Here is a 113740-nt window from a genome sequence, read left to right as displayed (position 1 = left end):
TTATGTTGGTATATCTTCGGTATAATAAAATTGAATACACATTATTGAATATCAACTAAATATTTGATAGATCAACCTGGCCCACACTTTAACAGAATCAAGAAGTTAACTAAAAGTCACGGTTTAATCACGTACATTAATGGAGAAAAGCCCTACTAGTTAAGCTCGAGCAGGTTGCGCGACGTCGCCGCGACAGCACACGCTGCTCATGATGAACAGTCTCTCTGTGACACGAAACTGGTAGACTCCATTAATGTACGTGAGTAAACCGTGATTTTTAGTTAAATTAGTATGTCTCACGATAGGTATCACAAAAATAGAATCAAGAAGCGTGATCATTGAAAACGCAAACGTGGCCGGCTACGTTTGCGTTACGTTACGTACGTGAAGCCAGCGGTGGACATCTGTATGAAGCTGACTTGGGGCCAGGTGAAACGTGAAGCTTATGGCGGTCGCAATGGACAACTCTGTGGACGCTCTCTGGCCTGACACAGAATCTTAAGGCAATGTGCGTGATGTTTTACATTGTTTCGTACTTGTTTTTCTTCTGTTATGTTTAACAAGAGTAATTTAAATTGATGATGGAAGAATTCTCTTCCTGATAAATAAGACATTTAAAATAATTAATTATGCATGTATCTCCCTGACAAGGAAGACAAAAGTGATTTGTTAATATACAGAGTAGGTAGTACATTATGTTCAGCTAAATTATTTATTACAATTTATTATTCAATGGTTAATAAAATTAATTTAGTCGTGTTAGATGATATGGCTGCTCGTCTAAAAATATGATTCAGTACCAAGAGGGTAAGTAGCAGTAGTTTTTTTTACATTATCCCGCACTAGAATTTTTTCTTGTGTCATGGGTGCGTTTACAAACATGTTCACATGCACATAACACCCAGACTCGAAAGAACAGTTTGTGGATCACGCAAAGAGTTGATCCGTGCGATAATCGAACCCGCTACACGATGCACGACAGCTAGCTACAGCCCAGCCACCGCGCCAACCGTGCAGTGCTGTTGTACGAAATTTTTAACGAAACTGAGTCTTTTGTAAGCGATTTGCTCAGCAGCCGATCGGCGAGGATATGGTACGGTACTGATTTTTTTTTCCTTTTAACTAAATATCTTGGCTGACTGTAGTCAACCTACATAATAAATTCATTATTATTTTAACGAGATAATCAAACAAAAACAATAACACATTAAACATGCAAATTATCATTAAGGACGATTATCCCTAACTGATTACCAAGAAATCAGAAATTACAAGATCATATTTTGGTAGAAATTGATACGAGACACGTGTAAGTGGGTAACAAAGCGCCGTCTGGCGGGAAAATGTCAAAGTGCTTGTCACTGATATCTGAGGGTACTTCATAATTGAGGGGTCTCTTGTTACTTTTCGTCCCTTATGTTAGTAAGATATGTGTGTCACTTAAAGTACCTTGACTTAGGTAAGTGCTTGAGGTATATTACCACGATTTGTGATGAATTATGTCTAATAGGTTTTTAAGACCAGACTGCCTCGTTGGTCGAGGGGTCGTGAATGCGACTACCGGGCAAGAGGTACCTGGTTCGATTCCTGGGTCGGGCAAAGTATTGCTGTTTTTTTTTGTTTTATCGAAATATTCTCAGTAGTAGCACAGAGTCTGGAATTGTGCCCAGTATAATACAATAGGCTCACCCCCTATTACATGGCGCCTATAACACAAGTGGTGAAAAGTGGGTGTACATTCTAAAGCGGCATTACGTGCCGTAATGTGCATGTTTGCCCACCCCTTCGAGGATAAAAGGCGTGACGTTGAGGTTTTTACGTACATAAACGTCTACCTATTATTTCTTAGTTACAAAAGAAATATACACCATATTAAAAGTAAATATTTAAAATGTCCTAAAGTACCTTTTTCAAAGATAATCAATTTCCACAATTAGAAATTTAGAATTTAACATTACACTTCAATCACCTACATACTAATCCTCCACCATTTCATGTACCAGGACTACAGATTCTGCAGGAGGTACAATCAACACCTGTTACCTGACAGGACATAAGCTTGTTTAGCTCCGAACTTGGTTATTTCCGGTCGCATTCATCATCTGAGCTGTTATGGCGCGGACGTGTGATCGATACTCTACGGTACACGGCTGATTAATGTTTTTCAAACTGGAATATAACATTGCGTCTGTTATTTCCCTGTGAGGCCGTAAGTATCAGGTACGCGTCGAGCCGGCCCATTCGTGCCGAAGCATGGCTCTCCCACACTTTATATGTAAATAGTCTGTAACTCATTGTCAGATCAGTTTTTTTGTCAGTTCAAACTGCTAAGCAGAAAGTCTAGCGTTCGATTCCCGGTCTGGGAAATTATTACTGAAAAGCCATATCTGTGAAAAAAGTAAAGTTATGGTGATTCTATTGTAATTATCTTCAACGGATTGTCTCCAACAGCCCGCCATATGAGCTCGATCTTCAGCCCTTCGCACCCAGCCACTATAAACATGAATAAGTATTTATACTAGGTACCTATATACGCTAACAAATCCTTGTTTGTATAATTTACCTTTTAATTTGCTCCACAATTTTTGTATTTTAATTTTACTAAAACGAAACGAAAACAATCAAATTGTAGGTAAATGTAGAGAAATAATTATTTACACAAACATTCCCTTTGAAACATCAACATGACTAGAACATGTTACTTAGAAATACTAAAAATATATTTCAGTTAAATGTTGATCCAGTTAAATTAATCCTGTAAAAACTGCGAATTACAAAAATAAAAAGGTATCTTACATAAAGTGTTCAATGTAAGTGCAAAACAAAAAATAAAAGTTATGTCTGCCATATTTTTTATTAAAGTTATTTAGAGCACCTGCCGCCATGCTGCTATAGTTGCTGGTGCCAAGAAATGTGAGGCGATTATACGAGATTGTGTACAGAGCCTTAGGAAGCGAGCCCCCGTAGCCGTGCGCTACGGCGCTACAGGTCTCCAGTCCGCCGCGAGCTACGGCGTAGACCGCTCGTCAATCTCGTAGACCCATAACCTAAATATTCCACCAAACTTCGTTCCTCGTTCGCTCCATTAAAATGATATTAAAGTTTTTTCCCCATAAACATTGAAAGTGTGATTTACTTTCCAAGTTAAAAGTGACTTGATATAAGTTCAATTTATTTTATTTTTGTTCCAAATCAAACTTGGAGGTAAGTAATAAAAGTTTGTTGTTGCTTTTCGATATACGTGCTGAGACGTGATAAAAATTTCTTAAGTATTAATTAGTTAGTGTGAAACTTCTTACAGCTTCTATTATTCGCGAAGACATTTAAAATAGAATAGACCAAGTTAGAAATTGTATATGTGTGTGTATAAGAATCTGTACACGTGCGGAGAGGCTTTGATGTCCATTGAAACATCTTTAGGCAGTTCCCCGTCCACGTTTGAAGACGTCCTATTTGAAGGAGCAATAATACCCCGCGTCATCTTTTGTGTACCCTGGACCATAGAAACAGGGGCGAAATGGGGTCGAATCATTTTTAGTCCCTTTTCACACACCCCAAATAAACGTTCCGGTACCGTACTGAACCTTTCTGACCTACCGCTACGGTTTATTCATACATGTTACCGGATACTCGGTAACCGGACAGCCGGAATAAATGAACAGGCCGTGTGGACGTTACCAATCGTTTGTGTACGGCACACGGTCCGGTTTTGACGTATAATATTTCCGGTCCGTCGGTGACATTGTTGTTTTTATTGCGGTTACCACAATGTATGCTTTTATGCGAGTTTTTGAACCTTTTAGGAAGTGGATACTTTTAATCTAAACTTCTAAAGCTTTGTGTTTCAACAATTTCCGATAAAGCGTACGGGGTTACTTGTGTCTTGTTATTGTTTGTATCTTACATTTTTTGAAATTGGGCCGGCAAACGAACAGTCGGTTCACCTGATGGTAAACAATCTACTCCGCCCATGGACATACGCAACACCATACGCCTTTTGCGGGTTAAGAATTTCAGGATTTTTGGTGATTGAGGAAATTGGGGAAGCGGATAATTGGTAACCTCACTCACACGACGAAACAAAACGCAAGCCGATAGTAGCCTATATTTACCAAATTTTATACCTATGCTGAAAAGTACTATTCAGTTGGTCTGAGAATCTGCTACTATCTATTTTCTAGAATTAATTTTTAAGGCAAAACAACGTTTGCCGCGTGAGCTAGTAATTTATATAATGAAATCTTACATTTTCAATTTCATCTTCAAGTATCCTGATCAAATCGAGCTCATCAATGGGGATTAACATCAAAGCTTAGAATTTGGCATGGGCCGCGGCCGCACTGTCGATATCTGTGATTGACTGACGGGCAGATTAATTATAAATCTCGATGAAGATTCCAAATCGATGCAGTTGATGAGGTCTGAGACGAAATGTAATAATCTAATGTTTTTTTTTAATGCAGAAAATATTTTAGACATACAGACGAAACACACTGAACACTCAACTGAACAACAGCCACTTTATATTTCTTGATGTTGCCGGCCTTTAGCCACTTCACATTTAAACAGTGTCTTTCATTAACATATCGACTGTTGAAAGGTTAATTGATATAAGCGACATGTTTCGGTCGAGAAAAATTCACTGATTCTGAAAATTCCCGATATCAAAAAAATATCGGTTAGATCAATCAGCCTTACAACCTTCGATATATTTCTCTACTGATTGAAATCTACGTAGTATTTACAATTTTCAATCCTATTAACCTGGCTTGGCTAAACAATATGTAGATGAAACAAAAAAAAGATAATTATTAATTTAAATAATTCAGTACATATCAATGACTGAGCTCAAACTACAAATATAAGAAACAACATCTTCAAAACGTTTCATCAACACACATTTTCTTCTCGAACTAAAATATGAATAACAATAGCCTCAGAATAATTAGTGGTCTGAATTTTAAAGTGAGACAAGTAAATGTAACTAGGATAGCATAGCTAGTTAGAGTTCATTAATATTACATCTATCCGAGATAAGGCCTTGTGACAGGAGGACAGATAACGCTCGCTCTGTAATAGGATCGACTCCCGTGGGTTTACCCTTTAAATATTAAATTCTACAGCGAAATTGTTTTCAGAACTGAAAAGTACTATAGGTATGATATACCTTTGTCTTTCGTTGAATTACAATTGGATATTTTCTTCAAATTGCAATACAATATTTTTTATAGTTAACAACTGAACCTCTCGAACTTGGTTCGCCTTGAAAACTTTTCTGCGCATATATGTTATTTTTTTCTAATATAAAAACCTTTTCCTAATAAACCCTTCAAAAAGAAGCTAAATCGGTTCAGCTGTTCTCGAGGTTTGCACTTAGCAACTTTAGCGATTAATTTTTATATTATATATAGATTTCTAAGAAATAATTATGGTATTTGACAGAAAAACTAAAACCATTTCCTTAATTTTCTTTTTCATACGCATCTTTGTAAATTATTGAAAAAGTATTTCGATATTATTTTCTTCACCAGATCGAATCCACAAACATTTTCTATACTTCCCATTTTAAAATTTACTTTAAAATACTTTCATAACTGTATCTATCGAATAACAATCTCCAGAGCACCGTTTCCTGTTTCCGGTACAATAAATGGCTATGCTTAGGGCACGTGCCTCCTGAAGGACGCTTCTGAAGGATATTCAATTGTATTCTGTTGTAAATAAAGTTGAAAGTCTATTAAATTTGTTTACCATGTTGTTAATATACGTACAATACTGAAAACTTATTTTGTATTCACAAAAGAAATATAAAATCACCTGTATAGGAATTTATCAATTTCACATTTTTCTACGCCTTAAAGAACCACCACAGAGCCAGGGCCAGTAGGGCTGATACTTGATTCGGAGCTGCGGACTACCTAGCGGGTTTATCGGGGCTCCTTCTCATAAAGCACGAACGGGGTAGTTTTTAGTCAGCAAGAGTCTGACACTTCCCTTTCGCCTCTCCAAAGGCGGGAGAAGTCATTGGATGAATTACCCCATTAAAAAAACATACATAATATGTAATGATCTGTAAGAACTGACAACCTACATTATATGGGACTATTATTAATAACGGAATATAAAAACAATGATGTATCTATTATACAATAACGTAGCATGTTATTACAAAAGGGAGGAATATAAGGAATGAGGATATTGAAGAAACTTCGTTAAAGCAAACATGTCATATTACTGCGAGACTATGTAGATAGTACCTTCTGTTACATATTGCTTTCTGACGTCATAACACATAATATAATGTATAAAAGATATATGATTTGGTACACGTGACAATATTCTTTTGAAATAAACTCTTTTATAGTTGTGTAATCTCATGTTTTAAATAAATGTTCATTAAATAAGAACTTAAATAGCAGGCAAATCCACCTTTTTTATAAACAATCGCCATAAATACGGGTCAATTACACCAGAAACAATAAAACTGGCAAATATCCCGTTGAGTGTTCTAATTATTATAAAAGTGTATTTTACCTTTTTTGCATGAAAAGACTGATGACTGTTGATGAAGCGAAAGAGGTACGTAAGAGTCGTAGCAATTGGCAGTCTATTATCTCTGCCTACCCCCTTGGCGTGAAGTTATGTATGTATATAATTATTTTACCTGACTAAGGAATCGAAGATCAAAGCTACCGCTGAAAACTAAAAGCAACATAAATCCTTACATGTTCACATTTTCCAAGAATGTTAATGAAAGGACTGAAAAGTATCGCTGAAAGCTAGAGACCGCAAAAAATGTAATGAAAAAACGGAAAAAAACTTAATAAAAACATGGCCAGGGTTTGACACGACAATGCCTAAAATTCTTGATAATTCTTAAGTACCTACACGACTACTGTAATGAATAAAATAATATGTATTTCACATTTTTTTTCTTGTTGATCTTTGAAGGTCAGACTTACTAAATAATTATAATTTAGTTATTTAATTTCAAAAGTTTTCTTCATTTATTCGATTCGGAATAATGTTAATTTTAACATAGAATCTTTTCCTAAATACCGTGACCGACCTGGCGAATGGGACTGAAAATATTCCTATAGCAAACACGTCATTTGCTTTTGGAGTTTTTTAAATGCACCTCTATTTACAATATAAGCAAACAAACAAAGTGTAACCACTAATTATGGTGGATAGGTTCGAATTTTGGGTACAAAGACCTGCCATCTTCCATATATTATTACATACAACCTGGATTAGCAGGTAAATAATAATAAATTAATCACTCTTAATTGATACACAATCTTGTTTTGACCTGTCGTTGCCCAAGATCTCAAGCTCAAAGTCAAAATGAATTAATTCATTTGAGTCATACCAAAGTGGCACTTTTAAAAGTCAAACAAGTCTGTCTGCCTGTCTAACTATTAGTAAAGCCATTTGCTCACTATTTTAGGGTAGTAACAGTAGAGTATCTTTCCGTCAGGTACAAACCTGTTACAATATTAATGTAACCAGCTATCTGTGTTGGCAGGAAATTAAATTAATCATGCACAATGTGTTCGCCGTCGCGTAACTAAATATGTAGGACACATACAATGTATTGTCAGCCATGTATCTCTTGTTTATGTACTAATTTATGACTAAATATTAGCAAATGGTGTGTTAGTTAGTTTCTGAGTAATAAAAATCGATGAAATCACGCGACAACGTCACGCCTTTAGCCCCAAAGGGGTAGGCGGAGGCACATTATGGCACGTAATGCCGCTGTACAATATACACCCACTTTTCACCATTTGTGTAATAAGTCCCGTGTATTAAGGGGTGAGTCTACTGCCATATACTGGGCACAATTCCAGACTCCGTGCTACTACTGAGAAATTTTCGAAAAAGTGTAAATAGCTCAGTAATACTTTCCCGACCCGGGAATCGAACCCGAGACCCCTTGTTCGGCAGTCGCACTTGCGACTATTCGATTAACGAGGCAGTCATCTCGGTCAAATAAAACAATGAATTACTATTTTCCTATAAAAGGTAAATTTTCCTGAACAAAATTTCTTCTGGCAACCCTGTGTTTTATTTATCGCCACATTATTATTACAGTATTGCCAAATGGTCTCATAATTGTAATATAGTGGCTCCCGGTCGTTATTGTTAAGATCTTCCCAAATGTGTTTATTGGTACTAGGCGCTCATAATACTAAGGAGGTAATAACTGCTCCTTGGTAAATATTTATACCCTGGCACCGCTACAAGCTTTGAGCTGATAGAGATATATGAAATCGTATTGTTTGAAGACTTAGTAATATACTCTTAACCAAAGTAATTAGTTTTATTCTTTTCTTTGAGAAAATATCTCATTTGAGGTTAGATCTGATATCGAGTTGAACCAACAGTATCTGTCAGAGAGCTGTGTTCAACTTTGTCTCAAAAGACCAGTAACAGATTTCCTCTCAATATTTAAAGAATCGAAAACCAAAATACAAGTTCAAAACATTCTAACAGAAATATTGTTTAGCATAAAAATTTCTATTCATAAACGTTATAAGCCTTTACGGAGAATAAACACATTCTTCCATAACATGATAAACAAGTACTTAGCAGTAAGCTCCTTACGGCTATAGGTACCTAGTACGCAGATGTCTCTCTCGTGATGCGGGCGTCTCATCTTTTCCAGTTTAATTTTTGAGTCTGAATATATCAAAGGTTTTTGTGACTTCTGTGATTACTAAGCGCGAAACTTTTGTAGTAGGGGCATGTAGAGATTTTTGAGATATCTTTAACTAACTTCAACTCGCGGATTTGTCCATATAAAAGAAAAATGTCCAAATTACAAAGTAAGGAAAATATCAAGAAAATTGTTTATGTAGATAATTTAGTTGCTGGTTCAAGCAAAATAATATACATGAACAAAGTAAAAACGCCTGGTATAGGGTTACCTTCTAAAAGGTGATAAAATTGGTGAAAACTAAAACGCAGAAGCGCAGATCATTATTTTTCATAACGCAAGTATCAGAAAATCGCGAATTTGTATTGATATTTCTCTAAGGAATACTTATATATGAGAAATGCGGTCAAATCTGGACCAGTGGACGACCTCGACTCTGTATGAAACATAAAATGGAAGTAATTTATCATAGCTGATGTTTTTATTAAAACGTTTTCAACGAGAGTGTTATGTTGTCTTTTCACTAAACGTACGATGATTCATTATTTCGTTTATGAAATCTTTACTAATAGCAGTGAGTGCCCGTCTGTTTATTCTACTAAAGTGCCAAAACTACTGACCTATTTTTGATACAATTTATAGTAAATAAAATAGATAAGATGTTTTTTATGGAATAAGCCGGTAAGCGAGCGGACGGATCACCTGAAGGTAAGCAATCGCTGCCGCCCATGGAGAGAAACGCCAGAGGCGTTACAAGTGCATTGACGGCCATTTAGGGGTTAGGAATTTAGGGGTTGTTAGGGAATCGGGGATTGGGAAGATTGGGAAGCGGGGTAATTGGGCCTCCGATAATCTCACTCACACAACGAAACAACGCAAGTTATTTCACGTCGGTTTTCTGTGAGGCCGTTGTATCACTCCGGTCAAGCATGGCTCTCCCACACATAATAATATAAGATATAGTATCGACACTTTTTAAGAAAAATGAGACTTAAAAACAAACAGGTGTAAGAAAGTTCTAAAAAAATATACGAACAACAATAATGATATCTCAACTAAATGTACAACGCTGGTTCAATGTCAAAAATCAAGAGCATCTTTAGTTTGACAAGATACGAACAAACAAGAAATAATGAGAGTCCAAAAGTTGTTTACAAGATTCTGTTAAGACATCGGGGTACATTCATGAATTTTATGATGAATCCAGCTGAACAAAAAGTGTTTTGTTTCATTTGAACAAACTTAACTATGGTGTTCTATTCAATTCAAATTAAACCGTATCATGCTTTTAGTTCGAATAAACTCAAAGAGTATACCTACTTTAAAACTCCCTCAAATGACTGATTATTATCCATTTGTGTTTATGTTTTCATAATTATGTATTTCAACATGTATTTTACAAGGATAAAACTTCCACACATAATTTTAGCAACAAAACACGGTCCATCTAATTAGTAATTAACCCATTTCCAACGGTATCCTCAAGGGTGAGTAATAATTACAATACATCGTTATTTAGATATGTAATTACACTCTGCCCAAGAGCCTATTGTATCAGGGTAACAGCATCGAAAGGTTTCATTGCCAGACAGAGATGCTGCTATATAGAATGTATATCACTATCTCTTTTCCCATTTAGAACAATTATTTTGGTATATCAGAGGTCTGGAAGTGGCGCTAATGACCCGAGAGTTTGTTTTGGAAATCAATTGATATGTTCCGTCGAGGGACTAGGGCATCAGCCTCTTGAGGAAGTATTTGTTTAGGATTTCCTAGGAAATCAAAATGAGGTGAATATTTTGATTAAGGGTGTGTGAAGAGCACCCCTAATAAATTGGGAACAAATGATGAATCGGGATATTTAACTATGCAATAAATTAAAAATATTAAAATAGGTCATAGGATTCATAAGTTAAACGTTGGTCACCTAAATACGTTTTAATTTACATTTAGATGCTTATATGCATAATCCTCTTCAGTGCTGGAGATTTTTAACCTGCATGAAAAGCCGCGGATAACGACTAGTATTATACCTAGTTTCACAAACAACACATAACAACGGGATTAAACGCTGCAGTTAAACTATGATATATGTATGGTATACCAGATTATCCTATGTTGTTTCCTGAACCGCTATGTTTTTCAAAACACACATCATTTTATTTGTGAATAACAAGCTGGATTTATAATGGCATACGTTCGTAGTTAGATTTTAAATTCGTAAATTTACTTTGCAACGCTGAATATTTTAAGAAAGAGGTACGTGAGAGTCGTAGCAATTGGCGTTGCATACCGATCTCATCTAGATATTTTTATAATAGTTTTGACGTGTAAAAGTGCTCATTTGTAACCTATTTACAAAAATATATTTATTGTTTTTATTGTTTCATAGTCTCTGCTTACCCTCATGGGAAACAGGGGAAAGGCTATGTATGTATGTAATATATGATTATTTTAAGTACCCTTTTTGTTGTCCTATTTTGTCGTTTTGTTTTTCTTTTAATCAATGGCAGCTACTTGCGTACATCCAGGCTCAGTGCGGGGACGCAGAAATACTGGACTTGTACATTTCAATTAACGAGAAAGTTGAAAATTATCAGAAAAATTTGACTTATTTCAATTACCTATAAAGTTTAATGTATTTTACTAGGTATCTTAACGTCACTTCGTCTCTGAAGACAGACAACGCGTGGGCACACACACCTCCAATTTGACCTTTAATATTTGTAATAACATGCCTTTTATTACCCGAAGGAGTAGACAGAGGTGTACAATGTACCTACTAAATGTAACACCCACTATTGTCACGCATTACGTTCTCAAGTGTCATATAATCTGCGGACATCGTAACAGGTTACCATATACCAGGTATACTTGAAGGTACCGTCCACTGAACGTTTCGAACCTTAAATACCAAAATATTACTTTGCCTGAATTTTTTTGACTGCTTCTTTCGTTGAGTGGTCGCACGTGCGACAGTTGGCAATAGGCTCGCCACTTTTAAATGGGACTTATAACACAAATGAAAAGTGGTTGTTTATTGTAAAGTGGCTTTACGCGCCGTAATGTGCACCTCTGCCTACCCCTTCGGGGATAAAAGATGTGATGATAAGATACGATACTTTTCCTGATTTCGAGAACACACAGTAACGCAAAACACTCACAGTTAGGCTACTCGACCAAACAGAGAATCATGACCTTTTATTATATAGAAATTATTAATTAGTTCCAACAATACAGGAACAGGCAAAACATTTGTTTAGCAAATATAGTCTAAAATGGCCTAACAATTTCAGTACGTAAACGTAAATTAATTAGGGCTTGTTCCCCTAAGTGTAATTTGGGTAGGCACGAGTAATTTATAATGAGTACTAACATTGAACTAATGAATTTGTTCTATTGTATTCATATTACTAATGATGGGCGTTGTGGTGGTGGAGAATAGACAAGACCTACATTTTCTGCTAACTATTTTTCTGCGAATGTTATTGAAACCGACTAAATAACTAGAATAATGTAGGTTAAAGTCTAACGGTTAAGGTTTAATCTTCCAGTTGAACAAAACGTAATAAATTATAGATAAAAGTACGATGGTACGGAGTCTGATGACTTACTTGACTTACGCCCGAATACTCATACACTACTAAATTTTAAGTTGTACTTAAATATTGTGCTATCTCTGTTATTTTATAAAGAATTGATAGTGACAGAAATACATTTGAGAGTGTCTTAAAATTGAGTAGCGTTTGAGTATTCGGGCATTAGAGTCCTATGTCCCCTAGTTGAGGCAGAGGGCGTCCACAGAAGTCCTCCATCGCTTTACAGAGTCTGCTATTAAAAGTTCAAAACCAACCCATAAAATATGGTTAAATTCATTAAAACGTAATTCATCATGTCATGGTATTTAATATCAGTTCACAAAAACCCAATGTGCGCGGTAATGTATGGATGGAGATTTGACGGGATTTTGTGGGACCTTTCGACCCTAATGACCGCATTCATAATACCTTTGATACGGAAACTGTGACTTTTGGTGACAAATCACCCGTCTGGGGTTTTTATGGCTTCGGTTTTAAAAATCAAATCATGGGGTTTAATTCATCCGTTGAATAGCTATAATGCCCTTTAGATAGTATAGTTTAGATTTCAGCCATGATCGTCCCACTGCAGGGCAAAGGCCTCCCTACTTTCCATTCCTCTCTGTTTTAAGTTTTTTTTTTAGTATAAATACCTAATTATTATAATCATAATAATTGGTGAATGTATTGTTAAATGTCACCACTTTGAAGTTCCATAGTCGAATATTTCAATATCTAAGGGCAAGGTGTAAACCCCAGATCTTCCCGATTACAGCAAGATTTCCTAAAACCAATAACTCAACAGAATATTTACAGCAAATGGAAAACTAGAAATAAAACATACTTTCAGAGATAGAAATATAAATAACCTTTGACGGACATCCACCATTTGGCAAATGAATGCGAGTGTGGGAGGACAGCAGTACGTGTGCCTACCTACCTACCTACCTACTAGTATTAAGGTACTATGATATCTATAAAGCTGTTTGATGTACCATTGTGGTCCAGTTTTTGCATACCTTCTCACTAAATTGCAAAGTGGGTGTATTGTAAGATATATCTTGTATTGTTAGATGTATCTTAATATATCTTTAGGTACTCCTTTGTTGTAGTTATCTGAACGTTTTATATTTCTTAGGTAAGGAATAACACGTGTAGCGTAGGTAAACATCCTGAGAAACCCTGGACTATACTAGCTATACTATCTACTACCTGAGAAATACAAGCTTTTGCCCAGTAAAAAAAATATTATTATTAATGGAATTTATCAAAATCCTTTCTTAGGGGATGCCTTCGTCATAGTAGCTTTACGCATGCAAAGTGTCAGCCCGATCGGTTTAAAATTGACAAAGTTTCATACAAACTTTCATCCCCTACTTTATCCCCTTGGGTATAGAATTGATCAAAATCCGTTTTTAGCGGCTGCAAAAATTCAACCCGATCCCTCCAGTGGGCTGAGCTGTGCGGTAATAGATCACTATGTCAGTCAGTCAGTCGGCTTTGAGTTATACATATACATTTAGATCATAAGTTTGAAATCACCAATCCGCTTTGAGTATGCATGATAAATCTCTTTCCATTTCTATATGAGAAGAGGCCTTTTCTCAAAAGTGGGACATTTAAATTTACAGGATTATAATGTAATATATTCATGATGACGGAATATATGAATGTTCTCATAATGCCTACTTGACATAATTATGTATTTTGTATTAGTCATATAATGTGCTACTTTTACAGTAATTAAACTAACTGAGTACTGATGGGCTGTCGCATTAGTGGCCATTAGTCCGATGAAAATATTAAATACAGTGCGAACCAAATGTATGGAGTCTGGGCCCACCCCGTAATAGCAACATGCTATATGTCGTTGGATAGGGATTTTCAAATGGAACAATAGTTACTTATTTATGGTATCAGCCGGTAAACAAGTAGATGGATCACCTGATGTTAAGCAATCGCCGCCGCCCATGGACACTTGAAACATCAGAGACGTGCGTTACAAGTGCGTTACCGGTCTTTTGGTTAGGTATTGAAATGTTATTGGGGAATCGGAGATTGGGAAGGGGTAATTGGACCTCCAGTAACCAACCTCATACCACGAAACACAACGCAAGTGTTGTTTCATGTTGATTTTCTGTGAGGCCGTGGTATCACTCCAGTCGAACCGGCGGATTCGTGCCGAAGCATGGCTCTCTCACAATTAAGTTTTATTCTTCATAAGAATACCTATCCTTAGAGGGGTATCTTATTCCCATTACGAGGTGGGCTCAACATTACCCATGGACCTTTGTACAAATATATTTTAAATAAATCCGCGGACATAGCAACGTTTGCTCTGTGCCCGAAGTACAAACACAGCTGTATGATTGATATTCCCGCGGGCTAACGTACGGGTCGGAATTACTGACCTGTGCCAAGCTGCGATATAGATAGTTCCGACGAATATCTGCACAATTATTATTAGTTTAGGATTTATGAATAAAAGGTAAGTACGTTAGAAACACATCTATTTGGTATGAGACTAATTTTACACTCACGTGCTTACAAATTGAAGGATTTTATAATATTTTTACCCTTTTTTTTTCTATTTATTCACATTTGTGAAATAGTTTTTCAAAGCATTTTGTTTTTTTTTTAAATATAAATATACTAACTTTTGATCAAACTTTCCCTATACAAAACGGTGTAAACAGAACACTCCCGAAAAAACGCTAAATTTAATTGTTTTTATAATCAGTTTTACTTTCATGCAACATGGGTTTTTTTTGGAGCAGTTAATTAGATCTATTATAATAAAGGCAATTGAATTCCATATTTTTTTGAAAATAAGACTCGTTAATTACCATCACTTGTTTGCCGCGTTTGGGAGCGGTCCGTTTATACCCTGTATAATTTTTAAAGCATTTTTTTGTCCATTCCTTTGTTTAGGTCTATGAATCAAAACTTAAACCAAATGATATTAATAACATTTTTAACCAAAATTAAACAATTTCCTATCGCCAATAATTTACAGAACGTTAAAAGATTTCCAGCTAGTAACTATTTTCATTGTCGCCTACTTTACCATGTAGCACATTGAAATAAATAGTGCAATAGCAATATAATTATGCTAGATACAGATCTAGCATACACAAGCTCTAGCAGGCCTAATACATAATGTTTACAAACTATACTAAGCAGCGGTTAACCGCAGTAAACCCAGATTTGTCACAACAAGGTCTCAAGCAGCGTAACCTCGGTTACCTCGTTACCGTCGAGTTCAGTTTCAAAACTAACCGTGGTTTATAACTTCCATAACTTGAGACTGAAGTTAAATCCGAAGAGATTTGTATGTTACAGTTGATCTGGTGGTATGCTTGACTTTTGACTTATTGTAAAGGTATTAGGTAGCAGTTAAGTGGTATGTATTTGTCATACAACACATTTACTTATTCGATAAACTTCAATGACTTTCCCAGATTGGTATTTTTTTGCATCATTATCATTATCTGTACGGTTCGCGCAGTGGTTGAGTGACTGACTCCTGTGCAACGGGTCGCAGGATCGAGTCCAAAAAGTGAAAATGACATTTTCTGAGTATAATGACCATTATTAGTCCGAAGTCAGGAAGTTTGGTAGTGTTTTACTCCTGTGTCTCTCCACGGTGTCGGTCTGCCGTCCTATTGGGTTCAAAAGTGTCCCTGTGTTTGCGCACACACTTGTGCATAATAATGTCTCCTGTGTAGTGGGCAATTTTTTTGACTGGCCACCATGATTGAAGTCTGTCAGGATCTTTATTATTATCTATATTGCATCACTATCTACTTTTCGACGTTCAGCATAAACAGGATTCACATTCTCTATCTTTAGGTTCTTCTTATGGAAATAACAAACATATTCGCCAAAAAAATATGTTAATGCGTCACTCTGACTGTCTTAGAAGTGTTTGTAAATATTAAATGACGGCTGCTCCATGCCACTGTTATTCTTCAAGAGAAAAACTAAAGAGCTTGTAAACAGTTAGGTGCAAACAATTTCACAGCACTTCTTTTGTCGTGCGATCAAATATTTACCTTATTATCATTGTAGTAAGAATTAATATTAGTTTTTTTAATTGTGAGTGTAACGTTTTAATTAGCTAGATTTATTTAGGAAATTCAAGGTTTCATTAAATTACAGGATTGCTATGATAATATAAAATTACTATGGAATACAAAGTTTTAGGTTTTTGTCCGATTTACTCAATGCAAATTTTCTATTTTCAATACACACATTAAAATTAACCCAAACCTTAACACAATACTAAGGACCTCTTAAAAATATAAATAAAAGTAACTCTAATGTATAAGTATGTATGTACGTATTAACAAAGCGATCGTAGCACTGTAAGCTACGCCGTAGCACGATCCGTAGCACTAAGCTACGTTGATCTTTTGTAATCCATAACCAGTCCAATACAGACAGACCTTTGTATCGTGTTCACATTGATTGTACCTCACATTCCCGTACACAAAGCCTGTACACAATCGTCTATAGGTTTGTGGTTTACAAAATAAATTGTTTACAAAGCGTTGTATGGCTATTGTACCTTTGAATTACTCTTAACTGGAATTTATGTTTGTAATTCTTACATAATATCTGACAATTGAATATGTGTTCTTTAGCCATTCTCCTCTGTTTATGGTATAACCTGGTAAACGAGTACATGAATTACCTGATGGTAAGCAATCACCGCCGCCCATGGACTTACGCAACACCAGGGGCGTTCGTTACAAGTGTGTTGCTGGCCAATGAGGGTTACATATTGAAGAGCTGTTAGGGAATCGGGAATTAAGAAGATGAAGAAAGGGGGTAATTGGGCCTCTGGTACCTTCACTCACACAACACAACGCAAGCGTTTTTTGTCGTCGGTTTTCTGTGAGGTCATGGTATCATTTCGGTCGAGAAAAAAATCTGTGTAATTTTTACGTAATATCTAACATCAAACCTATTACAATAAGATATGTCATCTTTAGCCATTTTCCTCTGTTATAGGCACTTTGATTCATACAGTAAAACTTTTATTCTGCGGAACTATTAACAAACTTCCAATACAATTCTAGACGTCGTGTTATTACTGAAAGTTTTGTATAAGTAGAACCACCCAATAATACTTGGCTCGTACCTATTTTCTATTAAGTAAAACGGCATCCAACTTTATAAGTTTTAGCCAACTTTTGGCAGGAGGATCTAAATGGCTTACTCATATAAGTCTTCAAGAGGATTGGTCGACTAATTTCAAGACATAACCAAGAGGGGTTTTTTTAAGGGAGGAAAATCATCCAATGAATCCTTCTCTCGCCTTGGGTGAGGCGAGAGGAGGTAGTCTAGCTAGGTAGCCTGCAGCCCCGGATCAGGCATCAGCGCTACTGATCCCCATTATGAGCCCTTATCATAGTTTGAAATAAGTCGAGCAACGTACTCAAAAAATTTATAAGAGCATCATTACTAAATTAACTTAGTACTTCTCACTGGCGACATCCATTGAACAAAAAAATAAATTTAGTACGGCTAACCCCCGACAAAAATATTGGTTCGAAAATAAAGATATAGATTTTATTGGCGCACCGTCTACCTGTCGTAAAGTAACCTCCTACAGGTTTATGTTACCTTTATACGCCTGCTCTTAGTTATTCATGGCGGAAGGAATATGAACCGACCTGTGATATATTATGTCAGTAAAATGAAGGAATCATTACTTTTATTGTCAGTTGGATTTATGAAAGTATTTTATGATTTTAATTTTGACTGTCTCGTTGGCCGAGTGATGGTCTCGGACTCGTCTCTCGAACAAGGTATTACTGGGCTTTTTTTTCGAAAATCTCACAGTAATAGCATGGAGTCTGGAATAATGCCCTGTGTATGGCAATAGACTCGCTCATGGGACTTATAATATAAATGGTAAAAAGTGAATGTACATTGATCAGTGGCAGTTCGTGCCATAAGGTATATATACATCTGCCTACCCCTTCGGGGATAAAAAAGCATGACGACACATAATAATATGATTTTCACTAATACCTAAAGTAATGTAGTTTGATGTTCCTCTGCGACAATGACCTTGGCAAGTACACGCGCTACTCGTATTAGTAAAAAAACTCATTAACAAATCTCTCCATGAACGTTTAACTCAAAGTTTCGTAACACTGCCAATTAAGGAGTTATTTTTGGAAGTCAACCCTTTACCTGCACACGTTGCGTCACACAGTCCCTTCATATTGTACGTACGTCATATCGATTTAATTATGCGAAAAAAACAAAAGATGGTCATGTAACCGTGGCATATGTCAGAGAGAGAGCTTGACTTAGCTAATGGTATCGTTCTATTGTAGGTTCACATACATCCACAGCCTATTACTGGCCACCGCTGACCAAAGCCTTTTTTCGCATGGAAAAGGTTTGAGCATTAATCACCTCGCTTGCTTAATGCGGGTTGTTGTTGTAGGTTGATAAACTGGTATTATACTTTTGCTTTCCGTTTAATAGACTAAAATATTTTTGGACGTCCTCAACTTGCTCACTTTTTTATGATATAAGCCGGTAAACGTGCAGACGGGTCGCTTCCGCCAATGGACACCTGAAACACCAGAAGCGTTACGAGTGCGTTACATAACATAACGCAAGCGTTGTTTCACGCCGGTTTTCTGTGAGGCCGAGGTATCACTCCGGTTGAGCCGGCCCATTCGTGCATGCAAGCATGGCTCTTCCATACTTAGAAGATTTCAAGCACTTTAAAGACCTTCTAAAGTGCTTATAGAATGAACCAGCATTATGTTGTTTTGTTTAACGCATATAAAACTACAATTCTATTTTGGACATATGTTGGCCTAAGACTTCTGAAGTGTGTTCATGAGATACACCCAATTTTGTATTCGTGATCATTCATGTTCAAAGAACACATTTGAGCTGACCGTCAAACCTTCACTCCAAGCTCATTCAGCGTCGGTCGGCTGGTCACTGACGTATGACTAAACCCGGTCAATGCCAACCGTTTGTTTGTAAATACGACTGGGAAATATAGATACATAGTGATTCTGCAGCCTTGGTACTTCTCTTCAGAGGTCAATAGTAAAGCTTATTTTTTTGTTACATACATACGGTACATGTTCTAATGAAAAATGTAACCAAGAATTGTATTGTGAATCTGATTGAAAATGAGTATCGTATGGAATTTCTTGCTCGTTCTTCGCCATAGGAATCTACACTTTGGAATGAGCAAATAGCTTCAGCAAAAGTCTGACAAACATTCATTTTTAATATTGTAATATTTTGTTCTATCTATTTGGGTTGGTTTCTTAAGAATACAGTAATTTCATTATCATTAGTAAGTATCTGGCATGCATCTGTGACTAAACAAAGACCTACCATTAGTTAACTGTGTCGAAGGATAACGAATTGATTCGACAAGTGAAGGCCTGACTAAACTATTATGTGTCCAGCAGCAATTTGATTAATAACATCACACTTTGTTTATAGAAATACATAATCACAACAACCATTAAATGTAAAAATAAAAATAAAAAACTTTGCCTAACACAAAAATCCAACCCTTCACTCAAAATACGCACTTGTGTCTCAACCAATAAAACAGTAATTCCATTAATAATTATTTGTTTACTCCCAGTATTCCGAATCGTCTCGTTTTCCGCCATATTTCACTCGTAACCACGCAGTCAAGTAAAAAAACGGCTTCAGTAAGCTGCACTGGCTTGGAAATAAACACTGAATTGGATGTCCGAACTAATGTGACAAACGCGATTGTAAGTTTGTTTGTTACCTCTTTACATTTATCTACTAGCAACTAGCTAATTTTCTAGAAATAAGTTTGCTATTTGACGTAAAAATCTGATGACGTCATAACGCTCTATTGCATACAAAACTCATACAAATTATCGTTTTTGCCTGTTTGAAAATGTATTAAAGAATAGAAAGAAAAAAATTTTTTCGCGCATTCATTTTCACGCGCTAAATATACAAGTAACATGTATAGTTCACACAGCTATTTGTAAATACATGAGATTTTTATGTAGGATCTATAGCTTATTCCATAGTTGTTAAAATTAAATTTGCCAACATTCAACACTAAAGAAAAGTTCTAGAAGTTGCAATATCGACGCGGGGCGGTTTGCAACATGCCGTATTGATTATTCTAATTTTAAATACTTGTCACTTTTCCATTCTTCACTTACATCAAGGAATTCTTTTTTTTAGAAAGTAGAGCAGAAGTGCTTTTTTGTACTCTTTTATTGAAAGTTACGTTATTTGATGATTTTACATTCTTATTTTTAAATTAATTATTCTAATGAATATGAGCTTCTAGCATGACCAGTTCCGGAGATTAGTGCTTTCCAACAAACAAACTCTTCAGCCACGGCCATAACCACTGCTTCGTTCGCATGGATTACGGTTTTTGTGACTTCATTTTCTAATATAAAAGTTACTCTTTTAGTACATCAGCTACCTGCCTATAAAATTCCAGTTAAAATCGTTCGACCCATTTAAGAGATTAACCGGAAACATACAGACAGACAGACAAAAATTAAAAACCAATATTTTGGTGGATGTATATTCAAAAGCGGTTATTTCAAACCGAATATTACAAACGGACACTCCAATTTTATTTATGAGTAAACATACCCACTCAAGTCCGTACTTCCGCCTACTCCCTCGGGACTCTTACGAATTAATACAGAAAAAAAAACATACTAAATGCCTACCATTAGTCACCCACTCAACGTTTTATTTGTAAACAAACATCGGCAGCTCTCCCACTATCGCAGCGTATACGTCACGGTAACGTTACGCCTACGCCACGTCACACTTTAAGCAACACCCACGCTCCAAGAATTACTGCTGCCCTAGTACTTACTTACAGGACTGTGTAAATGGGATACTTCTTTAGAAGATGTCTTTATTTTAATTACAGTACCTATTAGGTAATATTTCAACTAGGAATTTTAAAAGCCTGGGAATGCACTAGTAACTTAATGTTGCTTACAAGAGATCCCTTTAAAAACCGGCATTTTTGAAAAGGCCGTCAACGCACCTGTGACTCCTCTGGTGTTGCGGGTGTCCATGGGCGGCGCTGATCGCTTACCATCAGGTGACTCGTCTGCTCGTTTACCACCTATTCAATAAAAAAAACTGGTTAAAATTGACCACTTTCATCGTATATTAAACGGACGTAGCAAAGTATCTTTACTGCTACTTTGATGTCAGCTAAACGCCATTTGAAAGAAAAACATAGGGAAAGGTACATCTTACCTTATTTTCGTTGTAGTATTTTTAAAGGACGGCCAACATGTTCCTTTCCCCGTAAATCATCACAAGGGATAAATTACAGGTAAAGGTAACTCCGCCTGTCCATCACTTGGTCCTTATACGATACCCGTGAGAATTGGCCAGTGACCTACTAATGGTATTCCTAGAGGCTTTAATTTTATCAGGGGTTTTCTTAGCCACCAACAATGCGTTAATTGTTCTTTCTCATTTACCTTATAAATTTATAAAGAGTTCATTGATACAAATGTTTAATTAAGAATCTCATGTTTATATTTTAGGAGGAAATATCACCTCTTGTAATAGAAAGAATAAAGTATTAAGGAGATACAAAATAATATAAAACATAACAAAACAACAACAAAATTATGCGTTTTATTTTTTGGTGTCAGCAGAATTGTCTCTATTTGATATTTAGAGGCAATATAAATGTAAGAACAATTTCAATATTTTCAGATACGTACAATATCACAAAACGGGCATTTCTAAGAACGTTTGCAAAAATTTACTATTAAATATTCACACCCGATAAAATTTTGTTGTTGTATGTATTCTAGTTTTGTTGCAAACTTTAAGCTTAATACACACTTGTATAACAAATATTAAAATTACTTGAACGATTATTATAACATTCCTTCTGTACGAATAACCATGAATGTTAGTAGCGTCCCCTGGCATTAGAGAGAACACTTACGAAGCCTGAAGTCGACGTCCAAATGGCACAAGGTGATCGGCAATCAGCGATCTCTGTGCAATGTGTAGTCCCTTATTCGGCTCTTACGGCGGATAAAGAAAGAAAGAAAAAAACAGTTTCCTTGCACTATCAGGTTAATTAAAAATAAATAAAAAAAAAGTCGTCATCAAGCAAAATCATTACAGCACGATGACTCGAGCCGACAGCGCTGACGCTGTTTTTCAACACTACCATTTCCATAGAATGTGTGTCTTCCCTGCCATGCCACCACAGATAACACCACACATAACATTTTCTACTAATGTATACTGGGTTTTATAAACGTACCCATACATTTGTCGCGTTGGTAAAAGATTGATGGAGCTACAAAGAGTAAAAAATATATCGCGATAGGTACAAATGTATCTCCCGTATCACGTGGAAAGCTATCTAAACAGAATTTTTCATCGGAAAAATGTTTGTTGTGTTACTTTAGTATTTATGAGGGTTTTCTAAAAATCTGTCCGATGTATGTTAACTAGTTACCTATTGGGTTAAATAAATACGATTTTGATTATCGTATGAGTGTCTATTTGTAATACTGAAGTAAGCGCTTTTTACTACATGTATATGAATATACATATTTTATATACACCCAAAATAATCGTTACAATGTATCAGGTACCAGAGCAACACGTTATTAAAGAGGTTTCTTAATTTAAATTATAATATCAACGAATTTTCTTCAATTAACTTTGTCGCATGCCGCACATGCAATTTCCTGTTAGCACGCGTTGTACAAATAAAAGTGAATCTTATGTTCAAGAACATAAAGTTACATTTTATAAAGCAATTTTGCTGGAAGTACGTACAATAAAAATTTATTACACCTGGTAGAGTTTTAATCAAGGGAAGATCGGTGCTCTGTACCAGGGAGGGAGAAACTCAAACAATATTAACGTAGAAGTAATCACTTTGATAAGTTAAATTTTGTTGAACTAGCTTTTTTTTGTTAAAATAGAAAGAAAATTAATTATAACGAAGTTGATTTTTATAGAGCTGATTTTTCTGGAGTTGAATAAATTCTATTATTGTTACCGCAGTTTTATAAAATTGCACTGTTAGCCGAGTGGTTGCAAATACTTTTTATAAGGTAGCTAACTACGAGTAGCTTCTGCCCGCGACTTCATCCGCGTAAAATAGTGACTTTAAGCAGAAATGTTTTTTTTTTCAACGGTTTTCATTTACCATAGGTATGTACTATGTATATTACTAGCTAGTAGTGTGTCTCTGCCAAACGACCTTTGGCTAAAAGAACGTGATGTTATATCTGAAAGTATGAGCACGTAACATAATATTGCATTCCAGTACGACAACAGAACACAATGCTGAAGCTGTGACATTATATATTTTAGCTTTGAGAAGAAAACATAATATGTATGCAATTACTTACACATTTGTATGCAAAAACGGGGTAAACAGGCAGGTCTAGATGGTACTAATTTACTAGCAAAAGTAAGTAAGTAAGTATCTATTCGTAAAAGTACATACTATTGGTTTTTTGAAGAATTTTCACCTAGCTTTTTTTTTTATAACGCGATGGAAATCCTCATGAACTTTCCACGTCGTGAGGATGATAGGGAGCGTGCCGGACTCTTACACTCTGCCTGTGGCCGTAACCCGGATTGCCCTTGCGGATTTACCGTATAATTTTTACCTAACCTACATCAAGTTGACTTAATTATAATACGAGAATATATTCCCCGTTTAAAAGAACTACCTAAAACTTGAACAACTAGAACAGACAAACAAGAACAAAACTTAAATATATAACCAGAAATACATTAGACTCGATCCTTCCATTCATTCCATGCCATTGCCCCCAAGTGTGGCATTCGTGTGAATTTTTTCAATAAAACTTGGTGGTTCACGAAATGAAACCATTCTGCCTGTTAAAATAATTCATGCAGGCAGGTTCCATCGTACCTATAAAAAGGTAAAAAACCTTCGCCCTTTAACATTTCACGTTTTATCTCCACGTTTGGAGATCGAGTGGCTGTTTTATCCTTTTTTCCGTTTCTGGTGTTATACGTGTATTTAGTCGAAAATGTTCGGTGTTAAGGAAAACTTAATGGACTAGTATTATTTCTAGTTGCTACGTATCTACTCAAAGTATAATAAGTATTTTTGTTTTGTTTGTGATAAAAAAGGCCTTAAGGCCCTTATGACCATTTCCACCAAGACTAGGGGTCTAACCATTTAACTAAAAGTTACTCAGTGTGACGTAACACCTGAACTAACCCCTTTCTTATACTTTAAGTTGTGACTCTAGTACAGGTTGGTATTAAAAACCAAATTGTAGCTTACCGGTTAAGTGTGGGAGAGCCATGCTTCGGCACGAATGGGCCGATTCGACCAGATTGATACTACGGCTTCACAGCAAACCGACGTGAAACAATGCGTTGTATTTCGTTTATTACTATTTATATTACAGGTTAAATGTTATATTTTTTTATGAAAAGCTGCTGAATTTGCAATCAAATTCTCTGTGACGAATTTAGAGATATGTATGTATGTAGATTAATAGTTGTGTTTCTTAAGAAAAGGAAGATTATGTGTTTCACATAAAGCACCCACGTGGTATTAGTACCTTTTCAAGTAGGTAACAACCCACAAACGCCCACATTACACAGATTAGTGTAAGAATCAAGATATTACAGTATTAAATTGTCAGTACATACTTAATAGAGTACTCAAAATGTTTTTTTTTTTGTGTAAAAGAAACCAGGCCAGCTCGACCGGCTTCACAGAAACCCGATATGAAGCAACGGTTTAAATTTTTCCCTTTCCCAATCTTTCTAATTCCCGATTCCCCAACAACCCTTAAATTCCTAACTCCTAAAAGGCCGGCAACGTACTTGTAACGACTCCGGAGTTTCGGGTATCCATGGGCGTCGGCAATTACTGGTCCGGTCTCCCAGCAACTGCACCCATCGTGCAACCAGCCATTGGTTGACGTTGAGGACTTCAATTTTCTTTTTTTTTATATATATTGATTTTCTTGAGTCTGGAATTGTGTCCAGTATATGGCAATAGTCTCATTCTCTATTACATAGAACTTATAACACAAATGGTAAAAACTGGAAGTACATTGTAAAGTGGCGTTACGTGCCGTAATGTGCACCTCTGCCTACCGTTTCGAGGAATAGAGGAATAAAAAGGCGTGAGGAGTATTGATTTTCTCCAGCATTTTCCTTTACCTATTGAAATCTGCGCAATATTTCCACCTGAAACAAATATTGGACACGTGTCAGTGCTTCGGACCGGCACGTGCAGTTACCCAGTTAAGCGAGAATAACGATGGCGAACGCCAGCGGTTTAAACCGATTATAACCAAAACAAACTGGTTTATGCCGAAACTGACGGTATTCTGTGATATTCATTATAACAGGGAAGAGATTTTTGACGTACATAATGTGAATGAATATGAAAAATGTTTGGGGAAAATAGCGATAAAAATAAGAAGGAAAATAACGCTGTGTCATGTTGTTATTTAAATGCCCGAATATATAGAGGTATATATTATATATTAAACTTGCTGCACTGGCAGATCTCGTACCGCCTTAAAAAAATCCCACCTTTTAAACCTTCCGTGGACTTCCACAAATAAAGACCAAAGTAGCCAAATCGGTCACACCGTTTTCGAGCTTTAGCAGTACCAGTGAGAGGCAGCGTATTTAAAAGAAATTCGATAAGGCCTAAAAGCAGAAGGTAACCAATAAAAACAAAATAATTAATAAATAAAATAATATAAATGACATTTACCTCTCTAAAATAAAATTTATTTGAAAATTGGCTGATACCCGCGGCAGACGGGCAATAATAGTAAAAAAAACAACGTATGTATATTCATATGCATGTTCACTACATATACAAATCGGTTATTTCAATGTTACAAACAGACACTCCAACTTTATTTATATGTATAGATTCACGTAACTTGACCAAGCGCTCCGATAAATTAATAGTGTCAGGTAAAATGTTCCGGTTGAAACAACAAACAAAAAACAATTTTTTTACAAATTAAAAAGCTAACGTTTGGGTCAATTTTTGAGCACTGGAACAGGTGTTGGAGCCAACGGACTGGATTAAAATGGTTGCCTGCAAAATAAAAATAATTAAAAAAGTAACCCATGCTATCTGGCATATAAAGCAATGAATTAGGTGCTTTTCCACCAGAGATGTGCTATGTAGTTATGCTACGAAGATGTAATAGCTAAGCTGTGAAACTATGTGAGTGTCGTCACTGATACTAAGCTATATAGCTGTGCGAGGAAGATGTGTAGCTCGAGTGTGCGATGTATCGATAGTAGCGAAGCAATCGATAACACGTTTCTTTTAATATAAAAACATAGCTTAGCTGAGTCCGTTTCCACCAGTTCTAAGCTATGTGTACCAATGAATATGATTGGTGGAAGCCAAACGCATACAGAGCAACGAAGCATAACACATATTTGGTTTAAAAACATTGTTATAGGTAACATAACATAAATATACATCATCTTTGTCACATAGCGGTTAGCAGAAACATGTCTCAGAATAGGCTAACAGAAGTGGCAGCGGTAAAACATTCTTACCTCATAATAAATATTGTAATCCCTAAAAATCTATTGTTTATAAAAACAACCTCTAAAATAGTTGAAAAGCACATCATTAATATTAAACATTTGTTTAGTTGAGACTTCACGAGAGGCCGACTCTCAGAGCCGTGTTCAAAGGCAGGAGCTATGTAAATACAGCCACGGGGTTACAACTCCACGGCTGTCTCGTCGCTCGCCCGTCTGAAATTCATTCTTCTTCCAACTAAGAAACATCTTCTTCAAGTCTTGAAGTCCTGGTACTTTGAATTTTTAGACAACCGTATTCTTTGATATTATTTATATAAATCATTATTTTCAAGCTTTCACAAACTATAGATCAGTATTATTTACCAAATAGGTAAAAGAGCGACTTGTTGAATTTATATTTTTTTCTTTTAAAAAACGTTGCCCCATACTAGGATTTTCTCCTGTGTCGTGGGTGCGTTTACAAACATACACGTTCACATGCACATGACACCCAGACCCGAAACAACAATTTGTGGATCACACAAAGAGTTGCTCCGTGCGGGAATCGAACCCGCTACCCGTTGCGCGGCAGCCAGTTGCCCAGCTACCGCACCAACCGTGCAGTCATATTGTGTTGATAACTATTTACAAATCTATTTGAAAAATAAACACAGAAATTTGTAGGTACTTATACACTCACAACGATTTGAAGCTCAGTAATTGCATGAAAATTGAGCCTAAATGTATGCGCTGTTCAACGCGGTACATAGGTACACAGCCGCCGTTTAATTTGCATTTTAGTATTTCAATTAGGTTTAGTTGAGCACTCAAATTCAAATGAAACTACGGTGTGTAAGTCGAACGGTTTATTAAGATCCATTTAATCTGGTACCCACTCAGATTTAGCTGCGTAGTAAATATTTAATTTAATTTATAAGCCCGACTTGAGTTTCGCACTGCGAATACGGTTCGCTGATTTGCTAAATTGACAGTAATTGACACTTACAACAGTTTTCAATTCATTCGAAAATCCCGGCAGTCCCGGAAAATGCTTTTCTTCAAACTACCAGTGACCAGCGCCATTATGGTAATTTTTGTTGGATCGTTTTATTTTCATGAAGTTTTAAGCATGATGCTGCCTTACTTTCTGCTCGCCTAGTATCTCGTTAAGGAAATATTGTGCTTGGTGCTCGGTATAACAACAAACTATTTTGCATAAATGCATTAAAAAGTCATAATTTATTAGCGTAAATCCCAGATACGTAGAGTACCTATACAGCAGAATATAAGTGCTCAAAAATGGAAACGAGTGGTTTTTTTTTTTATCTAAGTTCCTAAATATGCAAGTGAATCTGAATATGAAGTACAATACAAAAGTTCGATAAAATTAAACAAATGTTTACGTGCCCCTATTATAAGTTAGAAGAGTAATACAAGAGTTTTCCTAACTAAGCTCTGCCGACCTACTTCACAGAACAAAATTAATAAGCTGCATGTAACTTCGACCTAACCACTAATGAATCAGCGAAATGAAGAATGCCTCTCCACAAAGTAAAGGGAACGGCGTCTATTCGAGACGTTTTAATTCCCCAGCTATGAATGGAAAACACTGCTACCCAGAAAACATGAGCCCAAAAGAGCTCACAGTATTTTGAGGAACAATGAACAATTATTTTTCGAGGAACACCATTGTTTTGAGAGCGTCTAAAATTACAGTGTAATATTGTATCGTCTGGTAGAATAAATATTGGAGCCTACCTATATTGATTTATTTTTGTATAAAAGGTAGAAATTGCTTACATAGTGTTAAAGGCATTTTGCCCTTCATTAAGTACATAAGTTAAATGTCAGCGGGTTAATAGGTGTCTCGATATCTGGTTACGAGGCTTCTAAGTGCCATTAGACGGTTGAGTGCAGCGCACAATGTAATATTGAGTGAACCAATAATAATATCATATTCTAAATCCAATTGCGTCGCTACTAACCGTGCCTCGCAAGGTAGTGAGAGTGACGCACTTTAGTTAGAACCTATACAATAGTTGGTATATTCAAGCTCCTAGAATCAAAGAGGAAAATTAGTTAGGAATTTTAACACGGTATATTCATAGTTTAAGTTTATTAATGATACTACGACCTCACAGAAAACCGACGTGAAACAATGCTTGCGTTGTGTGAGTGAGGTTACAGGAGGGCCAATTACCCCCTTCCCAATCTCCGATTCCCCAACAACCCTTAAATTCCTAACCCCCGACAGACCCGCAACGCACTTGTAACTCCTTTGAGTTATATGAGTGGCGGCGATTGCTTACCATCAGGTGATCCGTTTGCTTGTTTACCGGCTTATACCATAAAAAATAGATGTTTTCTGTTCTTGAGATTATATCAAAGAATTCTAACGAACGTTTTTTCTTTATAGGTTAAGTTTTATGTTTTCTTTGCAAAATGAGCTCTCATTTTGCTGTTATCGAAGATTTCTTTCATGAATTCATTTGCTCGCAACGTCTAATCAATATCCGATATGAGAAGTTTCAAGGAGTTTAAGGTGAGCTAATGATGAGACGCGCGAAATAACTTTGTAACTTTTAATGAAATATTGATCTAAATCTTTCGGTATGGGGATAAGAGGACAAATTAAATGCTTATAACAATAGTTTTATACATGATAAACTTTTGACATGTTTAATAAACAACGTCAAGAAGGGGTATCTAGGTAGAGGTGCACATTAGGACGTTATGCCGCTATATTATATACACCCACTTTTCACCAATCGTGTTATAAGTCCCATGTAATAGTGGGTGAGCCTATTGCCATATACTGGGCATAATCACAGACTCCTTGCTACTAAATAGAAATTTTGAAAAGCCCGGTAATACTTTGCCCAACCTGGGAATCGAACCCGAGACCCCTTGTCCGGCAGTCGCATTTGCAACTACTATGCCAACGAGGCAGTGATGTTTAATAATGACCCTAAATAATGGGATATCTAGTAGATTTTTAGTTTCTAATATAGCAAGCCACAAGCTATCTTTCGTGACGTGAGTAACGCACTCTCCACTACACGCTCTCTCTATAATAAACCCGCTGGCATTTTTCCGATACGATGGTACTATGAACTAACCAAAATAAAAAAACAAAGTGAACGGCACGAAAAAAAGAGTAATTAAAACACAGTAAACAACGGTTCGACTGGACGCTAGCTACCACTGGAGGCTAAAAACGTTTTAATTGTTTTATCTGAAGGTAAAAACAAACAAAACCGGGTCGCATATCAAGTAAATTGAACCCGGTTTGGGTATCAAACAACAGCCTCCAGCTAGATGATATCAACTGGCTCATTCTCTTTGTCCAGCAAATAAATGGAGTAATTTAAGACCTTCCCTACCTATGTGATAACAGTTTATACGCATTTTATTTTCAGAAGTACCTGCAAGCCATTCTTCTTTTTCCATGTAAAGATAAGCGTCCACGTCCCTCATCGCACGTATCGTACGTATTCCGTATGACGTTATCAGCACGCATCGCATTTAGGCATTGCTCTGATGACGCGGTCGGTACGGTGCGGATCAGTGGACGCAGTTGTTGAAACATGAGCTCTCTATTTAATTTGATAATTGGCATTTACTTTACTACATAATATTTACAACGAAATTAAAAACCTTTAAAAAATAAAAGGTAATTAAAAATTATTTAGGTACTATTTACAAAGCATCAAAAAATTCGTCCGCATCGACGTCAATGGGAAAAGTGCCCAGAAGGCTGGCAGCATTGCCACGTTATATGGCAATGCTTATCCTCTGACTGAGGAACAGACCAGCCCTCTGGTCATGAGATACATCGACCAGGCGTTTGCAGATATTTTTAAATAAACTACGTAGGCTCGGACCGCTCGGACCTAAAGTCTCAACCCCAAAACGGCTCAAAAATATAATAACCAACAAGGTTATTATATTTGCTTTCTACAAACAAGAATCACGAACCCTATGCTCATTCATTCACACTCCAACTTATTTTTAGAAAGAAGCTTTCGTTTTTATTAGATAAACAGACCCTCTGTTTATCTAATAAAAACGAAAGCATTCCTAAACAGTGGTTACGGAACAGTTATGAATAAAACACGTCTCGGAATTGGAGCAAGGTTTAACGTACGGCCCGACAGAGGAACCTCAAGGGTGCTGGGAGACCATTGTCAAGGCTGGATCATGTGTGGATGTCAGTATATCTCGCGAACAATCATAAAAGTTGGTACAACAACGTTTTTTTAGCCCACACTTCGTTTTTTATTCAAGCAGTGAAATGTAGCGGGGTGGAAACTGGTGTTTATTTAATCAGCTACCTACTCAAATTGGTTACAGTGGGAAGAATAACTTAGCAACGGAAACCTGGGATGAGGCTTGAGACACTGTAATATTGGGAGCTTTTAGATTTTGGAATACTTGGTGTCTATTTTTTATCCTGTAATATGCTCACTTCAGTGTGTTAAACTCCGGAGCTGCAGACTACCTGGTGGGTAATTACTGGGGCTCCAATTCGAAAAGTAGGAGTAGGAACGGGGTGGTTTTAGTCAGTAAGAATCTGCCATTCCCTCTCGCCTAGCCCAAAGCGGGAGAAGGCATTGGGTTATCTACACCAACAAAAAAAGAAGTTATTGAGCTAATTAACACATTGAACGCCGTGGTGATCACCGGGGACTGACGTTAGTGGAGGATTTGTCTTCAACAGTTTTCTATCGGCAGTCCAAGGCTTAATAAACAAAGTAATAAATATAAAAATAATACTATATTTGCAATTATTAATTTATTAATATACATTTGAGGAACTGTTAGACACATATCACAGTTTAAAATTCCCTCTCAATCAAGTCAAAAAAAAATCTTACAACACATTAACGTTCAACTTTATTTGCCAACCCTTTAACATCAATATCAGCTGCGGTGTAATTTGAGCTCCCAGCGGTTTGAACTAAAAATCCATTATTGGTAAGAGAAGCTTCATTTTATTATTCAGCTCACGTCGCGAGGATCAATTGATGGAAACTTATAGCACTCATAATGGTTACACTCAGTTCAAATATGGCTGCCATTGGACAGCCGTTTGTATGCTGCGAAGTTAACGGTATTTGATCCTAATATCAATACGTTTTGGTCTTGTTGTAAAGTTAGGATCTAAAATAAATAAAAAGAAATGAAATAATAAAAATGTTTATTTCATGTACTAATATCTGCATAAAAAAAAAATTAACAACCTTTTAGGCAAGGTATACTTGTGCTAGGCAATCCTTATTTACTAATAAAGACTACTGAACTAAAGTTTACAAACAAAGAAAGATTTTTTCAATAGTAAACATAGGATAAATACCAGACTTTCAGAATCGCAAAACGTTCAATGTATGTTAGTTCATTTTGCATGTAAGTTTCTCATACATTCATATTCACTCATAATAATGTAAGTTTAAAACACATCAAGAAAACTATTTTGAAACCTTTATCTAATTTCTTGACTCCTGGTACAGTCTTAAGCAAAGTGTTCGTAACTCATAAAATATTTGCTACCCAATTAACCTGCTGAACTCGCAAGTCTACTCATTAAACTTTCTGGAACATTAAACCTAAATGATCATTATTCTTTTTTACACTTTTCTTCTATTTTAGTTGTAAGTCTTATTTTTTTACTAATTTGTCTGCATTGGTTGGCGCAGCCGCTATGTCGTTTCTGCATAGAAATTACAATAACATTCTCTGTGTGATCCATCAATTGTTCGATTCTGTCTAGGTGTGACGTGTGTATGAAGTTAGAAGAGAGTGAAATTATATTTGTAACTGCACTCACGATAGCTCAGAAAAGCCTACTCAAATATTTTATTTACCTTTAAGACATCTTCAGGCATACAGACTGATAATAATCACTGCATAGTATAAAACAAAGTCGCTTTATCTGTCCCTATGTCTCTTTGTATGCTTAAATCTTTAAAACTACGCAACGGATTTTGATGCGGTTTTTTTTTAAATAGATCACTAGATATGATTCAAGAGGAAGGTACCCATGCGAAGCTGGGGCAGGTCGCTAGTATATTATTAAAATTTAACTTATTGTTGCAGATGGCTTCAGAGAACCGCACTCGTATTCAGCAAAATGACTTGCTACTCCATGAAGCGGTGATCAAAAACGAGCCAGATGCTGTACGCGAAGCACTGCAGCGACCAACCGATGTCAACTGTAGAAATAATGTGAGTTTACCTATATCTGTTGTTGCACATGCTGCTCATTATTAAGGACCCAAGCATAGCCTGAAACTAGTCGAGTAACCTCATCGAACAGTTACATGAATAACTTCTAATTAAATCAAGATTTCAAAACAAATGCACCAAAAACGATCACCTTCGTCATTTTTGGTTAATTTTCGGAATGAAAGAAGTAATTTTATTCAGCTTTTTGGTTATGAAAATTTACAGTGCCTATTGAGTGTCCATTTACCTCAGACAATACAATACTTGGAATTCAACATTACGCAACTTAGTGGCGAAAAGTGAGGCATTTACTTTATTTGATCTTTCCAGAAATAATCAGTCTGATATTATCATTGTTAAATTAGTGTGATGATTCTACTACTTCAAATTGATACGACAGAAATGAGAACTATACAATAATATATCACACGACAGGATTCTATGAATACACTTGATATAGCTCAACTTAAATAGTCCCTAAAGATCTATATTTTACTAAATTAAAGCTTTAAGCTGCTTTCTCATTAACTCCAGAGCTTTCCAACCTTAAACCAGAACCTCGGAAGTTGAAACCGAGAGGGCATTAAATTTCCATTCGCAAGATGGCACAAGTAAATCTTGTAAATTACTTCTTGTGTATGCATACTTAATATTGTCTCTCTTAATGCTTTTACGAACAATTAAATTGAAGCGCTTTGTTTGTCTGTACGCTGTGTGGCTGTAACAAATAATCCCGTGCTTTCGACAACATCCCGCGTTGACGTTGAGTTAATGAGATCGGGAAACGATTTTCTCTCATTTGATTCCCGAATTTCATCTTATTCGATCGAGAATACAAGTTAACCGGTTTCTCGGTTCATTGGAGCTAGTAATTGTATGTTTGTGTATCTAGCAATATCGAAAGTTCGACACAAACTTCGAATCAACCCCTAGAGGAGTGTAGTTAATGCTACCAGCTAATAGCTACTCCGACGTTCGAAGACGAAGTTGCATAATTTGTAGAGAGCATATTCGAAATGCGGTGTTTAAGAGATTTCGGTTCTAAAGAGATATCAATACGATAGGATTTAATGGCAATACTTATTAATTTTTCTCCATTTTAATATTATCTACCGACTAAAATACTTTTGTTGTGCAATTTTCTTTCAAAAGTGTGTAGTGTCTTACTGAGTTTTGCTTTACTAATTTTTTAAATAGAAAAATTGAAACGTGGTTTCAAAACGTATGAGAGTATATTTTATTTCACAGTATGGAAGAGCTCCAATACACTGGGCAGCCAGCAGAGGTAATGTGGAGATAATAAATCTACTCATCGAATCCAAATGTGACATCGAGGCCGCTGATAAGGTCTGATAACAATTTAATTGCTTTGTAATCAACTAAAGTGCATTTGTAAGCCTGTACAAGCGATTAGGTCATTTGGACAATCCATACAATACTGTAAAGCCATCATTCTGTTTATCTGTTTATTTGTTAGATCTCTCTAAAACTATTTAACAAAAAGGAATCTTAAATTAATAAATTGTAAAAAACATCAACAAAAATATTTGCATGTTTCAAAGAAGTATTCTTTTTGCACACGACTTATTCTGCGAATACTTTTGAGTACTAGGCTTTCATAGCAAGAAGAAAGTATCCCATGATTGTTACAGTTCGGAATGCGACCGCTGTTGATGGCGGCATGGCATGGCCATCTAGAGGCGGTGAAAACTCTTGTTGGTGCGGGAGCCTGTCTTGCTGCTACTAACAAAGTATGTTGTCCTAGTAGTTTTCATTATCAGATAACATATATACACGACACATACATATATGACACGTATATAAAATTTCCACAAGCAATTTGATTAACACAATTACCCTAATTATGATAATACTGTTCTTCATTTTATTTTAACAATATTATATTTAACAGTAATATAAACGTGTATTTAATAAACGGTATTGTTTTCGCAGAACCAAGCTTATTAGAATACTTAATTACAATATAATATTACTTTAAACCTGATAGCGTAGTTCTAATAACGTATTAAAATATAATTTACAAACTTGTAACAGAGGAGTGCTTGTGTTTATTATAATAATTAATAAATAATTATTGTATCAGCCACCCTGTATCGTATAACGTTGTTAATTAGTTTCAATTATAAAGGAAGCCTTGTTACGGAACCATTTTATGGCGTGGCGTCAAAGGCGACGATACCCGTAATTATTAAATATACGGTACATATTTCTATTATGTCACACATATAACACAAAAGACAACGAGTAGATATGTAATTGGTAGTACAAAGGTACTATATATACTTAGAACACAGTTCACACAGTGTGTAATTAAATACAGAAAAACAACATAAAAATACACTTCATTTAAGAAAATATTTAAACTTAAATATTTTAAATTAAACTAGAAATAAGTCGTCGTCGTGAAAATGAACCTATCGATCCGTTCGGATATTACACAAAGTAATTCAGAAATAGAATTCGTTTTCTTCAAATAACTTTTTAAAATTCTCCCGTGCAGAAACAAAACGATCTCCTGCAATGCGCGTGCTCCCGCGGTTCATTGGACGTAGCAGAGTATGCCATATCTCTAGGAGCCAAGGTCCAAACTTCGGATGCGGCTGGTGATGCGCCCCTCGCCTTGGCCTCCAGAGCTGGGCATACCTCATTGGTGGAACTTCTCCTACAGAGAGGTTCTTATATCGATGCTGTTAACAAGGTAAGGTACTAGGCTCCTATAAATTTTAAGAGGTATGCTTAATCTATCGCAGTATAAAAAAAAATCTTCCTTCATTTATTTTAATTCGTGGTAATTCCTTTTAACAGTAAATAAGGAAAAGTACCATTAAAATGGGAAACATATAAAGTAAAACGTATTCTAGGAAAAGTATTTATTTCGATTTCCACTGAAAATTAATTTAACATTTTTTTGTATGTAAAGCTATTAATAAAATAAATGTTGGCACATGAATAATTTTGTGAAATCAACTTTAGCTAACGGCTATGAAAATAATTTAGAGAAGGATTTTCAGCATATTTCGTTTATTAAAAATAAAAAAATCATTTGTTATTTAAATTGAATTGATGTTTGATAACATCAATCTTCAGAAAACGATTTATTTGAAAGCAATATTATTATCCAAACTACTTTATCTCGATATTTTTCGGTACAGTCGGCCCAGCGAACTAAACAAACTATGTATTTTACTCACACATTTATAATATTTTGGCATGAAAATATGCTCTGAAAAAACGTAATTTATTACTTTGAAGACATTTCAATATTTCACTATCATCATATCTTAACAGATATAATCATAGATGTAGGTAGATATGTACATATCTAGCTGAGCTTCAAAAGTACTTTACAATTATTATTTCCCACTAGTTTCTGGCAGCGGCTTTGCCTGCGTTTCTGTGGGTAAAAACTACATCTAAATCAGCTGTTTACCAAATTTCATCAAAATCGATTTAGTAGTTTCAGCGTAATTGAGAGGAAAATATTCAAGCAAACAAACTTTCACAATTATAACATTATCAATAAATGATTAAAAACTTTATCTTCAAACGGATTTGGATCTTACGTCAACTCTGTGAGTATTTAAGATCCCTTGTGGTGTTCTCCTAAATACATAGATTAGTACTTCAGATTGTTTCTTAATAAAATAAAACTCCAATTTAATAAGAAAGTAACGATTCTGAATCAAATAAAGTAAATCTCACGGCTCCATGCTCCTTCGAAGTTTTTTTCACCTGAGTTTTCAAGTTTTATTTAAAAACTTCATTGTTTTTCTTATCAAAGAACTTTATTTAATTGGTTTTTAAAAAAGATTGGACTTTTATGTGCTGATCAAGTGTAATTACTGTTTTATTCGATAGGCACCGAATATAATTTGTGTCTAGGTACGTTAAAATTATTTATTACTCAAAAGGAAAAAGGCTTAAGTTTTCTGCTAGTAACCATAGGCCAAACATAAATAGCTAAAAAGAAGTCAACTTAGGAGGCATAATAACAAGCCTGAGTAAATGCGTTTTACTGTACTGAAAAAATCTTTCTCTTGCGAAGCGTATAAAAAATAAATGTCATGGCCGCCAACGAACATGTTTTAAAGTGCCTATGCCTAAAGTTATTATGCCCAAAACAAATAAAACAAAGTTTGGCAGTAAACCACTATTCTAGTTAAAGTGGTTTGTCTAGTGAGCACATACAAAATGTCAACGCTAGCAGAGCAGGTAAGTACGGTAATGTTATTTCGCTCCAAGAGTTAGTACCTACTCAGATTTTAGTTAGTTAGTTTATTTAACCGTAACTTTTATTCAAACTGAACACTACATTAAGTGTGGGAGAGCCATGCTTCGGCACGAATGAGCCGGCTCGACCGGAGTGATACCACGGCCTCACAGAAAACCGACGTGAAACAACGCTTGCGTTGTGTTTCGTTGTGTAAGTGAGGTTACCGGAGCACTAATTACCCCCCTTCCCAATCCCCGATTCCCTAAAAATTCTTAAATTCCTAACCCCCAAAAGGCTGGCAACGCACTTGTAACTTCTCTGGTGTTTCAAGTGTCCATGGGCGGCGGCGGTTGCTTACCATCAGGTGATCCGACTGCTCGTTTTACTGAACAAAATCTTCATAAAATTCCACTATAAAAAATAGAAATTGAACATGGCCGCCAACGAACATGTTTTAAAGTGCCTATGCCTAAAGTTATTATGCCCAAAACAAATAAAACAAAGTTTGGCAGTAAACCACTATTCTAGTTAAAGTGGTTTGTCTAGTGAGCACATACAAAATGTCAACGCTAGCAGAGCAGGTAAGTACGGTAATGTTATTTCGCTCCAAGAGTTAGTACCTACTCAGATTTTAGTTAGTTAGTTTATTTAACCGTAACTTTTATTCAAACTGAAATACTACACTATAAATAAGTGTGGGAGAGCCATGCTTCAGCACGAATGAGCCAGCTCGACTAGTCATACCACGACTTTACAGAAAACCGACGTGGAACAACTTGCGTTGTGTTTCGTTTTATGTATCAGTGAGGTTACCGGAGCTTCTAATCACCCCTTCTACAGAGTCTTAGTCCAATACCCCGATTCCTATAAAATTCCTTAAATTTAACACCCAAAAGGCTGGCAACGCACTTGTAACTTCTCTGGTGTTTCAAGTGTCCATGGGCGGCGGCGGTTGCTTACCATCAGGTGATCCGACTGCTCGTTTACCAAAATGCACATCAAAAGATTTGTGAAATTCCACTGATTACAAAATTAGAAATTGAACTCATTCCACTGTGACAACGAGGGATTAAAAACCAATCCAATCGACAAAAGTGGATAGATAGTACCAGGTTAGCATAAAGCTTAACAATGCATCAGTCTGATTAATTCCAGTTTTCTGACGGCGAGAAAAGATTACCAGGAGTCCGGGATTAACATTCTTCGGCCGAGCATAAGGTTTGCGGAATTAAATTATAAGGCCATTACTGATTCTCATTTAGAACATAAATTCACATAATTGGAGGGCCTTAATTTAGGTCGGGGAGACTTGAGAAATATATAGAAAAGATAATAAAACTGTGCGTCTGTAAAAAGGTTGATGACATAGTAATATTAGTTAGCTGTACATTGAAGCGTCCTACCCTATACATAAGTACGTATTTATTTCAAAGGTCCCAATAACCTATTTCAGTAAGAAAGGTATCTTAATAATAAGAACACCCAACTCCACGAACCTCCGTCGTATTTTTACCTCAGTAAAACTTTATTCTGCTATCAGAAAATGTAGCAAATTATGCAAATACGAGCTTCTATACCACACTACAGAGTTTAGTGCTGAATAAAGTGGTCTTATAATTTGATTAAAATGACAAAAGATTACACTTATGGCTACATACCTGATAGCCTGATTCTGATGGCTTATATTAATACAGTAGAACCTCGATAATCCGTACTCAAGCTAATCCGAACGCCGCTGTAATCCGAACTGCCGCTGTCTTTAACTATAACTGAAAAGTGTGCCATACTGGATAGTTTGAAAGATGGAGTGTCTGGAACTTCTCATTCCCTTAAGTATGGTGTTGGAAAATCGACAATTACTGATTTAAAGAAAAAAGAACAGAAGATACGGTCGTTTGTAGCTCAAACCGAGAAAGGCCCAGGTTTGAGAAAAACGCTTAAATTGCCAAAAAATCCCGATCTCGAAGAAGCACTTTTCACTTATTAATAAGTAACTTGTGTAAAATGTGGTTTAAATGTGTATTTTACTAAACCTCAATAAATATATTTATATCAAAATATAACTAAATTTTTTTCTATACTGTATTATTTATTTCTATAGTACATATTATAATCCGAACGCTCCGTGAGTCCGAACAGGGGTAATTTTTTGGTAGTTCGGATTATCGAGGCTCTACTGTATTGATTTGTTAATTAAACCAATGGTCATCATCGGCAGATGTCAAAAATGCTTTTAACTAAATGACACTTTAATAATACAATCACGTGGAAATGAATTTGAAAATTGTTTTTTGATTTCATATTAATTGAAATATCTATATTTTTGTTTTGGTGTCGTACAGATTTTTAGTTTTTATTCTACACTTAGTATGGCATAACGTATGTTAGTAACATACATTACGCCTTATGCATTCCTAGTAGGAGTAGTCCACCCTAATTTTCGCTAATTTCGTTATGCTTCCCATATAGGTAAATGGGGAGCAAAACAAAAGCACCTAACAAATAAAATACACTTGAGAGCAAAGAAACGAAACCACTAGCGTTTTCTTTTTTAAATTTAAAGAACCCTCTATAACTTTAAAAAATAAATTCGTTTTACAACAAAATATCTACTCTCATTTTAAAGGTAATTAAATTACCTACCTTTGATACGTTACCAGCTAAGACAGTATTTGTAACAGAAAATATTAATCAAGAAATGAAAAACGCTAGTGGGCCCGTTTCTTTGCTCCCAAGTGTAGAACCATATTTATTTATTCGAAACAACTGTTTATGGCTCTTCATGTCGTAAGCTGACGTCGATAGCTCGGCTGGTACTCAATATTTTCTTGTTACATAATATTATGTTGTCTGTTCAATCTGTCACCAAATTAGTGTATCTACGCTTGAGTAATCAATCAAATAGAACCTTCTGATTGCGTTCATCCAGATAACTAGGTCCAGTTTCATCGTTGATCTAGTTAACTAAGCTTATACCAATGTTGATGAAAACGTTATCCCAATTTGTACCACAATGTAGGTTCTAATTATACCGCCTGATGACACATGAAAGCCTGGTATATGAGTAACAAACGCACTATGTTTTGCGACTCAAATATTCTGTTTTGAAAAAACCTTTGCTTTATCTATGAGAGTGCAGATTCTGTATGAGTTATGTACATTTTCTTTTCGTTGCTGTGTAGTCAAAAAACATTAAATAATTTTATTAATGGTTAATTGAAGATGAGTTCACAAAAAATCGCTATGGAGAAACTGATAAAATATATTTTTTTTATTGAATAATACATACTAGTTACTATGTATTATAAGTATAGTCAGTATAGTATGTCAGTTATAAAGTGTTCCCTGAGCATACACTAATGAGATTTTCAGCTCTAAAATAAGACTACAGAAACCTATTCGCAATTTCACATGCAATGATATTTCCTCATAATTCTCGGAAACGGACTGCTATATTCGACGACAAATGAGAGCCACGACTTTATTAGAAATGATTGCTGTTTTAATTATGAATGCCTAGTAACTATCCGGGACGAATAAATAATTCTCCGAATCGTATATGTATATTTCGATAATACATTTACATACCTACCTAGCTCCGTTTTCTTTTGAATTTTTACGCTTATAGTTTAGTTTTTATGTCCATATATTTTTGTATTCTCACTTAATTACATTTTCTTTATTATTTCTTTATCATTATCCCATCAGTTTTAATAGATAAATAACATGACGTTACAAAGTATCGAATTTGAGAGCTCGTAGTTGTGTAACAATAAATAAAAATCTTTAGATACTTTTACCCGTAGAAAGAAAGGTAGGCTCAGCAATCAAAATAATTAAAAATATCCATCCCACGATCGCTTAATCATCGGAATGAGCGGAGTTTCGGAAAAGAAAAATACTAAACGTGTACATTAAACTACAATCCTCCCTCAATGGACGTTTTGTTACAATCGAGTCGATTGCCGACCCGAGATGTTTATTAATACAAGATGGAATCGATATTTACTCGGTAGAACCGAAAATGTAGGAAAATGTTGCCTGTCTACTTTGTTTTTTGTTTACCGAACCGATCTCTGTTTAGTAACATCCATAATAGGCATTGTTCCATTCAAGGTAAGTATTTATGTTTTTAGTGGTGTGCTTATGTTTCTAGTGTTTATTGTATTCAGATCATACTATAAGTTATATGCGGTAATCTCAGATTGCCTGATTTTCTTCTGTTTGGCTACTTGCACTTTCTTTGTCCCAAAGTAACCTTTCCGAAAAAGGATTGATAAAATAAAATCGTTTTATTATATTTGCTTTGGCAACTGAGTATTAAATCTTTAAGGCTATGGTCATAAACAGCAGGTTTCAGAACATAATGTGCAAAACACCTTATGACATAACAATATCTAATCTATAAAAGCGAGTTTTGTCAAATAAATAATCCTAAATCTAACCTTGATTAGAACTAAGTAGAATCCAATGAACCAGGCAAACATGACGATGTAGTATTAGCCTGTTAGACGAAATCAAAGCGCGAAACCAAACAACGTAGGATAAAATCAACATTGAAATTGGCGCCGAAACAGACAGAACACTTCAATAAGCTATGTCACCCTAGTACCCACAATTACGGTCGGCTGTCCCCACTCGACGTTTGAAGCCCGAGACAGGCACTTAGCGAGCAAAATCGACGAACAAACAAACATTGTTGTTGGTCCTACAAATTCCACATATCAACTCTGAAGCTTTGATATTTGATACAGAGCACCAATGTGACATTTTATCAGATTTCACATGAGTGGTACAAAGTAATGATTATCAACTTGATAAAATAATGTTAGAGATTAACATAAAAAGGCAATTATGTAACGTTTATTACAAGATAATGATAACATCATGACACAATCTGTTTGTAATGTCCTTTAAAATATAAATGTTACCTACTTATTTCACACCAAAAAGCACTTTAAAATGTTTGATGCGTGTTGAGTGAACCAGTATTTTATTTTGCACATTTTACAGGCATAAAAATAAGGACTTTAAACTTATCATAAATAGAGTAAACAATCCACTTAACCATCTATTCTTTACAGGTCTCTCGGCTATAATTCTATCACAATACCTTTAGCTATCTGTGCTTCATCAAGGACTTGTATCGAGTGTCTATTATGAACATAGTACACAGTTAGCACTGTGCAGTGGTATTACTGGCAGGCGCTTAATTAGATACATTCCGTTGTCTTCCTCAAGATAATCCTAATACAAAGGATGAATTGTTCCTGATTTGGAATTTAATGGTATTGTCTCTTACTCTTACTCAAAGATTTTATAATAAAATCAAAATGCTGATTAAATAAATTAATTCATCATGATATTTCAAGATAGGTAATGTGTTATTTATTATTTATTTATTTATTCCTTTTCCATATAAATTACATTATAATATACTAAGCCCCACAAAACCGTTGTAATGGTTTATATTTTATGTTTTTGTTTATTTTTTTGGTTTTTTTTTTTGTAATGGTTAGTACGGTCTATTGTTCAATTTGTAACTGTAACCTCATCCACAGGTAGGCCGCACAGCACTGCATGTGGCTTGCGAAGGTGGACACTCCTCGACTGCTGCGTTCCTAATATCCAAAGGTGCCTCCAAAGAGGCGCGAGACAACTCAGGTCGAACACCTCTGCACCTGGCGGCCGTACATCGACATACTGAACTCGTGAGAGTGCTACTTGAGGCCGAATGTCATGTGGATGCTGTAGACAACGTGAGTTTATGATACCCTAGTACTCCGATCGTATGTTTTTGCGTATGTGTGTGGACAAAACGAATAAAATGTTAACCATGTTGTTTATTAATTGTGGGAAAAGTTCTTGTTGTGAGTTAAATAATAAACAGACAGGTTGGCTCTTAATTAATATCTAAATCAGTTTTTTTTTTCAGTAAGTAGTATATGCGTCCTCAATTTTTTGTTATGCCTTGATTACCTTGTATGTCAAGTTGTAAGATTGTTTTCTAACCAAGCAAATAAACTTGAAACTAAACAAAATATTCGCGAAATCATTGGAATTTATTTATCTTTCACGCCATCACAGGACCTTGCAATTACCGAAAGAGAAATATAAAAGTGTATGAATAAAACATTGCGAGCTCATTACCTGTTGGGAGGCACAAAACTGGAATAATGTTGTTTTGTGGTTTCGTGGGGCGAATGGTGCTTAACATTGGTTCGTATTGCTTGTTATTAAAGCATATTTTTATTTACTAATTTATTTTCAGAATGGAGTAACTGCGTTGCAAATGGCTTGTGCACAAGGCTGTCGAGGTATTGCTGAACACTTGTTGGCATTTGGTGCAAACGTTCATATGCAAAACAATGTGAGTAAACGCTGCTCAAAAACTAAGAAACTACCAGGATAGCATAAAGCAGAAGCACTCAAATGGTGTTTAAAAATCTCAATTTTCTTTTTCTCAACTAGGTTGGGTCGTCAGCACTGCACGCAGCTTGCGCAGCCGATGCTACGGATATCGTGGAATTACTCCTTGCACATGGAGCAGATCCTGCACTAACAGACCAGGTAAACCAATAGCAAAATACCTTGACTTAAACATAAAAAATACGTAAAATTTGTAGCAAAAAATTATAAAAATTGTATTTCGTAAGGGGACACCCGGGTTTGAACCGGGGACCTCTCGATCTGCAGTCGAATGCTCTACCACTGAGCTATATCCCCACGTGACAACATATGCTAAATAGAAGATTCCATTATGTTATCTTCGTTAAGCTCGTGACGTCATACATTAATATTTATAGAAAGCAAGTTGATAAAGCCATTTTGTACGCCCACTGATAACAGTAATTTTATCGCTGTTCTAACAATGATGACTCAATCACTACACAATGCTGCCTACATATTGCCTTTGTGATTTACAATGCTTCGGACATATTATGTGCCAATTATTCTCTGTATAGGTCGCCCCGCGGTCGACATTTACTGTACACTGTACCGACCATAATTTATTGTAGCCGAGACAACTGGTTTTGAATTAAATGTAATTAATTAATTTAATACTTTTTGGTAGGTAACCTTTAAATTTAATTTCGTAGCTGTATTTTTATTGTCGCCCTTACATATCAGATCTCAAGTTAAGTATCTTCAACTGTAGATGTCATTGCCCTCATAATTGAATCAAACCACAACAGTAATAACCTGAATGCGTAATTATGCATAACTATATTATTGTTTTAAGGATTTAGGTACCCTATTTGGCAATAATATATTCAACTAAAACAATGAAATCATCGTCACAGATAATATAATTGCTGATATATTCATATCTGCCTGCTTTATGTACCAGGCAAACATAAATCGTAACGAGTTACATATCATTCGATCATGCGGTGATGGAATTTGCATGGTCGCGTAATATGTATTTCATTGGAAGGATTTCATACATTATTGATGACACTCGTTCAGAACAACGAAGTTTAATGTTTTGTTGGGTCTTGTTTTGACTTACAGGCAGATTTTGAACAAGGTAGGGGCCTGATTCTATTTAAATTAGAGGCTAGAAATCAATTATAATTTGACACTTAAATAAATCTGAAAAATCACTATAAAATAGGTCACTGAAGATCCTAACCTTTAAATCTTTCTTTTAAACATTGCCCCACACTAGGATTTTCTCCTGTGTCGTGGGTGGGTTTACAAACATACTATTTTACATACACATGACACCTAGACCACAGAAACAACAATCTTTCGATCAGACAAAGAGTTGCTCCGTGCGGGAATCAGACCCGTTACACGTTGCACGCATTCGTCTGCTCAGGTAACCAAGTCAAAGGTTTAATTTATTTGTTTGTTAACAATGTGATGCTCTTTTAATGTTTCTATTTAAGGACTTTAGTATTAAGGCAAATTCACACATTTCTAAATTGTGTGTAATACATAGAAACCATTTTTGATGTTAAGTAACATATAATATGTAGGCATTTACTTTGCAAACGTTCGAGTTTACTATTCAGAATTTCTACCTAAAGTAAGTAAAGTAAATGTTCGGACCGGGACTCGTGTACAGAATCAGGCTGCAGGCTCAACTCCACTGAATTATTGAAGCGTCTCGACCTTCGTACCGTTTCTGTGCTCCTGGTACATTCACGTCTATTGCATAATACAAATTGCGAATTTTATGTACGCCGAGTAATAACAACACAATATTTTATTTACTCGACTGGTCTGAATGTAGTCAAAAGTTCCTACTTATTTGATGGTGTTTTTGGGAAACAAAAGTTTGTTCACTATCTCTTATTATTTAATTTGAAGACGTCCTACTGTTGAGTGGACTTCGCCCATAATAAACTTTATTTTGTTCCTCCATCCGTCTGTCCATCCATTCTGTTACTTTGGGTCCATACATCATTGATTAGTAATAGGTCCTATTTACTTGATATGTAATTGAAATTGGTATTGTAAGAGAGGGAATGATAAAGCATTAGTTAATTAATTTTATGAAGTTTATTATTTGTCAACTAGCTCTCATGGGGATATAGCTCAGTGGTAGAGCATTCGACTGCAGATCGAGAGGTCCCCGGTTCAAACCCGGGTGTCCCCTGATATCATACTTTTTTTTCACAACTTTAATATAAGTTTTTATTAGGAGTTCACTAAATTTTTTGACGAATTATACCCTTAATTCGTTGTAGACTTTTTTCATATTAATATTCAGTATTGAATTCAATTACGAGTACTACTTACAAAAGTAATTTGCAAAGTTACGATTTCATTGTGTAAATAATTTCATGAGTACCCACCAATTTGTGTATAAATAAACGAGTATTATGTTGAATTTGGAATCACCATTTGTTGAACAAACTCCTTGTGTTTCTTGGTACCCTAGGACAACAAGGAATGTTATATTGAAACGTGTTATTGTTAACTTTAACAATTTGTTATTGTAAACAGAACTTGGGCTTGTTATTTCCATTGTTTAATTTACATAATAGATCGGCTACTTCATCATTCGAAGTTATTATGTTCAGCCCTAGGGAAATTATCAGAGTTTTTAGTCATAGAACAAATATCATAGGTTTCTTGGTAGGTACAGACAGAATTATGAACAATGAGTGAATTAATTAGTCTACCACTAACATTTAGTAATTAGCTTCTATATCTTGTTTGAATTACGTCAACTGTGAATTGTTAACTGAGTAATTGGGATTACATTAATTAATTATTTCAGCTTACAATTTATTCAGTGGTATATCAGAGGGTGTTTAGTACTAAATTGGGTCGGCTACAGGTCTAGATACATGGTCTAGATGAATGATGGTAACTCACATAAAAGGAAATACTGAGTTATTTGTAGAGAATTGAGCAGTCAGTTAGTAGTTAGATAAGACTTAAGTAGTTAACAATAATAAACATTATTGAAAAATTATTATTTTCGTAATCTTAATCAACCATTCCGTCAGTCAACCAATGAACCAGATCGATCAATCATGTTAGATGGACCAGATCATATGAGCCTTTATAAAAAGGGCCATAGGATGGTAATTTTATTTATTTGGACGCACTTAATTAAATTCCACTTATTTGGTCAGTGGTCTCAATCCCCGGTGAGCGTGGCCGGTGGAGCAGCAGAGTCTCCTCCTGAGGGGTTCCGAAGAGCGGCGAGAGGATCCTTCTCAGCTATCCTGGATCTACTGACAGCTACCGCGAACTTGGAGATACCACACCAGGCAAGTTTCAATACCTACTTCATCAAAAATATTATCTGTACCCTTAGTACAAGTTTACTTTACGTTTAAAGTAATCGAAACGAGAGTGCGTTCGGCGCTCTGATTGGTTGGTTCATTCGCTCCGGCCAATCAGAACGCCGAACGCGTTCTCGTTTCGTTTTCGTTCAACATAAAGCAAACTCGTTCTATGGGTAATGTACTGTCTACTGCAACCTTTTAAATATAAAAAGTAGTCCATGTGATTTTCATACAGTTACCTAAGTTTCATCTAAACCCATTCAGAAGTTTTTGCGTGAAAGAGTAACAAACATACAACAACACTACAACAACCACTAGACCTTATCAAGAATCAGAAACAGATCTGCCTTAGCTTTATCATCAATTTCTCAGGACTTTCTTGCTGACCCAGCTGCCAATACAATAACCAACGCGCATTCAAATAGATACTATAATCTTCCCTTGTTAAGGAATCCATTCATCTTTCCTGACAAATTGATGGGACTGAATAATAATTATAATTATTAATTACATTTGTTGGTGTAAGTGACATATTTGATTTCGTTTCAGAGTTTTGTATTTGCATATGAAATATATTTAAGTGTGGGATTGCCATGCTTCGGCACGAATGGAGTGATACCACGGCCTCACAGAATACTGAAGCGAAACAATACCTCCTTACGTTGTGGTTTTTGTGTGAGTGGGATTACCGGAGGCCCAGTTACCAATCCCCGATTCCCCAACAACCCTTTAATTCCTAACCCCCAAAATGCCTCTAATATTTTGGATGTCCATGGGCGGCGGCAATTGCTTACTATCAGGTGATACATCTGCTCATTTACCGGCTTTTAGGTAACAATAGGTGAATATACATACTTTATTATACTTACCTAATAAACTTTACGAACTACTAAGGAAACAGAAACATTAAATTGCATAATATAAAAATCCATACTGACTTCGTTGTTTTCGAACAAAAAGTTAGTCTATAGAACAAATTCTGTTTATATAACATAGAGTGGTTTATACGAACAAACTCTTCCATAACTCATAAAAGTTTTTACTGAACCAATGTTATTCCTTCATACTCTTTTCCTGAAGCTTTTCGGGATTTTTCGATAGAAATAAAAGGAAACTTTTTACTTTTCGCAAAGATTCAAACCAATTTATTGAATGTGAGAAAGGAATTTGGAATTTGGACGTATTAATTGCGACATGGGAGTATATAAAATATTTGTACCTAATAATTATACACCTAAATTCAAATATTTTACCCAATTTATAGGTGCTCCCATCTGAGTTTGCCAAAATTCTAATGCTTTTTAACCGACTTCCCAAAAAGGATGTTTTTTCTCAATTCGGCCGGTATGTTCTTTTTTGTAGGTATTACTATCCAAAGTAATATTTAAACAGGTTTCTATTGTGCTGAACTTTGATCAACTAGTTAGTGTTGATCCAAGATGCTAAATAATTTATTAGATCTTAATATTCTCATTGTTACCTTTGTAGTGAATTATTTTTAGGCTAGAAAATCGTTAAAGTTGATTTCGTAGTGGAAATTCCCCAAAGTTTGTAACAACTAGGTAACATTTCAGATTATCGCGTTCAAACAGAGCAGCACGGGGCCTTTGTTTTGTAAATACGAACTCACTAGCTTCTGTCCGCGGCTTCAACCGTGTTAGTTAAATTAAATAAAGATAGAATATAAAGATCATTATCACTCAAGTCAGCTCATACCCTGTCTGTATAGATAGGTACCTAATTTTAGCGTAATTGACGGACCAGCATCCAAATAAACAAACTGTAACATTTATAATATTAGTGTGATTAGGTATAGGGCGTTTCTTATACATATAATAAGTAAATAGGTACAAGCCTGTAATAGGTACATAAATAATTTAATGCATAACTCATAAGTACCATATGCGGCCCGATTTTATACGATTTTCCACTGATTTCAGTAAGCTATAAATTTCATCAGATGCGCAAAAATCTGTAACCCAATTTTGTACATTCGGATACAAATTGTTTTAAAATGCAAAATGTCGTTACGCTCCCCACGATAGGCGCAGCACTACAATTTGATAACAGAAACGGACGCACGATAACTGCCGGGAGGGTTAAACAGAGATTTTATTACCTTTTCGCTTATATCTGCCTAGAAGAATCATGGTAGCATTTGGTTATTCTGTTCTATGATAACGCTAGTCAGTCATACTAGGTAGATAGGTAAGTAGGTTAGGGACTACTTTAGTTCTATAAACGACAATATAAAAACAATCCTACGAAAATCTCATGTTAATGGGAGATTAGATATCTTGGAATAAGAATACTAAGCACATTGTCATTTCCAAGATACCCGGTGCCCCCTTTAGGTGTTCTAGTGGGGTAAAAATCCCCACACTTCCTAGTTTTTTCCCCAAAAAGATAGACGCCTTTTGAAAATTTCCCTCCATCAACAAAAAAAGGTAATTTCCAAGATAGACGTTTCTAGTTACCCTTACTTAGACGCTATTTAGGTAGGTTTTCATAACACTAATACATTACATCGGCCAAATGTGAAAGTGTACTAAGAAATAATGCAGGAAAACGAGGACAAAAGGGGCCGAAAGAGGTCACACGTATCTCTTAAAAACAGGATCATGCCGGAATGTCTTCGGGGTCCAATCCAGTAAATAAACTATTTTATTTTATTGGCAACACACGTGCCTGAATGTTAATAGCCAATGTGTCATGGCACTGATGGCGGCAATATCGCAAATTACAACATGATATAAAAAATATAGACTAAATAGACGCCTCTTATAAACAAATTCTGAACTTTTCGTAATTTTTGTCCTGTCCATTAAGGCATTTAATAATATAAGGGACGTTAATAAAGATCGGAAAATTTAATACCTTATTACAGTAAATATGTGAGCTATATAATCATCATACATAGCCCGTAAAACATATAGAACAATATATAATCATAAGATCTTCAAGAAACATATCCCCCAGCCATCAGGACGCCCCCAGCATATTACAACAAAGATCTCTTGTTTTCTTATCAAACTAGCGACAGGTGGATCTTTCCAAGGAATATCTCGACGTAGGTAATAAAAATATTTAGTTTGCTATTGGAATATATTTCTGAGACTTTCAGATATTTTGTTAGTGGTTGTATACATATATTTCATTGTCATTGAAATATTTTCTGATTTCATTCTGCGTTGGGAGAAAATTCGTGGTACTTGGAAACTTTGGGTCAAAGCGTAGGTACCTTAATATAAAACTTATTCATTCATAGCAGCTATACTGTTTATACAGGAAGCCTAAGTACCTAGATAAAAATGCCGTTTACTTAGAACTAGTTAGAACTTCAGCCCTAACTAGTTTCCTAGTACTCTGCACGTCAAACAAGCTTGAAGCCCAATTCCCATTAGCCGTGGTCTACCTCCACGTTCGTGTTCCCACAAATTATCGTGAATTTAAATTTGTAAACTTTGCTTTCCATCCGTGCGACACGTGAGCGTGCCAATTTCCTGGCATGATATCAATTTCCTGCTCTCCTAGTCGATTCAATTTCTCCATGCGTTGTTGTTACGATATGTCGGGAATATACCTAGCTATGGATCCTGGACACGGTTTTTCAATTTATTTTCTTGAAAGCTTACGTGACTAGCTTGATTGGAAAACCTTGTCTGCACCTCATGTATGTCTAAAACCATTTTATTCTGTAAAAGGTACAGTGAAGCCTACATGTGCGCTTATCTCTTTTTAATTCTGAACATAGAGAAATGAGATAGATAGACTTACCTAATGCAAATTAGTACAATACGTACCTAGAGAGGTATTAATCAATACCCACTATCGTAGAATGTAGGACTTACCTAGCAACCAAACTGCTCGAAACTTCAATTGTCTTCCATTCATGCAAGCGCCTTTATTATACCTGGCCGTGGAATATCTAGACAGGGCAAACTGTTTTTAATTGAACGCTAGCTCGCGTGGCTTCCCTCTTCAAAAGTGCTTGCTTTCCCCTCCACTCCCCCTTTTCATAACATTATGAGGTTTAAGTGTATCTCCACAGGTTTGAAGGATGTTCAAGTGGGGTCGCCTGTAAAATTATTCAATTTGCGCTTGAGCGAGGGTTGTTACCAGTTTCTAACTGAAGTTGACGCGCATAGTGACATATTGCAAAGTTCTCGACGGACAAATGGCCCAAAGCTCGAACTATGTGTAACTTTGGTTTCATCCTCGTCCTCATAATGTATTAGTTTCAGTCGTGTCATTTAAATAGGTATAATTATTTACCTACTACAGGTATTTATTACCCGTAACTATATGAAAACTCGTAGTCTGCACCTAAACAGTATGACATTTTGAAGAAACTGCATTAAATGATACTTATACTAAATACAAGTACCGGCAGAAGGATTTTAGGCAGTTGTTTAACTTCCACCGGTAACTGACTGATAGTAGTAGTTAAGTTGGATTAAAAAAACAATATTTACGATAGGTAGCCTAAATAAATGCCTAGGTATTTGGAATAAACACATAACCGTTACTCATACACCCGCACCTCTGATCCCGAAAAATCGTGAATCCCCAGAAACTTTGTGTTTGGGTAACCTGTCACCAAATATTTATGTAACATATAACCTATGTATTTGTCAACCCTAATCATGCCCTCCGGTCACCGACAACATTTGCGTTCGTACTCGTGCTAACATCATCAATGTGGTGTCGGAGATAATTTCATTTCCCTTCGAGTTTATCGATCTCTGTTACGCCTTAGTGACCGAATTTAGCGTACGGCACTAAAGCTTTGTAGGTATTAATTAAAATTATTGTAGTTTTATTTCTAGGGTTTATTTATAATCATCTATGTCAATTTATCACCGAAATTACCAGAACTAGGGCAAGTCCCAATGAAGCTGGCATAAAATATAGGACCTACCTACATTCTAATGTAGACTGGGGTTTACCCGTCACAAGCTTATTACTTTTTTAAGTAATAAGCTACACAACACAACACATTATCTACGTTGACTTTACAGCTAATTTGTCAATTTCAGGAGCAGTCTGATGGCTCTCTGTCCCCGCGGGCCGATGACAAATCCAGAGGCCATTCACCCGCACCGAGTGAAGGTACGTATGTAATGTGTGTAATTAGGTACATGACATAACATTACGCTTTTCGATCCTTGAAGGATTAGACAAGTGCATCATCAATGTAACAGCCATTTAATGTACCTAATAATAGGAAGTATTACCATAGTAAGTAGTATTACTTAAGTGCCATTATTATCCAGGTATTACCTTACCTGGATCAATATCTTTACCTACATTAACATTCTATGACAGTCCACTGTTGACTATTTTCCATACACAGCTGACAGCACGAAGTTTACGAAAATTCATTATGGGCATAGTAAATTGTAAACTCCATGACCGGGTAACAAAAACAGAACTCCTTGCTCGACTGTCGCACTTGTTATGTTCGCTAATAAGACTTGAACAAAATTACAGGGGTGGAGCACGACAGTGAGAGGTGATGGTCGGCTAGCACTCTGCTCGACCGGCTGGCGCAACGGGGCTTCGCAGCAGACACGAGGCTTGCACTACCACCTACAGGTATACTTCCTTTTCTATATTCGTACGCTAGGCTTGTACTGGTACAAGAATCTTGTAATTACATACTTACATTGTGATTTCTATGTGAACTTAGGTGCTTCAACTTACACACCTCATCGTTGATAAAGGTAACTTTTTGCAAGCAGAACTCCCTAACATTTCTCAAAAAAGCCACGGCAATCTAATGATATATAATAAATTGTTAATTCCAGGTTGTGCCCGTTACCGCGAGCTATGCTACCGCGCTGCGCACGCGCATCTACCAGAGGATGTAGCCCCACGTCCTTGCGACTGCGTCAACTGCACTTCCAGACGTCATTCAGCCAACGCCCCATGAGATACGGCTCTCGTGGCCACCACTGCCGCCCTCACACGACCCATACCCGCGCTACCAAATGAACTTACTATACGTAGACAATGAATTACTTGCTGTAAGGTCCACATATTTTGTCCATCAAATCTATGCTAAGGCACTCTGGTGTTGCGCTTACTGGAGACAAAATCTCCAATTCTCATATCCTTATCCCCAAAAGACCAGCAACTCACTTTGCAGGAGTCCATAGGCGGCGCTGATCTCTTTACCATCAGGTGATCCATATATTGGTTGGCCCGTGGGCCCTCTATTTCATATTGTACCTAGTTCTAAAATCCCAAAAATATGTGTGCTCATGTTAAACCACAATATTATATGAGCGTAGTAACTTTATAGTAAGTAATAAGTCAAACTCCTCGACCTATTTTATGTGGATCCTTATTGCAGCAGTTGGTTGCGGTGCTCGTGGCCACTTCTCACTTGTAATATGTCATTTAAATAATTTTGTGTCCGATAAAATTGTCAATTTATTCGATAAGTAAACGATTCATTCTTGTAATTTTAGATCGTTCGTAAATAAATTCGTAATACTTATTTGGTGTTAAAACTTCAAATAGCTAATTCTGCGTGATAATCCAAATCACAAAAATTATAAAAAATAATTTGGCCTATATGTGTACAATGATTTTGAAATATTTCTAAGCTACTAATAAGTACCTAAAATAATTATCTCCATTTCAGGAATGTTTAGTCAATTCCAATTAGCATTCGTTGTAAATATTCGCTTGTTTCCTAGTGCCTTACCCGGTCCGCTTGTGAATTTTAATCCAGCCACTAAGTCTCCATATGGCACTTATAAAAAATCATGCATCTGTAGGATTATATTCCAAACATTTGAATATAATGTGCACATCCAAAATCGCTTTTGTAATTAAGGAAATGAACGCTTCGAGAGCGTTAATGTAAAATTCAATAGTAAATTATAATTAAATTATTGATTATTATGTAAAATTTGTCTGTCCATTGGTGATAGGATTAAAGTACCCTAAGTATAAGCTTTAATAAAATAATGTGGAAATTAAATTTACACAATTTATTTAGACGATTCTCTACATAAGAATTTCCGTAATACTAATTTATTATAAAGAACACGTTTAATATAAAAATCTAAGCCAAAATATTAACTTAGGTGTAATGTGTAGGTGGCTATCATTATATCTATGGTCCAGAGTATTGAACTGCTAATCTATAATTATGTATAATTCATCTGTGCTAAAAGTATCATGACCTCTTAATTTTAGAGCCTAATATTAATATTAGATATATTATCTAGATGTAATTTCTATATTAAATCACCTGACCTAATGTAATACCTGTCCATCGGTGTAACTTCAAACGATTTATAATAATTATAATAATGTACATTAACTTCTATTTTATATTACATTGTTAATAATTATAAACATTAATTTTAATTACATACATTTTTAACTTCTGATCTATTTTCCATTGTACTTACCCAATGTCATTAAATTTTAATCGTACATTATTTAAATATTAACAAGGCCTACCTACGTGAGTTATAAAATGTAATTTAAAAAATTTGATTCAAAAATAAAAAAATAAGATTATTATAAAAAACGTACCGTCTATTAATTTATACCTGTATCGAGTTATCAAGATTTATAGCTAAACTGTTACAGAAGGAGGAAACAGACAGTCTTGTCAGAGAATTTAAATAAAACTTAAATTATATAGTAATTTTATTTAAGTTTAAGAACATACACGTTTTAAGAGAGAAAAGTACCGACAATTGGAAGTATTTCAGAGGCCAAACGGCGCGGGTATTTCAAATTCCATCACAGCATCAGAAATTAAGTTTCTCAAACATCCAAGACAATTACATTGCGATACATACATACTCGAGTGATTTTTGCAAAATTTTGTCATAAATGCCTCTTAAACAATAATACCTATTAAGGTAGCAACATGATTTCTTTGAAGTCACTGATAATTTTATAACCATTTCATATGGTTGACTACCCTAACTAACATCTAAAGTAAATATTACGAAAATATGTCAATTTTATATTGCAACAACGAGGAAATGATAGCTCATTCGAACAATAACCGCGGTGGTATATGTATTCATACAAAAGTGGTCCTCCTTAGGATTAATTTAATAACTAGAGTGAAAAGGTACTTTTTGTTGATATTCTTTAAATAGTCACTATTTTTACAATGGTGGTATATCTATTTAGTTCCTTAAAATTATAGCTGAATGCCTAAATACGTCGAGTAAAATGTTAGAAGATACATGTAATGTATAGAAGTCGGGACAGATACAATACTCTTAAAATTTATTTACCTTTTATCCGAGACTAAGGCCAATGGATACGTTACACGTTACATACTATAAAACATTAAAGAATCACAATTTGGAATCTATTGCTTTGTAAAAATGTTCTAAACTCTTCGTATGATATTACAACTGGAATTTCTAGTTAAAAAAGGTCGCTGGTTCGACACACGCGTCCAATCAGTCCCACACTACACAAATATATCCAAAAGAAAAAACTAATCTACTAACTTAATAATTCGGAAAATGTTCTAAAAGGGACGTCTCTTATCATTCATATCATCTAGTTATCGTCAAGTCCATGACGTTAGACATGACGATACTTCACGCTAATACCGTGATATGCATGTCCATTAATACAAGTCAAAGAAATGCTTATAGTCAAAAGTAAATTCCTCAAAAACTAAATCGATCTAGTAACAGGCGTCCCTAATAGACCGCTTCCAATAAAAACAATTTACAAACTCAATGATTGCGTTCGTAGAAAAAGAGATATAATAATATTTTACAAGTAAAATGTACGACAATGTTTGTTAATAAACGGAGTCTCGCACGAGGTGGTTTGTTAGCCTAATTTGTATATTACATAAACTTATTAACTTTATATCATTTATACAGCTGCGTGTCACTTAGTTATTATTTATGTCCAAAGTGTGAGTTAAAATTAAATCAGTCTGCACTATCTTATGACATCTAGTGACAGTGCGCTTACATACAATTGTATTATCTATGCAAGAAAAATAACTTTATAAACCTATCAATAATAAGATATACTATCGTACCGGAATGCAATATAAGGCCGCGTAGACTAACAAACATTGACAGTTGTAACCGAGTTACCAGGCACTCAGAGCTGTAAAGAGGCCGCGCAGCTCATTCGTTAACGTCGATAGGGATGGTAGGAAGAAGCCGATGCAGTTCCGCCTGACGACGATCCATGGTAGCTGCGTTTCGATGACCGTTGATAGCCATCTCCCGAGCCCCCCGTGTATTCATAGTCATCACCTAATGTTATAAAGTAGCGGTTAGTGTTGTAGTCAACCGGGTCAGTAATGTATCACAGCAACATTCTCAAGCTTAATAAAATAAAATTGAACTTACCGCACCACGCACCATATTCCACACACCAGAGTTGAGTATGATTTATCATTCAACATAGGGTTTAGGACAGAGAGGCTTTATTGTGATCTTTTAGCATTTTGAGACATCTCGTGCAACTGATAACTTAATAAAAGTACTAAAACGACCACATAACGACCTTTGTATCCCAACACCTATTTATTAATATTACCTACGTTGTACCAGATTCAGATGCCTCCAAATATCAATTCTAATTATAGTAATAAATAATTTCTACACATTAATGGGTTCAACTGTGTCTGCAATATTTAAATAATGATCACCTTAATAATGTCTATACTTGTACCTACATGCCTGAGTACTAGGACTACATAGTTAGTTAGTGGAAGATAGACACGGGAAAGGGTAAAAACCTGAGACAGACGCAGATATGTCGGACACATTGCAAAATGACGGCTGTGGCGACACCATGCCTCCGCAATACATCATGGGGACCTGTAGGATACTCTGTTAATGTTGCTTGCATACATATACTCAATGGTTACGTAGAAATAAATTAGGATAATAAGATGATCAACAAGTACTGGCTTTTAGTTTATGACATTCCTTTGAGACAATCAAGCTTACGTCACACGGCACATTTGGCTGATATACTTTCATACAGCGACGACATAGCCCAATTAAATTAAATATCTTATTACAACAATTATTAACAATATTTGCTATTAAAAATTGTAACAAAGGATATCCTAGTAATGAATAAAAAAATACTTTCAACTTTGTTTGTTTCTGTACAATATGCGCCATCTAGCGGAGCTTGGTAGAACTTCTTAGCAATCAACAACAGTAAAAAAAGCAACTCTCACTTAGGCGAGTTCTTATTTCTTACGTCTCGATATAGGTAATATATCTGCAAAGTGCCGTATGATACCTAGCCTAGTAACGTTTTAAGAGATTTTGGACCCTATTGAAAATAGTAATAAGACTGCTTGTAGCAGCAGATTGATAGTAATAATTTTAGTAAATAGGGAGGTTGTGGACCTGGGGTGGAGTTCCTATGGCGTCGGACATCTGCGGTACGTTCACATACTTGGGACTGCCCGCGCTACTGCACACACCGTCGCCCTCTGCCGTACACAACTAGTCAGTTCATTTGAAAATGATGGGAAATAATCCTACGAACATTCTCAATACAATGACTAAAGCCAGATTTATTTGTGTATTAAAAATAAAATAATTTCATTTGAGTGTTTTCAAGACTTGTAGGAAATTTGGAAAAAATACCAAGCCATTGTATTTCAAATATTAAATGATTAACGACGCTACATGATAGACAGTATAGTATAGAAGGATAGGATAGATACATAGGTGCAATATATTACTGTATGTAGCTGTGTTATAGTGCATAGAGTGCATACATACATACAATATAACAGCAATATAACTAATGGAAACGGCAACGTGTTTTGTTCGTGTCTATCTATACTGCCGTTAGTGTAAGACTATTATGAATATACTATTCATTAATGGGGTTCTCAACTAATAATAATTAATAATAATAAAAAATAAAAACAAACAAAAATTATGATAACCATGTGTGAAAAGTGTACTTCACGGGGAGTAAAGGGTTGTGTTTCACCATTAAAAATGCCATTTTATTTTGAAATTTTTGATTTCTTTTAATTATCTACGTTTTATAATGTCCTTAAAGTAGATATATATTTCATCATAAGATATCTCAAATATTTGCAGTGGTAATATTAATATTTTATTAATCAACCAGTAGTTACTTAATCCATTAAGATAGAAGAAGCTTAATAATAGGAAACTACGACAAAAGTGTTTATTTCTTTCCATTACATTATAAACTACATACTTATGTTACCAGTTAAATCTAACACTAAATATATATACCCAAAATACCTAATATGAATAATGCATAATTTCTACTCCGAAAGACCTCAGTGTTATGTATGTGATAGCACTTATTACATCAATAAATCATCGCGTACAAGCTTCTCGTCTTACTTTAGTGTTTCGGTTAAAATTAATAATTAAAACCGTAATTAACTAATTATCATTAGGTAATCTTCGTAAAAAAGAAACAATAAGGACGCACGTGTAAAATCTATCATAATTTTCTTTTTTATACGAACATAAAGTAACTTATGTGGGACGCGCGACACGACCAGCCGCCCGCGCGCCCCGCTAGGCTTCACCAAGATAGGGCTAAGTATATAGTAGATTACACATTACAAGATTACAACAAATCTAGATAATAGTCTTACAATTGTAACATGCTTAGTTTGTGGCTACTTCGCGTTCGCCGCTTCCGATTAATTACATTTTAGGAAATTAATACAAGTGTGTATAAATACAGCGCCGGCCCGTACTGGGCCGGGGTAAATTAAACTTATATAGGTACTGCTGTCAGTAAACATTACTTTAAATATTGTACATCAGTCGATAGTTCACCTAACAATTTTGTTTCTAATCGATCAAGGATTATGTACTTTTATTTACTATAAAGAAAATAATAGTTTAAAAAATAATCAACATCAATTTTTTTTTAATTAAAACAGAAATAAATAACAACTTGCCCTAGGTTTTATAATAATTAATGTTATAATTAACTGTAAAGCCCACAGAACAGAGAAAAAGAAGTAGAAGTAGTATGTAGGCGGGGCACGCGTAGCCCCTGATAAGTACAGATATGCTTATATTTGTTATTTAGACGTTTGTACGCATATCAGTCTTCGTTGGACTGTAATAACGTCAACTAGACTTGGAAAATAGCGTCAAAAATCGTAAAAAATATAAAAATGACGAAATGTGCTATTTTATAGTGAAAAGATGAAAGCCATGACAAAAATGTGCCTAGTAGTGGTATATCGTATCATCGGTAAGTGCTATTTTATTTTATTTTAATTTATATTTGGCTTGAAACTAGTGACATATATTTTTTTAAATCTACAAACTAAATATAAGTTTATGTCTAAGATGATAGGGTTTAGTTTCTTTTAAACGTTAACCTGCTGTTCTAGAAGATTTCATTCGTGACATCTAAAATTTTGCTACCCGTTTAGGGATTGACATTATCGATAACAAGCTGTCGATATAATTAAAACTTTTTATTACGAATATAGATAAATACAAAAAAAATGGATAATAAGTAAATATAAACATTAATTATGTTGTTTTAGATTTCCGAAGTATCCAGAAATAAAAGGAAATGGATCGAGATGACTGGAAGACAAAATTGGTTTACTGCCACTAACTAGTACAATTTGTTTAGACCATGTTGTACAACAAGATATTATACTATGAGTATAACCGAAAAAAATGCGCAATTTTTGAATATAAATAATCAGTTAAATTTCCAGATTGTGCAGGCAGAAATACCTAATCACGTTATGTAATATTGGCCACCAACTGAAGGGAAGTAACTTTGTTTAATGTTCAGTTTTATTTTCTATTTTTTGTAACATACGACCATAATAAAAAATACTTTATATATAAATTGTGATTTTTTATTTTTGAAATACAAATTTTGTTAGAATACTATGAACAGCATGTGACTTTTTCCGAGTTATATGTACTTAACTATGATCATTAAGACACCACTGACAAATGGTGAAGGAAAACATCGTGAGGAAACTTGGGCTCATTATTTTCTAATTACCTATTATAAGTTTGAAATCGACAACCCGCATTTGACAAGCGTGGTGATCAATACTCAAACTTTCTCCATGCGTGAAGAGGCCTTTGGTCAGCAGTGGCCACTTATAGGCTATTGATGATGATGATAGATAGATAGATACTACTTCTTTTTCAGTCCAGTTTCAGTTTGCTGCGCCCGATGTGACTTGAAACTACATAAAGACCGAAGAAAGTACACCTTTTCTACATTAGTTCATCAGAGGACGCTGCTTACTTCAAATACATGTATAATTACTTTATTATTCTGTGTACTGACAAATCTAAATCCTTCAATTATTATCTCTTTAATATTATAGTTTAGAAAAGAAAAAAATATATATTTACAGTTTTACAAGGAAAGATGTTTATTCCTATAGAAATTTGATAAAATATTATAATGTATTAAAATGTGTTGAACATTTTAATTATATCGATAAGTTAGCTTTCGATATCGGAACATCACTAGAGAAAAAACAAGCGATAAAGTAGCTCGTTAAACAAATGTCAACCTTAACATGATAGCAATACAGCGTAATTGAATGCATTTATGATAGTGACATCTAGCGTCGAGTAGCAGAACTTGTTAGTGAAATTATGTTGCATTGAAAAAGAAGATTCTTTATTTTAAAATTAGTAGACAAGAGTCAACTCTATTTATATGCAATTAATGTGTTTTTTTCAAAGTGGTGACGGCTGATTTAAAGGCCATTTAACACGGACCAGTCACAGAAAGATTTTGATAGTGTGACATATTATGATTATCCTGGAGATGTGTTAATTTGGGCGTGGCTTCAGAAAAATTGCCACGCTGGTTCTGATACTAAGACAAGCGGTATACTATTTCTATCTCTTCTTCTCTATTCTGTGGTAAAGCCCGTGAATTTTATCTGACTCGGGATCAATAATTACATTATATTTAACTTCTAGTATAAATATGAGGTTTTATATTTAATAATACCTGCATTGTTTTTAAAATAAGTTTCGAAAAGACTACAGTTAAGATGGACGATTTGGTCGTCCTCTGATATACATGTAAATGCAAATGAATTAATTTTAAAAAGACGAGTAAACAGTGAACCTAAAATGAGTCGACTGCTAATCTAACGTTTAACACTAGGGGTCTTGTATAATTAGTCAATTACGATCATAAATATATTAATGTAGACGAGCACGGCGCCGCCACGCGCCCGCCCGCGCGACGTCGCCCTGCTCGCACCAACAGGGCTAACGTTACTTTTATCATTATACCAAAATACACTTTTACACAAAACATTGTTTCCTTTATATACTACTGAATAAACATACACATATAAAAACCGCGTACACTATAATATAAAGTAATACAAACAAGAGTCGAAAGGTTATCTACGCAACAGTACTACAGTTAAGCCATGATTAAAATATTAATTATTCCATAAACATTACTTTAAGATACAGCTGCATATCTTATACCGATATTACAGAGTGTAATATTAAAATGCAAGGGATGCACGTGTCGTCGCTCAGGGTGTGTATGCAATGTATGTACCTAGTACTACGCGGTACAGTCGTACGTTGGTACACCGGTGGTACAGGCCGCGGGGAGTCGGGCGCGGAGCGGCGCGCCCGCATGAACACCACATTTGACAGACGAGCCTCTAACGAGTCTTATCGTATTTGTATTTTGCTAACTATTTTAATTAATAAATTCATCCAATATTTTAATGCTCTTCTCCTATATAATAATAATTAAAACCCATATAAATAGTCTCAATTGATTTTTCACAATAATTTGCACTAAGTTTAATGTTGAGTAAATCTAAAATTTCTAATACATATTATACTTTATTTTAAATAAATTATTTCTTTATGTTAATAGAAGATTGCCACGTTGGTTCATTACAAACTAAGTTCTTAAATTGTTCCAAAGGTTTGTGAGTGCGGGGCCGAGCCCGTGTCTAAACACCTTAGTGCTAATTAATCGTTATTATCGAAAATAACATAATTATAAATCATCTCTATATTCACTTAACTTTTTGTAAGGCATCGTTTCCTAATATTAAACAGATGTGAACAATTTCGTTCGTATCATCGGTGGATGTACATTAAACCTACAGTAAGTATTAAAACGTAATCGAAACAATGGAACATAATGGTATTATGCGAACTGAACATGTGCGGACCTGCGCGGCCGGGTTAGTGCCAACAAATGCAACTAGTACAAAGCGAGACGAGAGACAGTGACACCGAAACGAACGAACCACTACCTATGCCGAGAACGATAAAAATAACCAGGAATGAATCGAGACAAATTAACCTAACTAACATAGGAACGAAGAGTAAACGAAGCGGTACAAAGCGGCACATCTACACGTAACCTAATGGGCAGTCGTCAGGCACCGACCTCGATTAGTTTATCTTATTATTTCATTATATTGTTATAAGGTACGAGTTTCACTTTCCTACATACTGATTGAGTCTCAGTCGAGTCTGTTATGTCATTATATGTATATTTTAAGAGCTATAAGAAATGTATGCGCGTTAACTATGAACATCACAATGTAAAAGGCTTCTTCACTATGTTTTACCGTTAAATTTGGGACATCGCACCCCTCGCCCCAGACCGCTAGTCACTTATAAAATTTGCTTACACCTCACAATATTCCTCAATAGATAAATTATACTTTACTTATGGAGCGATCTTAAATAACCCTATATTCTAAACGATCAAATTATGCATTCAATGTAATCATCAACAATTCGTCTATTTAAAACATTTATTAACAAATCTTATCGAGCGCGGCGCGGCGCGGTTCTATTATTTAAAATTAAAGGAACAACTCCCGTGTCCGGGCGTCGGGCAGTCTATCAGTGACCGTAAACTCTAAGATAATTACAACAAATAATGGTCGGACGCGGCGCCACTGCGCTGGGCCGACGGCCGCGCGGCCACTGCCGTCCCCGCGATTAATTACTTAGCTTATCACTAAAATTTTAATCAGTCGATCGGTCAAACGATTGAGCGATATAGTACAGTAAAGGACTAACATTAAATTTAATCTAACAATGTTATTTTAAATTATAACTCACTTTGTAGCGGGGTGGGACGGCCGCGCGACCGGCGACCGCGTCGGGTACATATTATGATACGACTAACATAGCGGCCGTAGCGGCCGGCGAAAGCTCTATACAGTTTTAAAAATATTTGGCAATCACATAAATTAAAACTTTAAAACTATGTGACGAGAGAATCGATTAAAATTATGCTTTACACACAAGTAAGTATATATATGTACAAATGTATGGCGAGGGCGCGAGGGGTGCGCGCGCTGCCTGCGGCCGGGCGCGTCACGTACCGAACTATATCCTAAATGCTTGAGCTTCATTACTTAACACATACGACAATATCGTTTGCTCGTTAACAATTTGGCAGGTAAATTTAATTCATTAAAGTATAAATTCCATATAATAATAGTATCAACTTAAAAATTGCGATAAAAAACTAAAATGCATATAAGAAAACAAATTAAAATTACGAATATTTATACAGAATTGTTCCCTTCTCAAAAACGGGAATAATTAAAATATTAAAATCACGTCAGTCAACTATGTTTTGTTTAATATTAACACATAATTATCTCATTATATGCCTACCGTTTTCCTAAGTCTAGTGTGTGGTAAATAACCAAAATTCTAACATTAAACATACATACCGATATATATACCAAATATTTATACAAGTTATTAGCTTAAGTTAAGTTCTTTTAGGTCATTTCCCTAAATTGGCCTTGTTTAACAGTGTCTGTCAAATGTGCGTCACGCGATCGCGCGGCGGAGCGGGCGGCGGCGCGGCCCGGCTCCGCGCGGCCTCACTCAGTACACGTACACGACATTATTAAAAGAAATCACTTTAGACAAACCGACAAAACTTACTAAAACATTCGAAATGTGTCAAGAAAAATAAATCTTTCACAAAAAAACCCACATCCAAATAGAATATTAAAAGCAAAGTTAATTAAAAAAGTGTGTACAGTGTAGTACACGCGCAAAAGACAGCATCGTTTAGCTATAGAAGAGGGGTCGCGAAAACTTCTGGGCGAGTGTCAGAGTCGCTGTACACGTCGCCGCGTCGCCCGTGTGGCCAGTGCCTTAGCGAGTGTCAATACCATTCCTTCGTAGCGTTCAGAGACGGCCGAGTGCCAAAAGTTGCGAAAAGTGTATCTTATTTAAATTAGTAGACAAGACTTTTAACACTTAATGGTTCTGAATGTTAATTTAAACTATTTTATATTTTACTTTTACTTATTAAATTAACGCTTAATTACGCGTGTGGGTTTGTGTTAATGTAGTCTTCGGTGACTTTATAAATTAACTATTATAACCGCCTTCTTGACTTTAGATACTCGCATGCATAAAATTTAAGTGTATCCATTAACTTTATCCGTTACAAAATAAATATTAACTTGTTGCATTGTATTTATTAATCTATTTTCACGTTATTATCGTTTTGTTCGTGAAATCCAAAAACACATAACTACAAATCTATCACCTATTGGGAAGTTTCACAGAGGTATACGAAATATTCGCGTCAGTTTTATGGTATATGTTAACAAATCGGTTAAATACTAACTATCCCTATTCTCTTTGTCGTTATAAAGTATATCGACTAAGTTAGAATCGATAGATGGAGTCGATCGAATACAACCATTCGAGCACGCACTTGCATCGATCAAACGTCAAGCGGAATGGCCTACATCTACTATGACAAACACAATCCGTGTCTCACAAGCGCCAAATTACTAACACTACTTACAAGTGCGTACTAGAAGGTAGATCAACGTCTGAGTGTGCGTCTATCGCAGCGTAACAAACTACAGAACTCACTCTACCTACCTCTACGTACCTTTAGAAAAGAATAGTGTATATTAACGTGTGAGCGATACGACTGTAGTTAACCACACTGCGGTCGTGTGAGCACGGAGCAGAGGACAACCGTGAAGCGGCTGTCCCCTGCCGCGGCCGAGTGAGTGGAGTAGTAGTGGTGTAGTGGTGGAGTGGAGTAGTGTGTGTGTGCCTACGCGGCGGGCCACTCCTTGTTAAACTCGTTGGCGTTGAAGTGTTTGGGGGCGTGGTGCGGGTGGTGCACACCTGGCGGCTGCGCGGCGGGCGCGGAGCCGTGGTACTCGGTGGCGGTGTAGCGCGACGCGCCGCCGCCGTACGACGAGCCCTACCAGTCGCGCAACGTTAGCGGCGGACGCATCGAGCTGAAGCCTAAGCGTGTTCCGCTACAGCGCATCTCCTACGTGCTCTACGACGTATAAAAATATAGCTCTCTCGAGTCTACACTCGGCCGAGCTTCGGCTGCGATGCGTCCTTTAACCGTCATGGAGCATAAAATGAGGAAACTCATGATTATACATATTATACTAGATGAACGATTTATTTCATTAAAATAATAATGTGGCCGCATTCGTAAATGCTCCATGACATTTTTGAATAACATAATTTTGTAAATAATGTACTCTGGTTACATTTAACAGAATAGACGAATTCTCATCTCTGAACACTTAAAGTACAGCTCTTAATATTATTTTTATCGATAAAATTAACTATTAATGAACCTGTAACAATATGAGAAAATCCAAATTTTACTAATTTGTACTTTAAATGCCAATTTACAAGTGTTGAGATGAAACAAGGCGATTGAATCATCTCGCACGGCTACAAATGCAATATTATATATGATTATCGAACGGAACTAAGGGTAAGCTTATAATCTAGTGCTGTGCGATGCCTTTATGATGAGCGCGCGATATCGTCGCAACAACCGACCGTCCATAGTGAGAAATCCCCAGTGTTTCGCGACATTCCCTCATCCGATACCCGCCCTTATCTCTAATTGTCTTTCTGGAGGAGCCACTCTTGTGGGCCCTGATCGACCAACTGGAAAAGAAGAACAAGACAATAAAGTCCCACTCGCCACAATGTAACTGGATCTTTAGCAGGTTTTATGTAAGTAGCGCAGCGCGTGAAGATGGACCGGGCGAAAGCGTGTGACTATCCCCAAGGGCGAGATGAAAGTTTAGGCGAAAGGAGGACGGGAACGGAGGAGAGGCGGGACAGAAGGACCGTGGAGGTCGGTGATGAGAGACCTTCAGCGAAACTCGATAACAACACTAATCTTCTTGATTTTTCACTATGGATAGCGGTGCGACTGTCAACTATGGCCACGGGAGGCAGCCCTGAACAGCGCCGCGTCTACCATTTCTCTTATGTACCGCAGCATAGCTCGTAAAATCAAAAAGACATCGCACATTAATCTCGCCACTGAAAACATGCAGATAAGTGGGCTTCGTCGTCGCCGCGTATGACATTATCGTGATATAAACAAGCATTTCGAACACAGCACACGGATGCAGGGGTGGCATACTAATGGCTCTATACTATCAACTCATGCTGCTTTTAGCCGCGACTCCTTTGTTCGCGTTCGTGAACCAAAGTTTTCGCTGAATATCACTCGCTCACCACTACGTACAGCCACTTCCAGTCATACTTGTATCGCAAACAACTTTGTTGCAAGTACAACCAAATTGAACTATGCAAAGTACGGAGTTCTTTAGGCATTCACACAGCACACACACTTCAAACATTCTTTATTGACACTAGATATAATAATGTCGGAAAGTCATTCATGCTAACGGGCACAACGTTACCACGCCATACTAATACAAAGGTAGATGCAGGATACAAATCAAAGAGTAAAGCGAAGGAACATGGAGTGTGGAAAGGAAGGATGCAAGCCCCGAGGTGATGAGCAAATAATATTAATTATACGATGGTCAACTTGGCTGTACTTTTGTGTTACTACTGTCCGCAGCTATCAATAAGCTACAGGTGATAAACCTCGACACAAAACCGTACCTTGGAAGTTGGCAACTTTTTCAAACTACTGAGGTTTGCATCCAAGATAAGGTTCAAATATTGTTTGCGATTCCGACATTGGATGATAGAATGCGACAAATAAGCAAACAAAAAGTCATCCAATATCTTGTACCACACAGTACGGGTCGCCGAAGCCATTCATGTAGAGTGGCGTCGTCGGTCGCCGCTACATCTCAATCGGGCTCGTATTGTTAACTATTGCATGCGACCCACTGACACAGCTACCACTACTTGTAGTATTTTACTTAGCGCTGTTTTTGCAAGTAACTGGTATTGTTACAATCAAAATTATTAAGAATCCTTAATGCAGTTCCCAAGTCTCGACTCTAATTGGCATTTCTTTTTTTCGCCACGTCGATGAAACATGTGAAGCAAAAATTGCTACATAAGCGAAACTATGATCCAACCCGCATAAAACAAGCTAACGTATTTTTTTTCTGCAGTAATACGGCGCTGTGTCAATGTGGGCACGGGTTATATTTGATTTGGCAAAAGCATGAACAGAGATCGAAAAACACATTTTTATTTCATTTCATAAACTACATGTACTCATTGTAAAAATGGTTCTATAGCAAACACTACTCTCTTTTTATATGGCTTCTGGAGTCTAATAAAGCATAAAAATGTATTTCTTTACCTCAAAATGCAAAACTTCACCCAAAATGGCAATATCGTATTAGCAGTTACCATACCATCACCGGAGCAATAGCCTAAAATTCTAAATGATGCATGCTGGGTAAAACGCAAAAAGGCACGAATAATGATCGAAGAAGTGTTTATAAAAACAATGCTACGCCAGAAGAATTTGCATTTATCTCCTGGCTTAGTAGATAAGTCGTTGTATACCCGGTCAATGACCGCATTTCACCGAATAATCGAATTATTGGCGTTGTTTGGCGACTCTTGAATTATAAACACACCTTTATCATGTATTATTATTATTATATGGGAAAGCCGAATCAGAACTGAAATATTTGGAATAATCTTAACACTGCCTCGATAAGTGCCACTCAGACCTTATATTCCAATTAGAACAAGTATACAGTAGGTTCCATCAAGTTACACATTTGGTATATAATATTTAGCATAGTTGCTTCCATAAACCAGTATAATTCGGCTGTGATTCGGTACAAATTAAAATTTATTTAAGTAACAAAACTAAATGGGCTAAGCAAATGAGATACTGGCTTGTAGGATCAAGAATTTCAAATATTTTATTACAAAATCATTAAAAATATAATCACTTTTTACATTCATGTCCTAGTTGTAAAAGAATTTCATAAAATGAATTTAGTCAAATGCCATGATCGGCTCGTAGCTAAAATATATTTGGAAGATGTTAGTTTACCGGTTTTAACGGTACTCTCGCCAGTATCGCAAGTACGTAAGCGGATAATTTTGTTTAACAATTTTTGATGGGTAAGAGAGTTGAGCGTGGTCGATATGTTAATCACAAATGGAATGGCTGTAGTAAATTTAATTTAAAGTTATATTTCGTTACGAGATCTTATCGAGTGAGATATGCGAGACGGCGAGTAGTATCGAAGCACGCTCCCTCTAGTAATAACTAGGTGTATGTCGGGTCTAGGTCTATGTCTATTCTATTCGGCGTGTTGTGTGAGGTATTGTTGCGCGTGTACCTGGTCCTGCTGGTAGGCGGGCGGGTACTGCTGGTAGGTGGAGTAGTCGGCCGACGAAGACTTGGACAGCGCGGCTGACGACAGCGCGCCCGTCAGCGCGGGCCCACCGGCTCCGCCGCCGCCGCCGCCGCCGCGCCCGTACATCTCGCCGCCTTCAGACAGCGGCACGTACGACCCTGGGCCGATACAATCAACGTTACACGGCTGTCTGCCACACTAGTCAACTATCGTTATTACCACTAGGACTCAGACCTCTCTTCATGGTATAAAACAATAAAATGCTAAATGTTTCTATGGACACCAAAACACTACTCAAACCTTACTAGAACCTTTGTGTGAGCATGTCTGGTTTCCTTTACCGCTCTGCAGTAGCTGTGACAACAATACTAAACTACGAGCGTATTTCTAAATCTACTAAAATGAATTAAACTACATAATGAATGCATATATTTTTAAATCGGATTTGAAGTAGAGTTCAAGATCCGGTACTCACCGGAGCCGGTAGAATTGGAGTTCTGCGGCATGTTCCAGTTGGTCCAGCTGCCGCCGGCCGACGCGCCCGCCGGCGCAGAGCTGTAGTTAGCTGTACACACCAATAACATCACATTAATACCAGGAACTGGCACCTGACTGACTACAGGCGGAGGTGTGGGTGGCGGGACTTTAAGGCCTATAGTGGACTGCGATAGGCTCTTTCGATCGACAAGTTTATTATCGTTTTCTTGGTAAACATGTCGGATTCTGATTCTTTGTATGCTTTTGAATGAATTTATTTGTAACGAAGACAGCTTGTTGCATGTATGCAACGCCTTTTATTGTCTTCTTTTAGTTATAGCCAGTTTATTATTTTTGTGATTGGTTAATATTTAAGTGTTGCAAACTATGTAGACTATCTTATTCACAGGAACAAGAAGTATATGCAATTTGCATGTTATTGTCCCACAAACATCTGAACGTACCATCAGTAATGTACTTGAAGGCACTGCCTGGATGTGGATATTCTTCATATAGAGTGCTGGTCGTGTTTTTTTAGTTTATTATTCGGGGGAAATGTCACCTACCCTCCATTAGACATGCGAATTTGTCTATAACAAACTGATTACGTTAGAGGTGTGTACTGACCATAGCTGCTGTAGCTCTGCGCAGGCGTTTGCGTGCACTTGATCATACTTATGTTTAAGGTTCATACTTCCGTATTATTGCAATCGCCGGCAAATCGCAGTCCACTAGTGGACCTGGGTCTGTGGCTGTCGACGCTGCTGCCCGGAGATAGCTATACTCGGCATTATAGATAATAATAACAACAAATAACTACACATCAATTAGTCCTAATAAGTGTTAAGAAAACGTAGTCAGGCTGCAGTGTGAGTCGTCGTCGGTGTCGGCTGAGCTAGAGGGAGCGATAGAGCATGCGGTACGTACCGTAGCTGCCGTAGCCCTGCGCGGGCGGCTGCGTGTGCTGCGTGTAGTTGTTGGTGGCGGGCCAGGCGGGCGCGTGCGGCGGCGCCTGCGGGGCCGGTGGCGCGCCCCAACCCTGGTAGTTGCCCGGCCCGGCACCCGCGCCTGCCGCGCCGTATCCCGCGTACGAAGCGTTACCCGCGGATGTACCCCAGCCTTGGTACCTACACAATCGTTCGTACATTACATTTAGTTTCTTTATTTAAAACGCACGGCGTCCATATTTATTTCCTATGGTAATGATGACCTTATGGAAAGATTAATCTATACAAATATAAGATCATTGCTTCCGAACAAAGCAATAAAACGAGAAATAGTACAGAATCCCAGAGGGTCAATTTGAATAAGCCATTGAAATAATACATAAGACATGGTTATAAAAAGAAACTAGTTCTGACCCCTGCATGATGTTGGGGCCAGCCATAGGCATGTTGATGGGTGGGCCACCCATCTGGCCGTTATGGCCCTGGATCATGTTGATGGGCGCGGCTGCCGGTGGGCCCCACTGGCCAGCTTGGGGAGCGTCGCCTGGCGCACTCAGGGCTCCGCCGCCCATTCCACTTGCACCGGACCCCAACTTGCCAGACCCATCACGTGGTTCGGCGCGCTTGATCTCCACCTGCGTACATATACAACTCATCCGTTAAACTATGTCTACTTGATCAAATAGGTACATTTCAATTTTGTTTAGCAAAATTTTATATCATTCGAAACGTCAACAGTTAGTTGTATATTTATTTGCCCATGACCTAAATGTGTGTGGACCTTGCGAAACCAATCTAAAGATTACGTTTGTGTTAATTTACAGTCATCAGTAATATTTCTATGATGAAAAGAATACGCAAATATAACTACAACATAATATTTTTGTAAATGCAAGCAATAAGTTACACGTTTCTTAAATTCCAGCAGTCGTTCACCCGGACAAGATAAAACATGCGTCACACGTACGTTATTACATGATGACACATATAGAAATATAACTACTGTTGCTACGTAGGAGTTGAGTGTCAATATAGTTTACCTGTTATACTAGTAAGAATTTGTACAAAATATTTTGATGTTTAACAACATTATTTTGTCACATTCATGGTAAGAAATAAACTAATTCCTTGTCGTATTAAAGTATGTCTGTCGTATAATCTATAATCCAACTTAAAAATGACTACAAACAACTAAAACGAAAACAAGACATGACAAAAAATCTTTTGTTTTTATTCACAAACTCGAAGAATCCCAGTGATAGTTTGTTTCACGAACATTGCTACGAAAATATTTGGCAAACAACTGATGTTTTCAAAGAACGTACAAAAATAGTTACATTACCTGTTTTCCATTGAGGTTGATGAAATGCTCTTGAGTGACCCTCTCAACAGAAATCTCGTCCTCGAAAGACAGGAATCCAAAGCCTAGAACAATCGATGTCATATTCATATTTTGAAAAGATGTCAAAGTTGGGAAACACCAACAACACATTTACTAAATCACATACATGTTCTTGAAATACATAGATAAATAATATAATAATATGTAACGAAGAAACATCAAGTTACAGCCTAGCGTAATACAGCGGTGAATAGCTCTCCATGTTTATGTAAAGAATGTTATTTTGTCAACGTTTTCATAACAGCGATGTAGAGCCCGTTCCTTTCTTTCCTCGTTTTATGAAGCAATTTTTTCATAATGAAGCGAACTAATAAAAAAATGTGTTCGGCCCAGTGATGTCCACAACCCTCAGCTCGCAACCGGTCGCACAAATTACACAAGTCGTAAATTGTTTGATAAAGTCGCCCCGAAGGGTGACACCTTTCACTGAGCTCACGATTGAGGTCGTATCATTTCGATTGCGTTAACCCTAGCTCGTGTTACTGTTTGGAAAGTGAAACGCTTTTTCTTTGGCAAAATCGTTGAAGTCTGATCTGCTATATTTTAACTTAAGTTGGTACTATGCTAAGAAATTGCGTTACAGTATTTAAAACTTTGTGTATTATGTCTTAATGCATTCGAGTAAACTGCATGTTTGACCTATCAAGAGAATTGGAAAGACGTAAATTGTAACTTGTCGCAAACCTTGTAGACTCCCTTGCTCATAGGAACAAAGAGTATATGCTAATTTGCGTGTTAATCTCCCACGAACACTTGAACGCACCGATAGTAGCAACTAACGGCGCTGCCTGGATGTGGGATACTAAATATTACATACTAGTTTTTAAATACATAATATATAAATATTATACAGAAACTCGTTCTGTAAGCAGGAGAATAAATCGTAAAATAATTTGTCAAACACAACATTAAATGCTATCAATACAACAGACTAGTTTAAAATACACATTATTCAAATCACTATTAAATTAATATAATTTAAGACATCCAGTCAGTCTGCGTTTTTATCAAGTGACAATAATAACTTCCATTGCCAGTTAGTTAGTGCGATGAAGTAATATGTTTTATTTTAAACTAGGTTTTCATCAGACTTCCCTCATAATGCGGCCCTTGAGACCTGGCAATGCCATTATCATTATAGCTCCCAAACATTAATAAAATTAACTGATTTGCATAATGTGGTTTACCGGCGTTATGCACATATGTCCTCTCACCTCGACAGCAAGCTGCGATGAACAAGCAATACATGAAACTCTTCTGTCCCAACACTTACGTCTACAAGATTCAAGGTGATGTGAATTAGACTTACCTCTGGATTTCTTCTTTTCCTGGTCGTACATGATGACCACTTCCATGACCTTGCCATAGCGGCCGAAGAACACCCGAAGATCGGTCTCGGTTACGTTAGATGGAAGTCCTCCCAAGAACACCTTGGGGTAACCGCCACCGCGCTTCGGCTTCTGCAGCGTGCGAGGATTGCACGGCTTCGGGTCGATGGTTCTGGTAAACATTCAATCATCTTTAAAACCCGTCTGCATTTATAAATAATAAAAATCATCAAAATAGCTTTCACATAGCCGCCATCTTGTCATCTTTGATTCCATGGCGGCCATTTTGTGACATGACGACAAAGTTGTATTTAGTTTTTTTAGTATGAATAGTTTTTATCTAAGTAATTTCATTATTTCGGATAGTTACATTTATGAATATAAATTTTATCCACAATATTTATTTATGTTTAATAAACTAAAGTGATAAGTAATGAGGTCAACACTTTTTATTGGTTCCAAGAAGAAGACAAGTTGTACATAAATCTAGACACTTCAAACATAATCGATGTTCACAAAATTATGAAATCTGTACTAAAGAGAGTAATAACGACTGTATGTATTGTGCAATCTGCATAATAAACAACTACTTCCTGTTCCGTACCATCACCAATTACTAAATTATTTCTTCCTACGCGACTATAATTACCTAATGAAGTTTTACTGCAAGTTATAAAATAACCATCATAATCTACGAAATTCCGAAGGATTTCTTTTTTGTAAAATTACAGCATTTTTTCTGGGCGACCTATTCTTCGAACAGAATCCCTTCGTTATAATTTTACGAGACACCGAGTATTGGATGGCCAGTAATTCCTTTATCCGGGGATCACGAGGCTTTGCTTAGGATGAAATCCAGGAGCGCATTTGTAACAACACGCCAAGCGAATTACGGGTGTGGCCGCATTTGACCTGTGAACACGTGTAGCGGTAGGGGTGCGTGATATGTATTCTTAGATTCTAAGGATAGTTTTAAATAACTATGTCCGTATAACGGTTATGAATAAAATAAAATGATGGTGCATCGACTAAAACTCCTATTATTGCAAGTGACCCCAATTTGAAATACATAAAAGTCAATGTCGTTGGCAACTGTTGAATGTATAATTTATTTAATGCAGGTGATTAGTGATTGACAACTCTTGGAAAACATCTATGGAATTTCAAACTACAATAAAATAACAATCACCGTTATATAATGTTGCAAAATAAATGGAAATTCCCCATTATGTAAGTTATTTTTGTGGAATAGCGAATGAGACTTTGGAATTCAGATCAAATCAATGAGCGAATGTACTAACGTGAAGTAGATCTGTGCGAGTTTGTTGCATTGAAGTCATGCGGTATCGCTATTGTATGCAGGGTACCGCTTCTTTCTAGTGCCAATTGAATCCTATCCGTCTTCGTTTCCCAGTCAACCCGCTTAAGTGGTTGTACTGGTTGTGCTAGATTCATGTATTCTGTCTTATATTTGCATATTTAAAATACATGGTTTATAGATAAATGCAGTTAATTCTATTTTCGGTTTTCGAAACTTGTTGTTCTCGTGTGTTGAATAATTTCAAGTTTGTTACCCTCTGCCGAGTACGACGCCTAATATTTAATCAGATGTGAAAACTTTTAATTAAGATACGAACAATATTACATGTGATAGTTACGAATTCTTTTCAAGTAATTTTAATAGATTTAAACTAAGAGTAACAATAGCTTAATTTGTACAGAACAATCATACATTTTAATGTGTAGAAATAAGCTATAAAAACTTAATTCCACTTCTATATTTGTATATTTATTACACACGTAGTTTTCATTAAGAAACTGAACCGTGCGTTTACAGTCTGTAAGTTATAACTCTACTCTGTATTATGCAATTTTACTCTGTAATTTATTCATCTAGCTCTCCCCGCTCAATCTTGTCATGTACTACGCTAACTTTAGACTATAAACATGAAATACATGATAAAGTACCCAATTCTAAAGAAGCTCAACATATTTACGAGAGTTGAAACTTCGTTATCGACTTCTAATTTCTAAAGAGTTTCCTCTACGTTGCTTTGTCCTATACAAAGCAACGTAGAGGAAACTCTTTAGAAATTTATCAATAAAAAAAATGTAACACATTGTCGAGTTAGTTCTCAGCACCGGCCGGTGCCGTTATCTAAACAGTTCTCTCTAATTTAAGTGTTAATAAGAGCAAAATACTTTGTCGCAAACTTTGTAGACTTCTTATTCACAGGAAAAAGAAGTATATGCAATTTGCATGTTATTGTCCCACAAACATCTGAACGTACCAATCAGTAGTGTACTTGAAGGCACTGCCTGGATGTGGATAGTTAACAAATTCCTTGGAAATTCCTAAAGATTCAAAGGCATTATTTGCAATTTTGTACAATTTAATCACCCTCCGTTCTCGATACCCCAAAATTGTAAACCAAAGTTTTAGTTTGAAAATGAATTTAATAACAATTCGCCAAAGTATTTTGATGAAACTATTAAAATAGTTTCGGAATATTACATTCTATGATGGAGTAGCGTAGAATTAAAATTATACAATACATTTTTGTGATAGGACTATGAATAATGCATCGAGTTTTTGTCGGTTGTAAATTATACATATACTTAGGTCATTTAAATTCACAATTTCACGTTTTGGTTTTTCCGTGGAACAAGATTTTCCTTTCTATAATTAATGCAATAAGGACAACGTATTCGCAGAAAATGTTAACTATAGGTATCTGCTTTGTGAACTTAACTGTTGTTTTTAGTTCGTTGGACCTTGAAAGTTCATAAAATAGGAAAAGTAGTGTAGATCTCCAACACGCAACAGCGTGCAACACGGGCTTGTATGAAATATCTACAATTTAATTACCTACTCCGAGAACAATCACGATTGGGCAACTTATTTCTTAGCGTAGCGAAATCGCCTTAGTAAGGAAATTATCTTCTAAAAGTTTATTTTATGAGAGCACATACACCACCATGACCAAAGAAAATCCACAGAATCGACAATATTTTAAATGAAATAAGTTATTTTGATATTTAGCACGTGAAACTATTAAAGTATGCTTATAAACTGACAAATATGTTTATTATACGGCTCAAGTTCAAAGTCCAGTAGCCGTACGCTGTATACGAAACGACACAGTAAATCAACAAGGCCTTTCAAAAACGGTGATATTTTCTAAATAATTTCCTTAATGATGCATAAGCATGATGCGAAACGACCTCATAAAGCTATAATGGCTCCATGAACAACTAACTTTGACCGACAATATTTAGAAACTCGTTTTTTATCATTTTGTTAATTACTGAAAAGAAATTTTGTGATGAACATATTGTCTGACTTTTTTATTTGTAGGTCGTAATGACACAGCCTTAAAACCAAAGCCTAATCAAAGCTGAAATAAAATTAAAAATGTATACGTTGACAGGTGGACCCGAGATGTTTGAGTAAGGCCATACAAACAGTTTATTTCTGTTTCAAGAATTAGGTCACAATTATTTGCAGATGCAACATTGTCTTTTTAGAAAGATTTCACGCTGATATTACTGTGATAGATGTCTATAACACGAGAATCTGTCGGGTCATGACATGATTTATTATTGCGCCCGCGATCGGGGTCAATACAATATGCATATTATTATTTGTATATTCAGGAAAATCTTTCTATATTTCTTCTGGAAATATGAAATATATTTTATGTGCATACCTAAAAAACCGAGAATTTTATTACGCCGAGATAACAGTCAATGGAAAAGTAGAAACTGTGTAACAAAAGCTTACCCGTGGTAAATTGACGCTATTCACACAAGTAACGGTATGTTCATGTGTCTCGTAATACTAATAGGCTTAACCTAATCTTCAAACAAGACTATTGAAGCTCGGTATTCTTTAATGTTTTTATTGGAACACGATTTTAACGTTTGAAGAGTGAATGTAGAAATCTCTTACACATTCCTATTCATGACATCATTTTTCATAGCTATACATACCTACATACATTTATTTCGTGGCGTAGGTCAATTCCAAGTAGTTTGCGAAGTATAAACAGCTCATTTATACTTTGTGAATATCTAAGTGTCAGTTTGTATTTCCTTACCTGCCATCAAGTTGATGAGGCCCATTTTGCAGCACTACGTTGACCAGCGCTGGCTCGGCGAAGGTGACGAAGCCGAATCCCCTGGAGCGGCCAGACTCGCTGTTCTTCATAACTACGCAGTCGATCACATCGCCGTAGCGGGAGAAGTATCGTTGTAAATTCTCTTGAGATGTCTCCCAAGAAAGACCCCCGACGAACAGTTTTCTGGGTCAAAAGGATGCAATACAGATATTTTATAGAACTAGAAAAGTTAGTTTGCTATTTACTAGGCTGGCTTGTCCACTACCTGCCACTACCACTATTTTAGACATAAGGTGCAGATTTTAATGAGAGTTTCCTCGATGACGTGTCACCACGTGTCTTTTTGCGTGATTACGACTACTCATCATTGTACCACACGCTTTACAATTAAAACTTAAATATTCTCTATTGAAGACTATTTATTCGCTTGGTGGTCGTGGCCTTGCAGAATAATTAAGATCGAGTAATATTGTTGTTTTTTTACAAAAAAGGGCCAGCTGAAAACCATCTCAAAAATGATTGCGAGCCGCGAGAAAATAACATGGAAGCTGGAATTAAACTAAAGCATTGCGAAAGTGACTTTAGTAATGAATTTTAATGACCTTCAAGTCCTTGACAACGCGGACTCGGTCCGGCTGTGGAAACTGTTACGAACATATTCGGGAGACGGCTTTTAAGGCATTAAGAATTATGAATGAAATTTATTAAAATGTCCCTTTGTTTACTTATGAATATTTAACCCGACATAATCCCTTAACTTGTAGAAGTTTCGTAATAAAACAGTTCGTTCAAAAGACTTGTAGGAAAAAAAAGAAGCTTATTAAAAACAAAATGGTCGATGGTGGACCCAAAGGCGTTATCGTGCCGGAACGCTAGAACCCCCGGTTGTAACGCCACCTATCGAGTCAAATAGTCAAACTGATGTGTCTAAGAGGTGACTCAAACCCCATTTAGTTTTTAGGAAAATATTTATTCAGGTAAATGAAAATATTTCATTTCATGTGTGTTGTGATGTCATCACATTATTAGTTATTCATAAAATCTTTATCTTTACCTAGCTAAGTTCAATTATTGGATCCTAATAAAATAACTTGAAAAAAAAAAGAATAACAATAAAACAATTCTTCCGACTTTCGCAAACCATTTTGTCCTATTCCCTAAAATATTTTCAACAATTTATTGTTTATATTTTATAATTTTTATTGTTGACCATCTATCTTTGTGGCAGACTACCTTCTAAGCTAAGAAACACCTGTACCTCAGGAGGCAGTGCTTTGCCATTATTTTGATAACAAGTGTTACGGTTACAAAACAAACAAGATCAAAACATGCATTTCCAAGTTTTCAAAGAAACAATATATGTTTAATTACCAAATTTTACTAAATGTTTTGAAAACAATGAAATAAGAGAAAAGGATAGCTCAGAAACTATTTTAGTAAATTCAAGACCGCTTACCTGTCACTGCAATCACGTTCATTCATGTTTAGTGATTGACAAAAATTCTAATTTCAGTGTATGATAGGTGATAACTGGATTGAAATATTTAACAATTAAAATGTTGTATTTCAACTGTCAGTAACTTACTACAATATAAAAATGGCCTAAAAACACATTTTAGTGCTGCACTCTGTTGCTATCTACGTTAAATTAATACTAAAAGTCATTTAGTAAATGATAAGGACCGGTTTAGCACTTAACATCTACAATTGTTTTTAATGATGCAATTGGTAAACTATTCATTAAGAATGTATATTTATGTTTAATAGATACTGTGTTAGTAAAGTTCACTAGGGTAAAGTACTTAGATTAAACTGTATCCAAGGCTTCTATGTAACAGAAATTATTGTGAATGATGACTCAAATTATAATTTTTTGTACACAAAAATATACTCAATAAAGGCTACTATTGATGTAAGCATGCTAGGTGCAATTATATTAGCAAAAGCATCTTACAAAATGAACATGTGTACTTAACTTAAACCAAAAAGCATGTGCTCATGCTAAAACAACACATGTGCTTATCTTTCTGTGCTAAGCTAGCTCGAACAACTCAGTAAAACTCAGAAGTCAATATGGCCTTACAGATAGCTAACTGACAAAATGACTCACAATCTACATAAAATTCTCGAGTAAATATTAAAATAAATAAGTATGGAACTTTTTAATCAGTAATTTTATCTAATCAATGCTACACTACATTGTCATACAGTTGTCATATTGAATGTTTAGCAAAAATCAGCCTCTAGACATAACTAATAGTTATAATTTAGAGTTGACTATGCACATTTACCAAGATTGGTGAAAGTACCATTCACTTCTCTTGGGTCATAGTTCTACTTGTAATTGTTGCTATATAGCAGATTTTGGCTCACTTATTCTTTTTAATTACACATTTTACTTTCTTTTACTCATTCATTTGCATAGATCACTTCCAAAATTGCATGTTAAGCAACCATAGTCAAGTGAAGAGCCAGGAAATAATTACTTGGAAAGTTTATGACTACAATTTCATTGTTATTTAATAACAACACTTTTACTCAAACAACTAACTTTTTCTTGTCTAAAACTTTAGTTACAGTGTATTAGCTCAGTCATGTGTTGAGCTTGCAATTTGCTAGGATGCATCACAGACTTGTCCCATGAGCATGCTTGTAATGGCCACTGTTTTTTGTGTTTGGGCGTCTATGGCCACCAACACAAGCGGGGGCCGGGATTTTGCGGGAAATAATAATCATTAGAGCAAGCATCGAGGAAAACTGTTTAGGAACATATTTTAACGACGCAAGTAACCATATGCAAATGAATCAGCACGTTTCGCGTCTTGTAGGTAAATGAGATCGCGCTACGCGGCACTTCGAACATTGATCTAATAACCTCATTTAACAACTCACAACTCTAAAATACCATATTTTTATAAAATATGACGCTTGCCATACCCTAGCGCGAAATCACCGATAAGAGAAAGCAACGATTAGTCACAGAAAGGTTAATTTTACAAATTGCGACGTTTCCACATCAACAGCTTCTGTAGTTGAAGTACAGTTATATAAACTACTTCTACATTAATTTTGGCAATGTAATGCAATCACAATCAGAGAAAATTTAACATGGGAAAGTAATAGCTGCCATGATCGTACCACGCAAGTCGCACGGCGAGGCTTGGGGTCGGTGCCCGCTAGCCGGTATAAAGTAAAAGGCTAATTGACATTTTACTGCTTATAACTATGTCATTTTACGAGAATTGACACCTGGTAATGAAATCACGACAAATATCATACTTTTAGCTAACAAAGTTGAGTACGTAACGCTACCTCACAAGCCCTGCTGGCTATCCGTGAAATGCGACACACCAAGCGAACATGCCAGTTTGACCTATTATAGTTGGCACGTCGTGGACAGCCTTAAACCAAACCAAAAATAGATGAAAACAAACTCACCCCTTCTCGTCATCGTCCATGTCTGGATTCATACGCATAACTTATACTAATTAAAAATAATGGTTGGCACCGGTATTTTTACAACCAAACCACACAAGCACAGACCCACACGAATGATTATGGCGGACCAACCACTTCCGCTTTCTTAAAAAAAAGTCATGGAAAGGAGAAGTAGTCAAAACAAAAACTTCTTAACACGAAACCTCTAATCAATAGACTAAAGTAAAGAATATTTGTAATAATATTGTTAAAATATAATGTTATATTTTATGCTATACATGTAGTCACTACAATGACCCAAATGAAATGAAGGAATATTTATAAAAGGATGCAACGCCATCAGAAATAGTGAAACTATGTGTTGACCGCCAGGTGGCAGCACCACAAAAAGTATTGCCACGTCAAATATAGTATCAAAAATTCGTTTTATTTTTTATTTATTACCTTTTTTAGAAATATTTTGTAATCGTACAAAATAATAATTACTATACATGGTTCATACTTCCGTATTATTGCAATCGCCGGCAAATCGCAGTCCACTAGTGGACCTGGGTCTGTGGCTGTCGACGCTGCTGCCCGGAGATAGCTATACTCGGCATTATAGATAATAATAACAACAAATAACTACACATCAATTAGTCCTAATAAGTGTTAAGAAAACGTAGTCAGGCTGCAGTGTGAGTCGTCGTCGGTGTCGGCTGAGCTAGAGGGGTGCGATAGAGCATGCGGTACGTACCGTAGCTGCCGTAGCCCTGCGCGGGCGGCTGCGTGTGCTGCGTGTAGTTGTTGGTGGCGGGCCAGGCGGGCGCGTGCGGCGGCGCCTGCGGGGCCGGTGGCGCGCCCCAACCCTGGTAGTTGCCCGGCCCGGCACCCGCGCCTGCCGCGCCGTATCCCGCGTACGAAGCGTTACCCGCGGATGTACCCCAGCCTTGGTACCTACACAATCGTTCGTACATTACATTTAGTTTCTTTATTTAAAACGCACGGCGTCCATATTTATTTCCTATGGTAATGATGACCTTATGGAAAGATTAATCTATACAAATATAAGATCATTGCTTCCGAACAAAGCAATAAAACGAGAAATAGTACAGAATCCCAGAGGGTCAATTTGAATAAGCCATTGAAATAATACATAAGACATGGTTATAAAAAGAAACTAGTTCTGACCCCTGCATGATGTTGGGGCCAGCCATAGGCATGTTGATGGGTGGGCCACCCATCTGGCCGTTATGGCCCTGGATCATGTTGATGGGCGCGGCTGCCGGTGGGCCCCACTGGCCAGCTTGGGGAGCGTCGCCAGGCGCACTCAGGGCTCCGCCGCCCATTCCACTTGCACCGGACCCCAACTTGCCAGACCCATCACGTGGTTCGGCGCGCTTGATCTCCACCTGCGTACATATACAACTCATCCGTTAAACTATGTCTACTTTCCGATCAAATAGGTACATTTCAATTTTGTTTAGCAAAATTTTATATCATTCGAAACGTCAACAGTTAGTTGTATATTTATTTGCCCATGACCTAAATGTGTGTGGACCTTGCGAAACCAATCTAAAGATTACGTTTGTGTTAATTTACAGTCATCAGTAATATTTCTATGATGAAAAGAATACGCAAATATAACTACAACATAATATTTTTGTAAATGCAAGCAATAAGTTACACGTTTCTTAAATTCCAGCAGTCGTTCACCCGGACAAGATAAAACATGCGTCACACGTACGTTATTACATGATGACACATATAGAAATATAACTACTGTTGCTACGTAGGAGTTGAGTGTCAATATAGTTTACCTGTTATACTAGTAAGAATTTGTACAAAATATTTTGATGTTTAACAACATTATTTTATCACATTCATGGTAAGAAATAAACTAATTCAAGTGAAACTCCCTTGTCGTGTTAAAGTATATCTGTCGTATAATCTATAATCCAATAACTTAAAAATTACTACAAACAACTAAAACGAAAACAAGACATGACAAAAAATCTTTTGTTTTTATTCACAAACTCGAAGAATCCCAGTGATAGTTTGTTTCACGAACATTGCTACGAAAATATTTGGCAAACAACTGATGTTTTCAAAGAACGTACAAAAATAGTTACATTACCTGTTTTCCATTGAGGTTGATGAAATGCTCTTGAGTGACCCTCTCAACAGAAATCTCGTCCTCGAAAGACAGGAATCCAAAGCCTAGAACAATCGATGTCATATTCATATTTTGAAAAGATGTCAAAGTTGGGAAACACCAACAACACATTTACTAAATCACATACATGTTCTTGAAATACATAGATAAATAATATAATAATATGTAACGAAGAAACATCAAGTTACAGCCTAGCGTAATACAGCGGTGAATAGCTCTCCATGTTTATGTAAAGAATGTTATTTTGTCAACGTTTTCATAACAGCGATGTAGAGCCCGTTCCTTTCTTTCCTCGTTTTATGAAGCAATTTTCTCATAATGAAGCGAACTAATAAAAAAATGTGTTCGGCCCAGTGATGTCCACAACCCTCAGCTCGCAACCGGTCGCACAAATTACACAAGTCGTAAATTGTTTGATAAAGTCGCCCCGAAGGGTGACACCTTTCACTGAGCTCACGATTGAGGTCGTATCATTTCGATTGCGTTAACCCTAGCTCGTGTTACTGTTTGGAAAGTGAAACGCTTTTTCTTTGGCAAAATCGTTGAAGTCTGATCTGCTATATTTTAACTTAAGTTGGTACTATGCTAAGAAATTGCGTTACAGTATTTAAAACTTTGTGTGTGCATGTAAACTGCATGTTTGACCTATCAAGAGAAATCGAAAGACGTAAATTGTAACTTGTCGCAAACCTTGTAGACTCCCTTGCTCATAGGAACAAAGAGTATATGCTAATTTGCGTGTTAATCTCCCACGAACACTTGAACGCACCGATAGTAGCAACTAACGGCGCTGCCTGGATGTGGGATACTAAATATTACATACTAGTTTTTAAATACATAATATATAAATATTATACAGAAACTCGTTCTGTAAGCAGGAGAATAAATCGTAAAATAATTTGTCAAACACAACATTAAATGCTATCAATACAACAGACTAGTTTAAAATACACATTATTCAAATCACTATTAAATTAATATAATTTAAGACATCCAGTCAGTCTGCGTTTTTATCAAGTGACAATAATAACTTCCATTGCCAGTTAGTTAGTGCGATGAAGTAATATGTTTTATTTTAAACTAGGTTTTCATCAGACTTCCCTCATAATGCGGCCCTTGAGACCTGGCAATGCCAGTATCATTATAGCTCCCAAACATTAATAAAATTAACTGATTTGCATAATGTGGTTTACCGGCGTTATGCACATATGTCCTCTCACCTCGACAGCAAGCTGCGATGAACAAGCAATACATGAAACTCTTCTGTCTCAACACTTACGTCTACAAGATTCAAGGTGATGTGAGTTAGACTTACCTCTGGATTTCTTCTTTTCCTGGTCGTACATGATGACCACTTCCATGACCTTGCCATAGCGGCCGAAGAACACCCGAAGATCGGTCTCGGTTACGTTAGATGGAAGTCCTCCCAAGAACACCTTGGGGTAACCGCCACCGCGCTTCGGCTTCTGCAGCGTGCGAGGATTGCACGGCTTCGGGTCGATGGTTCTGGTAAACATTCAATCATCTTTGAAACCCGTCTGCATTTATAAATAATAAAAATCATCAAAATAGCTTTCACATAGCCGCCATCTTGTCATCTTTGATTCCATGGCGGCCATTTTGTGACATGACGACAAAGTTGTATTTAGTTTTTTTAGTATGAATAGTTTTTATCTAAGTAATTTCATTATTTCGGATAGTTACATTTATGAATATAAATTTTATCCACAATATTTATTTATGTTTAATAAACTAAAGTGATAAGTAATGAGGTCAACACTTTTTATTGGTTCCAAGAAGAAGACAAGTTGTACATAAATCTAGACACTTCAAACATAATCGATGTTCACAAAATTATGAAATCTGTACTAAAGAGAGTAATAACTGTATGTATTGTGCAATCTGCATAATAAACAACTACTTCCTGTTCCGTACCATCTCCAATTACTAAATTATTTCTTCCTACGCGACTATAATTACCTAATGAAGTTTTACTGCAAGTTATAAAATAACCATCATAATCTACGAAATTCCGAAGGATTTCTTTTTTGTAAAATTACAGCATTTTTTCTGGGCGACCTATTCTTCGAACAGAATCCCTTCGTTATAATTTTACGAGACACCGAGTATTGGATGGCCAGTAATTCCTTTATCCGGGGATCACGAGGCTTTGCTTAGGATGAAATCCAGGAGCGCATTTGTAACAACACGCCAAGCGAATTACGGGTGTGGCCGCATTTGACCTGTGAACACGTGTAGCGGTAGGGGTGCGTGATATGTATTCTTAGATTCTAAGGATAGTTTTAAATAACTATGTCCGTATAACGGTTATGAATAAAATAAAATGATGGTGCATCGACTAAAACTCCTATTATTGCAAATGACCCCGATTTGAAATACATAAAAGTCAATGTCGTTGGCAACTGTTGAATGTATAATTTATTTAATGCAGGTGATTAGTGATTGACAACTCTTGGAAAACATCTATGGAATTTCAAACTACAATAAAATAACAATCACCGTTATATAATGTTGCAAAATAAATGGAAATTCCCCATTATGTAAGTTATTTTTGTGGAATAGCGAATGAGACTTTGGAATTCAGATCAAATCAATGAGCGAATGTACTACGTGAAGTAGATCTGTGCGAGTTTGTTGCATTGAAGTCATGCGGTATCGCTATTGTATGCAGGGTACCGCTTCTTTCTAGTGCCAATTGAATCCTATCCGTCTTCGTTTCCCAGTGAACCCGCTTAAGTGGTTGTACTGGTTGTGCTAGATTCATGTATTCTGTCTTATATTTGCATATTTAAAATACATGGTTTATAGATAAATGCAGTTAATTCTATTTTCGGTTTTCGAAACTTGTTGTTCTCGTGTGTTGAATAATTTCAAGTTTGTTACCCTCTGCCGAGTACGACGCCTAATATTTAATCAGATGTGAAAACTTTTAATTAAGATACGAACAATATTACATGTGATAGTTACGAATTCTTTTCAAGTAATCTTAATAGAGTTAAACTAAGAGTAACAATAGCTTAATTTGTACAGAACAATCATACATTTTAATGTGTAGAAATAAGCTATAAAAACTTAATTCCACTTCTATATTTGTTTATTTATTACACACGTAGTTTTCATTAAGAAACTGAACCGTGCGTTTACAGTCTGTAAGTTATAACTCTACTCTGTATTATGCAATTTTACTCTGTAATTTATTCATCTAGCTCTCCCCGCTCAATCTTGTCATGTACTACGCTAACTTTAGACTATAAACATGAAATACAAATAGATGATAAAGTACCCAATTCTAAAGAAGCTCAACATATTTACGAGAGTTGAAACTTCGTTATCGACTTCTGATTTCTAAAGAGTTTCCTCTACGTTGCTTTGTATAGGTATCAATAAAAAAAAAAATTAACACATTGTCGAGTTAGATCTCAGCACCGGCCGGTGCCGTTATCTAAACAGTTCTTTCTAATTTAAGTGTTAATAAGAGCAAAATACTTTGTCGCAAACTTTGTAGACTTCTTATTCACAGGAAAAAGAAGTATATGCAATTTGCATGTTATTGTCCCACAAACATCTGAACGTACCAATCAGTAGTGTACTTGAAGGCACTGCCTGGATGTGGATAGTTAACAAATTCCTTGGAAATTCCTAAAGATTCAAAGGCATTATTTGCAATTTTGTACAATTTAATCACCCTCCGCGCTCGATACCCCAAAATTGTAAAGCTAAACCAAAGTTTTAGTTTGAAAATGAATTTAATAACAATTCGCCAAAGTATTTTGATGAAACTATTAAAATAGTTTCGGAATATTACATTCTATGATGGAGTAGCGTAGAATTAAAATTATACAATACATTTTTGTGATAGGACTATGAATAATGCATCGAGTTTTTGTCGGTTGTAAATTATACATATACTTAGGTCATTTAAATTCACAATTTCACGTTTTGGTTTTTCCGTGGAACAAGATTTTCCTTTCTATAATTAATGCAATAAGGACAACGTATTCGCAGAAAATGTTAACTATAGGTATCTGCTTTGTGAACTTAACTGTTGTTTTTAGTTCGTTGGACCTTGAAAGTTCATAAAATAGGAAAAGTAGTGTAGATCTCCAACACGCAACAGCGTGCAACACGGGCTTGTATGAAATATCTACAATTTAATTACCTACTCCGAGAACAATCACGATTGGGCAACTTATTTCTTAGCGTAGCGAAATCGCCTTAGTAAGGAAATTATCTTCTAAAAGTTTATTTTATGAGAGCACGTACACCATGACCAAAGAAAATCCACAGAATCGACAATATTTTAAATGAAATAAGTTATTTTGATATTTAGCACGTGAAACTATTAAAGTATGCTTATAAACTGACAAATATGTTTATTATACGGCTCAAGTTCAAAGTCCAGTAGCCGTACGCTGTATACGAAACGACACAGTAAATCAACAAGGCCTTTCAAAAACGGTGATATTTTCTAAATAATTTCCTTAATGATGCATAAGCATGATGCGAAACGACCTCATAAAGCTATAATGGCTCCATGAACAACTAACTTTGACCGACAATATTTAGAAACTCGTTTTTTATCATTTTGTTAATTACTGAAAAGAAATTTTGTGATGAACATATTGTCTGACTTTTTTATTTGTAGGTCGTAATGACACAGCCTTAAAACCAAAGCCTAATCAAAGCTGAAATAAAATTAAAAATGTATACGTTGACAGGTGGACCCGAGATGTTTGAGTAAGGCCATACAAACAGTTTATTTCTGTTTCAAGAATTAGGTCACAATTATTTGCAGATGCAACATTGTCTTTTTAGAAAGATTTCACGCTGATATTACTGTGATAGATGTCTATAACACGAGAATCTGTCGGGTCATGACATGATTTATTATTGCGCCCGCGATCGGGGTCAATACAATATGCATATTATTATTTGTATATTCAGGAAAATCTTTCTATATTTCTTCTGGAAATATGAAATATATTTTATGTGCATACCTAAAAAACCGAGAATTTTATTACGCCGAGATAACAGTCAATGGAAAAGTAGAAACTGTGTAACAAAAGCTTACCCGTGGTAAATTGACGCTATTCACACAAGTAACGGTATGTTCATGTGTCTCGTAATACTAATAGGCTTAACCTAATCTTCAAACAAGACTATTGAAGCTCGGTATTCTTTAATGTTTTTATTGGAACACGATTTTAACGTTTGAAGAGTGAATGTAGAAATCTCTTACACATTCCTATTCATGACATCATTTTTCATAGCTATACATACCTACATACATTTATTTCGTGGCGTAGGTCAATTCCAAGTAGTTTGCGAAGTATAAACAGCTCATTTATACTTTGTGAATATCTAAGTGTCAGTTTGTATTTCCTTACCTGCCATCAAGTTGATGAGGCCCATTTTGCAGCACTACGTTGACCAGCGCTGGCTCGGCGAAGGTGACGAAGCCGAATCCCCTGGAGCGGCCAGACTCGCTGTTCTTCATAACTACGCAGTCGATCACATCGCCGTAGCGGGAGAAGTATCGTTGTAAATTCTCTTGAGATGTCTCCCAAGAAAGACCCCCGACGAACAGTTTTCTGGGTCAAAAGGATGCAATACAGATATTTTATAGAACTAGAAAAGTTAGTTTGCTATTTACTAGGCTGGCTTGTCCACTACCTGCCACTACCACTATTTTAGACATAAGGTGCAGATTTTAATGAGAGTTTCCTCGATGACGTGTCACCACGTGTCTTTTTGCGTGATTACGACTACTCATCATTGTACCACACGCTTTACAATTAAAACTTAAATATTCTCTATTGAAGACTATTTATTCGCTTGGTGGTCGTGGCCTTGCAGAATAATTAAGATCGAGTAATATTGTTGTTTTTTTACAAAAAAGGGCCAGCTGAAAACCATCTCAAAAATGATTGCGAGCCGCGAGAAAATAACATGGAAGCTGGAATTAAACTAAAGCATTGCGAAAGTGACTTTAGTAATGAATTTTAATGACCTTCAAGTCCTTGACAACGCGGACTCGGTCCGGCTGTGGAAACTGTTACGAACATATTCGGGAGACGGCTTTTAAGGCATTAAGAATTATGAATGAAATTTATTAAAATGTCCCTTTGTTTACTTATGAATATTTAACCCGACATAATCCCTTAACTTGTAGAAGTTTCGTAATAAAACAGTTCGTTCAAAAGACTTGTAGGAAAAAAAAGAAGCTTATTAAAAACAAAATGGTCGATGGTGGACCCAAAGGCGTTATCGTGCCGGAACGCTAGAACCCCCGGTTGTAACGCCACCTATCGAGTCAAATAGTCAAACTGATGTGTCTAAGAGGTGACTCAAACCCCATTTAGTTTTTAGGAAAATATTTATTCAGGTAAATGAAAATATTTCATTTCATGTGTGTTGTGATGTCATCACATTATTAGTTATTCATAAAATCTTTATCTTTACCTAGCTAAGTTCAATTATTGGATCCTAATAAAATAACTTGAAAAAAAAAAACTAATAACAATAAAACAATTCTTCCGACTTTCGCAAACCATTTTGTCCTATTCCCTAAAATATTTTCAACAATTTATTGTTTATATTTTATAATTTTTATTGTTGAACCATCTATCTTTGTGGCAGACTACCTTCTAAACTAAGAAACACCTGTACCTCAGGAGGCAGTGCTTTGCCATTATTTTGATAACAAGTGTTACGGTTACAAAACAAACAAGATCAAAACATGCATTTCCAAGTTTTCAAAGAAACAATATATGTTTAATTACCAAATTTTACTAAATGTTTTGAAAACAATGAAATAAGAGAAAAGGATAGCTCAGAAACTATTTTAGTAAATTCAAGACCGCTTACCTGTCACTGCAATCACGTTCATTCATGTTTAGTGATTGACAAAAATTCTAATTTCAGTGTATGATAGGTGATAACTGGATTGAAATATTTAACAATTAAAATGTTGTATTTCAACTGTCAGTAACTTACTACAATATAAAAATGGCCTAAAAACACATTTTAGTGCTGCACTCTGTTGCTATCTACGTTAAATTAATACTAAAAGTCATTTAGTAAATGATAAGGACCGGTTTAGCACTTAACATCTACAATTGTTTTTAATGATGCAATTGGTAAACTATTCATTAAGAATGTATATTTATGTTTAATAGATACTGTGTTAGTAAAGTTCACTAGGGTAAAGTACTTAGATTAAACTGTATCCAAGGCTTCTATGTAACAGAAGTTATTGTGAATGATGACTCAAATTGTATTTTTTGTACACAAAAATATACTCAATAAAGGCTACTATTGATGTAAGCATGCTAGGTGCAATTATATTAGCAAAAGCATCTTACAAAATGAACATGTGTACTTAACTTAAACCAAAAAGCATGTGCTCATGCTAAAACAACACATGTGCTTATCTTTCTGTGCTAAGCTAGCTCGAACAACTCAGTAAAACTCAGAAGTCAATATGGCCTTACAGATAGCTAACTGACAAAATGACTCACAATCTACATAAAATTCTCGAGTAAATATTAAAATAAATAAGTATGGAACTTTTTAATCAGTAATTTTATCTAATCAATGCTACACTACATTGTCATACAGTTGTCATATTGAATGTTTAGCAAAAATCAGCCTCTAGACATAACTAATAGTTATAATTTAGAGTTGACTATGCACATTTACCAAGATTGGTGAAAGTACCATTCACTTCTCTTGGGTCATAGTTCTACTTGTAATTGTTGCTATATAGCAGATTTTGGCTCACTTATTCTTTTTAATTACACATTTTACTTTCTTTTACTCATTCATTTGCATAGATCACTTCCAAAATTGCATGTTAAGCAACCATAGTCAAGTGAAGAGCCAGGAAATAATTACTTGGAAAGTTTATGACTACAATTTCATTGTTATTTAATAACAACACTTTTACTCAAACAACTAACTTTTTCTTGTCTAAAACTTTAGTTACAGTGTATTAGCTCAGTCATGTGTTGAGCTTGCAATTTGCTAGGATGCATCACAGACTTGTCCCATGAGCATGCTTGTAATGGCCACTGTTTTTTGTGTTTGGGCGTCTATGGCCACCAACACAAGCGGGGGCCGGGATTTTGCGGGAAATAATAATCATTAGAGCAAGCATCGAGGAAAACTGTTTAGGAACATATTTTAACGACGCAAGTAACCATATGCAAATGAATCAGCACGTTTCGCGTCTTGTAGGTAAATGAGATCGCGCTACGCGGCACTTCGAACATTGATCTAATAACCTCATTTAACAACTCACAACTCGAAAATACCATATTTTTATAAAATATGACGCTTGCCATACCCTAGCGCGAAATCACCGATAAGAGAAAGCAACGATTAGTCACAGAAAGGTTAATTTTACAAATTGCGACGTTTCCACATCAACAGCTTCTGTAGTTGAAGTACAGTTATATAAACTACTTCTACATTAATTTTGGCAATGTAATGCAATCACAATCAGAGAAAATTTAACATGGGAAAGTAATAGCTGCCATGATCGTACCACGCAAGTCGCACGGCGAGGCTTGGGGTCGGTGCCCGCTAGCCGGTATAAAGTAAAAGGCTAATTGACATTTTACTGCTTATAACTATGTCATTTTACGAGAATTGACACCTGGTAATGAAATCACGACAAATATCATACTTTTAGCTAACAAAGTTGAGTACGTAACGCTACCTCACAAGCCCTGCTGGCTATCCGTGAAATGCGACACACCAAGCGAACATGCCAGTTTGACCTATTATAGTTGGCACGTCGTGGACAGCCTTAAACCAAACCAAAAATAGATGAAAACAAACTCACCCCTTCTCGTCATCGTCCATGTCTGGATTCATACGCATAACTTATACTAATTAAAAATAATGGTTGGCACCGGTATTTTTACAACCAAACCACACAAGCACAGACCCACACGAATGATTATGGCGGACCAACCACTTCCGCTTTCTTAAAAAAAAGTCATGGAAAGGAGAAGTAGTCAAAACAAAAACTTCTTAACACGAAACCTCTAATCAATAGACTAAAGTAAAGAATATTTGTAATAATATTGTTAAAATATAATGTTATATTTTATGCTATACATGTAGTCACTACAATGACCCAAATGAAATGAAGGAATATTTATAAAAGGATGCAACGCCATCAGAAATAGTGAAACTATGTGTTGACCGCCAGGTGGCAGCACCACAAAAAGTATTGCCACGTCAAATATAGTATCAAAAATTCGTTTTATTTTTTATTTATTACCTTTTTTAGAAATATTTTGTAATCGTATAAAATATTTATTACTATACATGTTCAAACTTTAAAACCCAAGAAAATATGTTTTAAAATAATGCGTCTCACAGCAACGCCATCTGTTTTTCTTTCTGAAACTTTATGAAACACTGGCTAGTTAAAAAAAAGGGTAGAAAAAATATTTAGTTTTTATTTTGTAAATCTATACAAAAAAAGTATAGTGATTAAAGGAGGTCTCTAGTCCCTACTCATATTCCTTTAGTCCCTAGATTTTGCTTTATTTGGGAAATGTATTTTCTTTTTCATTATTGTATATAATAATCATGTGGCATGTATAATTATGTAGATATCTTTTTCAAATTTCATAGAACACTAAAACCTAGTTTATAAACAAAAACCTTGTTAATACAAAAATAATTTATTTTGATAATTCTTACTTTAAATAATTTAATAATACATAATAAGTAATGGCAATAAGTAAAAATGCTAAAAAATGTGTCTTAAATTAATAGTCAAACTTACAAATGTATTCAATTGATTTATTTCATTTATTTAAAATCGTAATGTAAAACGGGTGCTGTCGCCACTATGACTGACATATCTTCCTGTAGAGAAGTGTGGAATGGAAAAATAACTTGAATCTGAAATAAAAAATAAATACGTCATTAATTATTCGAAAAATATTAACTTTCCCAAAAAATATTGAAATGTTGTATGAAATCACGGTTTTGTGATTTTATTAAGCCATGATTTCGTAAGTCCACTCCACTCCTAAACAAATTCACCTGATTTATGTTTTTATTTTATTATGCACTTAGTACCTACTTTTAGAGATTAGTCTTATGTCTCTATGTCAAGGTACTTATATTAAAATTGTGTCTAATATTTTTTTTTCTGGGACTGTGAGTATTATTTCTTATATTCCAAAATATCAAATATAAGATTATTATTCATAAGTATATTAAATGGCCAAATATATCTTTTTGATACCTGGTAGGTAGGAAAGTACAATCGAAGTTAGAAGTTGATTAGAAAAGGTCAATGTGTTAGGTAGGTAGACTTGCGACAATTAACCGTGTATGTAGTTGGTATGTATGTAAAAATTATACATTAATGAATAACCCACCCTAAAAATATACGATATGTGGACCATGGGATCCTCAATATCCATAGTAGAAGGTATAATATGAGGGATCTCCATATTGAAGAAACATAGCTCAGCTATATTTAGAGAAAACTTTCTGTATTCTGCCTTGCACATTTTTCTCTCCTCATCAGCATAACCTGAATGCACGCTGTATTTTATTTTCTGGAAGCAAAAAACACTGATAAATTAGCTACTCCTATCGAGTAAGTTAAGTTTATAGGTATACAGAGTAATTGTATGATTATTTTTTTATTATGTACTTACCTGAATTAACGATATGACGATTTTTCGAATTTTTACTTTTTTCTCATTAACTAATGTTACTTCAAAGGGAATAGTTTGCCTAGGAGCAAAAGCCCTGTAGGTTTTAATGCAAATCGTAAATTTTCCAGAATTCCTAAACGTTTTATGAAATTCGTTGAATGTCGGCATCTGAAGAAAGAAATTAGGTAGGTATATGAGTTGAGTACCTACTCTGACTTTGAAGATTCTCTAACAATTTTGTTTCAAAATACCCACCAAATATTCTTCCATGTGGTTTATATTAACATTTGCAAATACATTGAATGTTGCTAATTTTCTGAGTTTGTAAGCTGGCTTACTTTGTATTTTTACTGTGTAAGTTATTTTGGCAACAGAACTATCAAATGTTGACGGTAAATCTGGAGGTAATGCGAAGTGAAATGGATAATGGTGAATGCCGGCCGGCAGCACGCTCCCTGTAAAAAAACATCATTTTACGTTATTTAAAATATCATATTTAGCCAAAAAGACTTACACTCATTTCATGTTCTAAAACTACAAAATTATAATCATCTGTTATAATAATACTATGATTCTAATGTCGTCATCACTCCACTTGCTGTTAAATTATTGCCATGTGGTATTTTTAGGTAGGTAGGTAGTCACAAGTAGGGTAGTGTAACAATAGACGGGTTGGCAAAGCAGGTAAATGGTTGGCAATGGCAGCCCCAACCCAAAACGACAAAAAATATAACAAAGTAACAGTAGAAATTGTTATTCTTTTACTATATTCACGTTGTCGTTATCATAGACCCAAATGATTGTAAGGAGTACGTAACTATTGTAAAACGCTATTCAAGATAAATATTTAAATTATATTCTTTATTATTCTAATGAGTTTTAAAAGAATCTAAGAGTTTTTTTTTAGTGATATGATTACTTACCAACGCTCAAATCCCTGAAAATATCAGTCATTAGCAAGCTAAGAACTTTTTTCTTTTCCGAATAAATTTTTATGTACGGCATTGTAGGCATAGGTCTGGTCCACTGGGCTTTACATAATCCCGTTACTTTTAAATCAATGCCTAAAAATAACAAATGTTTAAAATCATGGATAGTACCTATTTAAAAAGAATCTGTCAAACATTATTATTACGAGTACAGCTTCACAAAACAGACATAAATTAAGTAGTGGAAGAATTACTTTGAAATTTTTGTTCATTCTTCAATTCCAAAATAACAGTTCCAGTCACGATATCACCCGCATAAAAACTGCCCGTGGAATCACTATTAAAGTTTATAGTACATGCCATCGCAAATGTAAATATAATACAATATTGCGTTCACAACAAAAATAACTTAGCCACTCCGCCTTCTTCATAATACATAATTATTGCTATCGGCAGCTTGATAACCCCGATATGTATTAGATAACAATGATGACAGATGATAAGAGCTCGTAAATTGGTGGCGATTAATTAGCTTGAGTGGTAACAAATTGATTATATTTTAAACTTGATGATATAATATACACTGTGTACATATACCTTATTTAAGTATTGATGATGATAAACTGTCTATGTACATAATATGTAAGTAGGATTATAAATTCACGCGTCGATCACATGGGGGCGGGCAGAAATTATTTTTTGTAATAAATGAGTTTCTTAATGATATAAGAAAAAATATTGTGTATTTAACCTAATTTCATAATTATTTAGTCGTTAAGTGGCATTAAAATCTCGTAGGTAATGATATTAAAACACATTATGGTTAAAATACATGAAGAAAATTTTTAAAGGTCACTTTTTTCTCTACAAATTATAAGGCCAAACAAAAACATAGTGATACTAATTAATGTTGTATTTTTTTTTGTTCATTGAACGCAACCGAGTATTTTGTGTTTATTGCATCGATTTATGTCTTCGTTTCCGAACGATAAATTATGAAGTTTGACATTGACAGTCAGATGACATTCCGTAGTATTGAAAATCGGAATTTCTTTCGTGGTGATTTTTCCGATCGGTACCCCTATACTTATTATACTCTCTGGATCGGTTCTTCGGCATGATTCGCCAAATAACTGTTCGATCGTTTTGTTTAGTTGTGCATTGAGTGTTTTCTTAAACAAATATATGTAAAAAGCGTGTTTTTCACTAATTTCTTTCGATTAATGCGTTGTAAAGTGAATTGTGATAGGTTATGTTATGCCCTTTGACTTTTCAGGGTGAAAAGTGAGTTTGTTTGATTTATTTTGTTATAATTATACTTATCCCGTACCTTAGTCCAGATTTTGTTCATTGGTAATGTAAATCATTGAAATACTATGCGGAGAATTGACAGCGCTACGTTTTTGTGTCTGTTTTTGCAAACGTTTTGATTACACAAATCATGTTTCGGTTTTTCTGCAAACTTGATGTCTGTGACCTCATTTACGTCATAAACATATAAGTTTAGGTAAATGGTTTACTCAGCTACTATTATTTAACAAGCTGAAATAGTATTATACCATATTATTTGTATTTTATGTCTTATAGATGGCATAGTATCAAATATTTATGTACTAGGGATATAGAGACACATACCCTGTTTTAGAGGAATCTATAGATCTTTAGTAAAAGGAATATGAATTACTTAATAATACAAATGAATTGCCCCAAGTTATTTACTCTTGTTTTTGCATCATCACCAACAATCATTTGGGTGTAATTATTGCCAGTATGGCTAGGTAATGTTTAATGTTTTAGTCAAAATAATTGTAGTTGATATTGTTGTAAACATTTCTTGTCAGCTGCATGATGATTTTCTTAATATTAAAAGTCTAATTTTGTGACTATTATAGTACCTACAGCTCATATTACCTACATAGATAATGTATACTTATTTTCATTTATGACATCAGAAGATTTGACTTTATGGTACATATTAATTGATATCTAATGCTTATAATAATCATAACTATTTTATTTCTAATCATACACATATTCAGACATCACATTCCAGTTCACATTCAATACTAATCTGTTGTGTTGTTTGTTAAACAAACATCAGCTGTTGTATGTGTAATCAATATAGTATTATTGTGTTTATTGTACCTATTTATCTATGTATGTAACACATAGGCATCTCCATCCTTGATATTCATCATCCTCTTTTACTGAAACCTATCATAATATCAGTGGTTGAAAGGCATCATTAATTGATCTAAGCATAATTTTATTAATTTGTATATTTATTTAGAATCACCTAATTATTCTACATCAAATGATTGTATGTAACTCAATATTGCAATCAAATCTTAGGTCAATTAGCCTCTCAACTGTTATTACTATACTATACTATACAAAAGTTACTTGAGGTCAGTATAGTATGCCTTGATTCATTTTCCTCTATCAGACAGGTACACTACTAGTTTTGATACCAGCTTTTTCCATGTAGGTCCAAATGAAGAAATAAAACACTTTTTTAATTCTTCAATTTTAGTATAATAATTCCATAAACTGCCCCATTATACAATATTCTATTTTCTTAAAGGTAATCACCACAACAATGGACCCAAACATTTACGCACTGGTCCTTGACACCTTAAACCGTGCCACCAGCCAGGACACGGAGGTTTTGAAACCGGCTGAAAAGAAATTACAAGAATGGGAGGTGGAACCTGGCTTCTATTCTGTACTCCTAGTAAGTGCTAATAAATCTTCCTTCCCATACACTTGAACCTATCTACATGTGAAGCAGAATACCAGTCTGACAAATTGCTGTCAAAAATATGTGATAACTTGTTTAGTTAGTTGTTTTTATAAAATGTATTCTAATGTCCGAGGGTAAGTTTAAGTTGATCGGCCAAATTAAAAGTACCCGTAACTGCATGAAAAGACTGATAACTGTTCCTTAGTCTCTGTCTACGTTCATTGGAAACAGGCGTGAGTTTATGTATGTATGTAGGTATTTTAGTTGGTAATTGTTTTTTGAGATTTGCAGCTCTCAAAGATCTTCTTTAAGAGACAATTTCTGTAGTTTTTGTTTGTTTTTGTAATTCTTATTAACATAATGTCATCAATCTCATAATATTAAAATTATTTTCCTCTAGTATCACAAACTGCACATATCACCAAGATACTCTTCTTTACAGAATGTCCTGTCAAACCACTCTATAGACGGAAACGTCCGGTGGTTGGCAGTGATGTGTTTCAAGAATGGTGTCGACCGATATTGGAGGAAGACTGCTCCTAATGCCATCACAGAGGAAGAGAAGCTAAAGTTGAGGCAAGGTCTCCTCACGACAAATATCCTGAGTGAACCTGTGGCTCAGATTGCAACACAGCTTGCTGTTTTAATATCTAAGATTGCTAGGTAAGTACCTACTTATTATAATGTATTTCCTGAACTGCCTTTATAGTCCTAATTAATTATCTTAAGATTTAACGTTACCAGAAATTGGGAATTCACTGTTGTTTGATTTTGTTATTATTTTGAGCAAACATGTATCTAATCCATCTCTAATCTCAGCCTCATGTCTATCCCCTTTCTGATAAATAACGCGCGCCATGATGCCATATCGACGAGATGGCGTTACTATGGTAATTAACTTTCATTTTAAATTATCTCTTTCAGGTTTGACTGTCCAACAAACTGGCCGGACTTGGTGCCCGAGTTAATGGGTGCTTTGAAGGCCCCGCAGCCTTTAATGCAACACCGGGCTCTATTGATCTTCCATCATGTGGTCAAAGCATTGGCTTCTAAAAGGCTAGTCGACGAACGACGTACATTCCAGGTCAGTACTTATTATATTACTAGGTCTTCCTATAAATTATAAAAAAGTATTGATGTAACTTAGTTGATAGGAAACACCAATATAAAGTTTTGTTTGACTTCGTTCAACGGCGATAGGCAGATGGCACATTTCGTTTTATGCAGTTCTTTGGCTTCCTTTTCCTCTAATAAAAACCCTTTTGGGGAGTGTGGGGAGTGGAGGTCATTGACACTTGGATTTATTAGGATCTCAAAGAAGAATAATATTATTATTTCTTTCCAGTCCAGTGTCTACCAGTCTCTATTTTCGTAACTTGTCTGTACCGAATTACCATTATGTAGTTACATTAGGTTTGAGTAACTAATCTGTTTAGCTTATCTAGACTCAGTATGATAGGTAACCACTTTATAAAACATCATTATAATAATTATTACAGGAATTAACAAACACAGTATACGCGTTCATTCTAAACCTTTGGCATGAGAACACGGAGCTATTCCTGCGCCACATACAAGAGGGCGCGGCCACAGAGCTGATAACGGAACACTTAGAGAAGGCACTCCTCTGCCTCAGGATATTGAGGAAACTGACAGTATTTGGATTTAAGAAGACACATGAAAGTCAGGATGCAATGGCATTCTTGAATGTCGTTTTTGACCGCGCTAAGACCAGTTTGGAATGCAGTAAGTATAATTTTAAATATATTAAATTCGGAATCTTAAATGTCGAACCAGAGAGTTTGTTCTTGGAAGTCATGCATAATAAAGGACAGGTTTTAAAAATATTTTTTAATAAGTATACTAAGATGATGCCGAATTAAAAACGAGATCCGCAAAATAACAAAAGTTGCCGATATAGGCCAGCTGATTATTAAGATGAAGTGGGCAGGATACATAGCGCGTTCAACTGATGGCCGCTTAGGCAGAAAGGTTATCGTGTTTCGGCAAGCATAGCGTAGACAGACGACATGATTAAGATCGCAGGGAGCCGCTGGATGCAGGTTGCTTCTACCGGCCTATCTTGAAAGCTTTGTGGGATGCCTATGTTCAGCAGTGAACATATTATGATGATGCTGATATGATCACCAAATTTTCTTTAAAATGTTTTTATTTTAATTTTCCAGGAAAACTATTAAAAGGCAGAGGTATATATCCTTTGGAGTTGTGCGAGAAATTCATAATACACCTTACTAAGGTGGCTTTAGGGGTGTTATCAGCACAGCCATTCTCCTACGTGCCACTGATCAGGCCATCTTTGGAGTTCGCACTGTACTACTGTTTTACTGAACAAGGAATGGCTCTCATATACGAAAGGTTCACTATTCAGTGCCTGAATATTGTAAAGGGGATCCTTCAGTGCATGGAGTATAAGCCGCCTAAAGGCAAGGAAGCATGTAAGTATTGTACTTGATTTTGTTGCATAGTGTCTGGTATTGTGTCTCGCAAATTGGGTTTAAGATATTACGTCTGTTTATAATCGCCAAAACAGTGGCTGGCGGCCAGACTTCGAGCTATAATAAAACTAGCAACTCGCTCTAGCTTCGCACGGGTGTAATGGTGATATATTGTGCATGTATTATACATATAAACCTTCCTCTTGAATCACTCTATCTTTAAAAAAAAACGGCATCAAAATCCGTTGCATAGTTTTAAAGATTTAAGCATACAAAGGGAGATAGGGACAGAGAAAGCAATTTGTTTTATACTATGCAGTGATAACAAAAAAGGTAATTTACTAATTTTTATTGGCCTTTTATTCCAGTGCCAACTCTCCAAGCTCACCAGGTAAAGATGGAAGTGCTAGACCCGAACACGCTCTGCCACATGTGCAGGCACCTGGTCTCCCATTACTTCCTGCTCAGTCCTGATGACCTGGCACTCTGGGACGCCGAGCCAGAGAGCTTCGCCACTGATGAGGCGGGCGAATCCTGGAAATATAGCTTGAGGGTGAGTTTTACAAATTCATGAAAGATTAACTACATGTTTAACCGGCTTATTATTGTAATGGTGTAACGGGGTAACTCGACTAGTTTCAAGCCATATTAGAGGCTCTTCTTATTCATGAGAAACATTGCGCAGTGTATGTTCTGCAACAACATAGTAAACTGGTGATCAGGGAGCTGGTCACAAGTCCCTGACATGTCATTTATCTATATACACTTTATTCGTCCATAATTATGTGTTCAATTCCACTTAAAAAAAAGTAATATAAATGGTGTTGTTTAGATATTTTTTTATTGTAACATAGGAGGATAGTTTGGAGTATAGAAATTGTGACATAGTTATGTACATAGGCGTGTTAAAGCTTTTGTAATTAATTGCAATTCTTTTTCTTATTTCAGCCTTGCACAGAAGCATTGTTCTCAGAGCTGTTTCAATTCAGGAGCGTATTAGCTCCGGAGTTAGTACGAATGTTAGCGAACTTACAGACTCAGCAGATCTCTCCCGACGACCTGCCTGGCATTTTGAAGAAGGATGCTGTTTACAACGCCGTCGGATTGGCTGCCTTCGATTTGTATGACGATGTAAGTCAATGTTAGGTGTTTTTGTCTGTCTCTAGTTAAGAAAATGCCCAATAAAGTGGTTTTTCTAGTAGTTTGGAAGACCTAGCCCTGGCCTTGTGTCTGAAGTCTGTTGGTGATCGTATCACATTGCTAACTTATATTTTATGTTTTATTTCTTCATAGGTCGACTTCGACGAATGGTTCACGAATGTATTAAGTCAAGAACTAAAAATAAAGGACAACAATTATAGAATAATACGAAGGAGGGTTTGTCAACTAATTGGTGAGTGCTTGACTCCTCTGACTATTATGATTACTAAGATAAGGTGGACATTTTGTCATGTGTACTATTCATGTCAGGTCAATGGTGTGGTGTTCGTGCATCGCAGTCATTGAGGCCAGCGATGTATGCTGCGCTATTAGAACCCCTCAGTAGTCCGGACGAGGATGCCGCGGTAAAGCTTGCAGCAGCTGAGGCACTGAGGAGTACGATCGACGACTTCAACTTCGACGTGGAACAATTTGCACCGTTCGCTCCGCATGCGATCGCTGCGCTCTATGAGCTCCTGGTACGTGCACTTGTCAATTGCATTGTTTTAATACCTAGTCTAAATACAGTAGAAGCTCTTTATTCGCGGGGTATGCGTTCCGTAAATATGCCGCGAATACAGAAACCGTGAATATGGAATGCTAATTTGTATGGGGTTATATGAATACGTTCCCAGATGACGAAGTCAAGGAGCAAATAGTTAGTAGATAAAAAAAATATTTAATTGAACTTTCTGATCATACAGATTGCCTGATGATAATGTTATTATCATCAGGTCTAGGTCACACTAGGTTTAGGCAGAAGTCACAAATCTAGACGTAGTTGTAATAAGGTTTTTTTTTTATCCTTCTACTGACGTGTTGACAAAGGATAGCGATGTATTTTTTAGGTTATGCACCAATATTTCGATTGCATCCGCGAATAAAGAAATCTAAACCGCGAATATAGGAATTGGGTCGCAATTTTTCAATCCGCGAATAGTGAAAACGCAAATGAAGGAAGCGCGAATAGGGAGCTTCTACTGTATCTAAATTAAATTCTTATCTAATTTACGTCATTTTAAAATTATTATTGTATACATGTGTAAAAATAAAGATTAATTCAGTATAGAGATGTCACAAAAGTAGCAAAGTTTTTTGTTACAGCTCAGAATTGACGGGTCATATTTAGTAGAGTATTTACTGAGGCAGTGTGTTTCAGGTGGAGTCAGAAGAGATGGACACGAAGATGCACGTGTTGCACGTGGTGTCGTTCGTGACGGAGCGCATGGGCGGGCGCGTGGCGCGCGGCGGCGCGGCGCAGCTGTTCGCCTACCTGCCGCAGCTGTGGGCGCACGCCACGGCCGCCGCGCACAACATGCTGCGCGCCGCCGCGCTCGCCGCGCTCGTACATCTGCTCAAGGTACTGATCCAACACCTCCTTGCGGTTATATCGTCCTGGTACCTAGCGCAACAAAACTCTTTTTTTTATAGTACAGTGCAGGTTAGCCAACATTGTAGAAGGATCACCTGATGATGGATAAAGATCTTCGCCAGCCTTTTTGGAAATTCGGGAATTGGGAATGAGGGAATGATAAGCCTCCGATAATCTCACTCAAACGGCGAAAAACAACACAAGTGTTGCATATCAGTTTTCTGCTAGGTCGTGGTAGTCACTCCGATCGTGGTCACTAGAAAATTATTAACATCGTCACGTCAATATTACTCTGTAACCATACTAAAAAACATTACTACAAATAACTTTTCCTCCCAACAGGCTCTAGGGGAGTGTCCCCCAAACATTCGGCCCTGGATCCTGAGCGTGGTGAACGAGTCCACCAAGCTGACAGAGCCGGCGCACGTGTACCTGCTGGAGGACGCGCTGGAACTGTGGCTCGCTGTACTGGAGACCTCGCAGGCGCCCGACCCTGTCACACTGCAGTTAGCTGAGAATTTGTACCCGATATTAGGTAGGTGGTGTTGTGAAAATGTAAATATTTTTAAGGTTAGAGCTTAGCTCACTCTTGGTCAATTAATGATTTGCTAAAGTTCGCCATTAGAATCCTCATTGGTTCTTTTTTATGAGATAGAACACGCAGTAACCTTAAACTCGTGGCAACAACAGAATTTCAAGGGCGTTGCCGACCTTTCAGGGAGTATTTGACACTTGAAACTTACTAAAATATACGCTTTATTATTGCAATTTGAATTTGTAGGGACACAGTTATCTCTTTGTGTGGGTGTTGCCTACACGTATATGACAAATGTGTGTGCCTATGTAATTACCGCCCGATAACCAGTCACGGGGCATTCGGGTACGTGATCGGTCATACTGTGAATCCTTAGGAATAAACTATCTAAAACGTAACCTTGTTTGTCTTTATACCCGGACCCTGTGCCTCAACAAATTTTAGTAATAATTACAGGGTTGTAAAACACATCACATTTAATATTGCAGAACAATCATCGGAACACCTAAGGATAGTAGTGTACATAATGCAAGCTTACACCCTCCTGTGTCCTGAGGAGTTCCTCTCAGGTTCGGGAGGGAAGTGCATGGAACTCCTGGAGGACATGCTGAGTGACATGAGGACCGAGGGAGTCATCACTGTGCTGAAGATGGCTGAGATCTGCATCAGTGTCAGTTTTCCAGAGAGAAACGCGTTCTTGGGAGTCAAGGTCATCTGGCCTATACTTATTAGAGTTATACAGTGAGTAAATGTACTATTCATGAACTTATGGATATTGTAAGAAAAACTTATAGGGAGAATCGATACTTACAGAATGTTTAGAAAAATATAATTATTGTACAAAAAAAAAAGATTTTGTAAATTCAATACAATTTTCTAAAAAAAGAGATAATTATATAATTGTTTTATGATATAAGCCCGTAAACGGGGTAGACGGATCACCTGAAGGTAAGCAATCACCGCCTGCCATGGATACCCGAAACACCAGACGCGTTACAAATGCGTTGTCGGCCTTTAGGGGTAGAAATATAAGGGTTATTGAGGAATCGGGGATTTTGAAGATTAGAAAGGGGGTAATTGAGCCTAAGGAGCATGTTACTTACCACTATCCCAAATGGAAGTCATTTCCTTCAATGACTTCTATTTAGGTAGCCATCACATTCAGCAGTAATATAATAATAGCGTCTTGTGGCTGATATAATAACTGTGATGATGATTACACCATAACTATAACACAATCAATTTTTTTCTCTTCCAGCTGGTTACTCGAAGGCGATGACCTTCCAATAGTTCTATCAGTTCAACTATGTCTCGTGTCCCGTGTGATCCTGCTATCAACGGATCTGTTCTACAAGGCGATACAAGAGGCCGCCACCGTCGTCCCTGATTACGACTCGGACCCTGCCAAGTTGTTGAACAAGTTCCTACACGTCTGGACGGAGAAGATGAACCTGGTTACGCAAGTCGAGAGGTGGAAAGTTGTCGGTGAGTACTTGGGTTGTTGTTTGACGCGTCATGGACCGTAGAGTAATATACACTTCACGCAAGTGCTGTCAGAACTGATTGAAGCACTACATTTTAAACAGAGACGGGGTTCTCTAATTGACTTTAACTTTTCGAACTGCAATCTTTAATCAAAGTCAAATGTGGAAATTATGCTAAACTCTCTTATCTAGCGAGTGATTACACCATCCGTTTGTTATTGACGATGAAGTTTTGCTCTTAACGAATATACATATTCAAAAAAAGACGTTAGCTTTACTGACTGACATACTGACAGACAATTCTTCAATTTCTTATGTTTTAAAAATGCTTGGTTAGGGCTTATTTGAAATATTTATTTATTTAAAACTTTATTGCACATACACTGTGAAATTGGCGGACTGTAATGTCATGGAAAATTTCTGACTGTCCACCATTGGGTGGTGCCTGGTGCAATGATGAAGTATTAGGTGCCTCTGCACCTTTTACAAAAAGAAAGCATAATGTAAACAGAAGATCAGGCAATAGAGACAGGTTAGGTTAATAGGAGAAGACATTATTATTATAGTGGATAAATAACTATAGTAGATACATGGAATGTACAATACTTTCATACTTTGGCTTTGACTTTGACTCAGGTAAAAGTATCCAATGTATTTTGTTCACAGGCCTAGGTCTAGCAGCGTTGCTGACGACACAGAACGCGACAGTGTTACAGAGGTTCCCCGCGATACTGTTGAACCTCGCCGAAGTACTCAACGACGTCATGAAGGCTGAGGACAACGGCGGCTATATAGAGTGAGTACGCTATTCAACTATATATTATTTGCGTGGTCACTAAAGTAATGAATGGATCAGAAATAAGACCTGGCGGCCTGCCTAATGGGTTACCGACGCTCCGGCGCGAGAAGCAGGAGTAGAAACGGGTGGTTTTTAGTCAGTAAGAGTACGACACTCCCTCTCGCCACGCCCAAGACGGGAAAAGACATTGGATGATTTCCCCCCTCAAAAGGGAACTGGGTGTTATGTTCCCTAAAATAATCCTTTTTACAAATTCAAAGTTACATTTGTGAAAAAATTATAATCTCGCGAGTCTCAGTATTACCTGTGATTTCAAGTAATATGATGCATCAATTTTTATGGAAACAGTCAGTCTGTTATAAACAAATAATTATAGTACAATTGGATACATACAGATATTTTATTTTAATAAAAAATATAAGTAAGGAAATACTTATAGCGGCCCTTCAATCAATCTTCATCAAAAAACATAATAATAATATGTAGTACGTACGTATGTTATACCAGTGGTCTACTGGCGCCCCCGGGCTCTCGGCCGGCGTCCCCCCTGGAGGGGCGAGGGGGCGCGGCGCGGTGGGGGGAGGCGGGCGGGCTGGTGGGCGGGGGCGCGGCCGTGGAGTACCCGCACGAGCTGCGCCGCCGCGCGTTACTGGCCTCGCACCCCGCGCACACCATCGATCTACGCGCCGTCACACATCTACAGGTACTTATACAATCACTCGTTTACTTACATAAAATCAATGATAAAATACTACATATGCATCTTACTCTTTATGTGTAAAAGTCCCTCAAAATTTAATTCAGTTTTTTTTAATTATTATATTTCATTCTTTCATATTATTATAATGCAACGTCACGCCTTTTATCCCCGAAGGGGTAGGCAGGTGCACCTGTCATTAATGCCACTATACAATGTACATCCACTTATTACCATTTCTATTATAAGTTTCATGTAATAGCTTAAATTTAAACCTTATTTACTAAGAAATTAAATCCTGTTTCAGCTGGAGACACTGAAGAGTCAGGTAGGCGCTGAGACATTCGACCGTCTGATCCAATCCACGGACAGGGAAACACTACAGCAAATAAGGGAATACATACCACTCTGAATGTCCATGTAAAAATGAAATTGTAACCTATACAAGCTCATCAAGTTATCCTCTAATCAATTTGCAACCTTGACGACGTTGTTATAAGGTTGAAAATCATTAATTAAAGTAGTATAGCTTGAAATGCTGTTTGTACTTTATACTTGCCGTTTGCTTTTGCAAGGTTTTGATGGAAATGCGTCGACTGCTGAACATAGACTTCCTTCAATGAATTTTAGTTCGATTGGTTTAAAACGAGCTCTATCTATATATCATACAGTTCCCTGCGAAGTTCTCTTTCTGCAGTCAAGAACTCTGCAGAAAAGAATAATTAAATCAAGCTTGATCGGTCAAATTGAACCAATAATTTGTTTTTCTAAGGATGTTTTGAAGGGAATATGTGGTGGAAATTCCACAGGCACGTACACTAGTATAATAATAACTATTATACTACATTAATTGAACCTTTTTAGACGAATTGGTCATAATCAAGCCAAGCATTAGGAAGTTTACGTATTAAGCTAATAGCAAACGGGATAGCGATGTTAGAATGAGAAACAAAAAGTAACTTAAATAGTATGGACAGAAGGTGGAAATGACCAAATTTGTAACCAAAATATTGACGTCCAGCCGAATTTAGAAATGGTTGGGAAAAGATTATAAAAATAGAATCTCTATTTACCCCACTGGTTTTATTTTTTAAAGATAAATGTAGGATCAAAAGATTTTCTCCTATGCGATGAACGCTTTTACAAAGATACAAATTCACACACTCAGATTACATTGTACCGTGAGTGAATTGAAACCACGACACGATGTGCAGTAGCCGGTTGCCTCATACCATGAAGCAAGTACAAAGAGGAGATGTCATAACTGGATTTTCCTTTAAAATAATGCGTGACATTTTACTAGGAGCGCATGACATTACAAATCACGCCTCTCTATTTTCCATCTAGCGGTCCCATACTATAAAACGTTGCCAATTGTCCACATTTTAATGTGCCAATTTATCAGAGCTTGGAACCTATCCACGCATTTTTATATCAATGGGTTGGGCTATTTTTTTGTGGCACAGTGCACAATCACATTATGGCATCTCCTCTTTGTACTTGCTTCATGCACCGTACAGTCTAAATACACTTATGTATCTACTTGATGATAGAACCTTAGCTACATAAAACAACTCATTCTAACACCATATATCCAAAAAGGTATGTTTTTAATCCCATCGTCATACTACATGGACTTTCAGAGCCATTGTTTATATTTTGTACATTTTTAATCCTTATTTCAAAGTAATTAAAGTTGAAATTCGCTTTTAAATGTAGAGGTACATATGTTCTTTTTAATTTGGCTTAGCATGAACTGTCTTCTAGTATCATGCAGCTAGTTCTAATAGATCGCTTCTGTGTATCTTGCTTGTTTTTAGGACTGTTGAGAAAAATAAACCTTATTTCTATGATAATACGAGCGGTTTAGCCAAAACTGGGATATGTTTGCTGTAATAGTTTATTTTCAGCTTCAAATACAAGTTATTTTAATGATATTTTGATAATAAATATGTGTATATGTGATATAACTACAATTTCCTATACTGTTAGCTGTTAATAAATGGTCAGGCGGTCTTTGTTGGCCTTGAAATGTAAAACTATGGACTTTTCGAACAATGGATGCCAAAACGTCAAGCTATTATAAAGAATTGAGTTTTTACATTCGATTTTAAGCTTTATTACGAAAAATATGAAGTTGGAATTCAAAAAACAATTGTTTGTTTGTTTGTTCAATACGCTAGGGTCTGTGTATCATTTATTTTTATCTCTTATATTGTAATAAAATGGCACTAACAAAGTTCATTGTACTGTTAAAATATAACCTAAAAACTGTAAAAAATAATTAAAAATATGCACCTTGTACTAAACGTAAGGCTTGATATCTAGTATTAAAAATGTTTTATATACATTTCTTTGAAAACGTAGGACAATCGGACGCTGAATGTACTAAGTTATATTATGTACCCTTATAGTGTTGTTAATGAAATTGTAAAGTATCGATAATTCGATATACGGTAATAATAATAATTACAAAAATCCTTGTAATCTATTTCTTTTAATAAATAATTACATTGTTGATGACGTAAATGACTATTCGCTAATGTTTTGATCATCGTTTTATTATCATGAAATTCATCAAAATTTTTAATGCATGTATAGTTCCTGAATGTATGAAAAAGCTTTTATATTTATAATGGCTACTTATGTATTGTATTGTACATTGCAGCCTAGTAGTGTGGAAATTAGAAGCGTAATGATTTATTTCAATTTCTAATCAATTTGCAAAAGTATCGATAAAAAGCACTACACTATTGCTCGCATTTAAATTTTTTAGTAAAATTGTGTAAAAATAAAAAAACGTCTTTTGAATAATAATGGCCTTTAAAACTACTTATTGTTAATGAATTGATGATAAAGTTAAAGTAAAAAAAAATATGAAAAAATGTAACGAAAAATTAGTCGATAGAAATGTTTAATCTTAAAATTAATACTTTAATATTATTTTGCTAAGCTTAAGGAAGTGTGTGTATACGAAAAATGTTGTTATATTAAGATGGCGATCTGTGGTTAATACCATAAAGCAAATATAAAGAGGAGATGTCATAACGGGATTTCCCTTTAACATAATGCGTGACACATTACGGGGAGCGCGAGACGTTACAAACCACGCCCCTTTCTATTTTCCATCTAGCGGTCCCATACTACAAACCTGTAGCCAATTGTCCACAATTTAAGAGAGCCTTTAATCTATCTGACACCTTTTTACTTATTCTTTTTCTTACTTATTCATTCATTGGACAGAGCCGTTTTTTTTGTGTCAGTGCACAATCACATTATAGCATCTCCTCTTTGTACTTGCTTCATGGTTAATTCTCTTACAAAGTTAATCAATTCTATTTTTTTATTTGACTATTCAGTTTTTTGAGTCCCCTGACTAGACTTTTGATATCAAATATTGTAGCCAATTAGCTTATTGACGCCTCAATACTGAAGTGCTACTCAATTTTAAGTCGTACTTAAATATCGTGCTATCTCTGTAATTTTATGAACAATTTGTTGAGACAGAAGAATTCTTGAGAGTGTCTTGAAATTGAGTAGTGTTTGAGTATTTGACCATTAGCTAGCCTTTCAAATGAACACATCAAAATAGTATTTCAAGTGCCTGTTAATAGTATATCTAGTTGAAATAAGATTGTTGAATGTTTAACGTAATCCAAGTTACAAGTTGCTAGCCGTTTTATAAATAGCCTAGTCTATTCTTTATTATTTTGTGGCTAATTAAGCTAATTGTATACAAAAAATGCAGAGAACCATTGAATAATAACCACAAAACTTAGCCATATATTACGGATCTTGTGGACATGGTCACATTATTGTAAAATGCTCAAAATCAAAGTCAATTTTGGTGTTTTTTGACTTTTTATACAAATGTGACGATGTCCTAACGTCTGTATATTATGTATGTACTATGTACGGACACGTTTCGATTCCATGTGTGTGATTGTATGATATAAATAATAAATATTATATACTGATGCATATTTTTTTAACGCTCGAGTAGAACTAGCTTGTACAGGATGTTTGAAAGACCTTGATATAGGTTGTTTCATTTGCTTTTATTCCGTTACTTTGATTCCTTTGCTTCCTCCAAAATATTGGTTGCTACAGACATTTGGTTTTTCCTAATAATTACTAGATTGAAAATGTCTTTTATTTACAAAAATGTATTTATTCTGCATAAAATACCTTAATTAAATCAATTTGGCTAAACTCGTAAGAAACTAACTTCATGTAAATTCTTGCTCGCTAGTATAATATAAACTAATTTATATAGAAAATAAAGCATTTTCTATTTTACTGTAACTGTTATAGAGTTTATAATCAGACAAATGAAATTAGCATCGAATTCTAGTAGTAAATGAACACGTTAATATTTTCTTTAAACTCTTAACTTCTATTGGCGTATGTGTTCCTGGTACACAAATATATTTAATAGTGGTAAGTTAGTGAATAAGTTGTATGAAAGTAAGCCTCAATAGTTGATACATTTATTATTTTATTGATGATTTATGATATGAATGCCCAAATAACTAAAATTCCTTTTATTCTATCTACTATCATGTTGTCTCCAGCACTTAAATTAATTTTGTGGCGCAAAGGTAAGCATCCACAGACCCGCATCGTACGCATCGTACGCATTCCGTATGACGTCATCGGTACGCATCGCATGTAGGCATTGCCGATGATGCGGTCCGTACGATGCGGATCAGTGGACGCAGTTGTATGAGTTTCTATACAAGGCAAACTAAAATCCGTTGCGTGCGATGCGTACGATGCAAGCCTGTGGACGCTTACCTTAAGCAACGATAAGATAAAATCACCACAGCGTTTCTTGAAATATAGTAACCATGTGCTAAAATTACATAACTTTCTATTTTAGGAAAACAGGCCAATTTACCTGTTTTCAATACTTAAATCTATTAAAATTTTCTCTTAGGATAGACCTTCTAAGATTACTACAAACCTAGTACTCTAGTTCCGTTCTAGAGCTCGTACGACGCAATGACTGCCTCTATTGTTAGACCTAACACAAATTATAGACGAATAAATTGTTTTACAATGCGACTCTTGAGTTTTATTAGTTTTTAACCCGATTCAAACAATCTACATATTTTATACAAAATGTGATATCATCTGATGCTTGTTATTTCCTGCTGCAATACGAATACACATTTAACAATGTACAACTACCTCATTTCTTCAGTTGTCCCATGTCTCATGTAATTGGGGGTTGCCTGTTATGTCGTACAGTGAAACAATTAGCATAATAATTCAAATTCAAAGTATTTATTTCAATTAATCCTAAATTAGCACTTTTGTAACGTTCAAATTGAATTGTCCGTCAGTCGGTCCGTCAGTGTAGCTAGGCTAATTACCAGAGAATTGCAATTTCATTGTAGGTACCTGTACAATAAAAAAAGCAATGTACCTGACATAATATATTATGTAATAAGAATAGCAAAAGTGTACTTTTACAAAAATCTATGATCTATACTAGTTTACTATAGCTGAAAAGTTAATTTGCTTGTTTACGAACGTGATTGACAACGGATCTACTGGTCCGATTTTCCGATTAATTATTTTTATGTTGGATAGTGCATTTATCGAGGAAGACTATAGGCTATAATAAATCATGCTATGCATCTAATATGAGCCGAGCAGAGTAGGTCAAATCGCGTAGAGCTAGCAAGTTGCATAATAATAGGCCTCGGAATTTTGATAGACACTAATAAGTTAATTCTGTTTACTGCTTGAAGATACATATAGGTAAAACAAATAAGTAAGCAGCAAAAATGACATAACTATTGTAAAACGTATCTACAAACTACAAACAACATTTACGAAACTCCTGCGAAGCATAAAATGTTAGATTTGTTACATTTTCTAGCTTAGGTCTTGAGAAAAATCTTGCAGCAAACTAGCTTAGTTTATTCGGTCGGCGGGTCTGGAGTCTTGTCGAGGGCTGGCAACCTAATGGGGATGCATTTTAAAGGCGCAACCTATGTACGTTGGCAGCGAGCCACAGCCTCAAAGTCGGGGAAATCAGGACTTTCCAAAATTGATTCGGAGTTAGCTGATTGAAGTAGATACTGGAGGTGTACTTTGTAGATATTTTGTAGTGATATTGTGATTTCGTAAAGGGTATGTGGACTACGTTTCATGAAAAACGCCTATTCTTAATCTACATCACACTAATATTGCAAATGAGAAAGTTTGTTTGTTCGGATGTTTGTCCGTCAATCACCCTGAAATTACTGAGAGGATTTTGATGAAATTTGGTATACAGAAAGGGTATGAGGTAACTCGGGTGATAGGACACTTTTTACACGGGAACGCTGGCGAAGCCATTGTCAGAATCCAGTATTACATAAGCTCACACCTTGATCCCGTGGGGGTAGACAGACACTACAGCTACATAGTAATATTATTGTCTAGTAGCAGCAAGATTACTGAGATACACTTGTCTTATTTATGCGTATTGTACAATGTCCAAATTAATAGTCTAACAGGTTAGAAGAACACTACAGTAAAAAAACTTAAATCTCTAAAAAGCATACCTACACATCATCAGCCTATAAGAAGCCATTACTCACCAAAGCCTCTTCTGACATGCCGAAGGTTTGAGCATTAGTCACTACGTTTGCTCAATGCAGGTTGGTGATTACAAACTTACAATTTGATTTATAAGCCCAGGTTTCCTCGCGCCGTTTGCCTTCACCGTTTGTCAGTAGCGTCTAAATAATCTTAGAAAGTACATATAACTCGGAAAAAGTCACATTGGTATTTGCCATTGGTAGGTTTCGAAGCGTACCTACGCTCAACTTTTATTTAACCGTTAGAAACGTAAGGAATTTAACACTGTACCCATTATTTTCACGTGTATGGTAATCAAAACCTCGTTGGCGTATCAGGGAGGTACCTTACCTGGTGTTATCTGCAGCTGGGTGTAAGCCAACCTCTGGAATATGTCAGGATAGGAATAACGACTGTGTTCCTAAGTCCGTTACTGATACTGAGCCTTAGTTTTTGCTTTTGGAAGGAAGGCTAGGCATTTTGGCCAAAATTTTTGTATGTATGTAAGTATTTATTTTACCATGTACCTATATGTAGATCTTGTACTTCTTGTATTTCTTTTTCTTAAGTTTTTTTTTTAACTAGGATTTTTCCTGCGTCTTGGGTGCGTTTATAAACATATAATTTCACATAAACATGACACCCAGACCCGAAACAAAGATTTGTGGATCACTCAGAGTTGTTCCGTGCGGGAATCAAACCCGCTACACGTTGCGCGGCAGTTGGTCGCCCAGCCCCCGCACCAAGCATGCAATTAAGAGCTTGTTCTAGGGATCAACACTCAGATTTTTTTAAATTTACACCTATCGTTGAAATCTTTATATAAGAGTTCTTATTTATGGAAACTTACCATTTACGGATAGCCACGAAATCGTGTCCAGCCCTATTCCTCCCAATATGGCTTTCTGAAGCCTCGATACGGTCAGCATAGTCCCGATGAATAATAACAACATATTTATCAGACCGCTCACATTAATCACCAAATGATATTTATTTCAAGGGTTCGTTACGCGCCGGCTAATTGCCGCGTCCCCGGACCGGCTTCCGTCCATAAATTATTATGTGGCGCAAGTAGTGGGGCTTAGCGAATATTGTTTTTGATTCTTGATGCTTTTAATGAAAGATGACAATGCCAATTGATGGATTGCTAGTTGTTACGGTCATTTCTCGAGTGGAATCAAATTGATTGGTTTGCATCTAGTAGGTAAGTACTTACGTCGTAAAGGTTGACATGTTTCTGATCGTGATCTAGGTCCTAATTATAGGAATTAAAACCCGCACCTAAACAAGATATTGGTCTCGTTTTAGTACGTTCCTTCTTATGTTAGATATTCGTGTTAAACCAAAACGCGTGCGTTTAAGATTAGATACATCGTAATCCGAAGGTTTAAACGTATTTAAAATCGCTGTGTCCTTAAGACCGCTGCAACCACATCTTATGGCACACACCCCCGCGACAGCTCCAGGCTCTCGTGTTGCCGACGCCATTAGTTTTGTTTCTTGCAGACTACTCCCGGATAACCGGGACTTTCTCAAGAATAAATTAGTTAATGAACCGGAGGAATATTACTCTACTGGTTGCGCAGTGGTTATTTGATAAAGGTGTCGTTATTTATGCGCCTTTGGACCCATGTTATACTTATATTACGGCAGCCAGGCTTGAGTAACTCAATAATTTTGGCGCGTGCGGTGCGGCGTGTGTAATCG

At 36.0% G+C, this 113740-nt stretch overlaps 4 protein-coding genes, 1 long non-coding RNA gene and 2 other non-coding genes across 28 annotated transcripts; 4 read left to right on the top strand and 3 right to left on the bottom strand.

The window, feature by feature from the left end:
* Window positions 1–2988: 2988 nt before the first annotated feature.
* LOC118274112 (serine/threonine-protein phosphatase 6 regulatory ankyrin repeat subunit A) lies at window positions 2989–54530 on the top strand. Its single transcript, XM_035591488.2, has 12 exons — window positions 2989–3204; window positions 32917–33045; window positions 34294–34392; window positions 34698–34796; window positions 35567–35764; window positions 42841–43038; window positions 43551–43649; window positions 43751–43849; window positions 46876–47013; window positions 52071–52143; window positions 52525–52629; window positions 52842–54530. Exons 2-11 carry the CDS (start codon window positions 32917–32919, stop codon window positions 52548–52550), a joined length of 1158 nt encoding a protein of 385 aa, XP_035447381.2. The 5' UTR covers window positions 2989–3204; the 3' UTR covers window positions 52551–52629; window positions 52842–54530.
* Trnac-gca (transfer RNA cysteine (anticodon GCA)) lies at window positions 43934–44005 on the bottom strand. The gene has a single exon. It is a non-coding gene; the product is annotated as a tRNA-Cys (tRNA).
* Trnac-gca (transfer RNA cysteine (anticodon GCA)) lies at window positions 45816–45887 on the top strand. The gene has a single exon. It is a non-coding gene; the product is annotated as a tRNA-Cys (tRNA).
* A 157-nt stretch (window positions 54531–54687) lies between the features above and the next one.
* On the bottom strand, window positions 54688–91713 carry LOC118273972 (heterogeneous nuclear ribonucleoprotein 27C). 20 transcript variants are annotated; one of them, XM_050706689.1, is made up of 12 exons: window positions 91397–91713; window positions 87936–88139; window positions 83843–84033; window positions 82489–82571; window positions 70498–70718; window positions 70064–70263; window positions 69135–69224; window positions 68642–68817; window positions 65208–65286; window positions 57423–57508; window positions 56795–56876; window positions 54688–56306 (listed from the first exon to the last, which is right to left on the bottom strand). In XM_050706689.1, the coding sequence occupies exons 1-12, from the start codon at window positions 91432–91434 to the stop codon at window positions 56182–56184; spliced, it is 1575 nt and encodes a 524-aa protein (XP_050562646.1). In that variant the 5' UTR covers window positions 91435–91713; the 3' UTR covers window positions 54688–56181. The 20 variants fall into 20 exon arrangements, with proteins under 20 accessions (XP_050562646.1, XP_050562649.1, XP_050562643.1 ...); XM_050706692.1 differs by lacking the exon at window positions 82489–82571 and adding an exon at window positions 71426–71508; XM_050706686.1 differs by lacking the exons at window positions 82489–82571; window positions 83843–84033 and adding exons at window positions 71426–71508; window positions 72795–72985.
* On the top strand, window positions 78462–89826 carry LOC126912795 (uncharacterized). The gene is made up of 2 exons (XR_007707443.1): window positions 78462–78692; window positions 89727–89826. It is a non-coding gene; the product is annotated as an uncharacterized LOC126912795 (long non-coding RNA).
* Window positions 91714–92230: 517 nt separating the features above from the next.
* Window positions 92231–94908, bottom strand: LOC118274063 (arrestin domain-containing protein 2). 2 transcript variants are annotated; one of them, XM_035591417.2, is made up of 6 exons: window positions 94769–94908; window positions 94166–94306; window positions 93498–93697; window positions 93243–93410; window positions 92958–93140; window positions 92231–92472 (listed from the first exon to the last, which is right to left on the bottom strand). In XM_035591417.2, exons 2-6 carry the CDS (start codon window positions 94254–94256, stop codon window positions 92380–92382), a joined length of 735 nt encoding a protein of 244 aa, XP_035447310.1. In that variant the 5' UTR covers window positions 94257–94306; window positions 94769–94908; the 3' UTR covers window positions 92231–92379. The 2 variants fall into 2 exon arrangements, with proteins under 2 accessions (XP_035447310.1, XP_035447309.1); XM_035591416.2 differs by lacking the exon at window positions 94769–94908 and adding an exon at window positions 94426–94723.
* A 291-nt stretch (window positions 94909–95199) lies between these two features.
* Window positions 95200–110524, top strand: LOC118273970 (importin-11). 2 transcript variants are annotated; one of them, XM_035591262.2, is made up of 17 exons: window positions 95200–95455; window positions 96756–96905; window positions 97357–97577; window positions 97839–97998; window positions 98414–98660; window positions 99101–99370; window positions 99739–99923; window positions 100319–100501; window positions 100664–100763; window positions 100841–101049; window positions 101730–101930; window positions 102285–102477; window positions 102966–103218; window positions 103736–103962; window positions 104628–104757; window positions 105268–105463; window positions 105765–110524. In XM_035591262.2, the coding sequence occupies exons 2-17, from the start codon at window positions 96771–96773 to the stop codon at window positions 105867–105869; spliced, it is 3015 nt and encodes a 1004-aa protein (XP_035447155.2). In that variant the 5' UTR covers window positions 95200–95455; window positions 96756–96770; the 3' UTR covers window positions 105870–110524. The 2 variants fall into 2 exon arrangements, with proteins under 2 accessions (XP_035447155.2, XP_035447154.2); XM_035591261.2 differs by having other exon boundaries at window positions 105247–105463.
* Window positions 110525–113740: the final 3216 nt, after the last annotated feature.

Source organism: Spodoptera frugiperda, chromosome 3 (genome assembly GCF_023101765.2).
Source record: "Spodoptera frugiperda isolate SF20-4 chromosome 3, AGI-APGP_CSIRO_Sfru_2.0, whole genome shotgun sequence".
Classification (NCBI taxonomy): domain Eukaryota; kingdom Metazoa; phylum Arthropoda; class Insecta; order Lepidoptera; family Noctuidae; genus Spodoptera; species Spodoptera frugiperda.
The sequence above is the reverse complement of the archived record's forward strand: the minus strand, read 5'-3'. Positions and strand labels throughout refer to the sequence as shown.

What these genes read in the sequence shown, in the direction of transcription:
- LOC118273972 (XM_050706689.1), bottom strand. Translation starts at nt 91,434, where the DNA reads ATGCGTATGAATCCAGACATGGACGATGACGAGAAGGG. An exon ending in GGAAAAGAAGAAATCCAGAG is followed by an intron (nt 82,572 to 83,842) that starts GTAAGTCTAACT and finishes CGATTGTTCTAG; the next exon opens with GCTTTGGATTCCTGTCTTTC. An exon ending in CATATCTGCGTCTGTCTCAG is followed by an intron (nt 56,307 to 56,794) that starts GTTTTTACCCTT and finishes TTATAACATTAG; the next exon opens with GTGATGACTATGAATACACG.
- LOC118273970 (XM_035591261.2), top strand. Translation starts at nt 96,771, where the DNA reads ATGGACCCAAACATTTACGCACTGGTCCTTGACACCTTAAACCGTGCC. An exon ending in TAAGACCAGTTTGGAATGCA is followed by an intron (nt 98,661 to 99,100) that starts GTAAGTATAATT and finishes TTAATTTTCCAG; the next exon opens with GAAAACTATTAAAAGGCAGA. An exon ending in GCCTAAAGGCAAGGAAGCAT is followed by an intron (nt 99,371 to 99,738) that starts GTAAGTATTGTA and finishes CTTTTATTCCAG; the next exon opens with TGCCAACTCTCCAAGCTCAC.
- LOC118274063 (XM_035591416.2), bottom strand. Translation starts at nt 94,534, where the DNA reads ATGGCATGTACTATAAACTTTAATAGTGATTCCACGGGCAGTTTTTAT. An exon ending in GAATGAACAAAAATTTCAAA is followed by an intron (nt 94,307 to 94,425) that starts GTAATTCTTCCA and finishes TGTTATTTTTAG; the next exon opens with GCATTGATTTAAAAGTAACG. An exon ending in TCGTCATATCGTTAATTCAG is followed by an intron (nt 93,141 to 93,242) that starts GTAAGTACATAA and finishes TTTTGCTTCCAG; the next exon opens with AAAATAAAATACAGCGTGCA.
- LOC118274112 (XM_035591488.2), top strand. Translation starts at nt 32,917, where the DNA reads ATGGCTTCAGAGAACCGCACTCGTATTCAGCAAAATGACTTGCTACTC. An exon ending in ACATCGAGGCCGCTGATAAG is followed by an intron (nt 34,393 to 34,697) that starts GTCTGATAACAA and finishes TGATTGTTACAG; the next exon opens with TTCGGAATGCGACCGCTGTT. An exon ending in ACGTTCATATGCAAAACAAT is followed by an intron (nt 43,650 to 43,750) that starts GTGAGTAAACGC and finishes TTTCTCAACTAG; the next exon opens with GTTGGGTCGTCAGCACTGCA.